Genomic DNA, 104,587 nt, shown 5'->3' with positions numbered 1-104,587 from the left:
GATTAATTGATAAACGCAATCTAGCAGAACGCTGCTCCTTCTCGAAGCTGAACGCGGCTATCACAGTTGTTCCCCCCCTTAAACGGTCCCCACACAATGATCGATGCAGCGTTGCGCAGCGATTTTTTTTTTCCTTTTCCTCTGTCGTTTATATAATATTGCGTGAGAACGAATGATATGTTACAATGCAGGATGCGCTCGATTTTTTTCTTTAACCGGGCCATTTTTCGGCCACGTGCAAAGCTCGACGCACAGAGAGGAAAAAAAGCATGATCAAAACTAATATTGCAATGTATTACCGTCTAGTTAATGATGTAAATGGTAGAAAATATAAATTGTGTTATAAACACCAATAAAAATTTTAAAATATCACCGACAATAAAATCAAGAATATATCAAATTCTATTGCCTGATCGCAAAAAGCCGTATTTCATACATTCTTAATTTTATTGTCAGTAATATTAATTTTTTTAATTTTTATTGGTATATATAATACGACTTATACTTTACGTCATTTACACGTGTATTTTGGCTTATTCTATCGTCAAATATCAATCAGACAGTGATACGTTTCAATATTAGTTTTGACCATGTTCTTTCGTTTTCTTTCCACTCTCTGTGCAACGGCGCGAGGAGTTCCTGACGCGAAAGGTGTCCGGGTAACTCCGCCGTCCATCCTGTGCATCGATGCAACGCTACGGATTCCACGAGATTACGATGCAACAATATACCGAATGATATGCGACAGGGGGCCGTTTTGACATGGGAATCAATATTCCGAATATCTCAATGATCAGAACAGCGGTCGCGGGGGGAGGGATAAGCGAGCTCGATTCCCCTATACCTGTGTATTAATTATCATCTTAACGATACTCTAATGGCAGTCTGTGCAGGGAGGTAAGTGCCTGTCAAAAGTCAGTCTTTTTGACAGTTTACGAATGTGACATAATCCACGGTGTCTCTTCGCGTGTAAACAGGTCATACCGGCCAGGCTTATTCAACGATAGCGTGAACCGAGGAAGGAGCATATATTCTGTACGCACGTATGTATGTGTATGTGTGTGTGTTAACGAGAAGGAGAACAACGTTCGATACTGCAATCAGGCAATCGATGTGATTCGAGCTGCCCAACGATTAATATATGCCGGGCTTTCGCGGAATCGCGCGTCTATCATCAGCTTCCCGTCTGAAATACACCGCTCATAAGTATCCGTTGTGCCTTTTGTTAAAAAAAAAAAAACTATCATAAAAATGTAAAGAAAGACATTTTTTCGACATATGGCGCCACATAGATAAGTGCGACCGAATTGTCCCAAAATCCAAAAGTGCATTCTGATAAAGCGATTAGATTGTATGTTTCATACTTCCATGAACTTTTCCTAATATTTTTTATTTTAATGTATATTCTCATATCATGGTTATTAATGTCATAAAAGAAAATTTTATTTTGTCACCAATCACGAGAGAATGTTAAGGGAATAGAAGGTTGAAATGTAGCGAAAAAGCAGTAAACTCGTTAATATATCATAGACTCACTTTGACTCGTTAATATATCATAGAAATGAATTAAATATAAAATCTTTTGGCGGAGGGCTACTTACATATTAAAACTATTCGCACATTTACAAAATATTAACATATGAAGTTACTACAGCCTGGCTCAACGCAATGAAAAAAAATCCATGGTTTTGCAGAGATAACTCGAGAACAAAGATATTGGGCTATTTTTTTATAGTTTATTGAAGAGTAGTAAATTTTCTATAGAACTATCTGCAGTCAACTTTATACTATTACTTATTTACATTTTACACCAATAAAAAGCACTTTATTTTAGAGATTCTACCATTTTGTCAATTTTTACTGGATTTTTAAAAATTCAAGTTTATAATAAAAACCTCTCGAAACATGATACACCGTTTGATTCAATTAAATATATAGAGAATAATAAAATGAATATTTATTCGCCAGTGATTACAAAAAAAAAAAAAAAAACAATGTAACTATTACGTTTGATCCGACTGGCCTCAAATATATTCAACAAATAGCGCACAACGTTTCGACCGTTGGTCCTTATCACGTGCTTAGATACGTAAAAATTATGTGTACACATTTTGAGTTATAATATGTGCCTAGATATCATCTAAAAGGCAATATAAACGAAATAAATTACAGAAGAGTTGTCCCAAAAATATAAATCAATAATAACGGTACAAATCAAAAGTGTGATCAAGTTTGTGTAATAAAAAATAATAAATGATTGGATACATTGAAGTCTAATGCAAAATCACAATTTATATACTGTGCGATAGGTCAGGCTGCAACTGCTTCATTTATACAACTTTAAAAATACTTTTTTTAAATTGTTAACTTTAGAATATAATTATTCATACATCAGTTCCAATATTTCATAGGATGTGTTACCATCCATTATTGCAGATGAGTAGGCATTTATGTCCCCGTGTGTACGTACAAAATTTACGTACATTACCATATTCTGGGACATGATGCCAGACCTAATACATCTAAATTCAGTTTATCATATTTTGCAAAATCATTTTCGGCTTTTCGGACAACGGAACTGTCTGGAATGTGCGAGGGAGACCGGTGCAAGTTGTGACGGCGGGCAGACGGAATATTCATGAGCGATGTAAAGTCGACCAGCCGCGACAGAAATGTCCGTAAGAAAATAAACCCTGAACTCTTCGTTTTTTTAAATCGTCGTAGAGAAGTGACCCCCACCCTCCCATACGCCTCGTTCTGTTCCCGCATCTGTCGACTTGACGAGACCGCGATTTTCAATGCGACGGAGGCGCTTCCGCGAGAGCCCGGCACGCTTACCTAAGGAATTAAGCTACCAAGTATACAATTTGCGATACAATTTGGATAATCGTTTTCTCATTTCTCTCGCTTGCTCTCTTTCATTCACACATGTATTATGCCTTATTCTTCCTATCAACTCGCTTCTATCTCACTACAAGTCAGATCCCCTCCCCTCTCCGCCGGTAAATTCAAAGCGTTCAGGGACTGGACGGTGTCCGAGTACGCGCAATTCGAGTACTTTCGAAAGACTTCATTCGTGCCTCGATTCGAAAAAAAAAAAAAAAAAAGAAAAAAAGAGTACGCGTGCACCGCGTATACAAAGCTCTCGCGTGACCCGCGTTACTTAGAGTCGCCTGTCAGCGTCTCATTATTCGCATCCGAGTTACACGGTATTTCTTTTTTCTACGGTGCCCCGTCCAGCCCCGGCGCCGATAGGGGTAACGTAGAAACGCGATTTACTGTTTAACGCATTCCACCTCGCCCCCTTCCGCTCGTCGAGAATTCATACGGCCGACGGGCAAGTTTCGCGCGTCGTTCTCGGGCTCAACGAGATACCCGAGGTGATGATCGAATCGTCGACACAACATCATACACACCGCGCTCAGCTTCACTCGAAGAACGGTGAAAAGCTCGCAGACAAAACCGCTAAGTGACTCTTCGCTACGGTAAACGCAGAAGCCTCGTCGCGTTTTTTCTTTTCCATCGAAAACTCAGAAGTGCCGGAAAAGTCGCTCCTTTACACGTGTGACATTCGCAAGTCGCGGGTTAAAATTCAATTACAAATCACGAGAAACGCTGTATCGACTGAGATCTTTTAAATGGGAACAAGCTGCCAACAACAGTGAATTGATAATTAATTGATAACTAATTGGTAACTAATCACCTAAATCCTAATCGGTTCAATTTTGTAGATTTAATAAGCGATTTAATTAGCTATAAAAGCGCTGATTTTTAAGTCTTAAAAGCTGTCCCATTTATGCGTTACATAATTATCCCAGTCGACCTTGAAAAGTAAACGATCAGAGTGACCGTCGTAACAGTAAATATCATTGCGGTAAAACGGCGCAGGAGAAACGTAAGGGAATAAACGTAAAGTTTGCTGTCGAGAAATTGCATTTCCCTTCGAAATGCTCGTTTTGAACGACATTGTCAGCCCGTGACGATTCAAGAATTGTCGTTTTATGCGTTTTACATTTCTTATCGAAGATTACGACGCTAAAGTGCGCATAGGATACTTCTGTGCCAGCTGTAAACGGAAGATTCCTCCATAACGGACAACTAACGTAATAATAGAAATAATTATGTTAAATTTTAAAATTATCAACACACTAAATGTCAAAAATAAATTTTCGTTAATATCACTTTGGAATCGTTAGGCGTAAGAAATTGAGCGTAAGAAAGACATGGAGATCGATTCATCGTCGTCCCTCGCGCTTCCCTTTGTCGGTCATCAGTACGGTCCAGACGAACTCCCTGTGGCAGCAGCAGTTGGCCGGGAATCGAAAGGTGTCCTTCGTCACGATACCGTTATCCACCGCTATCAGCTCCCGATAGACGTATTTCTGCTTGCAGAAGGCCGCTCGGCAGATAATAGTCGAGGTCGCCGCATTTACTATCCTCTTTAACGCAGATCTCGACGCGCACGCCCTGCCGCAGATTGTCCTGATTGACGACGTAGAGCCAGTGTCGGTTCATCGTTTCCGCCGATTTCGGATAGATCAGCCGCACGTACGAGCCACAGAAGTTATTATCTTCAAACTCCAGCCTCGGACATCATATCGACGTTCTGCAGCAGCTTGAGGCCGTCGTCTTGCTGAATCGCCTGGTTCACCAGCTCCTCCGGACAGTCGGTCGATTTTTTCCTCAAGAAAAAAAAAACGTGCTCGCAGAACGTCGAATTGCTACAAACGGGAGCCGAACCCGGATATAGATTCCGGGATTCTCGAATGGCGTCGTCCTGTTCAAACAGTTTCCTCGTTCCTGCCTCGTTTCCTCCGTTTTGCTTCCCGATCCAGTTGTCGGGTCGCGACAGTTCATCGTTCACCGGAGTTTGATCGACGACTCTCGAGACATCGCCGCTTTTGGGAAGGTCATCCACGCAGTTCCCTCGACAGGACGACGTCAGTCCGCGGTCGAGCTCAGGCGACTCAATCGTCGATTCCTTTTCACGCTGCTCGCTTTTCTGCGTTCCATACTTTTTCATGGCGCTCTGTTGCCACTTGATCCATTTCGTCGGAACGTAACAATTTGCCGTTCCTCAAAGCTTCCTCAATCAGGATGGTGATATTATCCTTGTGGGCGTCTTCACAGTTTTCTTGACAGGCAGGAAAAATCGATTCGTGGTCCAGCTCGATAGCCTTCATCGGAGATTTCTTTTGCACATTTTAATTTTGTTGAGTCCACAATGTGTCTTGAAATACCGGCGAATACTCGGTCGTCGAGGAAACACTGCTGTCTGGTAACGATTCTTCACTCTTCTCAGCGGGCGTTATCTCCTCATATCCCTATAGGTAGAGTTTCTAATTGAGTTGCCATTTACTGAAGTATCGTTGGGAACATGAACATCGGCACAGGTTGAAAATTAATCGTTCCCGCAAATCCGTTAGTGACCTCATTTCCTGAATTGAACCACCGGTCACTGCGAATTGGTCTTTTTATCTTTCCGAAGCTGAGGATTAAAAGGATAGGGCTGCCATTGCACATTACTAATTGGCATGCTTAGGAATCGGTACAAATATTGCAGGCGAGAATAATATCCCGGAAATAGCGCCGCGTTGTTCGCCAGTCTCGTTGGATTGTTGTATGAGTTCCAGAACGGCTGCCGGTACGGATATTCTTCAATTTCTCGTGTCAAAATCGCCCATAAACAACACATCCCGACAAAATTTAATTTTGGGGACGAACGGATCTCAACGTCATTTCTTTAGAGATCGATTTTTTTCCTCAAGAAAAAAAACATAGTATTCCTTTTTTCTACGTAACATTTATACCACTCTCGACAATTAAGAAAACACTATTCTTAATTCTCAATCCTATTCCTTACTTGAGCGGTGTTTTATTTTTTTTTTTAACCTTTCTTGTCAAACTATCTACCTTCGAAACATTATAACACGGTCTTACGTTCGACAATACGTTGCTTACGGTTCAATGGCTAACAAAGAACTGAAGTCGCACGAAACTTTTGAGTTTTCCTTTCAAGATGAGAGCGCATTTGTATTAAGAAAGTTACTTGAGAAAGACCGTAAATTGCCAATCAGAATACAGGAAAAAAGTATTAAAATTCAAAATTGAAAAAGTATCAAAAATTTGGTTCAAGATGTTTTGATGGATAGCTTCAATTGATAATTCAATTTTTTTGCAATAATCGTATAGGCAGGAGAGGAGCAAATCTCTAATAAAGTCTAAATCAAATATATAGATGGAACAGACTTTAGAACCATGAGAGCTAACGCGAGGATAAGTCTTTATGACGTTCCAAGTACAGTTGGAAACAATAGAGGATAAGAGAAGACACATTTGTGGGTACACGTGATAATAATTTAGAAACATGTACTGTTATCTTTACCGTTAGACAAGGCAAAATTTATTCATTTGGTCCAAGAGATCTAAAAGAGTAAAAAAAAAAGAAAAATACAATATACGAATTAAATATATTAAATAATATGTATATATATTAAAAGATTTCTTCATGCAAAAATCTTGCATTTTTAAAAACGTCTATGTTTGTTATTAAAGAAAATATACAAATAACAACAGGGTGAATAGTGCTAAAACTCTCGTAAGCAATCGCGATAAATGTACATAGTCCGAGTGAGTCGTATAGCGCGTATTGTTAATTTACTAAAAAATACATATCAATGTATGCTGGATATATAGATCCAATTTTAAATAGACAATATTGTGTTGTGACTGGAAAATCTTATAAGACGCAAACAATCTTGGCCATTCCTGCCGATATACGCTATCGTAATCTCCCATAACAAATATCATAAAATATGACATATATACATGTATGTATATATACGTGTGTGTGTGTGTGTGTGTGTTTTGTGTGTTGTGTAAATATAAAATATTTAAGTGGACTTCTTCCACTACAGCGGGCTAGAAAAGTCAACACACACACATACATAATATATTATGTATAATGTATATTATATCTGGTAAAGATCTGACGTATACTGTATTACGACTGTAATAGTTGTGTCTGCCTGAATAAGCAATAAAAATATGTAAAAGACTGAGCTCTGTTTTAGCGCGCGGTACATATATACATATATCTATATATATATATATATATATATATATATATATATATATATATATATATATATATATATATATCACTCTCTCTCTTTCTCTTATTTTCTTTTTGTTTCTTATTACGAATCGACTAAACTCGGATTATGATCACCCTGGATATATCTTGTACGCCAATTGCGGTGCACATGCGCGCGCGATATAAGTGCGTCGAAGTAAAGCTCTACGTCTCATTTCGCGTCCCTGCGCGGTACCGTGTCTTCTCTCTTCGATCACAATGATCACCGTAGGTGGGACATCAACCTTTAACATATCTACTATTGATATTTCTACTGTCGTGCGAGCAAGTTGTCGGTTTAATTTTGCATTCCTTCGTATTTCACATGTTGCGGTCACTTTGTAATCAATCGCGCAAACGGCAACTTAAGAAAGCCACCGCCACGATTTCGGCGCAAAGAAAACTTGATATCGTTGTGCCTGAGCTATCATTCTTCCAACTGCTGACTGTATCTTCGAGCGCAAAAATAGTCGTCTTCTTCTTGCAATGCGTCACGGTGCTAGCATTCGTTCGAGGGAAATCTAAACAACGGATTCAACTTTCACATGCCGTACGCGAAAACACGAACGGATCGATCAATTAATCGACGATGACAATGATGACAATAGCACACGAAGAGTAATATTCTCACGTGTTCTTCTCTCACGAACGAACGGATGGAGGATACAAAGATTTAGGACATCGAGGAACAGGGTAGGCGAGGCGATCCCATCTGCGTGAGTACCCTGTCAAGCCACTGCAGCGGCCCGTTTAAATGCAGCTCAATCCAGCAGGGAGTCGAGGTAACCGTCTGCCGGCGATATTCCGCACCCCAACCCTTCACGAAGCTCATCCGGATTGTGCACATACGCGTCAGCTGGTACACCGCTTCGAAACCCTGCGACACCGACTGCGACAGCAACGCCGCAAATTCCTGGTTGTTGAAGATCTTCAAATTGCATCCTGCACGTCAACAAAGTAAATTGACATCGATTCTGAGAACAATGAACAACAAATAATGATTTATTTAAGTAGCGATTGTTTTGTACATATAAGAGATATTAATTATTCGTTGCGACAATAATTATTGAATGCATCAAGTAGTAGACAGAAGAGACTCATTGAAGATGGAGTTTGTTGAAGGACGCACATGGAAGATCTTGAAAACTTCCAATAAATTATTAATTTTAATCCAAGCGAGCTTAAAGAAATATGCGTACGTAAAAGACGAAAGAAATGTAGAACTTATCAAATGAGTTGATGATTCATTAAATTTCAACGATTCCTGCGCTAATATGCTTACACAAATTCAAAGAGCTTAAATTCATAATTATTAAACAATTTGAAAAAGAAATTATTTTCAAACTAAGAAAATAAAAAGTACATGAAAATACATGATGCGCAATAACTTCTTCGCTTACCTGGTGGTATTTTGCAAACGGTGGCCGGATGCCAGCCGTAACGCTGATTGCAGTTTGGACTTTGCACAAAGATACTTGAATCCGACAAACACTCGGCGAATACCTCGCCACCAATGTAATACAGCCTGACACCCTTGCCGATGTGTCGCCTGGTTTGTTCGACTACCGTGTTACGATTCACATTGGACAGCAAGCCGAGGCAGAAGCGTTCCGAGTTGCTTGGATCGGTGAAACCGTCCACGGTTATACTCGGCTGCGACGCGTGAAACGTTTCGCCCACTCTCGTGTTTAGCTCGTAATAACTAATTGAACACCTGGCAAACAAAGCAAAAGTATTGTGAGTGTTGCACATGCGGCGAAGAGAATTAAAAGATAAAAAAATATTCTCACGAATATTACGCCAAAAATTCACTGGTTTAATTTCTGTTTCTTAAGGAAATTCTTTAGTCTTTTCTTGTAACATAAGAACTTGACAAAATTTTGAGAATAAATTTATGATATAGGTATTTCTAAATTTGTAAAAATTTTTAACCATATAATGTTCTTCAAACTTAAAATATAATTTTATAAAATAGCATCAAATTTTATAGAATGAAGAGTTTTTGTAATTTAAACGTAAATAAAATATAAGAATTTTTTAAAAGATATAAAAATTCATGTAATATTTCACTTTTTAAGTTGAAGAACCTCCTTAATTCTTTTTACATTAATATCAATGTTTTATTCGATTTATTTCGCGACATTATTAATCCTAACGGAGAGAAACGGCAAGAGATCCTCGTTCTGTAATTTCATCATTATCCCAGTCGCTCGGAGAACTATAAGCTCTAGCTCGAAGTCACATACAACGTACAACGCGTATGTATCTTTCTGCGTACGTGTGTTTAGGAGAATGCGATACACCATGCGCATTGTCCATTAATCAGGCCGACACTCACCAAAACGCGGGCTCGCAATACATAACCGGCTGCGCGTCCACTGGGCTAGGCGACAAGCGTGACAAAGACATGTTATCGTTGTGGTCCATATTGTCACCGTCCTCGCTGATGTAGCCCGGTGGTGGTGTATCCGCCGGCGGATCCATGGATCCTGGGGCGGGATGAGGTGAACCCTGCACGCTTCCCAGGCTCCCGACGCTCGCCGGACTCGTCGCCTGCATACTCTAAACATAAATAACCCGTAGCGTCATATTTTCTGAATCCTGACAACGCGTTTCCTCATTACAGCTTAGGGTGTTACACGCGATTTATATCTATATCTAATGTAAAAATCGATGTTGCGAAATACATATACAATTCGCGCAGAGCATACAATAAATTGAGAATCAACGATAACGTTTGTATACATTTTATATAACAAATAATATACATTATCTATAATATTTATAATTTATAATCTATTATTATTCGTAATATATTTATATAACGATAAACAATCAAAAAGTGATAAAAAACGGGTTTCATGAGAAAATTAATCGACCTCAAGCAAACCAACTTGTTAATCCGTTAATTCGTTCTAGTTACTGACCTGCATTCCTTGGTACGGATTATTTGGTTGCTGCTGTTGCTGTTGCTGCTGCTGTTGCGGGGACTGCGGTATGCCCTGCTGCTGATTGTGCTGGTGATTCAACGTCGCGTGGAAGCTCGTGTTCTCCGGCACGCTGACGCTGAGCTCTTCGAGGGAGGTGTTGTAGAGGACGGTGTTCTCGTCGCTGGCTAGGTTGTGCCGTGGCACGAGAATGGCCGGCAAAACTGCAAAGTTTCGTGCGCCGTGATATAGTCACGCGATCTAGTCTCGCTATGCTTACGGTCGTAACGGCCGATTAACAGCCCTCTCTCGAGAAAGAGGAACGGAAAGAGAGAGAGAGAGAGAGAGAGAGAGAGAAGAAAAATAGAAAATGAAGAAAAAGAGAGAATTCGAAAAAACGGATATCGATAATCGCCCCCTCCCTCTCTCTCTCTCTGAGGGAAAGAAAGTTAACAAATATAAATTTTATTTTCTTTTCGCTACAAACGAGTAGCTTAATTCCTTAGCTTTTGTCGTTAGAGAACTTGTTACTCTATAGAACATGTAACACGACAGATAACTTTATTTTGAATACAATAGAGAAACGTTTGTCTGAATACAATAGAACAAAGGTGTTAATTTTGCGGTTGTATTTTAATGGTAGTCGTGGTTTCTTTTTTCTAAAAAAAAAAAAATTTAAAAACCGATGAACATTTATAATATCTAACTCGTACAACCGCTATATTTTTATCCAATTTTAAGATAAAAAAAACTGTAGGACACTAGTAAGGGAGTTTCTATACCCGTCTGCCGTTCTCGTACCTGGCGTTTGTATTCGTTGATAGTGATAAGGGTTCACGCAGACCTCGTCGCGCTTCTGGGTGAAGGCGTACTCGCAGTGCTCGATCGCCCTCAGCTCGTGATGCGACTGCAGGTCCGGCCAGCGCCAGAGTCGGCAGTAAACCACGTGCGGCAGACCCTTGCCGCGGACACCCTGAACGCCGTTGTCGCCGACACCGCCCGGGCTAGGCCTGCAAAAGCACAAATAAGAGGCACCATTACTTCCAGGACTTTCAGGTGAATTGAACAGGCGAAACGAGCTCCGAGGATCGAGTCCGGGTCGTGACCAAAAGTTACGACATTTGGAAAGCAAATCGTTATCTATCATTTCATCCGATGTCAATACAGATTTTACTTCCCCACTACACGACTATAAAATTAAATTTGGTGCAGTTCTCCAATAAAATTTAATAAATTCAAAATATATATTCCGATCTATTAAATTTATATCATATTGGTACATATTCATTAAATTGACATGTATAATATTTTTTTCTTAACAATAACTTTATTAAATTCAAAATTTATAATCGGATTTATTAAATTCTTATTGTATTTGTGTACGCATTGTATTATTATTAAAAATATCTCTTTTCGTAATATTGCATGCGCACGTGCATATCGATTTATTGGAATTTTACAAATCCGTAATATAAAAAATTAAAATTCTTTCCGCGCGAAATTACGCGTTCGTGAGACTTCGTCTCTCTCTCTCTCTCTCTCTCTGTCTCTCACACCGCCAAATCCGGCCCCGTCGTCGTCGTGGTCGTCGTGTAGCACGCCGGGCCGGAAGTGGCCGGGTGTTCACGAGGAAAAAGAATCCGGCTGGAATTTGCTGCGTATAGTCTTCCCACGAAGAAATTTCGCGAGCGGTGCGAGATTAAACCCGTAAAATAAGAGGCGAGAAGAGATCTTGTGGTGAGGGGATAAAAGTCAGCTGACCATAAAACGCGGTTCATTTTAACTCATTTTCATCGATATTATTATCATTATACGTCTGGCAGACTTGGGTCGATTCCGTTTACGCCTTACGGCTGCGGCTCGACTGCATCGACACCTCCTTAATCTGACAGTCAATTCTGCATATCTTAAACGAGGACGAGGAAGAAAAGCAGCATTCGCGAATTTATGAACGGCAGAGAAACGCGCGTCTCTTTTTTCCGAGCGCAAGAGATTTCGACGGCTCAATTAAAACTCAATAAAACATTCTTACTTATTTACGAAGGAAAATAAGAACTACGTGAATTTGTCCTCCGCGAAGCCTCTTCAATCGGACGCGGATAATCACCGATAAAGCGCCGATGGGGAGCGACGTCGATTAATTAAGTCATTCCGGTTCCGGGTTAACGTCGATGTTATTCGTTCAAACGGGGAGTAAAACGCAGTGCTCGCGCGAGGAGGCGAACTCGAGGATAGCTCGGGATGACTGACGTCGAGAAGATACGGGCACCGGCGAATACGACGATAATGCACGCGTTATGTACGTATAAAAGAATCGCGCGAGTGAGACATTATACCCGGGGAGATCCTTGAGGCGATGTAAATGACAGTAATGACAGGCTGCCCGGGAGCGAGGATAATCGCGTTTGCGGCGCTCCACCACCGACGTGGAATTAAATGGTATTTAATTGCAAAATTCTCTCCATTCGCGCGCGCGCATCGCGATCCGTAATCCCGCGCGCGTTGTGCGTAACTAAGGAGAGCAACAGAACAGAGTAACAAAGCCCGCCTGGATGGAGATTATCGAAGCGAGCGATTTGCAATTAAAGTCTCGCGATAAAAGGATGGGGAGGGGGTGGTCCTGGACGTAAACATTGTTATTCCGGTTCACTTTCTGGATTGCCCGTGGCCTTTTTCCAAGCACAGTTGGAAAAAATTTGTGTTAAATTTGATATACGTCGCAAACGGTCCATTTAAATTTATATTAATTTAACCCCGCCCCCCAAAATGTAAGACAGTTTGCCGAAACAGAGCGTGGAAACATCCCTTCAGTAAAATTAAGATTTATAATGTCGACGCGTACGTTTTGTAAAACTTTATTTGTTCATTTACCCATAAATTGTGTTATTTCAACAATAAGAAATGTATATCAATTTAAACATAAAACATTCGAATAACACAATTGCAATCGTCGAAATTTCAAGAGTCTCAAAAGTTCGACGAGTCGTGTAATTAATATATAACCGAGTAAATGAATAAATCCCGTACCACCCGGCGAAGATCGCGAAGGCGAAGGAGGGGCAGTCCAAGATCGAGTTTATGAAATTTATGATGAGATTAGATGTGTAACGTTTCTATTGGCGCATAAATGCATGACGTACGTCACGGCAGCCTTGAAATTTCCGCTTTTTTTTCTGTGCGTTCGCGTTTGCAGTTTCTCTGTGTGAATATGCGTGACGTGTGCGTGTCACCTTTCGCGATCTCTCTCCTTCCTATTCGTTCCCTATCGAGTTTTTCCTCTCCCCCTTTCCCCTCGTCACACTCTATCTTTCTCTCTCTCTCTCTCTCTCTCATTCTCTTAGCGTTACTGTCTCTCATTAACTTAGCGTTCAATTATCATTTCTGCGTGACACTGCACTCTGTTACATAACAATTTAGAAACGCTCGCACAATTCACGTGATTCGTTTGATCGCTTGCTGGAGTCGATTTAGATCGCAAATCCGATCACCCAAAAAAATTTCTTGCCGATATAGACAGATTTCTTGGTATCACAACCGAAATGTATCGTCCATTTTTGTATCTGCCAGAATTTTGGCTGTCACATATAGAATTTGAAAATTCTGCTTCTATCAACTATGATTGATTAGGTGCAATACATATACATATCACCAGTATTTGCTCATTATTTATCTATCTCAGCTAGATTTTATACACATATAATTTTTGTTGAAGTTGCAAAACTTTTTTGAGTGATCGCGAGATATTTTTTAGCAATGCGGAAACGCGATCCTAGAGACTTCGCTGCGCCGGAAGAGATGGGACCATTGGGACCTGCGGTTGTACGAGAACACGCCTCGCGTCCACACACCCCTCTCTCTCTCTCTCTCTCTCTCTCTCTCTCTCTCTCTCTCTCTCTCTCTCTCTCTCTCTCTCTCGGTAGTTATGTAAGAAATGACGACGACGCGCTCGGGGACTCGTTGCGTTAGGTAATAAACCCCACGGACACATCGAGAACGTAACGCACCGCGTGCCTAAGACGTGTGGCAAGACGTGTGATGCGACAGTCGTTGGAACGAAACGTTATTCCGATCAGAGTCTCGTCGCGATAGACCCTCGTGATGACTTCCACGCGGTCTGAATGGCCACTGAAATCGTTTGTCCTGGTTCCAATCCGATCAGCGTAATGTAACTCTCGGTGTGGATTGAGCAGAAAGATTACATTACCGAGGTACACGAAATTTCTATTAAATGTAACAAACTGTTTTTCACTTTCTGGTAGCTTCAGGTCCATTTTCATCAATGTAGATTAATTTTAATCTCGGTCTAACTCACTCTTCATTTTCTTTTAATTCTTAGTACTAGAAAAAGATAAAGAGTAAAGTTAAATCAAGATCAAAGTTAATAATCTACATTTTGATGGATATGGACATTAGTGAACGAAAAATATAATACCTGTCTGAATAAAGTTTTTATTTGTAACTGTAAAAGCTTTTAGTGGAAAAATTGTTTAATGGAAATCGGGAGGTGGTTCAAAAACGATCGTATTGATCTTCCCCTCGTCTCTCCCCCCCTCCCTCTCCCACCCGAAAACGGTAGGGTGGTATTATCAGCCCCATCACTGTTGTTCATTACGTCTCGCTTCGCTTCGATCGTTACGTCGGTGGATAATCGGTGAGACCGAACTACAGAATGCTACTCAATGCGCGTGAAGCACATCAGGAATCTCCCGCACACGATTCGCGTGAGAATCTCTCCGACTCCTCTTGCCGCGAGTTCCGGCGAAACGGAGGATGTATTCGCGATATTTCAGGAACGGCTGAATATGCGCCTGCAGCCGCGAACTTCGTATTGCCGTATCTCGGTTCCTCTTCTCTCTCTCTCTCTCTCTCTCTCTCTCTCTCTCTCTCTCTCTCTCTCTCTTTCTCTCTGTACATATATATATATATATATATATATATATTGACGAACAAGTTCGTATCGACGCGGGGAATTAGACCGAAGCCTAATTAAACCGCTCACCCTGCGGCCAACAAATAATCACCGTCGCTAATAACGTCGCACTCGTTCAACTCGACCTGCGTCTCGACGGCGGCGCGAGAAATTTCAGAGATCCTATAATCTGAACGTTTAACTTGGCCACGTCTTGTTATTCGTGCACAGATGAGACACCGTTCGCTCGCGTCAGTAGAATACACGTAGAAAAAAAAATATTTTCAAATCTGTAATCAGTGTCTCATATATAAGGCAAGAATGTAAAATATTCTTTAAAGAATTTATTAATCTTGAACAGAGATATATAACTCGCTTATACATAAAAAATTTTATATATGGTTCCACGGAGAAAAATACATTCTCATTATTCAATAATAAGTTTTATTGAACTAAGAGAAAAAAAAATTGAATAAAAAGTAACGACATCTTCCAATAATTGATTAGAATCTCGTACACTGAGAAAAATGTTCGATATTTGCGACTATAATCGCATAGTAAAATAATAGTCAGAAATATTATTTTCACAATAATTACTATAATATCGTTAATAATAACTATGTTTATATTGATACTTACACTAATTGTTTTATAGTACAACTCATTATTTTTAAATCTCCATTTTAGTTATAGCAACCATATCATAACTTGCATAGATCATTATTATAATTATGAGTATTTTAATATAGTTTAAACAAATTATAATTTATATCGTTAAACTGTAAAAAATATATAACTATAAAACTAGTTGGTCCAAAAACGACTATAAATTATAGTAATATTATAGTTAATGCAACTATTTTTTTCTTTCGATATAACATTATTGTTATCAAAACAATCATACGTATTGCGCTTTTATAATAATTGTTATAATATTGATTTATATAAAAATATAATATTTTGCGGAAATTTAAGATTTAAACTCTTTAGAGAGAGAAAATTTTATATTCTTGATTACATGTAAGCTAATGATTGTTAATTGATTCTAATTTTTTTCTGCGCAGCCGCAAACGGATAGCCAAGCTTTGCATGTCAAGTTCTCTCGACATCTTATGTTATTCGTCGTGTGAATATTAACGTGAGAATTACGCCGGGACTTAAATGACTTGCGTCAGTTTACGCGATGATACTCGGAATATTCAAAGAAAGAGCGAGCAACTTTTGTCGTTATAACTTTTAAAGGCCGTAACGAGGCAAATCTCTTTGCTCGCCTCGACAAACAATCTCCCGACAAGCTCGTGGACCTCGTCCTGTATACTCAAGGCTCCCAGCCACGAGTAATTAAGGGAATTATTCTACTTTGAATCTAAAAGAAAGGCCCGTTTCCGAGTCCTTCCTTTTTTACAGAAAAGCATGGTAGCAATTAAGATGCTACTTTTAGAAATGTTTATTGATTTTCTTTTTGTAGAATATGGTTACTTTTTATTCTAGATCCGTCCAGTGAGTGACGTATAGAGATGATGTTAAATTAGGAATTGTAAAAGAGATCTTTTGCCGTACGACAATTCGCACGTAAGAGAGACGATGAACTTGATCGTCGACGAAGATACGACGGGGATTCCGTGCACACTCACGTTTCTCAAAGAGAGGGCAAAAAAAAAGGAAGGGGAAGAACGCGCCGCGGCACATGAATATCGCACTCGGTTACACAAGACCGGCTTATGGCCTACGCTCCACAAGAGTAATAATCATCAACCCTGTTGAGTCTATTGCGTGCACGAATCGGATAGTCGGAATCCCGCCGAGAGAAAAGACGTCTCCGGTTTATACTCTTCCTCTCCGCGGTCTCAGAGAGACAACCCTGTAGTAATAATCCGAATTATCGTTCCCGATACTCGCGTTATCGTTCGTCGTCAATAGCGCGCGCGCGCGCGCGAGCGCGCGGTCCGTTTATCTTGGACGTGTCGGGGATCCCCCATCGGGGAGATCGCCAGCTCGTATTACAAGGCCCGAGACTCGAACCGGAATAATGGGAAAATGACGGTGCGGGCGCATTCCTTTGGCATAATCGCGCGACCGATCCGCCCAAAGCGGGCTCGCGACTGTGTAAACAGCGTTTTACAGCCCGAGTACTCGCTCGAAAAAGAGGGAGTTAAGCGGCCTAGCATAAATCCGCTACTTGACTACTAGCTACCACCACCCGGCTACCGGTTTCCGCGTAAACCGGCCATTATCGCAGCAGCTGCGGATCGAAAGAGAGAGAGAGAGAGAGAGAGAGAGAGAGAGAGAGAGAGAGAGAGAGAGGAAGAGAGCGCGGAACTTTCGAGATGCCAACGTGCGCAAGGCTCTTTCCCTCCTGGGCGGCCTCTGCCTCGTGACTGACCGTGTATAATCCTCACGTAATTTCCCCCGGATTTGATTTTCGCGATATCCACCCTCGACGCTCAGCTGCACAAATCGATACGACACGGAACGATCGCGGCGGGTTCGCGATAACAGGATCTGGAGCGAAGATTTTACTGACTTTCTTCCTTTTTATCGTGGATCCTGACTCAGTCTTGAGATTTTTATTTTTAGCAAAAATACAGGCGGTGTGAACAAAAGATAACGTGAACACCTCTCCTAGGAAATGCATTACATTTTTTATTAACGAAAGATTAATGCACTCGTCTTTATACATTCGTCTTTAATACAGATTTTATCCTCGGTGTAGAATTGTGCGGTGCTTGCATAGTTACCAATGGAATGTTGGTACTATTCTATTCGGTTATTAACTTCAAATGCAAAATGTCAAGCACTTCAAGATGAACAATACTACGCGCAATCAAAGCTGGAAACACAAGAAACACAGCAGATACATACAGAGTGAAAAAGAATTACTTTTATTTCCTCTGTCTCTTACCTAAGAGAGTCCTTAGGACTTTGTACGAACTAACGTAATGCCTACAGTTGAAAGTTCAAATACACGATAATTAACGATGAAAGGCGCTATGGTGTGTAGCGCTCGATAACTCGCGGACGGACGGTAAATTCGACTTACCGAAGTGTGATTTACGAGAGAAAGGCTCGTCGCGCATCGTCGCGAGGATTATGCAAGGACATTTACTACTGCTGCGAACGCACGGCGACGAATTTTTCCACATCGAGGATCCCGGCTCGTACACACGTCACGCATGCTCGCAAATCAATTTGCGCGATCGTGGGAACTGTAAATACCGATATTCTCCGTTAATCGGGACCCCCTGAGGAGGGGAAAAACTACCACTTCCTCGAATCGTTCTCCACTCCTCGAGAACCGACGCGATTGTCCCCTCGTCGCTCGCGTACAATGATATTCCCGCTTAGTGTCCTTGCAACTCCGCACATATAATACGCGAGAACGAAATAGCGTAAACTCTTACTCCGCTTTGCTCGGCGGCGGCGCCTCAAGGAGATATAACTTATCGTGTGCCGCTTACGTTACGCTTGTCGGCTTGTCTTATCGACCCGGCCTTATTTTTCCTCTAAGGCCTCCTTCTTCCTCCGCGTCTTATCGGCCCGTTTGCCACCGGCTGCGCGATAATCCAAATCTCTCGTTTAAAAAAAAAACCGTCCGTTTTATACACACGGCAAACGTCGACCATGGAGAGAGAGAGAGACGTGATTATTTAATCTGAAAACGTCATCGTCATCTGATATACACATAACTCTATTATTATTGCCATCTGAACCTACGAATAAGCTTTCGGTCAAATATCTGTTTGTTTATTCACAGCTTGGTTCACGATTTTGATGTCATAATCTCTCGATCGATTTAAGGCCAGCATGCACATGCGGGAAGAAGTCAGGACTCACGACATGTCCATAAACACACGAAATAAAAGAAAAAGCCCCGTCAAAAGTCACGATCGAAAATTATTATCATAAACGTACACATTTGAAAAGTTTAACATATCTCGTCTGTTCCAAATGATCCACTCAAATTCGGTTGTTAATTTAATAGAAGATAAATCTTACAATTAGAGATAAGTAACAAATATATTATATAAAAAATGTAACGTTTCAATGTATTTTGTTGAAACAGAGTATGGATATTTATTTCTTAAGTAAAATTAACATTTATAATATGCTGACACACGTACACTTTATTCGTTTATCGTAGAATTTATGCTTTAAAATTATACTATTTTTATGTTATTCGTTTATTTAACTATAAATTGTGTTAAACGTAAGAAATGTTAAAATCAATTCAACACAAAATATTCAAATAACATAGTCATCACGTTATGTTACATTAACACTTGTATGTTAAAAATTCAATACAAAAAATTTAAAAAAATATAACAAGGACCAATTTCAACATAAAATATTTCCTATTGTGTATTATCAGATCAGAAGCATGCGTGAGTAAGAATTATGATAGGTTCTGTGTAGCTTCTAAAAATATATAATAGTTCCATATTAATATTCGGCATTGATCGTCATCGTCGTCGTCCTACGGATGATCGATTTTCCGCAAATTTTTCGCGGCTTTCAGCACTTGGGTGGTCGTGAATTATTCATTGGAATCCTCCACGCAAAAAACGAAAATGCTGTCTTAAATTTTTAAGAGGCAGTCTCGGTAAACACGTTCGAGAATAACGCTAATAAAGATTTGTTATTAAGCATCCGAATCGAACGTGCCGTCATCGCGGAACGAATAAAATAGACGAGGATATCGAAATAGAATCGGGATTGCTAATTTGACACTGTTAATTAGCCCTAAATCCCCCTCCCCCTGTCCCTTCCTTTTCTGGATGCTTTAATCCCGTAGACTGCCGAATGAATTTCAGAACACGCTTTTAGGCGCACGTGTGCGTGCCTTGATTAAAATATCTTAGGAGCGTAATCGCATCACAATCGTTTCTGTTCATTTGGAAGAAGGCACCACCCGTCTCTCTCGCGAATGATGAAATATCGGCAACGCGCGTCGATAATATCGATAACCGAGAGGCAACTAATGAAAAAGCTCTCTTCCCCTCTCCCCTCCCCGCTCGCCTCTCTTCGTACGTCTTCCATTTATTCTCCACCGTGGGACGAGACTATTACAGCGGCCTGTCGCGGGCGGAAAAGCGCTTTCCGTCGTTAATAAAACCGCTCGTATATTGCTCTCTTCAATTGCCAGGAGTAAGCTTTTTTTCAAACGTTACGCGAATTTCATACCCGTCCTAAAAATATCGGGGTGAAGGGGGGGGGGGGGGAAACGCGCGAGAAGACACCGGGGGGAAATTGGAAACGCGAAACACGTCAGCCCACCCGCCGATACGTTGTTAACTCCAATTTATCACCGCGACGTGTAATTAAACGAAATTCCGTCGACAATGCGAAATAAAATTCGGCGGATATTTACGGCGCGCTCGCTATCGATTCGAAAGGGACGCATCGCCTCCGCCGCCGTTCGGAGCTTTTTGTTTCGCCTCCTCTTTTTTTCCGCGATTGGCTTCGCCGATGCTTACGCTTAATAAACCGCTGTATACCGATGCAACCTTGAGTCCAAAGTGACTGATACCGTTGCACGGCACGCGAGTAGAAGGAAGGAGATGTCGTGTATTGAAATATATGGAACATTCGTCCTTTTATGCGCATATATTATAAAACGGAATTGATTATTTCGTACTTAAAAAAACGTAGAGAAAAATCACGATTCACGCGAATCAAGTGGCTGAGTCTATAACATTTCACAAAACATTTTTCAACATACTATTTTGAATGTATGAGTATTGTTCTAGAGATACAACAATGTAATTGTATCCTTTATATACGCAAGTTATAAATGCTTATCATACGCACTTCGTGCACACAATTCAATTTGCTCTTTCTCTTCTAATAAGTAACGATTATTTTCAACAAAGAGTATTATCTTGACAATAGTCTCAAAATGTACTTCATAAATCACAAATAGAAAAATTCATTATTATATATACTTTAATGAAAATGTTATACTCTTTCAAAGAATATTATAAAATTGAATCGAAAAAGACCAAAATAATTTATAAATCAAATTTTAACTCGATATTCTTGATTGGAGTATTAAATTACTAGGATTCAGAATATATTTTGAATAAATTTGATGAACTTACAATAGATTTGTGGATATATTTATAACTTTATTATTCATAATAAGTGATACTTAATTAATAAAGTACATTTTTTTTGCAGGTACATAAAAGTTTTTTTTTAACTAAGTATTGCTTCAATGAAAATGATGAATGTACTTTAAGACCGTTTATTAAGAAGATATTCCTTGCAAAGGTAACCGTTTCTTAAAAGAAAAATTATTTTCTTAGCATAAATAATATTTTTGTGTACGTGTTCCCTCTTCTTTTCCTTCCGGCAACTTATTAAAAATTGAATAGCTCTTTTGTAAAATAGTTCAATTTCACGAATAACTGTAATTTGCAATGCAATCGTCTTGCATAGTAAGTACATGCAGAGAGTACAACCCACATTAACGACACATTTCCACATTTTCTTTTTTCTTCGCGGAATATCTCACCTTGAAATTCTTTTTTTTTTTTTATTCCGCCGGCAATTCGATTTGATCCGTCATACGCGGTATTCCTTTCACTGAAATCGAACGAGCCTAAGGTCAGCCGCGATAATCGGTGCGAACGAAGTGCGAAGTAACTTTTATACCGCGGATAATGCATTAACAAATCGCTAATGCTATTACGTACATATGGCGCATTTTGCGGTTGTTGCAACGCGCAACCGCGACGAAACCGCGCGCGAAACAGGATACCGGGACGCGCCGCGCCGCGCCGCGACGATCCTTACGTAATCCTCCGTCTCCTTCGCAAATCACACCCTTTTCTTTTCTCTTACCGGGCCGTACCCGCCGAGAGATCGGTGTCATTAATTCTTCCCGCGAATTATTCGCGTCGATTGTCTTGCGTAAACGCCAATTGACTCCGGGCATTGTGAGCTAAGTACAAACCGAGTGGATACAGATACATTTCCGAGATGAAATCTTTTTGTCTGCAAATTAAGACATGTTAATTTATATCATTTCGTTGAACTGAGACAAAGAAAGAGAGTTAACATACACTATTAAAAAAAATTTTTTTAATGCTTTCTCACATATTTAAAAAAAAACAATATTTTAAAATTCAAGATGCGCATTCAATTAGCATTTAAATATTGTATTAATTAATACTTGATGTTTGATTTTATGTCCGATTTCTATTTATGGAAGTTTCTCGAAATTTCAAAGATAATTAAATTATACTACTATATTTATTTTCTCCATTTTCAAAAAGAGCACAGATATTTATTTTAAAAACCTAAAAGTATGTCAATGAATTTTTAGAAATTTTTTGAATCACTTTAAATAAATCAAAGAGTGATTGGACGCGAGATACTCATGACTAGGTCAATAAGACATTTTTTCATGTATCGTAAGAGTTAAATGCACATTATTAATGTAAAAATAATACAAATATTGTAAGAAATAGTAAAAAAAAATTAATGATTTGCTAAATTGTTTCTGATGAACGCGAATACAAAGAAGCTCGACATCCTCTTTCTCTGCGTAATTGTCTGCGTAAATCGCTTCTGCGTTGCAACCGTGACGTAAAACACGGAATTATATTCGTTGTATAGAGGCGAGCACATAAGAGTCGTAAGCTTAAGAGAATAGAGAAGAACCGCTCGAATGACAAACCGGATAAATCCGCCGCCGATCGAAACTCGGCTCGCTTCGAGACGCGCGAAGTGTCTCCAATCTATTTCTATAAGATTTCACTTTGCGACTTATAAAAGCGAGAACGAAGAACAGTTAAACGATGCCCCCTCACCTCGATCGTCGCCGACAAATAGATCGAATAAAAGAAGTTCGGCGATGGCGCGATGGTTAGACGAATAAATCAAGGTGCTCTTCCTCAATCGTCGAATCGCGCAGCGAGATTCGATATTTTCTCGCGAATTGCAAAACACACTATACGCGCACTCCTTCCTTTTTATTTTCTAAATTGCGAATTATACTGAGATGAATGGATGAAATCTTTAATGTCATAATGGACGGTAATGTTGCATCGACGGAGGGTAAATTGGATTTGACGCTTATAGAAGACGAGAAAAAGAATTACGTAATGTAAAATTCAATGCGACCCACTTTTGCTCTCGCGGAGCATTTAGATGAGGCGACGTTCCGGGGTTACGGCTGATTATGTCGTTAAAAAATAAAAAAACGAAACGAAAAGGGGGAAAAGGGAACACGCACGTAGCGCGCCTCATTTATCTGTGATTTGACGGTACCGATATATAGATCGGCATTATTTCTCGGGCGCGCATGGAGCACCGGATGCGGCCGCCGGATATTCTAGGGTTTTATTTGGATAATGCGAAAATCGTGTTCAATGTCAGCGCGAGTGAATTAGACGGCTGTATTTAAATAGTGCGCTGAAATAATGCGCGGCAAAAATATTCCAGATCTGGAACTTTATATTTAAATCTCGGCTCGCGAGAATAGATGAAAAATGATTTGAAAAACAAGAAAGAGGCGAATAACAGTTAATTGCGTTTTCCCGCGCGATTGTAGCTAATTGCATTTGGTATTTTCAGAATAACTTGCGTACCCAACAAACAATTGATAATTATATGTAGCAAGAGATACATCTCTCTCTCTCTCTCTCTCTCCCTCTCTCTCTCTCTCTGTAAGACTAAAAATAATTATTTTCTATTTTGCACCTATACATAAAAAAGTCTTAATGCCATGAGAGAATTGAGTTCACTCTTCTATTCATCTTTCATAATTTTAATAATTCATTTTGTAAGATTTTAATCACATTTTCTCCTTCCTCCCCCTCCCCTCTCTCGAACGGGCTTTCTTTTCTCTCGAAGGGGCAAGGGAAAATGCGCGTCGGCAACGATGGAAATCCGCCGCGGATCCATTCCTGCGGTTCGCAGCGCATATCCCGGGGATAACGTCGAGCAGATGGGACGGGGTTTAATTTACCTTCTAACGGGGATCGAATTAACGTCGTGTTTCGCGCGCGCATCGTCCACTCGAAATCACGGGGACACAATGCAGTAACGACGAGTAGCTTCTACCGCCGCCGCTGCCGTTGCCGCATCGACGCCCGGCGTCGTGCATCGCCGATTCTCGCCCGTTTCGTACGTGTAACGCGCGTCATTAGACAATAGACATACTATACATCGCATGTACATATGTGTGTGTGTATATATATATATATATATATATATATATATATATATATATATATATATATATACAGGTGTACCAAAACATGTGGGTCAACGCTCGTAAAAAAGTAAAAGGAATCAAAATGAACATAAAAGTCCAATATTGTCTTCGTTAGATCCACCAATAATCGAGATATTAACGTATGTAATCTGCAAACAATTTAATTAATTTCTATCGTAATTGTGAACAGTAAATTAATGAAAGCTTATTATATATTCACGATAGATTTTTTCTTCTATGTTATAGCTCGAGCGGATCAAGCTCTTCCCTCGGCGCGCTCTCATTCGCATAATTTGAAAAATTAATACCTCGATTGGTGGACCTAACCCAAGACAATATTGGACTTTTATGTTCATCTCGATCCCTTCTACCTTTTTATGAGCATTGACCCACATGTTTTGGGACACCTGTGTATATATATATATATATATATATATATACATACATACATATACACACACATATAAATGACCTAACATTAAACAAAGTTTAATTTCCTCGATAGCTAGGAACACTCGCTCCGCTATTTGCTGATTTTGCAAGCGAGGCGCGCGTTATGCATCCATGTGCAACCATGTGCATTGTACGTGAAATTTCGTTTGGCTGACGCTCGGTTACTTCGGGAAATTGGTCGAATGTCTGAGAAACTTTGCAAATTTTCCTTATATTAAATCGAAAGTGAGAAAAGAAGCGCGGAGGGTCTGCGAAAGATGTATTTCTGGCTCGATACTTTACAAAGAAAAATCTGAATAAAAGAGAGAGAGAGAGAGAGAAAGAGAATCTAATAAAAGTATAAAGTACCTAAAATTTCAAAGTAAACGTATATAAGCATTCAAACGTGTAATACTTTAGAGAATACCCTGCATTATAACAGTCGAATCATAATAAGAGCAAAAATCCAGATATAACAATTTAGATTAATTTTTTTTTGTCAAAATAATCGGCAACTATTTCTTTAAATCTATTTTTTTTAATTGTTAAAAAAATATATTGAAAAAATGTCAGAAGATAAGTTAAAAGAACACAAACTTAAAGATTCGCGAGAACCTGTGTGTTTCATCGTGCGTCAATGTTCAATAACCCACGCTTAAATTAAATTCTCTCATAAAAATGATCGGTAATCGACTTTCAATTAAAAAAAAAAATACTAGTTCGAACAATATTATATATCAAAAATTGGAATTTATTTCCAGAACTTCTGTTTGACGGTAAAACTACCTTTTAAGATAACTCGTAAACAAACCGCTCGATCTCGCGCTCCGCGAGATCGGGATCGACGGATTACGAGGCGGGAGGGACTAATCGGCGTAATCGTTTCGATCGTTATCTCTGCTCGATGTGAATCGGCACGCTCGCGTCGGTTGGCGGATAAGCGCGCAAAGCCGCAAAAGCGCCGCGAGGGATGCGGCGTGCAGCGCACGCGTTTTGAAACACTCGGGTGCACGAGAAAAGGGTATATCTAGGTCGCCGGCGCCGCCGTCGTCGTTGTCGTCGTCGTTGTTGTCGCCGTTGTTGCCCCGTACCCCGTGCAGGTAGTCAAATATATCGAAATCCGTGGGATGTGCTGACGCACTTCGCGCATTATCTGCACGCGCGCGCGCATTCCGCTCGCACGTGCCCCGACGGCGCGCGTCGCCGCGCGTGCTCCCGCGTGATGCATGTCGCGCGTGGGCCGTGTCTCTCGTTTCCGAACGATATCTAGGACCTCCCCCCCTCCTCTTCTTCCTTTGTAAAAACGTGTATTTCTGCACGGAAAAAAAATTAGTATCAATTCTACGATCGTTGTCTTATATATATAAAGAATATAAAATTTTTAAAGCTGAGGTTGATAATCTTGAATGGCAACAAAGTTTCATATTTTTATTTCAATATTATAATAGTCATCTAAAGAGCACGATATGTATATTATTTTTAAAAATTATAATTATTGGTTTGAAGGTACGTACTGTTATTATGTCTCGCCCGATATTTTTTGTCTCCTCTCATAAAAATTATTTTTTGATAAAGATAATTTTTTCCCCCATAATAAAATTACACGAAACTTCTTCACGTTATGTCCGTTCAAAATTATCAAGTTTTTTAAAGGAGATTTTATACTCCTGTTTATATATATGAGACAATGATTTGAGACTAATTTTTTTCTACGTGTTTGATTCCGATACGTTAGCCGCGATCGAAAGTATTGCTTAACGCTTTCACTGCCGGAAGCGTCTACTTCTTATGGGGAAAAACGTACGAGACACTTATAAACTTTACTCACGTGAACGTAACGAGGATCTCGGTATACTCGTAAACTCTGATATAAAAATAACTATGCGGAAAGGAACGATTTTGCATGAAGCAACATGCAGAGAGAACGTTTAAGTATAACGAGTAAGTTGCAAAAGATTTTGACAATCTAGCAATTGTAAGTTTGAACATCTTATATAATTATTTTAATGATCCAGCAAAAAATCTTTCCATTTGAGAAGAATTAAAATATTAGGATAAATTAAATTATGATGGCCATATGAAGAAGACGGCCATTGGCTATAATTTCTCATATAATTAATTGCTAAATAATGTGTTGTTGTAATAATTTTCAAAGATAATCGATATTTATTGTAATTTATGTGCGTATACTATTCCAACAATTAATATTATGTATCATGTTTTTACTTTTGACTGCCGGCAAAGTTTTTCATGTAAACGACACAATGTCGAATAAATTACAGTTGAGCTGTCACAATTAACGTTAAAAACATAATAGAGGTATGCAAATTATAATATACTAAACATTACAAACGCGCGTTTCGCGCGCGCTACTTAGCTTACTTTTTACTTTTTAAAAATAAATTACAACGATAATTATACAGATAATATTATATCTATACAAATTTGCCAGCTGTCAAAATTTAATCGCAAGCTACTCTTGTAACACGAAGAAGCGCAGCGAAAGAACCAATCGGCATCGCGGAAAAGCGCAACAATATTATAAATTTGAAGTGATGCGAGCAATCGACTTTAGATAAGAGATGATTATATCTTTTATTTCTTTTTCTATTTCTTTAATAAATATTTATCTTTCATAGTTTAGATAAGATGACCTATGACTTTTTTCAGAATGTTTATGTATATATTTTATAAAAAAGACGAGGATTAAGTTACACGCATCTAATATTTTAAATTTGATATATCATAAATTTTTTTTAGTATTGACAACGAGTTAAATAAATGCCAAACTTATATGAACATTTATTATTAAAAATGTTTAAAAATTAAACTAAATATATGATAATATGTGGCAATAAAACTAAATATGTAAAATTATAAGTTAATTATTTTACAAATGTTAATACATAAAATATATGTGGCTAACTGTCCTATAATACTATGGCCATCTTTTCCCTAAAAGTTGTAAAAGATGGTCAATGTTTATGTTTCAATATTTTAATAATTTTTATTAAGCATTTTCTCTTTAATGTCGATAATGTTACATGCTTTAAGCTTCAATAAAGTTATATACGCAGAAAAAAAAGTAATATAGCCAATAACATATGTAACTGCGGGCTGCCAACTACATAAAGTACTCAATACAATAATATTTACTGTTAATGCAAGTACAATGTTGGTACTGCAATAGCATATATTATTGTATATCTGTAGTTGGCAGCCCACAACACATACCTTATTGGATATATTGCATTTTTTTTTCAGTGTACCAAACGCTACTAAAAAATAATACAAATCAAAGTAAGTAAAGTTTCTTACATTTGAAAAAACTACCATCATACCCGAGTTTACCCTAAAATTGACAGTCAAAGAACACAATTTTAACGAGAAACGTAAGTCTCAAAACGCGATATAGAGATTGGTGATATATGAGGCAAAAGATATCTCGGTTGTTGTTAGAGCTAATGACGGCAAGAATGAAAATTGCTTAGCGGTTACCCGGACTTCGGGTCTCTGCATCGAGAGTCTGGATAAGAGCCTAACTGTGGTTTAGTTGTTTTCCTCCTTAATCCCACGTCGCGGGCGATCTCTCCCTCGGCTCTTCCACTGTGAGACGTGAACGTTAATAAAACAGCCCCTCCACTCTTTTACTGTTGTCGCCCGGTGTATTTATCGTATGAAGCCGAGTCTCGAACGTTGTTGTTGGTCAATGTGATGTCAGAGGCAATGCGAGAGCACCGCGGTAATGTACGCGTACCATTATATATTTTTACACCAGTGCAGCACAAAAGGAACAAAAAAAACGAACAATGAGAGCGCGGATCGATAGACGCGCGTACGCACAAACACCGCGCGATTATAATAACTGCATGATAATCGCGACGTATAATCGCACCACAAACCACCGTTCGCGAGGCGAATACGGGAAATTTGGATACACGCTCTCTCTCTCTCTCTCTCTTTCTCTCTCTCTCTCTCTCTCTCTTAGAAGGAGGATTTCGAAACTCACACGCGGATCTCACTCGGGCACCTCTGCCGGGAACTGCCGGCCGCCTCGTTTGACACCTGGGTGTCCGCTGCCCCGTGATGTCGCCGATCGTCGCGAGCACGGCATTTCTTCCGCGTTATCGAGGTCTCGAAATTCCCGCCGTCGGTGGCCGAAATCTCTTCTCTGCGTCCCTGCCCTACGCGCGCGCACGACGACGTCGTTGTCGTCGTCGTCGAGAATCACCGCGATCTCCGACTGAAACGAGCACGCGATCCGCTCGCGCGTCCCCGCCCGACTCCGATCCGCGGCTTTCCTTCGCGATGATTTCCCTCTCTCTACGCCGTTCGATCTGGTATCCTCGGCCGAGGAGAGGCTCCTCACCGACCGCGCCGGCAGGCCAGGACTACTTTTAATAAAGTTGTCATGCGGTACGCACGCCACCGCCACCGCCGCCGTTGTCGTCGTCGTCGCCGTTGCCGTCGCAGCCGACACAATCGATTCCCTACGGCTTCGACCGTATAGACATACGATATACATAAACGACGCGCAAGCGGAGCACGCCACGTGATGCATCATTCCGATACGTACAGGGTCTTCCAAACAATGCGAATAATTGTCGTGATTAATCCTTACCTCCAAGATAGCGAAGACACTCGCAAGAAAGAATTTTGATAGCGGAGAAAACTCACGTCGATAAATTTTCTCCTGGAGAAAATTGCCTGGGAAGAGAGAGAGAGAGAGAGAGGGAGAGACTCGACTGCGGAGAGATTAATTAGCCAATAAGTTAAGGTATGGATGGATGTGTGTGGTCAAGCAATAAGTGTAAATCAAGTCGCCCTTCTTGGCGGAGAGCTGAAGGAAATAAACGTTCAGTTCAATTCAATTCTATTCTGTGGAAGAGAGTCGATTGGAGTTCGTAGAGGAAGCTTCGACGATCCTTCCTCGCATCCAAGAACAAAAAATCGCCCGGAAAGGACATGAGTTGATTTTATTCACGCTTCAAGTACGAATTTAAAGAAAAAACATTAAGTGCATCCAACGCACGCACGCACGCACCACACACACACACACACGCGCGCACGTACGTACGTTTTATCTCGTGTTTGCTGATATCCCATAGCTGGGACTGGGACGCATGATAAGAACGCATTAACGATAAAGAAATGTCTTTAGTATAATGAGATGTAGGAAGACGATCAAATGGCTTAGTAGTCATTAGGTAATTGGCAAGGTTAATTAGTCGACAAATTAGTTGGCTAAATATGTACTGAATATTGCAGCATATTGCGCATGTGGTACGTAGATAACTAACGTAAATAAACGGCGTCAACCTACGAAAATTTATTTCTTCATGCGTTATTCGTTTAATTAAATATTGACATGCGCCTGATAATAATTGATAAGATCTTATAATTCAAAAAGAAAAACACACACGAAAGCATAAGAGAGAGAGAGAGAGAGAGAGAGAGAGAGAGAGAGAGAGAGAGAGAGAGAGAGAGAAAGTTTTCATTAGATCCAGAAAATGCATTTGTAGTAAGCACACCTTTGATTCGCCAAGCGAGTTGCATCTATCAACGTTTATTTTTAGCAATATCCTTCGATAGATTCGTATTGATATCCGCATGTAAATACGATGGAGATTAAATGTGCTTTACGGCCGCCGGTAACTGACGACAATCACGATATAGGCGTAATTATTCATGCGCTGTAATTACGCGAATTCAACGTTAAATCTCTGAACGCCCATAAATATTTTATGTAATTAATAATAATGGATAATTGTATAATGATTAAACTGCACGCGATACAATGCTAATTATCCGCTCTCCGTGCCCGTTGAAAATGTGTGTGTGTGTGTGTGTGTGTGTGTGTGTGTGTGTGTGTGTGTGTGTGTGTGTGTGTGTGTGTGTGTGTGTGTGTGTGTTGTAATACATTTTCATGTTTCGCGAATAAAACGATAAGTTACATCTAGCTTTGTAAACACATATCATCGCTCGATGTTTACTCGATTATCGGGCCCGAAATAATTTCTCCGCATATAAAATGGAAACACCACCGATACATCGCGATCGACTTATCGATTAAAAATTTGCAGAGAATAATCGGGGCGAAATAATCGGACTGCTGTAATGCGAAAAGGAGAAAATGCAGCGGGGCCGCGAGATAAGAAATCACGGGGCCGAGCGATTTCGCGCCGTTTGCAGTATCAGCGTCGATTATTATCGCTCCTCGTCTTTTTCCGCGTTGTTTCACGCGGATGTGGAAAAATAACGAAGCCGCGCCGACCACCGCTAATCGAGATTGTTATCCCGATTAACTGGGTTCGTGACGATACCATTTTTCCACGCTCCGCGATCAACGCGTTATAGAAGTTACAGGCAATTTTACAGCCGGATTACCATCTTGCCGTGTTTTTACAATTTCCATATTCCGACTTCGTTTTCCGCGCCGGTCTCACGATTCTTTCGCAGTGTCCTATATTTAAAACGCGAAACCGTTTAAACCGGTTTAGCCTCGCCGTAACTCTTCTACTACGAGTCACAAACCGGAGTATCATTTACTATCGATAATAGAAATGTGCGAACTAACTCGAATGCAAAATTCGAATCCAAACTACTCAAATGTAAGAGGTTCGAATACGAATCACATATATTTTATACAAAATTGGATTTAAAATGACTTTTTATATTTTACAATCAATATTATTTTTCTTACGTAAAATTTTTTTTATCTATTTTAATATTCTACTTAACAATTAATTATATTTCAACGATTTGATTCACTTTAACTTTCGATTCGAGTCAAATTTTGTCGATTCAGTTCAATTCAACCTAAAAACCGAAATTCGATTCAATTCAATTCGGGTTTCAAAAATCTTGATTCCCACGCGTTTCTAATCAATAGTTCTCATTGATTTTACGCCCGAAGAATCACGCATAGGACACGTCAAGAATACTCGATCGACAAAACTTCGTTTTATATTATTCACCAAAAAAAAAAGAAAAAAAGCAATCCTTAAATAAAGTTCATTAAAGTTGCCAAAATGAAAAGTAACGTTCTTCGCAAATGATTCTTTCCCGTCTGTTTTGCCTTATTTTTCGTTACTTTTCCGCAGAAAAATCACGAGACACGCACGCACGCAGACACGTGCGTGGAATCGAAGCGACCGACGTGTGAATTAATTATCACTTGTTCCGTGACGTGAAACGAACTGCTGAGGAGGCAGAGCATCTCGATCGTTTCGTACAGCCGTGTCGTTCCTAACAATGCAACGTTCGCTTGCGCTCTCGTCGTCACGTGTACCCGACACGAAACATGTGAGTCGTCACGTACGTGGGTGTACCTCGCGACCCACGTATTCGAGGAAACCTCGACTTCTATCACGTTGGCGTCCCATTTTCAGAATTTTCGACGCGATCGATTCAGCCCCCTACATCGTCCGCCACCGTCATTCACGTTCAGGAATCACATTCAATTTCATGAAAAGCTTCCCGCGCGGGTAGCCAAACTCGTTTTCTTTCATAATTTACTTTTTTGTCATAAAATATTACGGAAATTCGCTGTCACGCTTGTGTATATTTGACAGACGGGACGCGTTCGCGGAAATAAGAAGTGTCATTCGTATGACTTGGCAGTGCCAATGTGGTCCCGATCTCGGATACCAAGTTTTATCAACAATTCCTTGGAGGAGAATCCGATCGTTCCACGCTGAGAATTCGATCGGACGACGGGGGGCGACATCAGCGGACAACATCGTTTCTCGCTGTTTTAATTTTTGCGAACGCGGGAGTTTCGATTTTGCGTCATGAACGATCGTCTGATGTTATACACTTACGCAACGATAGCTTCTTTGTCCTCTTCAATAAACTTTCCAGTTTCATAATATGGTATATGCAAAAGTTCTGGCGTTTTACTTAAGGGGATCCTAATCGTCTGTTTTAAATAAACTAATCTTTTAATTAGTTTTATAAAATCGCAAAACTCTTTTGCAGAATTAAGATACGCATCAAAATCTAGAGGATTACGGTAGAGTTAATATCAAAAACAAAAAAAGTTTCATTTTTGGTACGTAGAGCTATCAGTTGATGACAATATTTGCTTAGTATACAGGGAGAGAATTTTCTCTTAAAATTTACCCTGAAAATAATGGTAATTGTGAGACAACGTAAACCTTGAAAAATTTTACCATACTTTTAATAAAATTTATTAAAATTTTAGTAAATTTTGTCAAAAGTATAGTAAAATTCTTCAAAGTTTACGTTGTCCTACAATTATCACACAGATTTTCAGGGTAATTTTTAAGACAAAATTCTTTCCATGTACAAAATCTACGATGTACATGTACAAAATGAAACCGTATTCCTCTAGGGATAACATATACGAACAATATCGTGCAATTCAAATTAAGATTAAAGGTTTAGAAAAAAGATTAGCTTCTTTAACTTTTTATAATTGCAAATTCAGATATAGGTTAGAAAAAAAGCAATCTAAAAAATTATTTTATTTTCGATGTAAAATCCAGTTCATATGATGATATTAATACGTGTACTTTAATTTTGGAAAAGGATTTCCAAATCTATAAAAGAAATACATTAAAAAATCTGGTTAATGATATTCACGAATGACTCTACATTATCGACCCCGATCAAGTTTAACGAGCACTTTAGCATCCCTTAAGAAACAATCTTCAAGTTCATCCTGATTCCGTTGCATTGGCATCTTTATACTAATTCTTATGATAAATCAAGCAATTGATCCCAATCAATGTCAAAGTATGCAGCTTCATCTTTATGATAACTTCTGTAATAAGCAACAATGGAAAGTTTTCCATATAAAAACATGTATAAATATATAGAATTATATATGAAATATGTCCATATATGTTATATTAAATTTTTTTGTAAAATTTCTGTTTGGTATAAAAAAAATAATAGTTGTACTGAAAAAGCAAAAACTAATTAAAAAGATTATTGTCGCAATTCTTTTTTTTTTACAAAAAGTTAAATATAAAAAATAAGAAAAAATTGGCCTATGTATAATCATATATGTTTAGCATTAACATTGTATATTTAAGGAATTATACTTTTTTTTTTCACTTTTCGTCTTTTTAGTGTGACTATTTAGTGACTATTATTTCTTTTATACCAAACAAAAACCTTAAAAAAATAAGAAGCTAATATAAACATTATATTTCGTATATAATTGTATATATTTATATACATTTTGTATGAAAAATTTTTTACCGAGGAGCTACAAAATAAGGAAAGGTTTGTTATTGATGCAGCAACCGTGAAACAATTTTGTCCAGTAATCGTGGAGATTGTTGATAATAAGTTACATATCAGAACATTATTTGATTTTTGAATTTGATCTAAGACGCTACGGCTGAAGCACACCGCAGAATATGTAGTGTGCACGACAAGATGATGTAATAAGCGAAAGAAGTTGTGAGTTTTGGTCCCGACGCTTCTCCGTATGTAACTTTTATCAACCTCCACTGTATACAATTCTTCAACGAATGTTATGTCAATATTAAACTTCCTTTTATTTTGCAACTCAATCATTATCTATTATAAGAATCATGATAAAGATGAGGCCACATCGACAGCGGGAACAGCATACTCGAATGTTACTTCTCAAACAAACCGCCAGAACGTTTGTGTCCAAAAAAAAAAAAAAAAAAAAAAAGTGACTGGAAATCAACGCGTGCCCTGTTGTCGCGTACGCATCTGCACGGACACATCCGCGATAGTCCAATTAGCAACTGTCTTCTGGCGTCGCGTCTATTTTATGGCCGCAATTGATTCTATCAAGGCGAGATCAAAGCGAAGGCATGGCTCGTCTTTTATCGAGTTACGTCAATACGATTCTCTTTGCACGAAACGGACGTGAAAGATATGTGTCGTTCCCGCGGTCGATCGACTATTGTCTTTTTGGACGCCGCCGACCCTCACAACAGTTGGCTCGAATCCCGAAGTATTATATTAAAACTCCGGACGATCGGACTATCATCACTCGGGCCTCCCCTCTCCCGGCATTATCACTCAACTGGGTATCGCACAATTGGTGGGAGAGAGGGGAAGGGGGAAACCCCGACAAACCCGTTTGCCATAGGTCAAGGATTGTACGCGGGTGTATCTCACGTTTTCAAACTCCGAGCATTAAAGCCAAATCATACTAGCGATTGCCAAATGGATTGCGATTTTGCGATCGGCGATTGGCGATTACTTTCCAATCGTCAGAGAAAAGCAGTTTAGATAAACGCACCGTTTTGTACAACCTCTAATCGCAGTCGGCAACCAATCGCAGCTAATCAAGTGTTGCGATATTTAAATCACACGGCAGGCATAGCCAAATTCTCTTGTCGATACATTTATCTCTACTCTCTAAATCACAATTAGTGAAAACTCGACAAAATCAGTGGAAATACACTGACTTTCAGTGATATACCTATAACCATTCACTGATTATCAATCAATGAAATAAATACGCTGATTTTTCAGTGACTATACACTAATTCTAAAATGAAAATTAGTGAAAGACAGTGAATATTCACTGATTATCACGATTATAAGTATGCTACTAATCAGTGAATATTCACTGATTATGATTTAGAGAGTACTGTATTCTGTGATTTAAGTTATAAACAGAGATCGAGATCGCATCGGAGTTTGATCAATCAAAGTCCGCTAAATTTCAGATTGATTTTTTTTTCTTCCCACTGGTTCAAAATTGCAATCCAATCTCAATCTCTAGTCTGATACCGGGCCTTAACTCCGTATCAAACTGACGATTGGGATTGAGATTGGATTGAAATCTAACCAGAGGAAGTAAATGAAACAAGTTTTAAAAACATTGTTCTGATCCGTCAAATTTCAATCCAATCTCAATCCCAATCGTTAGTCTGATACGGGCTTTACGCACTTCGCGCTTTGTGAGCGCATTGACGAGTACCCTACCGCCCACGCGGCGGGCGGTAACCGCAGCGACAGTCGCATTTGGGAGTTCTTTTGAATACGATCGCTAAGATGATCGCACTTGCGTCACCGTCTCGCGACCCGGCGAGAGAGGTGTCCTCGCCTCGATTACAAAATACAACGAACGTGTATGACGAACGATCGTGTGCGAAAAAACTCAATTCAAGGATGTTTCAATTCTACAATACCAGCTAAAAGCTATTGAAATTTTTAAAAAATTGCAAGCTCTCTTTTTAGGTTTATTCCTTTTCTTTTTCAACCACAAAAATTTTGATTGTCAATATCCGAATTTTGGTCCCGAAGTGCTCAACCGCAAAGAAAAAAAGAAAATAACGAAGAATTTGATTTACAATGACTATGTTGTGACAAAAATGACTGTTTTGCTGTAGCTTTAGTTTAAAAAACTCTTAAACGTAAATAGATCCAAATAAACTTTTACAGATAAACCAAGTCTTCTTCTTGGCATTGTAATGCTGAAGTGAATAAAGATTCTATTCTACTTTTACAAACATTTATTAATTTTATTAATATACATACAAAAATTGATTTAATTTGTAATGCTACTTCCTCAACAAATTTACAAATAAGTATTACACAACGAGATTAAGATTCAAGAGTAAATAAAAAAATAACTTTTAAAGCAATAAAAAAATTTTATACAGATAACCAAACGTGATAATAGAGCAATCTATAAAATTTTTTTAATTTCTAAAACAGTTTGAAATAACACGTACAATTTTAAGTCCGCCAATAATTATCGAGAATACATAAACAAAGGATGCATCAGGTAAGCTGTATCGCATTTTATGACGAATATAGAGGTTGAAATACGTCTCGCTCTTAAGATCTAACGGATTTAATGAGACGAAATGTTTCCGGAAAATTTTCGAAATTTCGGATATTTTCGTTTCATTCCGTCATTATCCATTCGACCGCAGTCCCGACTCTCAAGAGTGAAACTTTGATCGACTCCGTACAAATTTAGTTAATAAGAAATTTATAAGTAAAACTTGGCGGGAGGAACGGTTTTCCTGAAGTATCCAGAAGTTTAGAGATATAGTTGAAAGCTGAAAATAATTTTGTTTGGACTACCGTAATAATTATTTACAACGCATCCTACATAATCTGTAGCCAGTTAAATTTTCAGATTTTTATCTTAGTAAAACCCTTGGTAAAACCGTTCCTTTCATATCAAAATAGATTATTAATTATGAAAAACTGTAGGAGCAATGGACGCGTGTGATTAAAGTAAGATTGTAAAGTCCCTTCTCGCTGTAAAATAAATAAAGTCAATAAATTTCGAAGGAGCAACCAATTTGATTTCGGTGAAACGCATATCTAGTCTTTTGTCAACCTTCGCTTAACAATAATCAGAAGCAAAAGAATAAAAAAAAAAAAAAACACAAACGAATATGAAATTCGCGCAAAGTGAGTTTGACGGTTTTCTCCGGAACTTGACCACGTGCCCAAGATCCAGTGTTTACCTGTGCGTGCGTGCGTGCGTGTGTGCATGCGTATCGCGCCGATCGGCCGTCGTTCAGTAAACGTGACGTCGTCACCTCGCCGAGGTTCTAATGCGTGTAATAAAGAGACAAAAGAAGAAAGAGAGAGAGCTATATATGCGTTTTTCTCTTTGTTGGTCCTTGTCGGCGCGTGAATTCGCGCAAACTCGCACAGGTGCGCGCGCGCACGCACGCACGCGAGAGAAAGATAGACGTCCGTCGGCGACGGCGTTCTCTTCTAACGACGAGAGAACGGAGAAGAAGCAGTAACGTACGAAAGCGGGGGGGGAGGAGGGGGGCGCGTGATTGGTAAAAAGAGGAACGTCATATGTAGGGGCACACGCACAGAGAGCAGTCTCGCGCACACGCGAGCCGTGTGTGCGTGCAGACGCGACGCGCCACCACACGCGCGCGCGCGATTTCTCCTCTCCTGCTCTCCTCCGCCAGCCGCCCCATCTTACTCCTTCTTTCTTTCGATGCCTCGCGCGACGCGCGGAGCATATACTCTTCTCCCTTTCCTCTCTTCTTTTACGTATCATCAGACGATATCGGACGGCGATAGCGCGCAAGGACACAAAAGGGGGGAACCGAGCGCGAGAAGTAACTTATTCGGCGAAGCTTTTATGCGTACATAAACACGCGTACCTTGGTATAGTGATGCACTTGGTGTTGCAGCTCTGCGTCGTGATGGCCTTCTCGAGCTCCTCGAGGCCCGCGGACTTCTTGAGCTTCTTCACCAGGCTCTTAACGGCCTTCTCGCTCCATTTGTCCTCGCTCTCGGCCTTCTTCCAGCCCAGCAGCCGCTTGACGATAGGCGGGTTAAAGCTGGGCAGCATCGAAGTCATCATTTGCCCTGAGAGGAGCGCACGCGACCCGCATCGGGGCCGCTACGACGTCGGCTTGTCGTCGTCGCGGTTGCGTTTATTATTACGTACGTTCGCCACGCGCGCGCGCGCGCGCGCGCGAGACCCGGTTGCCCTCGCCCGGCTGGAAAGAAAATCGGAGGAGAGCTCGGCAGTGGCGGCGGCGGCCTGCCCGGCGGATCGTAGATCGGCAGCGGCCGTGTGTGTGCGCGCGCGCGCGCGCACTCGATACCGATCGCGGATCCCGTACACCCCGTACAAAACACGAGAGATCACTCGCTACTCCGGCACACAGACGACGAATATTTTGCCACGGCCGCCATACTGTACTCTGAGGCACTCTGAGCGCGCGGCTCGGCGCGGCTCGGCCGTGATCGGCGGTTCTCGCCGAACGCTGCGCCGCGCCGCGCGGCGCGCGCTCGCGACAACGCTCGCGCGTTGTCTTTGCTCCTCCGTTCTAATGCCCGATTTCTTCACGTTCAGTTATCTTGCGGTTAAAATTATCCAGGAGATAAACTACCAGATCCATGCACGTGATTGGTTAAACTTGATATTTATCCTCCGGATAACTTTATCGGGAAGTGAAGAAATCGGGCATAAGAGATGTTGTGGACCTCTCTCAAGTGAAATGGAAATCTTCAAAGAAATATATATTTTACTATTTTATTTAATAGATTTATTTATTAGTAGTGATAATATACTTGAAAGATTTCCTACAAGAGCCAACAACTTAAACAAATCTATAAAGTTAAACTTTCAAAAAACAAATTTTTTATTTTCAGACTTATTCGTTGTATAAATATGGTAATTTTTCAGACATGTAATACATTTAAAAAGAAAATTGTAGGCTTTAATTAATTTTTAAGAACTTATTAAGAAATAAGTAAGTGATAAAGAACCTGTATGCCATAGTTTTTATAGGCTTTATATTTACCAACTTATCCTATATATTTTACTTTTATCTTTTTTAATAACATTAATGATGATAAAAATGACAAAGTAAATATTTAAAACATAAAATAGCTTTTTAATTTTTATTTACAAAATTTTATGAATGACTTTTAACAAAGACATTTTTTAATATGTCTCTTTGTATAAATGCCGTATTTGTTTCTTCAGACATAGTATATTTAAAAATAAAATTTTAAACTTTAAATTATATTTTAAAAATCTATTTTAAAACAATATATTTCTTACTTTTTTAGTTTTTTTAAACATTTTTTATTTATCACCTTTGTTTATTATTTCTGCCAAAATTATTCACAATGTAATGCTACTGATAGAAAATAATTTAATGTCATAAACCAGATTTAAAAAGAATGGACTTGTTTGGTTTTTGTATTCTTATTTATGCATACAAACAGTTAAATTAATTTTATTTTTAATTGATAAACCCTGTATTAAAAGATTAAGCTGATTTGAATGTATCTAAAAAGCGCGCCTCAACTTCTTTAATATGATTGGTAATACTTTCTTTAATATGATTGGTAATACCATTTATTGGTAATACCTTCTTTAATATGATTGGTTAATACCTTTAGATCTAACCTATCATATTAAAGAATTACTGATCGCTCACTCAACAGTTGTGTCTGCTGAACGCGGCCAATAGCAAAATGCATCTTCTTGGGAACGCAACCAATAGCGTTTTATATTTTGGACACGATCTTCTACGTGTTCCGAGACTCATCAGGGAAAGAGAAATCTACGCGATATTTTTGTTCGTGGCGTTTGTGACTTGTGAGTATTCCTTTTGCCTGCTTTTGCTCTTTCAAGAGTTCGAGTATCGTTGAGTGTATATAAGTATGTATTCAATCTAGATAAGATTTTATTGATATCGCAAATGTCTTTGCTGAACGAGTGAATTTTATGCAAAAGTTTTAGTACTTATAATGTTCTCTAATTAATAAATTAGAGCTTTAATTGTGGAAAGAAATGTGATACTCAACTTTACTGCTGAAGTATTCCATAGTACATCAATTGTGAATTCAAAACTTGAATAATTTCTATTGAGCAAAAATCCCGGTTAGTTTTGTTACACACTTTCTTTCGTACGAAAAGAAACAGCACGTTGCTTTGAAAATTAGACAATTCTGGAATATTGTTAAAGGCAGAAGAGCCACGGAACGGTTGTATACAGTGATCAATCGTAATAATTTTGACTGCCTTAAGAGATCATATTTTTACTGCGTTTAAATAGATGCCATGGGTTTTGAAGGTAAGAATAATTATGTTTGTTACATTACGGACACATTGAAACTGAAGTTTTGATTAGAATATTTTATCTGTTATCGCAATACATGTAAAATAAAGTTTATGTAAAAAGTTTGTCAAAATAATGCAAAAATTATATAAGAAATATAGCATCTTTGTACATATTATTTTAATTATGTTTTACATATATGATGTATTTAATTATGCATTATACTTATTTTAAGATTAAAAAATATTATAATGTTACACATAAACTGTTTTCTTTTTCTTTTCAAGATGGAAGAAGTGACTCGGAAGAGGAACATGATAAATCCAGAAGCAGTAGTCCAGATTCACAAAAATCAGGCAGCAATGTAGCAGAAAACAGATCAAAATCACATTCGCCTAGTCCGAAATCTTCACCCACCAGGTATTTAATATTCCTTGTATATTTTTTATTGGTCAATAATTGATTATGTAATAGTTAATTTATTGCATGCTTCTTGCTTTTAACATTATATGTACAATATTACAATAATGAAAGAAAGCAAAACCTTAATTTAAGTTAAATAATTTAGGTCGAACCAATCGTCTCCGGCACGAAATGGATCACCAGCATCTGTCCATTCTCATGCAAGTTCTGGAAAGTCTTATTCTAGATCACCATCCAGATCACCTTCGCCGAATAGATCTGTTTCACCATTAAATGGCAAAAGGAGTGTATCTAGATCACGTTCTAAATCCAATAGTCCGAAACATACAGAAACAAGTGCAAGAGATGGCTCCCGATCACCGGCACATTCGCATCATTCTATTAAATCAGGATCAAGATCTCGAAGCTCCTCTCACTCTTCGTCCAGAAGTTCTCGTGCAGCATCAAGAAATAATTCACGTTCAAGATCAAGATCAAATTCCCCAAAACCAGGCGATACTCCATCTAAATGTATCTCGCCAAAGGCAAACTTCCAATCGTCTTCTAGATCTCCTTCACCCCGGGCAATTTCCAAATCCCGTTCTCGTTCGAGATCTCTCTCTCGATCTCATTCTGGTTCTCCAAAAGCATCGGTCCATTCGCGCTCTCGATCGGGCACTCCAAAATCTTTTCGATCAAGATCCAGATCCAGATCAAGATCAAGATCAGTATCAGTTAATCCAAAAGACGTTAGAGCTAGTTCAAGATCAAGATCAAGATCTTTATCTAGATCTTTATCCAAAAAAGGTTCTTGCTCACCTTCGGCATCACCTCCTCCAAATCAATCTCCTATAATAGCCAGACAGTCAAGATCAAGGTCAAAGTCTGTTAATAGCTCTAGAAAAGGTTCTCCAGATTTGGAAAAAAGCCCCCGTTTTAGATCTCGTTCCAATTCAGCAGATAAAAAATCTAAATCAAGATCTAGATCAAGGTCTGGATCCAGGAAACAATCGAGATCTCCTTCGCGAGGACGAGTTTTATCACGTTCAAAATCCAAATCTAGATCGAAATCTAGATCGTTATCGGGTTCGAGAAAAGGTTCACGTTCAAGATCACGATCAAGATCGCAAAGATCTGGATCTAGAGGAAAATCAAGATCTGTATCAGGTTCACGTAAAGGTTCTGTATCTCCTGCACATTCGAGAAAGAATTCTCGTTCAAGATCTAGATCCAGCTCGCGGTCCAGTAAATCTAAATCAAGATCCCGTTCTATTTCAAGAGCTTCGCGATCAAGATCTCGTTCAGGATCCAGAAAGTCGATATCAAGGTCGAGATCGCGATCTCGTTCAAGGTCCAAGTCTAGTTCGAGATCACGTTCAAGCTCACGTTCAAGATCAAGGTCTAGGTCGAAATCAGGTTCAAGATCAAGATCGAGGTCAGGATCAAGATCGAAGTCACGTTCACGATCTCGATCAAAATCGAAATCACATTCTAGATCGAGATCAAAATCTGGATCAAGCGTTAGATCTAGGCATTCATCGCGTTCTAAATCCCGATCTAAATCACGATCTAGATCCGCCTCTGGATCTAGAAAATCCAGAAGCCGTAGCAGAGATTCGGATGGAGTAGTTAGAAGGCGTAAAAGAGTATTATCGGATTCTGAAGAAGAAACTGATGAAGCTAAAGCAAAGAAACAAACGAGAGATAAGTTGACTGATTCCGAACATGAAGATGAGAATGAAAAGAAAAAGGACGATGAGGCACATCAAGAAAAGGAAGGTGAAGGTGAAGAAAATAAATTATTGGATGTAACTGCTAAAGACCAACAGGATGAAGATTCTGACGATGGAATTATTACTAGTGGTGGAATGTAAGTAAATATTTAATCTTGATATAGATCTGAAAAATAATATTATAAAATGTATTAATCTGTTGTAGTCACACCTTCGAATAATTTTGTAATAGTCACATAGAGTTTATTGGATTCTCACGTAGAAGACCAGTCGACATTTTTTTTATTTCACACAAAAATTTCAACGTTATATTCTTAACACAGTATACTTTTAAATAAAAATTAGTTAAATAGTGGAAAAAAATGTATTTATTTTGAAGTTTGAAATGATAAATTATGACAAAAAATGTAAAACTCAAAGAGATAATTTATAGGAAACAAAATAGGGTAAATAAATTTATTTTTTTTTTTTTATGTTTAGAGATATGTAATTGTAAATTTAGCATGGGGTCTACTGAACTCCCAGTGACTACAACAGTTAAGAGAATTTAAAAAGTAAAAATGCAAAATCTAATAACTTATAAAAATGTTTGAATCTAATATTTTCAGGGATGATTTCGATATGTTGTCTGATTTCGATCGCATGTTAGCACGAAAAAAAGAAGAGCAATCGCGTAGACGTAAACGAAAAGATATCAGTCTCATCAATGATAATGATGATATTATAGCACAATTATTATCAGACATGAAAGGTGCAGCTGAGGAGGATAGAAGATTAAATCAACAAAATAAACCTGCCACAAATAAGATTTCCATGTTATCGAAAGTATTGTCGCAGCTTAAGAAGCATGATTTACAATTGGCCTTTTTGGAACACAATGTATTAGCGGTTCTTACCGACTGGTTAGCACCGATGCCTGATCGTTCGTTGCCTTCTCTTAAAATCAGAGACAATCTTCTAAAACTGTTGTGGGAGGTGAGATATTAAATAAATTCTTTTGTTTGACAAAAAACGCGTTGCCTTTACTACAATTATTTGTTACATGTTTCTCTAGTTTCCAAAAATTGATCAATCTTCACTGAAGCAATCCGGTATTGGAAAGGCTGTGATGTATCTTTATAAGCATCCAAAAGAAACTAAAGAAAACAAGGAACGTGCTGGGAAATTGATCAATGAGTGGGCTCGACCGATTTTTAATTTATCAGCGGACTTTAAAGCACTTTCGAAAGAGGAGAGAGTGCAGAGGGATCTGGAGCAGACGCCTCAGAAGAGAAGGAAAATTGAGGACGGTGGATCCTCCCAAAAATCACAGGATATTAATAAAGCCCTGAAAGGAGATTCCAAGTACAATAGTTGATAATAATCATCAATAATAATATTAATAATAATATTATTATCGATTGCATTGTACTCGTATTGCATTGAACTTATTCTTGATTCCAGACCATTGAGACCAGGAGATCCTGGATGGGTAGGAAGAGCCAGAGTTCCCAGGCCATCTAATAAAGATTACGTCATACGGCCTGATTGGAAATCAGATGTTGACATTAGTAGAGTAAGTATTTACATTTAGTAAAAACAGGAACGGATGATATAATATCAGTCCCTTACATTTAGATCTAAAAAATTTCTCGGTGAGAAATCTTCAGCTAAGGTTTACAAAGTGAAAAAAAATATATAGGATATATAGATTTGAACTCGCAATTTGTCACTTACAAGTCCTGCCCATTGCTCCTACAGAGCTATATGACGTCCTAAAATTGTTATATAAATATTATGTTTTATATTTCCAATAATGTTTGTTTTTGAGTTTCTAAACTTACTTTTTTGTAGTATTAATTTATAATTAATAATACCTCAAACTTGTGGCTGTTATTACATTCCAATTCTTAATCGTTTTCGATTCCTTATTTCATTTAGTTATTTACTATTGCTCTTCCCTAATGTTTTCCTAATATATAAAGGTTTTTAGCCAAATAAAATACCATGCTAGCCATGTAGTAATCTTATACGTAATTGTAATAATGTTATTCTACGCAGAGCACCAAGAAACAAATGAGCCGATTCGAGAGACATATGAAGAACTATATGGACAGTAAACGTATGAAGTCAACGAGAAGGGCAGTAGATATATCTATAGAGGGTCGCAAGATGTCTTTGTAATATGTGTTTCTTGTATTTTATACACGGCCGGAATTAAACCTGTGTCAATGCTTGCTATCTCCTGACAATTTCGCGGGAAAAGTTATGACGGCTTAATTGATGTACTTCTCGCGTAAATTTCGAGTTAGGTAAATTAGAGATAGATTATGCAGTTAAAATATGTTCTTTATTTTTTTCTGATAATTGGCATTACATATTTATTTGCAGACGAAAAAGTTAGTGATAGTTTTATTTTATACAACAAATTGATAGTAAAATAGCATGCAATTTTAGTAGACAATTAAAAAAATAATTATAAATCTAAAACTTGAATTGGATTGTTCCAATTAATTTTGATGAAGAGATTTAAGGAACTTGCTTATAAGTTAAGCATTAATAATATTAAGTGATGTATTATTTAAAGTGTCTATAAATAGAATTAAATAAATATACACGTTTAAATTTGTGTATATTTTGTTTTGTAAAGCTGACTGATATTAACGTTTTATGCAATTGAAGGAGATATAATTGAAACATGGTTACATATATTAATAAAGTGTTTCACGGATGTTGGAGTCGAAAAAAAATTATGTTCTCTTTGTATAAGATTAGCAATAAAACCACATGCTTTTAGAAACAATTTATTATTATGAAAAATGCTGATAATATTTATTAAACCCAAATATACATTGTTTTATACTTATATATTTATATTTAAAAAATGGATATTTCTTCGGATATTTATTGTTTTCATATAAACGAAAATCTTTTTGCGTTAATTTTTTTATAATTTAGACCTTGTCTCCTCATTTCTACTTTTGAATGGAAACAATAAATTTTATAAATCATAACTTTTTTTCCTTCTTGTTGAGGTATTGTTTTTCACAATAAATTATTTATAGTTTTTCGGAAAAGGGAGGATGTCTCTAAGCATTGATATCTAGCTAGTAACTATGATTTAAGACTGGCAAAATTGTTGACGCACAGTTTATATAAGTTAAGAATATTAAATTAATAGAAAAATTATATTCAGTATCAAGACTCGCTGCAGACCGAAATAGGCAATTTTAACTTTGTTTTATTTTTTCTTAAAGAAAGCATGGCAAAATACAGATGTTAAAAATAAAGTTCTTTGATATGATTTATGAATCTTTTTCTAGAAGAAAAGAAAAAATCAGAAAGTACATGTCTTGTATGAGAAACATTACTAAATATTAAAAATGTTATATGTATTAAAGTTAAATAAAAAGGAAAGAAAAGAATGATGGATAAAGCAAAAATAATAAAATTTAATTAAGATTAAATTTTGGAAAGTTTAAATTTTTCCTTCCTCTCCGTTTTCCCGAATGTCTATAATATAAAAATATAAAAGATATATAAAATATATTTTTTTAATAAAATAAATTTCTTCATTTTTTTAAATTTGAGATGTGGTCTTTCAGAGACAAATTAAACATGGCCGCATAAAGACTTCCGTCATGCAATATGGCGGCCGTCTCTTTCCGGTTTATCGTTGAACGTGATATAAGATACGATGAAGGCGAAGGGTGAAGTGAGTAATTTTTACGAATTTTACGTGAGAAATAAACAAGTTCGATACCGAGAACTATTCTTTCTTGTCCCGAGCGTCGATTATTCGTGTAGGATTTACGGAAAACCATCAAATGGAGCTTCACTTTGAGATATATCACAATATAACCTATAACTGTCCATACCAGCACATGTTCGCATAATCCAGTCCAGTGCGATTCATAATGAATTCGAGTGGAACTTAGCCTGTCTTTTCTCTTTCAGCTGAAGGAATTCGAGGTGATTGGGCGCAAGCTCCCCACCGAGAAGGAAAAAACTACACCGTTGTACAAAATGAGGATATTTGCACCAGACGCTATAGTAGCCAAGTCCAGGTTTTGGTACTTCTTGCGTCAACTAAAGAAGTTCAAGAAGTCCACTGGAGAGATCGTGTCCCTTAAGCAGGTTTGCAACGACAGTATTCTATATCTCTTGCACTCAAAATCACTTCTTGAGACTCAATCATTGATATTACTGTCTGACTGATTTCTATCCTTGGAAGTTTCTATCTTTTTTTAGTTTCAAAAGTAATTTTTTTTTTCTAAAAAGTACAGACATTTGCTCTAGAAGCTTAAAAGTATGTTCATGAATTTTCAGAAATTTTGAAGATTTTTTTAATTAAGTGAAATAGTGGTCATAAGATACTCATAATTTAGGCAATAAGGTTTACTGTAAATAAATATATAATAAAGCATTGAAAAGAGAGAAAGGACGAAAAGTATACAAAATTTAGTTTCAAAAATAATCGGAAAGAGATATTAACGTGTTGCTGTCTTTATTTGTAGTTCTGTTCTTTTTAGCTCAGCTTTTCTGGTTCATTTCTTCCTTTTTATTTTCTACTTGAAAGGGAGAGAAACTGATGAACTATGCAAGAAGTTGAGTTAAAAAGAGCACCTAGGTTGCATTTAACTCGCTTGCTAGCATCATTTTTCCTGATTAATGTGATTAAATAAACATCAAATGGATTATTATGAAATGATTCCAAGAGCTTCACGAGTGTTAAGTATGGAATGTGTTCCTATTATGTCTGATAACCGAGTGCAATTGATTTTTTTAGATTCCTGAGAAAACTCCGACGAAAATCAAGAACTTTGGGATCTGGCTAAGGTATGATTCCCGATCTGGTACACACAACATGTACAGGGAGTACAGAGATCTCTCGGTCAGCGGAGCGGTGACGCAGTGCTACCGGGACATGGGTGCTCGTCACCGCGCGCGCGCTCACTCCATACAGATAATCAAGGTGGAGGTCGTGAAGGCTGCGAACTGCCGCAGACCCCAGGTGAAGCAGTTCCACGACTCCAAGATAAAGTTCCCGCTGCCCAAGCGAATCCACCACAGGAATCGAATGCCATTGTTCAGCGTCCGGAAGCCGCGCACCTATTTCCTCTAAATACAGTTTTTGTACTGCGACGCTACTTTTAAAATTCTGCAGAAAATAAAGGGACTTTCGACATAGTTTTGCACGCAATCGTCATGCGCGATTTCCTCTCCTCTGTTCTTTGCATTTGTGTCGAGAACGATAGAAGAAAAAGCTCGAGTCTGTTCGAAATTAGAAGAATGTAGAAGTCGCGTTACTTCAATCAGACGCGTGATTGGCGGATTTTTCTCGTACTATGTTCAATGAGTTATAAAGGCTAATCTACATTGCGATCTTTGCTTCTCCCGTTTCTTATTTTCGCCTCTTCACGCACTGTTTTAATCTAACTAAACACTACAGACGCGTACGCTATTTGACTTTTTGTTTTTTATCTTTTAAAAATAAATTGTAACGATAATTGTAACTATCAAAATTTATAGTTTGATAGCTGGAAATGACACGAAGTGAAGCAAGTCGCAACGCACTTGACAACGAGATAGCGAGACAGCCAATTAGCATCTCGGAAAAGCGACAACAATATCAATAACATTGCCTTCTTAGAGAGGGACTAAACATCACAAACGCTTCGCGCGCGCTACTTAACTTATTATTTTTCAAAAATAAATTACAATAATAATTGTATAGATAACCATTTATACAAATTTGACAGCTGTCAAAATTCAATCGCAATGACTACTCTCGCAACACGAAGTAGGCGCAGCGAGAGAACCAATCAGCATCGCGGAATAGAGGCAATAATAATACATTTCGAGACTTTCTAGTATCAATTTAACATCTCCTTTTTAAAATAAAGATAAGAAAAAATAAATTACAACTTTTCAATTTAATATCAATATTTTTCAAAATAACTTAATTCTAACGTAATTTTTAATCGAGTTAGTTTCGTTCGTTCATGTAACTTATAACTAAATTAATTTGATAAACCATCAACTTAATTAAAAACGAATATTAATTTAATCAACCGTGATTTTCTCAAGTTACTGGTTCAACTAAAGAAATCTTTAGTCAATCAGGTGTCTAAGGTGCGTTCCACTTAACGCTCGCAACTGCGAAATTATTTCATCCTTGTATTAAATATTAAACAAGGACAAATGACGCCCGCAAGCGTTAATTGGAACGTATCCCTAGAAGAAAAAAAAACATTTCACAGGGTACGAAAGAAGAGCGAGATTTGCACCCGCCGTGTGCGAACTGTTTCGCGCGTCATCCGAAGTCGTGACTACTCATGACTCAAAACTGGGGCGTATGTTATCGATTTACTCTTACGTCATTTCTATCTTGCGTAGATGTGCGAAGGTCCTGGAAATGAACGCGCGACAGGTTGTAAGTGGCGTAAGTAATTAATACGGTCATTTACTTCGCTTTTGACATTTCGATATACTCTCCGTTTCCTCCCGTCACGGGAGATGTTGCTTTTATATCTCAGTTATATCAGTATCAGTTATATGTATATATCGAACGCCGATGTCAACTCATGTCAGCTGTTCGATATCGCGTAGATATGTACGATACCTATACCGGTACCTGCACGCGCGTAATTTTAATTGCGTAAAGTTTCGGCGATGACGCGATGACAGCGTATCACTGCCGAAAATGACAACCGGTCTTGACGTCGGTCCAATGTCGTAAAACCCACGCGCCAACTGCACAATGCTGTGATAACGCATGTTGACAGATGATGGGACAGTTCAATACAATTCCGTCGACTCCTCGCGTCATGTTCGACGAGGTGAGTGACAACGGCTTGGTGCTCTGCGACAAGTACCTGCCGGTCGAGGTGCTGATCGAGATCTTCTGCCGCGCCGACTGTAACACCCTGGTCAACTGTCAGCTGGTGTGCAAACGCTGGAAGATGATGATGAACTACGTCTGGCATAAGAAGGCCGAGCAGGCGCTGGGCAAGCCGCTCCCGTGGGACGAGAAGATGCCCTGGTCCGTGCTTTACCTCGCGTGCACCAAGAGGCCATACGAGAGGAACCTGCTGAAGAATCACTCTGGTGCTGAGCAGATGAATCACTGGAACATAAAGTACAACGGCGGCCATCGCTGGATGGTCGAGGAACCGCCCGCCGGCACGCCGGAGCTACCACATACCGAGCCGATGTTCAAGGAACAACAGACCTGTTTTGTGACGTCCTTCGAGCATTGCTCCAAACTACAAAAAATAAACCTGACGAATGAGGGGATACATCCATATATCCTGGATACTTACCAACCACCTATAGTGGTATTGTCACACTTCATGAAATTATCAGAATTGGGAAGTAACATGTTACAATGATATCAAAAGTGACCTGAAATCGCAGCTTTTTATATAAAATACTTGCGAAACAGTATTGACAGTATAACGATAGTGTCAACAGTATCATTAGAATAGAATAGATCTACATCAACCTTATCATTATGAAAAATTGGAACATCATTACCAAATCGTTATTTTTAGAAAGTAACTCGTTACTTCTCATTTCTGGAAATTACTCTATACAATTGTGGATTATATGTACAATACTGTATTGTATGTTGTAGATAAGCGAATGGTACAGCTGTCGATGGGACTGTCCAGCAGACTATCGATTAACAGTTGAATTAATTGCTGAAGATGAATTATTAGACGAGTTTAAATTTGTAGATATTCTCGAGGGAGATAAACAGAATCGATGGCTAAAGGTAATTTGATATAATGAAAATTTAAATACAGGATTATGTACTCTATTTTTAATTTTCTTGTGTGCTTTGTTGTATGCAGGTTTCGCATGTGTTTGAAAACTATGGAACTGGGCTCAGAGTTATCAGTTTCGAGCATGGAGGAAAAGATAGATCATTTTGGGCAGGACATTATGGTAGTAAAATGGCTGGGGCATGTGTTATTGTGAAAATTCCTGACAATATGCTTTCCTGAGAATTGCTGAAAATTTATATTTATTTTTGTGCAAATGCAACCAAGTGTTACTAAAACTACCAGAATCGAAAGGACAGAGAAGTTAGATTAAAAAAGTTAGTTATAGTTTTATAAGAAACTCTGTTTTTTTTTTTAATATTTCCATAAAATAAAGTTATTTATAACAATGAAAAAAAAAATAGTATTAAATATAAAAATAGATAAAATGTTGAATATATATTTTTTTTGTAAATAATATACATCAACTATTATTACTTAAAATAAAAATTAATTCTGTAAGATAAATTTTTTATTATCAAAAATGCAAATTGTTAAAATCTATTGATATACAGTATTGCATGATAAAATGATATAATAAAAACTTCTACTAAATAATTTGCTTAAATTAAGATACAAGTGTTTTCTATGTGTATACACTGTACATATTAAGAGTGTAACTGAAAGGCTATTTCAATTAGGTTTTGAGGGGCAGAGTCTTGATGGCACACATACAGTTCCTTTGGATGAGGGTTCGTGTAGAGACGTCCGATTACCCAAAAAGAAACTCTGTTTTTTTTTTTAATATTTCCATAAAATAAAGTTATTTATAACAATGAAAAAAAAAATAGTATTAAATATAAAAATAGATAAAATGTTGAATATATATTTTTTTTGTAAATAATATACATCAACTATTATTACTTAAAATAAAAATTAATTCTGTAAGATAAATTTTTTATTATCAAAAATGCAAATTGTTAAAATCTATTGATATACAGTATTGCATGATAAAATGATATAATAAAAATTTCTACTAAATAATTTGCTTAAATTAAGATACAAGTGTTTTCTATGTGTATACACTGTACATATTAAGAGTGTAACTGAAAGGCTATTTCAATTAGGTTTTGAGGGGCAGAGTCTTGATGGCACACATACAGTTCCTTTGGATGAGGGTTCGTGTAGAGACGTCCGATTACCCAAAAAGCTGTATTTTCCCATTCAAATAGTACACCATGTTCTTTAATAGCGATTAAGCTTCTATTGATTACCGTTTTATCTATATCTTGATTCAACATTTTAAATCTTACTGTATTATGCAATAGTCTATGAATAATATGTACACACTTGTTGAAGTTAACAAGGATCTTATTATCCTTCTGTGTATTTTGAATAGGTATTGACGACAGTAGAATTCCTTCTACCATATCCAAGTGAACGTAGTGATACAAATAATTTTTATCACCTGCGGTCAGCTTCTGTGGTATTAAGTATTCCGCTTGATTCAATAAGTTTTCCCGTATATTCGATATATCCATTGTGAGTACATTACTATCACTCTAGAAGAAAATATTTATAAATGCATATTAGAGAATATTTACAAACATATGCTATAAATTCCTTGTTATAATTACTTTTGCCTAGATTCCCATAAGAGTTACCTTATATATGTCGATATCTGAATCACTGTCATCAGAAAATCTCGAATTAATCTTCTCTCGGGTTGCTCGTCTTCCAAGTATAGGCATTGCCTCATCGCTCACTTCGCTGACACCACCTGTTCCTTGACTAAGTGAATCTTCGGACGTTTGTAAGGAATATACTAAATATGTATAAGACAAATTTAATCATAAAATAATATAAAAAAATAACTATCATTAATACATTTTGTGTTACGTAAAAATGATATAAAAAATTAAGGTATGGTGTAAAACAAATATTTATATAAATTTCATTACATTGACTTTCACATTGTAACTTACCAGAACCCGAGATCACGGGACTTTCTTCAGGACTACGTTTTTTTAAGATGGAAGGTAGTTCTTGCAGCTTTTTATTAGGACTAACATTTTGTTTGGACGGTACAGCCTGCGGGTCGGACGATTTTATCAAACCAAACAGATTTTCCGTTATGCTGGATGACGCTTTCGTCGTTACATGTTCCTCATATGGTATCACTTCTGGCCTGGCATTGGATGTAATCCATTTCTCGGCTAAAACTGTGACGCCTACTTTTTGTATATGTTTCAGCGTTTCTTGAGCTTCCTCCACATAAAATACGTCTGGGCCTATCGCGTCATTGTACCTAATTGGATGAGAAAACTGAAATAGAAAGTAATATTTGGATTGTATACGAAAAATAATATACACTCACTTTGTAGTACATCCGCCGGATTCCAACAGAACCGCTAATAAATCATGTCCATACCCGACAACTAATAAAAACCATTTTCCATTGGGTATTAATAGCTGGCCGTTGTTATCAATGTTTCCGCGATTACAAGATGAAGGATAGATCTGTTTCCATAGAACTAAACACTTTACTTGTTCCTGATTCACCAGATTTAACAGACCGTTATGTCGCAAAAATGAATGTATGTCGATTAGATCTTCGTGAGGCAAATGAGATCCCAGAAGATGACACTTGTGATAAATGCAACTCCCCAATATAGTATATAATCTTTGACAATCCATAGGATCCTCATTCTGTCAAACACGCGTGTCTATTAGATACAGATTTATAGTTTACCACAAGCACGTTCTTAACTACTATAAGTACAATTGTGTGTGATAAATATCGATATACCCAGTCTCTGTAATCCATAGCTTCCATCTCGCTTAACGCAGCGTCTATTTGAATTTGCGCGTCTCTCGGTAGTTGTATGAAACTAGCGACTGAAAAGGCACTTCTAAATTTGTAATTCTCCCCATTTTCGGCACTGTTTTGTGGCTTTACTGAATTCTTTTTGACATCAGCATCTTTGCAGGAATCTTTGATACTAGTTAATCTGTGCATGATTAGTGTGAAAAAGTGATCCAAGAAGGAATGATTTTCCACAGAAGTAAAACACTTCGTTAGCGATTGGTAGGTAAATTCTAGGGTTCTGACGATGTCTTCTGTAATCTTGACAATTTCTTGAGAAGTACAGCTGCAAGAAAACGATCCATTTGTATTAATTAAATCCTGAGTTCTTTAAATTAAAATCTTAAACTGAGCTCTCTCTCTCTCTCTCTCTCTCTCTCTCTCTATATATATATATATATATATATATATATATATATATATATATATATATACCCAGCTAGCCAGGCCTGTTAAAATCACATATCGTGAAAGCTTTACAGCAAGGATTTTTTCAATTTTGACAACAATTTTATGACAAGTAATTGTCTGTTGCTTTGTTTTCTAAAAGTTTTGAGCAAATTTACGGCAAAAGTTTTCATTACACGATGCTGCAAATAACAGAGAAAGACTTGTACATAAATATTACGTATAGAAATTACAAGATTTGTTCCGACACGATAAAATGCAAAATTTAAGCAAATAACAGAGCAAACCTTGCTACACGGCATGACAATAAATTTATGGCAGAAACAGGAAATCTTGTTAAGCACAGAATAACGGCAAATTAGTAGCAAGAACAAAATAAAACTTGCCGAGCATACTTTCGCAACAAAATTGCGACAAGGTGTGTCCGTAAACAGCTTAGTTTTTGTTGGCAAGATTTGTCGCAAATAGTATGACGCACATTTTATGCAAATAACAGGGTTGAATTACCGGGTTTTAAATTTTATTTCTGACTTTACTATCTATCTCGAGATGGCGCATTTCTCGTGAAAAAGATTTATCTACTGGATTAATAAAAGGGGCTCGTCGAGAACAGAGAACCAAGTACGATTGCACCATTCACATTTGATATTGGACTAATCAGTCTAATATTTTATTTTTGTTGATTTAAATTTCGACAATATTTGTTCTATTCTTGCCACAAATTTGCTATCATATTGTGCATAGCAAGGTTTGCCTTGTTTTTGCCACAAATTTACTATCATGCTATGTACAGCAAGGTTTGCTCTATTCTTGCCACAAATTTGTTATCATATTGTGTACAGCAAGGTTTGCCTTGTTCTTGCTGCAAATTTGTTGTTATGCTTTACTAGCAAATTTTACCCTGTTATTTGCATAAAATATGCGTCATACTATTTACAACAAGCCTTCCCAGCAAAAGCTAAGCTTAATGCGGACACACCTTGTCGTAATTTTGTTGCAAAGATTTGCTCGAGTTTGCGGCAAACTTCGCGCAAAGTTTGCATCATTTTGCTAGCTGGGTATATATATATATATATATATATAGATCAAACACACGTGTCTATTTTATATATATATATATATATATATATATATATATATAATAAAATAGACACGTGTGTTTGACAGAATGAGGATCCTATGGATTGTCATATATATATATATATGAATGTTTTGTTTATAATCTTCTACTTTTTCATTAGATATTACATTTTTCTCATTATTTTCTTTTATTGTTGTAATATACTAAAATTCAAAAAATAATAGCAAATATATCTCGATTGTTTCATATAAGTATTTACAAAATTTAGCTTTTTTTTTTTAACATTTTTACTAGAGGACATTTTCACTTTTTATTGAAATATAATTTTTGAAATAATTAAAATAATTTTGTCCAAATGAAATTGCTGCAAAATTTTTTATATTACCTTTAAATGCAATATAGAATAATCTGTAATGTTTTCATTGTTTTGAAAATAGGTATAATACATTCTAAAGAAAAACTCACCATTTGTCAGGTAAAGCTATTAAAAGTAATTCATCGTCGCGGGATATATACGCAATATGCATCTCTTCTTTACCTACACGGATAGTTGTGCTAGAAAATATGCGCTATGTGACACATATATTTTTTAAATGCAATATTAACTATGTATGTACACACACAGTATACCTGAATGGCTGCGACCCTACTATACTAGGTAATAAATGATTAAGAGTTATAAAAGCGCCCCTCGCCATACACAAAGAAGAATGCACGTTTTTAGTTTCAGATCGCGGGAATGTATACAAAACGCCTTGCAACTCTTGTCCCATTTCCAAAAGATCCGCAGTCTTTAAATATATTACGCCCAATGGATAATGCAATAGAGATTCCATAAAGGAACTACTGTTTTCTTTGTTCATCAAATATTGGGCCAATATCGATTGCTAAAAAAATACAATCATCAATAATATTTTCTACATATTATCCCTATCGTCACATACTTATAAAAACTGATTACTTTAGATTTATTTACTTTCGGTAACTTTGCAGTAACATCGACACCAGCTACTCTTTGCAGTTCTAATGTTACCTGTAAATAAAGAATTTTTTAATGTTCCTTTTAAAAATTTAACAGAAATCTAAATATTGTTATATACAATATATAATATCGCAGATTTATAATAAATTTATTAAATCCTATCATTGACTTTTCTTAAATCTTACATTTGACGGCGTGATGATTTCAGAAAGTATTCGATCTAAATTTTGGAAAGTAACATTGTTCGAATTGATGCTTCGCAACCAATCCCCAATTTTTACATTTCTGTTCTTCATGGCTTCACCGTCGGGTATAAATCCTGCCACCATAACTCTGATTTCATCCGAGAATACACCTGGGATGATACCAAAGTATGCTTCGCATAACGTTGCCCTTCTTCCCAGCTTATGTCTTCTCTCAGGGTCAACCCATAACATGACTTCTCGAATTTCTCCTGCCTGATTATTACAGACAGTTATATTATCATATACCAAAAAATACAAAAAATAGATTTTATGCAACATCATTTCAAGAAAGAAATTATTTTTCATATAAACTAATTTCTGTGTTTATAGAACTGAAGGCTAGAAATAGTCTTAAATTAATTTCATTGTCAATTTCAATAATGATGCTACAAGCATTTTAAAAATTATAAAGAACTTATTAAAAGGTCCACTTTGATAAAAAATGACTTTTTATTTCTTGTATTATTCGCTTTCCTTGCATTATTGAATTCATTATTTATTATATTATAGATTTTTTATTATAGATCACAGTTCAAATCTCATTCTTAGTTTATGCGTTTTAAAATTCTTTACATTAAATTCCCCAAAATATTAATTTACCACTGTCACCGCAGACGTTTCAATCAATACCTGAAAATCTTGAAACTTGACTTCCTTGCTACCATCTCCTTTTTCCTGAGCAATCGTATTATTTGCAGCGCTATTGTTGATTCTTTTATTTCTCATACTCATCCGTTTACTTTCTTTGCGTCTAATAAGACGGAACAGTTTGCCAGCTCTCGTGCTACGACGACGCGTCAATTCAGGCTGAGGACTCTCACTCTTATCCTCTGAAGTTGCAGGATTTTCTAGTAGGCTCTCCTCTTCGGATTCTATGTAGAACACTTCTCCGGTAGGTCCAATTTCCGACTCCCATTCAACCACGGAGCTGTGGGTTTATATTAAACTATGCAAAAAAATAAATTTTTTTAAATGCGCCCGATTGAATGATTTATATACCTGCCGGTATCTGAGTAATACGATCCTGTGCTGGAACCACTGTCACTTGCCCACCAATCGTGATCATCTTCGTTGCAAATATCCGTGGAATATGGCTCATCGGACTGTTTGCATTTGGATTTTAATAAATTTTTGCTCTCCTCGCTCATGTTTCGTTGAAACTTATTGTGTGAAATATTCTTACTTCACAACAGCTCTCTCTAACTCTACAACTATCTCATAAATAAAACCTGAATATATACAATATTATAATATTAAATAAGTACCGTATATTTTCGCATTTATATCTTGAATACGACTATCAATTATTAATTGTTTATTTATTGTATGTACATATTGACTAAGCGAGAAATTTACTCAAAGCCTAATACTTGCTGTTACCTATCTGAATACACCTGTGTACTATGTAGTACACCTGAACACAAAGCTTGCTTGTTCGCTCGTGGGGAGAGCGAAAGAGTGGGGGACGCGACGAGCACCTTTTTATTTTAATAGTGTATGTGAGAAAGGTATAGTAAAGTTCTTATACGCAAAATCTGAAAATGAAAAAGAATCGATACGATTTAAATATATACAAATTCTACATACATATAATTTTATTATGTTTTAAATTTTCGAAGCGCAGGCGAAAAAGCTAATATATATATATATATATATATATATATATATATATATATATATATATAATTTACGTATGTGTAATGTAATAAAAATAAGATAAATTTTTCTCCATTGAAAATTAGCAGCAAAAGTACTCATAAAGAGCACTTTGTTATAAAATAACACAGACTTTTAAAGTTACTATAAAAAAATTTATTTATTCCATACATTTACAATTACTCTAGGAATAATCATTCCGTGTATAAAATTTTTGTGTAAAAATTAGAGATGTAATGCATTAATGCAAATCTGTTTGTACTTTAGATTGCTTAACAATAATATATCTACTTATATCTACTTGTTCCATCAGTTATACACGCATCCCAAATGCACCCCTATATTTGCGATCAAATATTTATTTTTGTATTTTTTGTTTTGCATAATATAAATCAATCGATTTGATACGTCAATATTTCTACAATGATCGACAATGTTCGACCATGTGTCATATTAATATTATTTTTATTTATATCATTATATACCGATCACGTACAACCGGTTAGGAAAATAAATACTGAAATGATTGCTAAACAACATGCATTAAATATAGATTTTATCGAATCGATTGTTTAAGTCTGGATGCGACTGACTTTACGTCGTTAGATTCTTTCTTTTTTTGTGGATCCAGTTGAAAGCACTTCCAAAGCCTTAGCGTTTCATCAGCACCAGCGCTAAGAACCGTGGTTCCGTCCGGTGACATAGCTAAATGCAAAACGCGACTGGTGTGCCCAGTAAGTTCTGCAAGTTTTGTCATCATCGGGTATTTCCAGATTGTCAACTGATTTTGTGCATATCCATGTCCAGAAACGATTTCTTTGTAGTTCGTAGACCATAGCAAAGCGCAAACCTGAGATTTTGTATCTATTGTATTCAAACAGGCACCTACAATGAATAAAAAATCAAGTTATACATTTTATAATCTTATAATTTTATTTTTTCTTTTCTTATTACTACGTTCTAAATTTATGCTTCAATTCATTATAAATTGTGTAAATTTCTTCCATAACTTGCCTGTGTTGCAATTCCAAAACCTGATGGTCCGATCGGCGGTACCGCCACCGCTCGCAAGTATGTTGTTTTGCCAAGGGCACCAAGCAAGCGCTTTTACGGCAGCTTGATGCTGATTGAACGAATAAAGAGATTGCGTCTGAGAGTGCCTCTGCCCAGCGATTGACGACCAGATTTGCAGCATGTTGTCGTTGCCGCCGCTCGCCAGATACTGTCCATCGGGGGACCATTTCAAGCCACACACCTCTTGAGTGTGTGCGTTTATAGTCGAGATCAAATGATCTCGTTCCCGGACGTCGTGATGCACTATTTTACCAGACCTTTAAGCAATGATACAGTCATAGTTCTAATCTTAAATTTAGATTAATTTTTTTTTCAATTTCAATGCCAATTATAATTTACTCTAAGTAATTTGCAATTTTTTAAATCTTTAGTAAAAGTCACTTCCTCTGAATGAGTTAATTAAAGATCGAAGTTGATCCTAATATATTTAATAAATTTCAAATTATTATTATATAATCATTAATTTAATCAATAGCTTTATAAAAATATTTTATAAAAATTAAAAATTTATTTTTAGATGTAATTTTTCTTAGAACTTATGAGCAGCAATTATGAGAATAAGTTGAATATTTTGGGAGATACATATTTTTTACTTTGGTATGTTTACTACCTGCAGCCACTTGACAATACATGAGAATTCCAGGCGAGAGAACCAACTCTAGCTGCATGTCCATTCATTATGCGCATTCTCTTCATTTGGCTGCAATCCCACAACTCAGTATTACCTACTGTGGTGCCCACTGCTAAATACGGGCCTTCCTGAATCCACGCGACGGAACACACATAATCGTTCGCTTCCAGTTCGAATAATTGTTCTATAGTACCAGTACCGGCATTCCACAGGTAAACGTTAGGACCAAGCGCGACAGCCAGGATATTATTGTTTGACCAATCCACTAAGTTTAGATCTGTAAAAAAATTATTTTTATTCCCATATTCCTTCCTGTATCTGTTTATGCAGATATAAAAAACGCGAAAGTAGTGACCACTTACAATAATCGTCAATGATCTCAGGCGCGTCCAGTATTCTATCGGGGGCTTGCGGTATGTATCTAGTGGAAGCTCTGACGCTGGCTGGTGTTTTAGCTTGACTGTATAAAACCTTAAGAGGATTCTGATATCCCTCCGGTGGCGCTGGTGCTTTGATCTGATATGACAGAACCCGCGTATTATTTATATCGCCACCGTGAAGATTCTCTCCTATGAGACGCTGCATCTCTCGCTTCATAGGGCTCGTTTTGTCAGATCTGTCTCTATCCTGTTCAGCGTTTTGTTGTTGAATAATCTAAAATAGGAAAAAATAACGTGTACACATATTACAAAATAATAATTATGTTGAAATATTAAACTTGATCACAAATACTTGCTTACCTTGAAGTGACTCAATTCAAAGTTAGTTGTGGCTCTTGATGGAATAAATCTGTCACCACTGGGTGTCTTGGCAGGAGTAGTGGCTCGACCTATTATGCAAGGTAATCAAAATTTTGTTTCTCTCAACATATAAATAATATTACAGTGTCAAAATGTAACGTTTCTTACTTGGAGACTTCTTGGTACATTTAGAGGGGGTTTTCTTGGTCTTGCAATTTTCGTTTCTTTTCGTTGGAGTTTTTCCAGAAAGGCTACTACCATTTGTAAGGGAGGTAATTTTCTTGGATGAGTTTAAACTAAGATTAGAGCTAAAACATGCAAGACAATATTTGTTGAACAAAGCAGATGTGTTTGCACAACAGATATCTAATAGTTCGCTCATGTAGATTAATTTGCCGACAAATCGCCGAAACAATAAATTAATTAAATAAAAAAAAACGGAGATTCTCGACAAGATTCAAGAATTACCTTAAATTCGATGCCTCCATACATTTCTTCTGCCATCGCGGGACCGCGCCTTTGATAGCGTCGTCCATGCGAGTCAGGTTATCGAGCTCCTTCATAAATCTCAGATGCGACATAACGAGCGTGCTCTGGAACGAACGAGCGGCTGCTGAAAAAGTTCTAAAGTAAATAGAGAACGACGCTCGAGGCGAGCGACTAAAGTAGTCGAGTCGTCACAACGAGAGACACGCTGAGCTACAACCGGCACTTCGTCCGGAGCTCAGCTCTCGTCGATGGCCGGGACACAATGTCAATCAACCGTCCAAGCACCGCGCGTGCAAAGAGCGAAGCCAAGCAAAGCCGTCAGCGAGCGAGTCAGCATGGACGTTTAAATGGACGCAAGGATTTAAAAAGAACGTTAAATTTTAAACGGCCACCGTCGTCGTTTCCTGTTATTGTCGGAGCAGATGTCGCGGCGCGCTTCCGGTCGACTTGATTTGACGTGCGAATAACGGCGAGTCCACAACAAATCTGTCCAGATTAAAAACCAATCATATGGTGGAATAAGGTTAAACGTTCGAATTGAATCCGCAATGCACGATGGGGGCCTTAGCCGATCGATTGGTTATTTACGTCATATTTGCAGGTCGATTTACGTAAACATTGGTAAACATGTCGGTAAGGTTAATTCTTGGAGCCTTCGCGAATTGATTTCCTTTCTCGTCGTGATAGATCGCGGTGGAACCGCGGCGGTAACGCGAAAGGAACGGATAAGTGAGCGATTGCGAACGAGATAACGCGATGACAGATCTGTTCGACCTCGCAAACCTAATCACGACCGTCGGCGTCGACGGCGTGAAGATCAAGCAGGAGCCCGGGCTGCCAGAGAAGTCGTCTAACGAGATCCTGACGGAGCTCTTCAGCACCTTCGACACACCGGACGACGGTGTCCCGTCGCCGTTGAACAGCGACCAGCAGGTGCCGAATGGCGATGTCGACAAGACCGCCGCCGAGTCGGACAAGCTTCAAACGAAGAAGAAGAAGCTCAAGAAGAAACATAAACACAAGGAGAAGAAGCACAAGAAGAAATCGAAACATGATTCCTCGGATAACGATAGCGATGCGGAAGGTGATAATGCGCGTTACGTATTACTTGCCGTAAATTTCACTATTACGTCTACATGGATTATTTATGTTTATACGAATCTTTTTTTATGTGAACAATACAAGTGTAAATTATCATTAAGTTGTATAACATAATACAGAAGGAACTAGTGGAATTTTAATGGAATATTATATCTGACTTTAATGTTGAAAAAAATAAGGCATATAATTTCTATTATTTTAGATGAAATGTGAATTTTCTATGATCCTCTGATTATTGTTTACATAGATGACAAAATATAATATACATTATTTCTATATAAACATCCAACTTCAACTATTCGTGTAATATTATCTTTTTTCTGCCCTAATCAGATGTCAAGAAAAAGAAGAAGCACAAGAAGAAATCTAAGCGGAGGCGTGACTCTGTATCCAGCAAGTCATCTGATTTGGGTCATACTAAGGCAAAAGTAGCAAAAATGGATGGCGACAGTGACATTGGAGGCAAATGTGATGAAGCAAAATCCCAGCTTGATACATTGGAGAAAATCAGTACAAATGATGAGAAAAAAATGGATGATCTATACAAAGAAAAAGATTCAGATGCGGCTAAACTCCCAGATAATTCTGGTAGTCCACAATTACCACCTATATCAAAGAAGGTAGATGACGAACTTGATGAGCCTGTAATACCTAAACTTCTTGGTGTGTATTTCTCATTGTTGATAACATTTACAAATTTGTTTTCTAAAGAAATACATGAAATATTATTAGTGTTTTAATAAAAAAGCATGCATTTGACAATTAAGAATGTAAATGAGGAAAGAAAATGAATTATATTTTCTTTTTATAAACAGAAAGACCAAAGCAGCCTGTTCAAGGAAAAATATTGATAAAGGATCTTAAGAATAGTACAGTTTATAATGAAACGGTAAAAGAGATAGAAAATAAGCAGAAAGCGAAAGCTGCAAAAATGGAAGATGGTGAATTATCTGACAGCAGTAATGACAACAGAACACCTACTTTGAGTCCTTCTCCATCACGAAATCGGTCATCGTCGTTCAGTCCAAGTAGAGATAGAAGAAAAGGCAGAATGTTTAGTCCAACAAGAGAATCGAAAACCGATCTTAGATTAGTTTTGAAGGAGAAGGAAAGGAAAAGGTTTGAAATTGTAGAAAAAGGAAAGTTTTTATATAGGTAGTGACATTACATAAAGAATTTTAATTGCAGGAGCACAAGAGACAAAGATAGTCGTTCGCAAGACAGAAGATCAAGATCACGAACGCGATACAGCTCACATAGTAGTAGAAGTAGTAGACGAGAAAAACAGAGGGGCAGGAGCAGAGAAAGACGCGATAGGGATAGGCATAGTGACAGACGAGACTCTGATAGAAGCAGAGACAGACACAGATATAGAAGTCATAGTGAAAATAAAGACAAATATACGCGAGGTCGTAGTGCAAGCAAGGAGAGAAAGTTAATATTGCATGGAATTATATTGTAATACAATAACATATATATCTCAATCTTGCTTATATAATATTGTTTTCTTTTAGAGAGAGAATAGAGATTAACAAGAAAAAGCTTTTAGAAATTGCAAGGAGAAATGTTATAAGCATGATAAAGCAAGGAACTCTGTCGGTAGCCCAGCAAGATAAAGCTATTGCTGCTATACAATCTGGTGGAAAAACAGTGGATGAACTAACAGGTGATTTTTTGTTTGTATTAATTTTATTATGATTTGTTATTTAATTTTTTGTTTACCTTTTATTAATTATATATAACTTTATATATGTTCTTACAGATTTTTGTAAATCTTTATCTAAATCTGAAGCATTAGGTGAATTATCTAGTATCTCTTCTGAAGATGAAGAAAGTGAATCTGAGAAAGGATTTCATCATCCTTTTCTTTTAAAAGAGAGACCTAGTTCCATTATAATGAATATTAAGGTATATTACTACTGTTTTGTACTATTAATCGATTATAAATTTTGCTTTATAAATATGAAAGTTTAAAACTTTTCCCTTTCCCTGTTTAGGATGCAAAACAGCTGCCAACAAAAACCTTTCAAGAGAAAACAGCTGAAACTTCAAATCAACTACGATTGCAGTTTCCTGTCTCTAGTGGACAACATCATAGAAGAAGTGGTAGGAAATTTTTAAATATAGGCTGGTGTTCATAGTTCTTTAAAATTCGTTTTAAGTACAGTCTTGATCTGTCATTAATCACTTACAGAATCATATTAGCATTTTAAGGCTAATATTCATAATCGAATGTTATTTCAAGACTGTCTTAACTAATATCTTAAGATACCAATATGATTCTGTGATTGGTTCATGACATTTAAACTTAAGATAATTTCAAATATAAGACTCAACTATGATTACCATCCTAAGACCACTAAGATGGTCTGGAAATGAGATTAGGGACGAAATTCATAGACCGATCTTAAGTTAAAGAATCGTATTAAGTTTAGCCATGCAGAGTTAAGACTTATTTAATGAAATGAAATAACAGTATTGACGTCTTAAGATCGTGAATAAAATTGGTCTATGAATTCTATCCTAAATTATAACACACACCGCGCGCGCGAGATTTTGTTTTAGTGCACCCATGTGATACATTGTTTTCAGAAAATGAATGGGTACCTGTTACACCTGTTAAGAAACCAGAACCAAAAAAAATATTTGTACCAGCTTCTACAAATCTTTGTACAACTCCACAATCTATAATGCCATCACCTGTGCCACCTCCTGTACCACAACCTGTACCACAACCTGTGCAACCTGTGCAAACCGTTTTTCCAGCAATAACTGAGGTAGGATAAAAAGTAAAACATATATCATAAAATTATATAGTTAATAAAAAGTTAGTTAATAAAAAGATTTATATAAATTGTGATTATACAGTCTATGGATATTGGCTCCATTGTATCTGAAAGATTAGCAGCTATAAGAAAGTTAAGGGAAAATCCAAATGACATAAACGCTTTGAATGCAATGCATCGAGCACAAAATGAGGTAAAAAAACAAAATAGATTTTTATAAAATGTGTTTATATGTATATAAAATTATCCATTTACGGTATTATAGATGAGAACTTGGGCTGAAAGCAAGCAAATACCAGGTCAGTTTACTGGTAGTACAGGCGTTAAAGTACTTACACCTGCAGAATTATCTTCAGGTTATCAAGCCTGGGCACGTAAGGTAAAATTATTACGTATTTTATTCCATTCCAATTCCACAAAATTCATCCTTGGATCAACTAACCCAAAATCTTCCAACATGCATGATGCATTTTTAAGTCAAAATTATTATTGTACTCTACAAAAAATTTCTTTTATACTTATAACACAACGATGATTTCATAACAATCTGTAATTTCTTAATACAGCATAATTAGACTTGAAATTCTCATTTTAAGAAAATTTTATATATGTATAAATGCATCTTAGCACACATCCATTTTAATTCCTTTCTCTTTTCCTCTTTTACTAAACAATGGAACAGGTTTAATATATCTTACAATAATAATATTCTAACGAGTTACTTAAGATATTTGACTTGTAACATTGTTCAGTAGATACATTACTAGTATACTGATATTGCCTGTAACAAGTTTTCAGGCACGGTCTCTACTAGAATCAATAAAAAGTTAACGTTGATGTTAGTAGAGACTGTGTTGTAGGCACAGACTATTTCTAAGTTAGGAGTGGATTCTGTGCCTGCATGGACACAGGAGCATTATTATTTCAAAGTTTTAAAAATTGTAATTTTTAATAAGAAAGATTTAGTTAGCAATTTTATTCTATTCTAGAAACAAATTTAATGATAAAAGCAATACAAAAAATATTACCGCATATATTTGGTAAGCATATTATATATATATATATATATATATATATATATATATATATATATATATACACACACACATATATATCAAACTACAATACAAAATGCAAATTATATAAACAGTGAATGTTTGTTTAATTAAATGAAATAATGCGCTCTTGTGAGATTATTGCTAATTATCATCAGCTCCCTATAGGATTTCATCAGAAGCCAGTATGTTGTCTAATCATAAAGCTGGGATATTTAGCATTAGTCTGCATCCACCTGAGGGTTTGTTACAGGCATATAGCTACGTCAGAGAAAAAAACAACTTCGGCAGCCTGGTGCAGAGATTATTATTTGTTCGGTATGTATCTGTTTGGTAAGTGTTCTTACGCAAGTTGTATAACAGATTACCGTAATTATATTTTCAACATACACAGAAAGAAAGGTTTAGAGAATCAGATTGTAACTTAAAAAATAATAGATTATATCCATCTTATTTTCACGATTAATTAATTTTTTTATTTGAATTGTATCATATAATATATGTGTTTCTTTAGGATTAGATATTAAAAAGTTAAAAGTTAAATAATAAACTTAAAAAGTTAATAACTTTTAACTTGGTTATTTTTTTAAACAAGTTAATTTTTAACTTTAATTATTTTTAAAACAAACTGCTACTTTTTTAAGTTAAAGATTTACTTTAAAAAATTGTAAAAATACATTCTTACATAAACTATTCTTTATTATACATTTTTACATAAAAACCTAATTTGCAAATACAATAATAAATTTATTTGATCCATTTTGTAATTGTTTTGATAAAGTAATCTTATTTCAAAAAATTATAGCATTTTTTAAATTTAATATAAATAATGTTTTTTGAAATTAATTTTTAATTTAATTTAATCTTGACTAAATTAAGAATTGAGTTAATTCTTTGTTTATACAACTTATAATGTAAATAAATTAATTTTATAAGCCACAACTTTAGCATAAACTATAATATAAAAAATAAAAACTTTGACCTTGTTTTTAGCGATTACTATATTGATTTCAAAGAATGGAATATTGTATATTGAAATTAAAAAATTATATTTTAATACTGTATTTGCGCGATGCAACTTTATACAAGTTTATTATCATTTTGTTAACAAATTGTTTAGGATCAATTAGTGTCGGCACAGCCTGTAACAGGTGGAATGGGTATGGCGTTACTGCAGAAGATGGGATGGCGACCCGGTGAGGGTTTAGGTAAGAATAAAGAAGGAGCTTTGGAACCGTTACAACTAGAGGTTAAATTGGATAAGAGAGGACTGATTTCCGAGCAAGATATTTTGCAAAAAGTTGGCAAAGCTGCGAAGCCTACAGCACCAACAATCAAAACATTGGAAGGTATATCTTAAATTATCTGCGTGGATTTATACATAGTATTTTTAGTAACAGAAAAACTGGATTTAAATTAAATTTTCTTATCTGTATTTATTTATTCTAGGCAAACATCCAGTGTCACTTTTAGGGGAATATTGTACAAAGAAGAAACTTGGAGCACCAGTTTACGAGTTATGCTTTGAATCTGGACCAGATCATAAAAAAAATTTTCTCTTTAAAGTAAGCAATGTTATCACATATAATTTAATATTTAGATATTAAATTGGATAGATAAAATAAAAGATGGATGGATAATAAGTCAAGTCTCCCTCTTATTGTAATGCTGAAGAGACTAAAGATAATAATAATAATTATTATTAAATATTAAAATAAATAATATAATATTATGTATATGTATATATTTAATGCATTACAGGTGAAGGTAAACGGCATTGAATATAAGCCAAGTGTTGCAAGTTCCAATAAAAAACAAGCGAAGGCAGAAGCAGCGCAAATATGTTTACAGACTTTAGGCTTACTGCCTTCCTAATTTCGTCCATTGATACAATCGTGACAAGGAACTTATAGATTGCTTCATCACGTCTTCAATTTTTGAATTGTTGAAAAATAAACCATGTCATTCAAATAATTTGAGTATCATGTTAAAAAAGATGCATCGAAAAGTCAATAAGTGACTAATTTAGTCAAGTTCTTACTATTAATTATTAAAGCTAATTTAGTGCAATTGAATATATTCAGTTTATAAGATCTGCAAATTGTAATAAAATTTACAAATGTCACAGTGCAATGACAAAAAAAAATGAATTGTTTGTTAGAATATCGATTATTTATAGAATTAAATATTGAAGTGTATTCTCTTGCAAATCTCCTTAGGAATCTAAAAAATTGTCTTTTCTGTTCATGTTTCACATATTTTTATATTTTTTTAAATTACAAATATAACAGAATAGATAATTTTTTTCTTTGAATTAGCAACCTCTATTTAAATAAAAACTTAATTCTACTTTACGTAATTCTTGTCATGTCCATTCGATCCCAACTTGTTTTTCTCCTCTATTTGTTTTATCATTATCTTCTGTGTAAAGATTATTAGAAAGATCATCAATTATCAGTTGTCTTTTTTGAATACACATCTAAAAAAAAATACCGAAGAGGTTTTTTTTTTTTTTTTTTTTTTTTTTTTTTTTTTTTTTAAGATAATTGATATCAAACGTATAAATACATTTATTTTTAGTATAGTCTGAATAATCGGTAATTACAGTGTCCTTCTCTTATCCACGAGGCTCATCAATTGATAAACGCAAAATATTTCGCTTTGGCAGTCTTTGATACTATCTCGCCGATGACTTCGTCGGTATTTATGTGCGTAGAGGCCGTAGAGCAAGACTCTGCAAGGTATTTTGAAATTGAGTAAACAGCGGCACTTTAAGGTTAAAGGGAAATACCATTGTCAACCATTGTAATATTCATGATATATGTATAAAAATTTGTAAAGAGGTACAATAAGCCCATTCTTAAACTCTTCTTTTTACGTTTAAATGACATGACCGACGTTCTTTAAAAACCCGTATTTGTTCACAATAAAATTTTGTGCATCTCGAGTACATCCTCTTCATACATACTCTTTATGAAATTTTCAAATTTTTACGTTTTTTTTTTATTGGGGAAAAACAGGCCGAACACGGAACACAAGTCTCGCGGCGTGCTATGCTGATTCGTTCTTGCTGTGATGGAAGATGCAGGCGCCACGGTTTTCTACGACGACGAGGACGATTGTCCGGATTACGAGTGTTTACACAACAATGTCGAATACGATTACGATTACGCGGACTCGGAGAAGGAAACCCTTCATGAGTTGTACCAGTATTGTCTTAGTCCTAGTGTGTACGATACAGGATATCATTTACTGCCTTTACTTGGCAGTACGATTTTATTTAGACTGTTTGTTCATACTGGTGAGAATTCTTTTCACTATTTATATTTAAGATGTACAATTAATATAAATCATATAATTATATTATTATATTTCTTTCTACTGGATTATTCCTATTACAAATTTCAAATAATCTTTTTATATTTCAGAATACATATCACACAAAGTATTTCATATATTATCAGTTATCATAGGCTTATATATTATTCAACATTACGTGCAGGAATCCTTAATAATATTAATAGTGTTTGTTCTATTTTCCTATGGTATTTTATATGTGCCAAAGAGATTGCACAGAGGCATAGGAATCTTTCTACTGTCCCTTTTGATAATTGCGTACTGGTATGTTTTATTCTATAGCAACTAATTTGTGCTTATTCTTTGGTAGATAAGAAATATTTCAAATTGTTTTCAGTGAATTCACAATGCAATCAGTGGTATGGCATAGGATACGCAGTGTGATTATGACCATGGTGATGAAAGCAATTAGCATTGGCATTGATGCAAACAATTCAGACAATTTGCCAAATATATACAGCTTCACGGGTTACATGTTCTGCGGGGTGACTTGTCTATTTGGACCATGGGTGTCGTTCAGAGATTATTTGTCTCTACATTGCTCCAACAATCAGGTACATGAATAAGCATATCTCATTTTTATTATTAAATTATCTCTATTAAGAAAACTGTGAGGAGTCTTTTGGTTTTTAAAATATTTCAAATAGACGTGATAATATTTAACAATAAAATTATCTTGCAGACGAAATGGTGGATATTATGTAGTATCGGATATGCATTCCTTTCCTTTGTCTTCCTGAGTATTTCAAATTGCTGGACACAATGGATATTTGTGGATAACTCTTGGAAGTTAGTATGTAGGATTTACAGATTTTTGGCAATTACTTGATCATTTTGATGTAACAAAATGTTCTTTTCATCTTTTAGGTGGTTAATAGCATACAGAGATGCATTATCTTTCAGAACATCTCATTATTTCGTTTCATACATAGCTTCGGCACTGTTAGTTTTGGGAGGATTTCCTCTTTCATCGTCAACGATAGTCAAGCCTTTCTACATCGAATTTCCACGCTCTCTCGTTCAGGTCGTCATTTATTGGAACATTCCAATGCATTACTGGTTAAAAACGTGTATGTATAAAATCTTAAAACAAATTTTTCTATAATTACTTGCCATAGAATATTGATAAAAATGGAATTTATAAATTGATTTCATGTTTCACAGATATCTTCCGTCCTAGTATTAAAAACTTGGGGAAGTTTGGTGCAGTGATTGTCACGTATTTGATAAGTTCTCTTTTACACGGGTTGAATTTTCAATTGGCTGCAGTGTTACTTAGTCTAGGATTTTATACATATGTAGAATTTCAGCTCAGGGCTGTGCTCGCCGACACTTTCGACGCCTGCGTCGCGTCCAAACAGTGCACCAAGCAAAAATGTACGCACAAATACAATTCTTATAACTGTTGGTGGGTGTTTGTGACAAACTTGATGTTCTCGGGATTGGCGATATTTCATTTAGCTTACTTGGGTCTCATGTTCGATATGTCGGATCTGCAGGAAACAGGGTACAGTTATCAACACACAATCGATAAGTGGGCTGAACTCGGATTTGCTAGTCATTGGGTAGCACTAGCTACGTATTGTATTTATCTTTTAATTAAGTAACGAATTATTTTTTGTATTTTTAATTTTTCCGAAGACTGATCTATATTTTTCATAAGAATAAATTAGTTTATATAAATCACGAGCAGATTATTTTGTAAATAATTTTCGCTTACATAGGAGTTTGAAGGAGCATGACTATAACATTAGAATGTAATTTTGTTGTCTCTAATATTCAAGAAAGATAAATAAAATACATATTCTTTATTGAGTATATAACACAATATAAAGTTTACTATGTGATCTATACATACTTAATATTTTTTTTAATAATTAATATATGTAGCACATTTAGTAGTTTTGTAATTATAAAAAAAGTTTACAGAGTATTTAAGTGTACAATGTTAATTAATACTCTTCCTCGCATCCTAATCTAATGTTACATTAAATGTCACTTCTGTAATGAATAGAAACTTTGCGCTCTAAGATATTTTTTTCTTCTATCCATTGTGATTAATAATGTTGCATTTGTAATATTACTATGCAACATAATGGTCATTATAAATTGGGTATTGTATATTTTTATGTACACTTTCAGATTTATTTTGATGATAATAATTGTATTCTCAAAGAAATAATGGTCTCGTTGCATGTGACATTACAATTGAACATTACACATTAAAATGCTATACATAATTCTTGATAGATATTACAAATTTCGCGAACTTGTTATAAATTTTATAATTTACACAGTGCATTTATTCGAAAATCAATAATTGCTCTCTACAAATTTATTGGAAACTATGGAACCTATAATGGTAAACAGACTTTATTTTCCTAAACATCACATTTCGATAAGACGTGTTTTTAACACATAATTAGTCAAACACTATAATCAGCAAAAAACCTATGACTTCCATATTTTCACTGTATAAATGAATGAATTATATAAACTACATACATACATATGTGTAAAAGCATTTGTATGGGTATATTTAGTCAAAACCCTGCACTATAACTACTATTGACATCACTATATTTTTAGTTCTATGTATCAACTTTATATAAAATAATAAATTTTATTATAATTATCTTAGCATGATAGTGTCTATAAACAACAATTATAGTTACTCTTACGATTGCCATCTATATTACCTATTATTGATATTCAAATTGACAATTCTTTTCTGCTGCTTAAAACAGATTCTAGCGATATAATTTAACTTTTTGTTATATTTTAAAACACTTTCTCTTTTTGATTTTTAACTGACATGAAAAGATGAATGATCTTATTTTTATTGATTATTGATTCAAGGTACTTGAAAAAATACAAAAATAGAAAAAATTTTATGTAAAAATTAATTCTATTTAAAATATTAATTTTTATTAGACACAAGAAAACTAGATAGTTTAAAAATTTTTAAGAGATCTATTATAGTTTATTAAGTTTCATTAAATTTTTATAAACTTCTGTATACATTTAATAAGTGGTTGATATAATTAATTAAACAATATATTTGTATGCAGATGAAGCATGAAAAAAACAAAAGTATTTTGTATTGAAATAAAATTAGTGCAAGTTAAATACATTTTATTTTAATGTAAAACATAATACACAAATTACATTAAGGTACAATGTAAGATACATGAAAATAAAATTTAAATTTAGCAATCTATTAATAAATTGTAATATTAATTTACATTAATTTTAATTAGATAGGTAGAGTAATATGTAGCAAGGCAATAATAAAATTCTATGTCATATATTATTCTTCTAGAAACTTCAATTATTTTATTTTCATGTAACTATATTTGTATTTTGTTATGCATACCTTGATGTAATTTATTAAAATAAAATTATTTTTTGCAGCAATTGTAAGTAGTTTTATTATAATATCTCTACTATATGTAAAAACTTTTTCTTTTTTCACTATAAATAAAAGTACTGCACTACAAAAGTGGCATTTCCCCCAAAATTACACGTTTCGTTAAAAAATACAAAGTACGATTTTCGAGATTACTAAAGTAACTTAACACGTACAGAAAAGCTTAGGTACTCGTAAGAGTAACAGCTTAATTTTTATCTTGTACTTAAAGGTATTCCAAATATTCCATAATCAACTTATACTGTTATATATACAATATACAGAGTGCTCTACATCAAGACATCCAATATCACGTTATCTTATCTTCAGGCCAATTTGAATCATATAATGAAACATTATTGAAAATGTTAATTATTTGATTCCTTCGATATAAAATGTTATTAAAATTTTATTTTATTATTTTTTTAGAGCATAAAAATTCTCAGCGTATATAATAATAATAATGATGACAATAATAATTTCATCACATTTCTTGATATGTTTTGCGTTAAAATAATCATTGGAATATCTATAAATTACATAATGAAATTATGTGTTCATGATATGTTTAAAAAGACCTGAAGATAAATATTTCCTTATAGATTAAATTCTGTCTTCAACAAAATGTTGCTAAAATTGTTATTATCAATGTATATATAAATGATACAAAAAAAAAGAAAAATAATACAAAATTTGCGCATTGCATGTTTGTAAAATCTACATTTAATTTGCTTCAATTAAATAAGAAATGTATATTTAAATATAATATTCAGGTTATAACAAATCTATAATTTAATGAATGCATTTAGCAGGAGATATGCTAAATAACATCGCTAGCAAAATAAGTTGCATCATATATAAACTGCACATATAATATATACATCGGTATTGCAAGATTTCATCTAATGCATTTGTTTAAAATTCAAAGCAACACAAGTAAATTTCCAACAAGTGCCATAATTACAGTGTCTCGAGCTCTTTAACATTTGTTTCCAACTGATCGAGTTACAGGACAATTATGCTTCTCTAACATACTACTTTATCTATATCACGATAATGCTAAATAAATTTTTTTCTAACTATTCAATTCCAGTCCGCAATAATTTTTTCATAACAATAAATATATATATATATATATATATATATATATATATATATATACATATATATATATAGACTTTTTTATATTTTATACAACACAAAAAGTGTAATTAATTTTAATCAATTTTGAGGCCATATGTGAGAAATTTATAGATATGTTACACTCCTTCCTTGATCATGTTAATTGATCAAATTGATTCTTTTAGATTTTTAACAGTAACAAGATCTATTTACTAAATATAATGGGAAAAAAAAACATATTTTCTTCTTCTTATAGTGCCATGACCGTAGTGATCGTAGGCGATCCCTCAGCATATTTCTATGATGTGCGCTTCCTACAATTTACACAGATATACGCGACTTATAGTTTAACGCTGATTTCAAACGGTCTAATTGGAGGGATTTTTATGGGCAAGTAACTCTCGATAGTTTGCCATTGCCTTTCGAGAGATAGCAATCGAACAAACATCAGTTGATTCTGATCGGAGTTTGAACTCGAGTCTCCAGCACAGAAAGCAGATGCACAACTCATTGCATCACGATTGCTGATTATTTTATTAATAAAGATAATTATTAACTGCTTCTATAATTTAAAAAGTTTTTTTAACAAAAATAAAATGAAGGAGTGTATTTTGTGTTACTATAAAATATATATTTAATGTCGCATAAATATGTGAGCATTAAATTAACATTTTGGCAAAATTGAAAAAATTATTGTAAACGGAAATTATATGTATAATTAAAATGATTTTGAAAATATATATCTACAAGTGTGCTTCTGACCAGCAGAAAGTTAGAGTGAATAATGATATTAACAGAAAACTCTGATACTTATTTTTTTTTTGCAAACATTCAACGCATCGCAATATTTTGATATATGGAAGAACAATTAAAAGCTGTGTAAGCTATATATATATATTAAATATCACTGCAATAAATTTGTCTCCTATGATGCAAATATGGCAAAACCATATTAATCAATAATGCAGTGTTGATGATTTTGTAGAAATATTTGATCTTCGTTGATTTATGATATAAAAGCCTGGGCAAAACTTGCTCGAGTTGAAGGATTGAAGATCAGAGTGAAGTGCTTTTTACTGAATGATGGGGTTTAAGCGATGAGATCTTCGGCGCTGGTGAGATGCTCCAGTTACCTGACAGTCCTCCCCAACGCCACTGGGAATATCGGTTAGTCATCTGATAAATGCACTTTTATAACTTTTTGTTGTGCGCGCACTGCAAGTCACAGAAATAAATGGAATCGGTTCGTTAGCCACCTCTGGTGCTACTTGTGTTTTATTGCATAAGCATTAAATGTAATATTATTACGAGGCCTGGACTATAATATAATATAAACTTCAACCTATGTGACACATCTCTGTTCAACTGTTATTTGCCCAGGCCTATATAAGGTTTGTAATATATGTAATACATGCTAACGAAACAAGAACGTAACTTAGGAGTCATGCCACATGCGATATAGATGAAATTAATCAAAATTAACAACACAACAAATTGTATACAATTGTAATAATTTGATATTTCAAATTGTTTCCTTCTGTGAAGGTTAATAAAAAAAATAAAACATTTTTAAAACTTATGTACAAAAGATGAATACATAATCTTTGTACACAATCTGTGTAAATTATATATAAAAGTGTTGTAAAATATATTAAAAATAATTATATATTTGGCTGTTAACAGATGTAAATATATAAAGCCTCAAATTTTATCTTTGTATACTTATGACGATAGGTGAGGTGATGAGAAATATAAGAGATGAAAATATAAGTGGATACAGTCGTAGAAGGAAAATATACTTGAACGATGACAACGAAGCAAAGCTAAAGAATCAGAAGCAATGGGAATCGGCGGGGTGAATGAGGGAAATACCGTGAAAGTTTTTTTTTACTTATACATCAAACAAGCAAGGAAAGAATTGCACAATTGTAAATTTAGGTCCAAATTCGAGAAACAGAGGGACAGTTATTAACTTACTGCCTGAGCGAATAGCGAGTAACTCGGTCTGCCGACCTGAGGATCATATTCATGCGTTGCTGTGGTTGCGGTACTGAATGATTGGCAGACGAGTTTGTAGCGTGAGCCTGTGGAGCCATGCAGGAGGTACGTTTTGCCCTTCTCACTGGTTTTGATACGGTTAAAGATGTAACGGGATTGGTGGTAGTTGTATTGTTGTTGATGTTATGGCTCTGTGTTGCCGGTTTAGACCTAATACGGCAGGAAGATGGATCACAGCTACTGTTGACCAACCAACTGTTTCTACAATTTCCAATCAAGATAAAGAGACCCTATTTCTTTCGGATACACATGCAATATTGATAATATCGTTTATTTTATTCTCTTATATAGTCTTATTATTTTATTGTCTTATCAGAAGCATGTGTTAATGAATGTATAAGCGCAACTTAGAAGGGAATGGGCAAATAAGAGTATAACTGGATAGTATTATGGAAGGAAGAAGACAGAATGCAAAAAAAATATTGTCAAGAATTATAAATAAAGTAATGAACAAGAAGTGAAATAGATAAATAAATAAATGTTTAACCTTTTCACGACTGTTGTTGCAGTGGATCGTGACAATAATCTTTTGGTAGGGTCTCTCTCTTTGTTTCCCACTAGAGTAGAAATGACTCCTTTTTGACTTCTCGTTTGTAACAAGGATCCCAAATACGGGCTACAATATGATATGCACGTTAACCCAATTTCAAAAAGGTATAGACAATAAATGTGACCTTTACACTTACTGCACACCAGTTGATGTCCCTGTGCTTGCATTAAGAGAAGTTTGAGTGGACGATATGCCTCTTCTTCTGGCTTTGATTCTGCACAATTTATCACCTTGAGTCAGCGTGCTATATCTCGTTATAGCACTAGCCCCAGCCACTGGTCCAGGATCATCCAACTTTATTTCGTCCACGCGATGCATTATTCCCGATACATTGTCCTCCATCAAACTCTTTACATCACCTTGGAAAGAAGCTCCTTTAGGTTTACCAGTTATCGAGTATATCCCGTATTTGTGTACCGGATTTCCATTTTCAGGTTGCAATGGCTCTTTCAGTAACGATCGAAGATATGCCTCTTTTCTGAAGGACACAGGTTTTTTTTATGCACAATGTATATAATTGTTCACTAGGTCATAATGAGAAAAAAAGATATATATACATTTACACATACACACACCCACCTCTCCAGCCATTGTTGCTGATGCCCAATTACAGAACCTGGCCTACATATCCTTATCCAGGCGATCGTTTCGTGAGCCGTCAAATGGTAATGTTTCATAATGTAGCAACCTATAAGAGAACCCGTTCTCCCGAGGCCTGCCTTACAATGTACGGCAACCGCGCCAGTTGCGTTTTCCGCAATTTTAAGAAACTGATGCATTATCGCGTCCGTCGGTGTTGAACCATCCATAAAAAACAAATCCTTATGAATAAAGCCAGCGTTGGTGAAGCTCGACGCGTCATAGACCTTTTTATTAAGCCGTATAATTGTTGTCACGTTATTACGGCGGAAATACGTGAAATACCATTCTGGACCATGAAGTGGGTAACCTGTAAAAAAATGTAATTTAAAAAACTGAAATTACGTGCACTTTTACTATTTATTTTCCTTAAAAGTGTCATTTTACTCGTTTCATCCATCGTCACACTTTTATCTCCAAATTTTGCTCATTCTCGTATGTATTCCATCGCTTTTGCGTTCGTAAACATTTATTCATGGATTTCATAGATTTGTCTGCTCACCAGATTCCCTCTCAAAATTGCATTCTTTTTCACACACACAAAATTCTATATCGTCGTTCTATTAACGATTAGAATAAAAGATACGTACCATCTTCCATTTTCGATCTCGCATGCGGACCACAGAATGCAATAAACTTTCCAGGAACTATCCAATTCAAATCCCCATTTTCCACTCTTTCGTAATGTTCGTACTCTTTTACACAGAAATCTTCAAAATTAAAGAAACCAAGCCGATGGCACTTGTATATAGCACTTAGACAGTCCCTTAATGATATCTGATAGCACGGTGGCCCAACCGAGGCATCGCGAAACATGATAAACATGGGGCTATTTGGACTTTTGGTCAAACATTCATAAGCTTCTTGTGCTGTACGCTTGCAATACAATATCTGAAAATACAAATAGGATTTAATAAATCAGTAATACTATTATCTTTTTCGACAAAATTTATACAAACTGTTAGTTAGTTTGAAAAAGAATTCCTTAAGAATTCTTAAAGTTGTCAGGAATTTTATTCGAAATTCCAAATAAAATTAAAAAATTTAAAAAGTGATTAAACATACATACATTGTCTCCTATTGTCTTAGATTTTTTAAATAAATACTTGTGAATCATGAGATATTGTATGCGAGTGTGTATACATATTAATTGCTAATTGATTTTGCATTATCAAGAAAAATAAAGTTTTTTCTCCAAAATTATTCTGAGTTCCAATAAAATTTCCTAAAAATTCATGAATTTTTTCAAAGATAAAAAATTAATTTCTTAAAAATTCCATGTATTTTTGAATTTTTATCAGGTAAATACTGTATATTGGCATTTATACTGGCTATTGTTGTATATTAATCTATATTGATTAACAAATATTGTCAGAGAGAAAATCTACATTACCGCGTAACTTCCCATGAGAAATGCAGCGTTGACTCTTTTCTCCGAGTCCATTGTCGTGTAATGCACGAGTTTCTTTTTGCTGAGTGCAATGCCCTTCAGCTTTTTGTTAACCTTTTGGCAGTATCTATACAACACAGCTAGATTTAAAGGGCCAAAGTCGGAGTAAAAATTCTCATATACCAACTCGTTGTCAATACTGAAGTAGTGTGTGTTTGGGGTACTTTTTGGTTTCATTGCTGTTCTTAATGTTACAAAGTACAATCGATCTGAAAGAAAAAATAATTTATTCTTTATTTTCGTGTACATACAGATGACAGAAAAACTTCATCTTTTAGACTCTACAACAGCTTCATTCAATATTCAGAACTAATCTAGGATTTTCAGATGCAGATTGCAATTCTGATATATTACATTCGCAATAATAAATGCTACTTAAAAAAAAAACATCCAAGAAAATATATAAAATGTCAAAATTATTTAGAAATATGTTCTTTGATAAAAAAATTAACAAATTCGTACATCGTAAATTTTAATTAAAAAAGCGTTCTGTCGGAGCCCTCGCAGATGTCCCGATTGCAACGGGAGGAAAATGTTACAAGAAAACGATCCCCGATGTTATAAGCGAAAGACGCAAGTCGCGCAGCGCGTTTCCTCGCAGTCATCAAAAATAGAATCTAATCTCCAGAGAACAAGAGATTACCTTTTATGAATTCAGCCGCACACACCAAAACCTCGTTCGCGTCCTCCATCGTAATCCAGTTGCGGGTGTACGGCGCAGTAGCAGATACCGATCAGGTGGATCTGTCATCAGCGCGACGTTAATGCAAATAGGAGAGCGTTCAATTAGCGCCGATATAGCGCGAGCGCGCAGTAAACACGCGCGGGACGTCGGAGGAGGACGGGTGGGCGGGTAATTAGGCGAAGTCTTCGTCGTCGTCGCCGTCGTCGTCGTCGCCGCCGCGCCGATTAATCGTCTGCCTACGCGTGCAAAAATCCGTTACGTCAGGCGCGCCGACGTCGGCGCGCCAACTCCCCGGCGGCGTCCCACGGACGGTCGTGTCCAGCGCGCGCGGAGTCCCCCCCCCCCCCCGCCACAGAAATAGCGGCTGGCCGATCTCGCGCGTACTCACCGTACGTCGCGTACTCGTACGTACTCTCGTATACTCGCCGCTAGTGCGAGACCGTTACGGAATTCAAATTCTTCGAGTCGGCGAGGGGGAGAGAGCGGAGGAACCGGATTCGACGATGACTGTGTGGCCGGGTACGGCGGGCGCGTCGAGCTCCTTTCTGCTCCGCTCCGCTTTCTCCGCTCCGCCGTCACCACCGTCGCCGCCGATCGTGGAGGGGAAGCTCACGGCCACTGATGTATGTTGCGCGAATTTGAAATGTGTTAGGTTAGACGATACATCATTTAAATTTCAATAATAAATGAATATATCTATGCTAATAAAGGGATCCTAAAGCCATTTGTTTTATCGATATTTTTTTAGTAAACTGATTTTTCAATTGGCATAGAACTGCTAAGGTCTTTTAGTACGGAGTAGAATGCAATTTATCTTTTTTTTTATTTTTAATTGTATTCAAGTGATTTAATTGCATACTTAAATTGCAATAAATAAGAACAATTGTTAATGACGACGCAACTGACACAATTTATTAAAATATACAATGGTTACGACGTTTCGGTACTCACTTTGGGCCCTTTTCAAATAAAAATCAAACCATTATAAATTTGTGATTCGTGTCAGCGGATCATGATTTAAAGTGTTGATACATGAATGAAGAATCAATTCGATAAATTATAGAGTAAAGAAATAATAATTTAATAAAGCATGTAATACAAATAAAAACATTGTGCGTCTTTACTGATGAGCATTGACTCTAATACTTAAATTGTTATAATAACTAATATAGTTGGAACTCGATCGATTTAGCCGTTCTTGAGATTCGATAATCTCGAGTGCTCGCAAGTCGCGTACTCGCGTAAAAAACACGATCGGTCTCGCGCCACGCGTTCACTTGGCGCGCGAGCCACTACCGTGTCTCTTAATTTATAATATTAAATTATTAATTTCTCTTTTCCTTTTGTTACCAGATATATCTTCATGAATCTAATAATTATTCTATAACGTTGAATTATTCCATAAAAGCAAACATTTTTTAATTGTCCATAAATTATACTAATATGTATTATACAATATATATAATATACATTACAATATTTAATTTTGATATATACACACACATATATATATATATATATTTCTTAACATTCGATAGGTTTTTTACCAAAAATCTTTTTTCTTTGACAGAATCAAAATATATCTATTTTTCAACATTTCTCTAGCCATTTCTATTCATATATTCCAACAACTTGACAATTAATAAATTAATCAAAATAATGCTTTTCGTTTTTAATGAGAAATAATTATAATCTCATAGGGGGTCGGTTGTTCCAACTTCTTGGTAAACTTACCTATCAGATAAATATATGTTCGTCTTTATTTATTTCAGAAAAGAAATAAAGATAGACACATGCTTACCTGGTAGGTAAATTTACCAAGAAGCTGGAACAACCGACCCATAATGGAGTTGCGCCGCTTAATTTTAAATTAATATAATATTAAATTTAAAATTGGACCGCGAAGTTCTTATAACATAAAAGTTACTATACAGTAAAAGTAATTTTCCCTAGAAAAGAAAATTTTCTACACATTTCTCGACGTCTGATCGAACGAGTTCCAAAACTCATTGAATAATTCGGAACTTCTATCCACGAAAATTGCGGTTGTGCCGAATCGTTTCGTGTAAAATAGGTTAGTATATTTGTATGTGCTTAAACATAGGTTATATTGCGTCTTTGAGAACTGTTTTGCGCGGCGTTGTCTCGGAGATCCGGAGACAGGTTGGTGTGGAGATTCACGACTATTAATTAACTAATTAATCGATTGACACGCGACTATCGTTATTCCGAAGTGATTCCTCCTCCAAGAGTCGTGACACGCACAAATGTTAAACCGCAACCGGTAAGCGCATTAACCCTGATATCACTGATATTTACGTTTGATTCGCAGGATTGAAAACGCGAAATTCCAAGCGAAATGGACGAAACGGAGATAGACGGACCAGCTTCGAGGTCGGGCGCAGGCTCGAGCCCCTTCGTGTTTTCCATGCCGAGCGCCGTGTTTGATCTTCCAAGAACCATTAATTTCGGCGTGGGATCGGATCATGTCTTCAACAAGAAGAACGCGTTTACTTTCGCCGCACCCACAATTGTGTCGCGGTCCACGAACGCGGTTCCGAGTCACGCGGTCTCAAGTGCCAACGACAAAACCGACAGGTACAAGCCGAGAATCTCCAGGAACACGTACAAGCCTACGGTCAACGTGTTCGCCAACGCCCTCAAGGATACCGGGGCGTTCGAGCAGATGAAAAAGAACTCCAGGTCGCGCGCCGTCAAGGTAAACATTGACAATTCGATAACGTGTTCGGACGTGCCCCAGGCGCTGCTGACTAAAACAGCGGCAAAGGAGTACTTTCGGAGATACGGGAGCATCGTGAAGATAACCATTCGTCCGCGGAAGCGCGTGATCGTGGTGGTTTACACGACGAGGATAGAGGCGAGCGCCGCGTACTACGGCAGTGGCGATTACAAGAGCGAGAAGTTTAAGGTGGAGTGGACAAAGCTGGAATCGGCTGCCGCAAAGGCGACGCAGCAGCAGACCCGGAAGAAGGATCCGCGAAACATGGTGGCGAATTTGCTCAAGGCGTCGGGCAACGACGACGACGACGATGAAATTAAGGCGGAGTTGGAGGCTATGGCGAACGTGGAATACAACTTGCATCCTGCAAAAGGGAGCGCGAACGAGATATCCGACATAGGCGCACCTGTTGCACAATTGTTGCCATTAAAGGCCAAAGTGGGTGGCAAGGCGCCAACGTTGTCACACGAGAAGACTACAGCGAAGTCGGAGAAGGCAGCCGTGAAGGACGTCGATAGTCAGATAGCAAAACACTTGCCCCATACAAGTATGGAGGAGCTGCAGACGATGATACGTCAGGCCGCTCTCACGGCCGAGGACAAGTACAAGGTGTTGGAGGCGAGGGACCGATTGATGCGTCTGAAGCGAGTCAAGCCGGCCTCGTTAGCGACGGCGAAGGTGACCCATGGCACCTGTCCGGATATGTGCCCAGAGAAGGAACGACTGATGCGCGAGTCGCAACGTCAGGTCGCGTCGTACGAGCAGCTTGAGGGGAACGAGTACAGGATCAATCACGCGACCGCCGTGAAGCAGTATTCGAGATCGTCCGCGGATCAGGAGGAGCCAATGCCGCACGAGCTCAGGCCGGTGCGATCCTTAAAAATGACCATGAGTTACCTGCTCCACGAGCTGGTCGATCTCTGTGAGCAGGAAGGCACAAATTTGGCTGAGTGGTACCACTTCCTCTGGGACAGGACGCGGGGCATCAGGAAGGATATCACGCAGCAGGAGCTCTGCTGCATGGAGAGCGTCGAGCTGCTCGAGCAGTGCGCCCGATTTCACATAGTATGCTCGGAAAGGCTCTGCGCAGAGGACACGTCTGTCTTCGACAAGAAGATCAACTCGGAGAATCTGACCAAGTGCCTGCAGACCCTGAAGTACATGTATCACGATCTGCGGGTGAAGGGCGTCACCTGCGAAAACGAGCCCGAGTTCCGGGCATACATCGTCCTGCTGAACCTGAACAACGGTAACTTCCTGTACGACCTGCAGCAGCTGCCCAAGTTCGTGCAAAACTCGCCGGAGGTCAAGTTTGCGATCAAAGTGTACTTCTCGCTGGACTCGAACAACTACTACAAGTTCTTCAAGCTCGTCCAAGAGACGACCTATCTGAACGCCTGCATTTTATTACGGTACTTCAATCAGGTCAGACTGCGGGCGCTTTCGATAATGATAAAGGCATACTGTAGAAGCACCTCGACCGCCTTCCCGTTGTACGAATTGATAGACATTCTCGGCTTCGAGGACGAGAACGAGGCGATATGCTTCTGCGAGCAGGCGGGACTGAATATGTCTAGTGACGAGATGTACATTCTTCTGAACCGCCAGACCTTCAACATGTCCGTGTCGACTATCCCGCAGACCAGGTCTTGCAATTTGGTCGAATCCAAGAGGATTGCCTTGAACTTTAGTATTGGCCAGTGTATCGCTGGTAAACAAATGCCGGAGAAAACCTATAAGAGTCACAAGCCGCACAGCAGTTTCGACGCGTATGGTTACCTGACGCCGGAGTCCATCAATGCCGCGGACCAACAGCAGATTGACAGCGTCTCCTCCTCTGTGGCGGCACAACTACCGCATGATCCGTATGAATTCGTGGAGACAAAAGAGACGAGGAGAATGCCGAAGCTGACATCGATCCGGGACAAGGATCAGAGAACCGCAAGAGATCTTCGTTCAGCGCAGATTCCACGAAAACAGCCAGCAAACGCGAGCCACAACGAAAATGCGGACGCGTTTAAACCGCCCGTCTCAGTTCCCGATCCTTTGGTCACCTCTTCGAGCGTCTTTAAAACGCCGGATCGAGCGTTCGTCGAGCACAAGCCGAAGGAACCGAATGTATTCGAGAGCAAAATTTCAGCTGGCGAGTCGACGAAGGTAGCTTCCTCAGAGAAATCCGATCAGAACAGAAGTGCAATTAGCGCCCATCGCGGAAATTTCACGGCTAACGATAAGCAGCATCCGGTGATGTTTGGTAGTAGCAGTAACAATTCAAAAGCAGCTTCCGTGTTCTCGAAACCAGAAACATCACGTAGCACAGAATCAGTCCCGCCGTTTGCGATGGCCATGAACAAAAGCATCTTCTCCGGGACGGAGCCGGGAAATATATTCACGAGGAGCGCACCCTCTTCCTCCACAGTGTTTGTTAACAAACATTTTCCCCTATTAGTTCCTCCACAGCAATTGGTGACATTCGCGGATGACGCGAATAAAACGACGAAGGAGCAAAGTGTCTTTCTCAAGAGGGAACAGGAGGAAGCGATGAAGGCGGAAGCTGAGAAAGCAAGACGGGAAAAGCTGGAAAGGCTGGAACGGGCGAAGAGAATGCAACGGATCGAGGAGCAGTCGGAGGAGATTTACAGTAGCCTGCACGCGGAGATCACCCACGAGTTCTGCTCCGCCATCGCGAAAAAAGAGATCGACCGGATAGAGATGTACAACGCGTTGAGCGGAAGAATCCTCTCGGACGTGATCGAGGAGGTGACTTGCGAGGTCTGCGACGCGATGTTGACCGAGGAGATCGACCGGCAACGAAGATTACAAGCAATGTTGCTGCGAATCAAGAACCGAGTGATCCTCAAGTGCGTGAACGTCTGGAAACGGCACGTGTCGAGGCAAAAGCGGCAGAGGGCGGCGCTAGAGGACACGCCGGTTTGGCTGCAGAGGCACTCCGTGGAGGAAACCGCGCGGATGCTGTACACCAAAGAGCAGGAGGTGGTGATACGGAATATGCGCAAGCGACGAAGAGAGCCGGAGGACGTCGCGACCAACGCGACGGAGACCTTCACGTCAATCGAAGTTATCGTGTACGCCGGCATCAAGGAGAATGTACGATCATTGGACCTTGATTCTCCGCCCAAATTGTACTGGAAACTCGTCATATCCTGGCCGGACCTGATCAACAGGGTGGCTCTTTGGGCCTGCAAAAAGCTGATGAACGAGTACTTGTACCCCGACAATTTTACGATGGATCCTATCGTGAAGATTTACCGGCCGAATCCCTGCGAGACCGTGCACGTCTGCATAAGGCACTTTGAGGGTCTAATCAGCGAGCACAACTTGACCGGCACCGACGCACTTCTGTTTATTGCCGACGCCTCGGAGAATTACAAATCCATTGCGAGACGTTTAATGAGAACCGTATTATCGCGGCACAAGTTGATGCCTATCCCGCTCGCCTTCATCGTCCTGGGTAATGGAGACTTGGAGAGTCAAAACGATAGTATCGTCTCGGACTTGGAATCCCTCCTGGAATCTGGCTACGTATCAGAATATACGATCATGTACGAGGAGAATTTGTCCGCGAAAGTTATTTTAAATTTGACCCAAAGCGCAGTTTTATGGTTGACGACGAACAAATCACCGCCGAATCCACTAGAAATGGATCATCTCTCTAACGTATACGACACCTGTTTGTCCGAGGAAATGTGGTTGAGGTAAGATTCTTCCTTTATTTATTTCCATCCGATTTATACTTATATTCCGAACACATTCCACATTCTGTTTGTTATTATAATTTCCAGGATACTAGGTGATTCAATGTTCAATAAAAAATTATCAAACGCATTAAAGGACCCCAACTTTGTAATTGATTTGCACAACGAGGCTGTAAATCACCTTATAGACATAATCTTAGATCCAGAATCCCTACTATACACAAATTTCGCGCCTGAATTAAAAAAGTTCCTTAAAAGCAGTGGTACTATGCCATGCAGTTACGAATATTTTGACGAATCATGGAAACGAGAGGAATACAGAGCAAAATTAGAGGCCGCAATGAACAGCTTCATGTTACCACCATGGAAGTAAGTGATCCAAGATGATGTACTTATTAGTTATATCAATATATCCATATATAACACAATAGGGTACTAAAACTAGTTTAAAAAGTTAAAAGTAAAATAATATGGTTAAAAAATTAATAATTTTTAATTTAACTTTATTTTATGTAATTTAATTTTTTTCAGCTAGTTATTTTTTAAACACATTTAAAAGAAGAGCACAAATGTTAGATTAATTTTTTTCTTAAGTTTACTTATATAAAAGAAAAAATACATTCCTATATAAAAATCAACATTTGTTATTTCATATGAATTTTTTGTAAACAAAATATTAAATTTATTTGATCTATAATATTTATTGTAATTATCTAAAAAGTTTAATTTAAAAAATTACAATATATTTTAATGTAATATAAATAATACTTTTTAAAAATTAATTTTTAATTTAACTTAATTTGATCTTAATGCAGCTTTTAACTTTTTTGTTCGTGTAATTTTTAATATATAATTAAATTAATTTTATGAACCATTAACTTTTTTTTAGTTAAATTTAGTTTAAAAAAATATTAATTTACCTAACTCTGCACATATGATAAGTCCGTACTTTCAGTATTTCTAATTCACATTATTTTCACGCTTTGTCACGTTTATTTTATCGTTTCAGTGCACCATGGCCAATAACAGACATACAAGATTTACGACGACACATTATGCATTATTGCAGAGAGGTGCTATCTGATTCGAACTGTAATATCGTATTTTGCGATATATTCAGCAATCTGTTTCTTACCTCAGGCAGTTTACAAATATCCAACTTTGTACACATACTACTGTATGTTATTAAGGAGAAAGTTCATCTTCTCGATGAAGATCTAATGATCATTTACAATAAAAATCACATCAAGCATTTCCGGACGTTACCATGGTGGTTTAAATCCAACGTACTGACAGAATTCATGCTGCATGAATTAAATGACGACGTCGTGTTAAACGAATCGATGAGAAAACGGAAGAAATTAGATAAATCGGAAAACAATATGGATGACAGCGTGTTAGATGAGAAATTTGGTTTATTGGCGGAGTTTTGTGAGAGTACCAAGGCTCGTGTTATGGAAGTGCATTCTGTATCTATAGAGATAGAAAACCGGTTGCAGGCGCAGCAATTGGAGAATGTATTATGGGAAGACAAATTGAAGAACGCTTTACAAGGCGAAATAAGTTTGACAGAAGAAGGCATATAAGTTTTTCCCGTTTGATCATGTGACATATTTTTAGTACCTTTTGTATTACATTTTATATTATTATACACGTTATGTACAACATGCATTACATTTATATATTTATTAAATTTGGAAAATGCGTTCTGATCCGCTGTGCTGTTTAAATATATTTGTATTAATGTAAAATACACTAAATAACTTATACACAGTCAGCGACGTTGGCTCAGATAGATATTTTTCAAATTTAATTATTTTTAGAGTCTTACCTCATGTATATATTATTTGATTTATAGGCCTGTTCTTTTTAGCTGCACTGATGCACTGATGATGCAACAAGTTAAAGACAAATATATTTTTTCTCATTCTAATTTGTTGCATCAGTGCAGCAGTATAACGAAAAAGAACGAGCCATATATTATATATTGACATGCAACGATTTATCTTAAAATAATGTGTTCAGTTAAATTATCTCAACATATGTAACATTGGAAATGTTTGGTAATAACTAAAGGGAATATTAAATCGCTGCTATGATCTTAAATATTATGAAGTTGTATGTTATAAGACCATAAAAGATAGAGCTAGTCCTTAATTTATTTTTCATAACGTAACTGTTTCGCGGGTGTGTGTGTGTGTGTGTGTGTGTGTGTGTGTGTGTGTGTGTGTGTGTGTGTGTGTGTGTGTGTGTGTGTGTGTGTGTGTGCAATATGTAATTCGTAGAATCATATGATTTGGAAAATATATATTTTTAACAAAACATCGCTTTTCCGCGATCTTAAACGGTATTGTCACTTGATATTGTACATTCACAACACAATTAAATTCTCACAGAGAAGACAAGAGACTTCAGAAATAATGAACATTCTGAAAGAATCCAGGGCTATGAAAATATATTCAACCATCATTAAATTAGTCACATAAATTTGCTTTTCCTATATTCGTATATCTTTCTTTGATTAATACTGCACATATTCCATTGACCTTACTTCCCTCCGTTCGTAAGACAATTTTATGTGTGGGAATCCACATATCCCAAAGAGAGATATTTAATATAGGATAATATAGATATTTAGTACAATATATATTTTATACAAAAAACGCGTTATACAATTTGATGAACTGAGATCAAATGATGCTATAATACAAGATTTCATGGTATTATGTACAAAATATAATACATATTGACATGATATTTTTGCTTTCTTATAAAAAAATTTTGTATAACAATTTTTACATGTATAAACATATAAAACTTCAAATGTTTAAATTAATACTCCTGATTATTATTTGTTTCATGTCGCTACTCACAGAACACATTTATAGTTCTTTTATATTTCGTCATTTTAATCGATCGCTTAATTGGAATAGATCCAAGTAAAAGCGAACTATATATTTTTATTTAGTTCCGCTATGTTTTTGATTTAATCCTAATTCGAGTTTCCATGCAGGAAATAAAAATTACAACTGTAACTATAATTGTTCTTCTATGACATATCTTCTGGATGTCATAAGCATAAAGATTATGCGGAAGTATTCTACGTTAATGCGCAAGTATTACGGGAGAAAAAAGGTCTAATTTATTCGATAAAAAAATGGTTAAGTTGGACATAATATGTTATCGAGAGTTAACACACTAGGTCAATATAAGATATACGATATTATGATACTCGTGAGACATTACTTTGTTAAAATGATTATGTACATAAGTTACAACCAGTGTTTGCAGATATCTATATAAAATTATCTAAATAATTAACTAGATGAAGAAACAACTTTACCATTTTATCATTTTTTAGACTAATAGAATATATATTATTTTCATCTTTACCTTGAATAAAAGCAGTGTTATCTTTTTCACACGATCAAATGTGAACAATAATAAGCATGAAATATCATCCTCAGTCTCAACTTTCAAGTATATCCTAACAGATAAACATTTTTTAATGATAACAAATTGCAACAAATCTAAAAATAGTAGTGCAATATAGCAAAAATTGCTCCGAAACTATAAGTTATTTGAAAGCTTTTACAAAAAAGTTTAATTGTATTACAATGTGTTATATATCCCCTCAATTTCTCCTCAATTTTAATTTATGTGTATCGATCGAAATCAAGAATATTATAAGAAAACTTTCTTTTAACAGATGAACATGTCACACTCTAAATTGTTTTGCCCTACAGCGATATTTCAAAATTATCTAGATAAAACGATATCTAATTTTATCTTCTATCTAGGTAAAATTAAAATTAAATTATCTTTATTTCTTATCTAAGAAGTTTATGTATAATGTATCTTTATCTAGATAATTTTAAATCTAAGTGCAACACTGGTTATAACATAAATAATATACGAACGTAGTGGAACAGTTTCGTAACAAAAAACCTTATAGGTATATCTCGTGTAATAGAATACGCGGATTATGCATATTCACAAACGTATTTTTTTAGATACATCTTAAAATAAATACACAAAAGTCTGTTTCAAGAAGTTTAATTTTAAGCGATTCATATAAAAGATTTAATTTATTTTTAGGTGAAAATTAAAAGACAAATTAAGGATTATATTATAACCCTCCGTTTTTCAAGTCTTAACATTCGCGCGAGAATGACATTTTATCTTATTATAGAGGTTGTGTTTCGAAGTTCTCTGCCAGTACTGAAAATCTATAGTTCATGTTACGTGTATTATATATTTTCAATACTGGCAATAAATTTCGAAACGCAAATATGACAATGTAGTGCGCTGTATGAAACAATATTCGAGATCAAAAATCACGAAGATCTAATTTTGTAACAAACATTTCGAAATTGATATGAATTAATTTGTACTTAAGGCGAATGTGACATAAACATCTTTAACAAACAAATCATATTTCCTTTTACTTGTGCTAAATATTATTTGAAAATAATTGCATGATTTGCGACCATTCACAGATTTTTATAAAATCATCAAATTTGTCAGTTAACAAACCAATACGTACGCTGTTTCAAAAATTTCCTTGATGAAATTTCATTTTATCAAGGATGTCAATCTTGGATTACTCTTGTAAATAACAAAAATAACAAAAAACTCGTGTGTAAATTATGTTACGAGAGGGACGCAAGGTTACATTAAATATAATTAATAAATAAAAATGAATAAAACAAATCATTTTCTTTTAACTTTTCTTCTATCGTCTAAAGTTGTACCTTTAATTGCAAATCTGGGGCTCTATTCTGTACCGGCTACCGATAACTATCGGTGTCGTTGCGCAGCTTTTTACTATATAAAATATCTACGCAACGACACCGATAGTTGTCGGTATGTGGTACAGAATTGAGCCTCAGGATGAAATTTCACTGAGAAAAGTATCACCAGGATTACTGGATAAAAAGAGTAATCCAGGACGATGCGAAAACCTCATAAATAATTTACAGATAGGGAAGCGAGCTCTCAAACAAACAAGCGGTAACATACAAAATACCTAGACTCATGTTTAATCTGGCTGTCTGTTTAGGCACCTCTTGAATTTTATCCGGATTGCGAAATTCTCTTTCTAATCGAAAGGGGGTTGCCACAGTAAAAACCACTGGCAGTAAAAACCAGTAAATGGAATATTTTAACGCTATTACTGTAAGTATTATATACGGTGTAAACAGTAAAAAAGCATACAAAATGTGAGACAGGGTATGACCTATTAGAATAGCGAGCGTTACAATTCCGGCCCTCCTGTCATTCTCCATGTCCCTCGTGTTGTTACTGTGCAAAATAGCTTCGGTGTTCAAGGCGAGAGGTATCGCGTAATAAATTGTTCCTAGCTCAACGTAACCAGTTTGCGCCATAAACGCAAATACAACTGAGATTGGACCAAATATGACTAAGATAAGTACATCGCCCAGAGCGATATATTTTAATCCTACGCCTCCTGTGTAGAGAAAGGACGAGGACAAACCTCCGAAGTACACAAGAGCCAGATGCTCCATCTTCGCGGGAGAGGCGAGTGTCAGTAGGACGAATCCGAAACAGCCCGCTGCGTACAGGAACGCCCCCAGGGAGACCAATTCGTCCTTGGATAATAAACGATCTACCAATATTCTGTCATCGCTTTTTCTGCTATCAACGCCCTTCACATAGTCAAAATACGTGTTCACCACGTTACCAGCGCCGTGCACACAAAGCACTATGAAAACGGTAAGGATCAGCGATATCAAACTGAAGTCCGCCGGGCCCGTTAGTCGATAAGCGAGAACGGATCCGAGAAGCGTTGGCATCAGCGACGCGCTCAACGACCATGGTCGGACCGCCAGGAAATATGAGGACAACTTCATGAGGGGAGAACCCAGGGCCGACGAAGACGACGACGCGGAGTGGTATACATCATTCCCCATCAAGTTGTCTTCAATTCGTCTAGCTGAATTCTGAATACCATTGGCCATCATGTTTTCAGTACAATACTGAAAAAAAAGAAAAAACATTGTCACTGCTGAGACCAAAATTGATAAGTCAAAAATCGAGTGTCAAAACGAGTGACTCCACATAAATGCGTTGAATAAGCATCTTAATCCTCTGTATATATAATTGAAATATTTATATCCTGCATATGTTTTCTTTGAAAAACTAAGCAATGCAAGTTATATGCATATAACTAGGATTGAGTATGTTAATGTTTTCTAAATTATATTAAAGATTTATAAAATTAATTCTAAATTAAGTTAATGACTTATAAAATTAATTTAGTTAAACGCTACAAACAAAAAACTAATTCACATAAAAAAGTTAATTTACATTAAGATTAATTAAATTAAAAATTAATTTTTCAAAAATAATATTTATATTAAATTAGATGTCGTAATTTTTTAAAAATTAGATTATTTTAAATAATCAGATAATTACAATATCATTAAATAAATGTAACATTTTATTTATAAATTAAGTTTATATGAAAAAAAAATTGTTTCTTATTTAGGAATGCACTTTTTTACAATTTTATCATTTACACAGATAAATTTTTAATTTAAGAAAAAAGTTAATAAATTAAAGTTTATTGAAAATAAATTAAAAATTAACTCATTTCAAATTAAATATGTTAAAAGTAATCAATTTAGTAATGGTATTCAATTTTTAATTTTTCAATTAGTTACTACTCAATTCTAGTTATAATATTTATATATAATTTTTTAAATAAAAATAAAAGTAAAAAAGAGAGAAGTATAAAGATGTTTAGAAATAAAAGAGAAGGTATTAGAAAGAAGAGAAAATTAAAAGATATTGTAATGATAGTGTTATATAGCAATTATGTTACAATTTAATAGAAAGTAAAAAATATTAATTAGCAAATAAATTAAGATATAAATAGATATATGTGGTTAATTAATAATGTAAAAACAAGTTCTCTTCTTCAATTATCATACAAAAAGCTAAAGAAAATAAACGTTTGTCCTACTTCATTCTATATAATTTTTAAAAAATAAACAATACAAATACTTTCTAGAGACATTAACGCATATGCAAGAGTCACAGAAGAATTTTTATTCTATTTGTAAAAGTAATTAACTCAGAAATGTCGCAACTCGACGTGTGTAGAGAAGACTCCGAAAAACAATGTACGGAGGATTAATTTTAATATATATATCCCTTTGCAAACTTTCAAGACTCCGATTCCCGCACTTATATTCCCGCATTAATACAAAGCAAAGAAAAAAAAGATGATTACCAGCCGCAGATCGTTACAAATGACAAAGACCGATTTGACACCACGGTGCATCGTACTTAACGGTACTCCAATTCCACACCGCGTACGCATCGCGTCGCCCGTTTCCACGTGTAACTTCCTCAAGTCGGGGGAGTGATTAAGTGCCAAGAGGAGAAAAATTGTGTGAAGGTCGAAGGCTTCTTGACGCGGAACCTACGGCGGACAGCGATTTTTCCCTCGACCCCTCGGGGGAACTGCCAGCACCCCGTGCATTCACGCTACGCGCCGATGAGAAGATTGACCCACCTGAGATTCTTCCGAAGACACGATACGAAGTTAGGTTAGGACCAAGCTGTCAGCGGCAAATCGCGTAACGTTTCGCCCTTCGCGCGCGTATACATCATACAATTGTTCGTCGCCACGTTGGTGTTCGTTCGGATGGCATTACGACGAGGGTGCGCTCCAGATGATCGTCCTCCTACCTCTCCCACCGATTCTTTACGACTACCAGCGACGGCAGCGACTACTGCTAGTCAGTGTTGGCAGGCGAGACGGAATTTTCGCACATGCGCGGCGAACACGGCCTCAATGAAGTGTAGCTATTGGGTGTTTACGATAATGGCTATCCGAGTAATTTTCTCTAGAGCCGGTATTCATATAGCGTTTTCTACTGGGAAAACTGGTGCAGCACCAACGCTGCGGTAGATTTCGATGAAAACTCCACTAGCGCAATAATAGTGCAGGTTTAGTATGGTTCAGTGGAACACATCATTAGACAGGTTTAAAAATTAAACAATTTCATTGTTATAAAGTTTACTAAAATAATGTAATAACATATACTTTAATGTAATACCTTAAAGCACGAACATAACATCTATTTAATTTGCACTGGCACTTTCCACCGTCTCGAAAGACGGTGGAGCAAAAGTTGCACTCGGTGCAATTTTTTTGCATCAATTTTGTCAGTAGAACATTAAACACTGAAAATATGTGAACTAATTTTTACAGTGGAACAATAAAATTGCACTCAGTGCGCACCAGTGTTGCACTAGTTTTCCCGGTAGAAAACGCTAATAGTCGGGGTCTTATTTAGGTCCGGTCCAACTCACGGTTAAATTAACTGGCCGATTATTCCATTGGAATTGACCAATCGTATTTGTCGTTAAGCAAAACTAACAAATACGATTGGTCAATTCCAATGGAATAATCGGCCAGTTAATTTAACCGTGAGTTGTCGAACCAGGCCTCAGTGCGCACTAGTGCAAGCAACCGAATTCGCTATAGGCTTGTTCTTAGGCTGCGTTCCGATATTTACTGTCAGTACTGAAAATCTACAGTATATGTGACGTAAACTATAGATTTTCAGTACTAGCAGTGAATATCGGAACGCAGCCTTAGTAGCTGCACTGCTGCACTGGTGCAATAAGTTAGAATGAGAAAAAATATACTTGTCTTACTTTAACTTATTGCACCAGTAGGCCTATTCTGTAACTCGTTAAGACGGTTAACGACGGGTTTCGGTTCGTTAAGTTACCGAAGCGACGCGGTAGCGAGAAATGATATTCTGTAAGTCGTGGTAACGAATTTTGTCGGTATCGCAGTCGGTAAGTTAACGAAATTAGTCGATAGCGGCGATTACCGAAGCGAGGGGTTCGGGACCCCTCGTTAACGTGTAACGAGGCTCGATAGCGTGCGTAACCATCAAACTGTGCGTACTTTTCTCATATTCGTTGGAGATTAGAGGTTAGGTTGAGCACGTTTAGTTTTCGTCTTCGGACTGCTCCGGACGAAACTAACCTTGAAAAACCCCCGTATTTTTCTTATGGTGGTTTGTGTTTTGGAGAAAATTTAAAAAAAAAAAGAAAAGCAAGGGTAAGTAAATTTGAATCAATTTAACCTTATTCATATGTCTCTTGAATTATTAACAGTAAAATATGAAGGTTGTTTGTCCAGCACGTTACAATCTTTGTAACACCATTTCGTTAAGTATTACCATGCTCTAACAATATATATTTCAAGGAACATAATAATGGCTGTCGGATTTCTCGCTTGGGAACTTATGATTCTACGAGAAAGAGTACGACAGATGGAAAGGCGCGTAGAGCGGAGAGTATTGCGAGACGCACAGAATCCATTTGATCTCCCTCGTAACGAGTTTATGAACATTTTTCGCATTAGTCCAGATCTTGCATTGGAAATAACAAATTTGATAAGGCCTGATTTGATTCGCCAACGTTCTACTGGTATATCTCCGGAAATACAGGTAATTCTCTTCTTGTGTGACAATGTTTTTTTATTAACATGTACTAACTGAAAACTGAAACTATTTTTGTGTGTTATACTATATTATTTTGTAGACGTTGATAGCAGTTCAGTTTTATGCGCATGGCAGTTATCAAAGGCCAACGGGAGATCAATTCAACTTTAACGTAAGTCAGCCAACAGTTAGTCGATGTCTCCACGCAGTGACAGCTTCGATTAATCAGCGACTCTTACGTCGATGGGTACAATTTCCGATGACTCGGGAAGAACGCCAGGCGGCGCGTGCCAAATTCGCAAATGCACCACAACCATTTGAGGGAACAATTGGAGCAATTGATTGTACCTTTGTTAACATTTTGGGGCCATCTGAACACGAAGAAGCATTTGTAAATCATCATGGGAATCACTCGTTGAATGTGCAAGCCGTGAGTAACTTGACATGTGTATGTATTACTGTGGGACACTTTTATTCTGTCTGTAACATAATTATGTATGTACTTTCAGATAGTTGATACAGATATGAAAATATTGAATATCAATGCAAGGTGGCCAGGAGCAAGAAACGATGCATACATTTGGAGCACTTCTCCAATCCGTCGAGCTATGCAATTTCATTACGACAGAGGCGAGCGTCGAACTTGGTTAATTGGTAAATAGCTGTGATAAAAAAAATAGGATAAGTTTGTTTAAACATTAGTTAAATGACTTATATTAATTAAAATATCTCTTCTCAATATATTACTATATTTTAGTAGCAATACTGAATAATAAAATTATAATCTAAAGTTAAAATATTTTATAGGTATATTATATATGAAAAACTAATTATTATATAATAATAAATATATTAATTATGTATATAAATGAATAATGTATACAGTAAATGGTATACAGTTAATTTTATTGTGTATCTCTTATAATTTATTTTACAATTTTTATACAAAAATTGTGTACTTTGTTTTGTACTGAAAATTCTTTGAAGAATTGCTCGTTTCACTAATGTTCGTCTTCACTAATGTGAAGAAATAGAAATTAGATTTATAAATATTAATGAATAAATAAAAATATTTTATTTTATAAGGAATTTACGCAGTTTGTTGCAAATATAGACAAACATCTTTTTAGACAAGAGTTTAAGATATATTTTTATATCTTAAATGTACATTTTTTACAGGTGATGCTGGATATCCGTTGGAACCGTGGCTCATGACGCCCTTGCCACATTACCCTGAAGGAACTCGGCAATTCGAATACACGAGGGACTTGTGTAAAGCAAGAAATGTAGTGGAGCGATTTTTCGGTTGTTTCAAGGGTATGTGGAGATGTTTATCGTATCAACGCGTATTGATGTACGATCCGACGTTTGCTGGACATATCGTGAATGCCTGTGCTGTATTGCATAATATGCGACTTTATCATCGCCTTCCTGCAGCCGACTACTACGATGCCGTTGATGATGGTGTCAATAATAATAATGTACAAATACGAGACAATGATCAAGGTGATGAAAATATTAGACAAGGCCCTCGTGCCCTAGCGCAGCGCATTCAGAGTCAATTAATGCGCGAACGATATGAACACCTTCCCGACGGTAATGCGAATGCCAACTAAATGTATGAAATAACAAAATCAAATACAAGTGATGTTAATTTTTGATCATTTTATTTAGCTGATAATATTATCACATAATTGTACATATATTTTATTGTCTAAATCATATAAACTTTTGTAACTTTTAATAAACATTATAGTATTAAACATTATAGTATTAAACTTTTGTAACTTTTAATAAACATTGTATTATATTAATAAAATAGTAATACTGACAATACTATGACTATGTGCTATCTATCATCTACGACTATTAATCTACTATTTATCATGACTTTCTTGAAAGCGAAGTTTCTAGAATTCTAGTGAGACTATCGAGCAAGACATTTCGTACGCGATCATATTCGACCATCCTTTCAAAAATGTCATTCCTCCTCTTATCGTTTTCTGCCATCATTAAAGCAGCATCTGCAAGCTTAGATGCTGCTTCCGCCTGCAATTGCGTACTTTGGGCTAAAACCTGTTTTACATTCAAATGCGATAATTAATTTAATGAAAATGCCTCAAATAAATATACATTTATAAAAAGGTGACAATAGCGAATAATTACAACTCACATTCATCGTATTAGCATTTTGCGCCTCGATCGCCTGAAATACTTCTCTGGCTTCTGAGAATTGAACGCCAATTCTCTCGGTACTAATTCCTTAAATAAATAATAAAGACGTACAGTAATATGTTGATTATAAAACAATTTGTTTATCCAAAGAACTTGTATTTACATGTCGTTAACTAGTCATTTAAAATAATGAATAAAAAAAAATTTATTAAACGTTTATTCAATATTTTATATTAATTAATCATTATAATTAATAATCCTATAAATGTTTATTTAATAATGTGACATAAATAAATGTATATTTATGTCACATTAACCGAACACATTTACTTTATATTAATTAATCATTTGAAATAAAGATAAAAAAAAATATATTTAATATTTACTCAATATTAATTTAATATTTATTTTACATTAATAGTTATTTTATTATTATTATTAATCATTGATCTTACTATAATTAATAATAGAACGGCAATAATAAGACGGCAATCACATGAGTAGAAAAGCTATTTCGCACAAGATACACACCGTATTTTTCGCAACTAATGCACGGATAAAAATTGCGATTTAGCAAGTCCAAATGTCGCAAAAAATCGCGTTTTCATACATGTGTTGTAAAAACAATTTTATTTTTATTTTACGTCAATTGTTTCTTGATTGAGTTATACTCACTTTTTCTTCTTGCAATTTTTTTTATAGGAGTAGGAACAGGTGGTGTATTTTCTATTTCCTCCGGTGCATTATTGTAGACATCGTCATTACCTCCTACAAAAAAGTTAAAGTTTCTCTGTACAACATGGTATATACAAATTTCAAGCTTCTTCGTTACTTTGCTTTTCTGACTTTTTACATTTCCAGATATCGCCGTGTTTCTAGTTGGTTATTTTGTTGCTTCAATAGGAGAAGTTAGTTAGAAACTCAGCGATAACTTGTAATTTGAAAAAGTAAATCTAAATATGAATTATAACACTATTTAACCTCACATGGACGTTATTTTATCATGAAATAATTACCGGCATCATAAACCAATTCTTCAGAAGTCGTGGGATTGTCTTCGTTGAAAATTATTGCATTTTCATTTTCGGCACGACACGAGATGACAATAGGTGCCCTATCAAGAATCTCTGAGTTTCCTGCTGCCAGTACCTCATTAGCAAACTCCTGCAAATTCATACAAAAATTATTATTAGGTACCAAAAATCATTGCAAATTACTGCAGACCGATATAGGCATTCCTTCGACGTTTGGTAATTTTAATTATTGTTTGCTGCATCACCTGTTCTTCAGGAAAGCTATCGATGGAATTATTAACTCCCTCAACAAAATCGTAGCCAATAATCCCCAGAATTTTTTTGTCCATCTCCGTGAGATGATTTTCAACTGGCCTATTGCCTGTTTGTGCACGAGCGGCGCGAAGTTTCGAGATCTTTTCTGAAACTTTCGTTTTGCTGTCCCTCCATGTCTGCAATAAACACATACATATTTGACAACTCTCATTTTTGCAGAATTACATGTTCAATTATTTGTAAATATATACTTACAGTTTTCCAAGAAGCAACATCTTTCTCCTTGCCACTTTTGGACATTGCATTTAGTTGGCTGGCCAGTTCCTCCCAACTTCCTTGAAGATCAGCTTGCCCTTGCAACGATATAAATTTGCCGGTTGCAACATGAGGATTAATAACAAAATAATCCACCATTGCCTCCAATTGTTCTTTTGTTGCTCGCCCTTGTCTCGCTTTTTTTGCTGATGGTTGTGACCTTTCACAAAAATGTAATCTTAAACACGTATTTCGATCTATTCAGCTTCTACTTTACAAGCATCCAATTTTAGAATTTATTTATTTATTGCAAATAAAACTCAATTTACTATTGACTGTTATACTTACATTTTCTCGTAAACCTAAGAACAAGTTTAAGAAAAACTTCGTGTAATTGCACAGTTTCCACTTTACAAGAATATTTTTTTTTTTTTTTTGGAGGTTTAATGTGTTTAATCTTATGCAGATATATGACACGTATAGCTCTTATCTTTGCAAGGTTGATACCCTGCCTCCCTCTTATTTCTTCTATTATTCTTCTTGTTTTCTTAATAACTTCATAGACACTTTATCTTCTCTAATTCTTCGTTTTGGATTCTTCCGTTATTTTCCTTTTCGTTCGTATTCTAGTCCTTTGTCATAGACCCTGCTTTACAAAAATATACACCGAAATAAGGTTATGGTTAAGAGTGCCATGTGTGTATTTTCCCAGACACAGTGGAATACGCGACGTTTCATTGGTCAACAAGCAAAATTTTCATGATGTTTTTAAGAACGCATTGACGTCGCTATCGACATCGTTAACAATGTCATGTAACGACTAGCCTCGCTTCCTTCAGTTACAGAATACCAATTTCACTAGGCCGTCGCTAGCGCAAGCGACGAATTTCGATAACGGTAACTTAACGATAGTTGTCGCTATCTTTTTAACGAGTTACAGAATAGGCCTACAGTGCAACAGTGCAGCTAGAAAGAACAGACCACTGTTTTGCGCCCATATTGCACTAGTGCAGCAGTGCAGCGAAAAAGAACACGCCGAAGATGAATCTTCTGTTTCCTTTGCACAAGAAGATGCCTGATAAGTGGTTTGGAAATGCCAAGTGCAAAGTACACACGTGCATCAAGTCACCATTTGGTAAAAATTTAAAATATGGAAAAATTGCGTTCCTTAAACAGACTAGTCGATATTTCCGAGCCGATATTGGCGGAGGATAGTACGTTCAACACGATAGCATTATCGCTGAGCGCAGTTTTGGAACAATTGAGCGAGAATGCCACACATCACGATTATCTTGTTGTCCTGCTGCTCGTACTGTTGGCGGAATCCGGATTTCACATTATAGTTGCTTCTGACACGTCGAAATGGTAATACTTGAATATCCACTATTGTCAGAAAATTTAGGACCTACCTATAAGTCCTAAAGATCTATATACTACTTCTAGGGAGCAAAATGCAAGATTAGTTCGTATACCTGCGAATTGGAAGTCGCGAGAAACCGGTGTGTACGAGATACATTTCACATTGCGCGACGTAAATAACGTTACGTCAAAATTAATCGGAATAACTCATGGTGATAAACTGGTGATCAATATATTGTCGCACGTTGAAGAAATGAAGGTTTACAGTATGGTTATACAGACATTAAAATATGTGAATCCATATACAAAGAATTTGTGTTTTCGGTACATGAATCTCAAGGAAATATCGCGTAGGTGCGAACAACATTATATTTATTGTGTAATACATTTTATTTCTTATTGTCTACATTATTTATTTCTCTATTATTTCTTTATTTAAATTTCCTTTCTATTCTTAATTTCTTTATTGTACCTATATTTTTATTTAATTCTCTGATATAATCCTTGTAACTTCCTTTCTTATGTAATATCTATTTAATAAGTATGTAATGCATTTCTTCAACAAGCTGCAATGTTCTTCAATATCTACATTCTTTTTTTAGGTTTAAGGATGAATTAATCATGCCTTTGCGTGCAGAAATATTATTATTATCAAATTTAATGGGTCCTAGTTTGCAAAGTTTGCCGATAGAATTACGTATAAAAATCGCAAGTATGCTACCTCAACAGGAACTTAGACATTTATCAATATGTTCTAAGATACTTCATGAAACTTGCAGATCTATTATTTAAAAAAGGTATATTACATGACAGAGATATCTTACAAATTTTTGGATTTTTAATCTTCTGGATATTTATATATTGATAGAATGAAATATATATTTAAGTGATTATATTAACATTTTTTAATTTTTCTCAGGCTTTTGTTGGTGTGACATAACATCATTGACATGATAAGACTAAAAAAAGGCTAATCTGCCTAAATGATACAATTGAGAGGGATGATTTTTAAAGCAACCTGTCTTTGTCACATAACACTCAAAAGTATTTATCTATTCATTCTTAGTTGAAACATCATTTTAATGAATATATAATTTGTTTCTTCAACAATTTTCAACATTATTCTTTTCAGGTTAACGATGAATCAATCATGCCTTTGCAATGAAATATTACTGTCAAATTTGATGGATCCTTTGGAAATTCCACCAATGAATTATGTATAATTGCAGATGGACTGCTTGCAAATGTACTTGCATGTTTGCCAATATGGTCGGACTTCATGAATCTTGTTCAAAACTGTTTAAAAAGAAAAAATTTTATGTTTAAAAAGAAAGATCTTAGAATTTAAAAGACTTTTAAGTGACTATTGCTATATTTGTGTTTAATATTATAATATTTAGACATGTAATTATTTTTAAGTTTTTATGAGACTAGGAGAAATAAAAAAATTTATGTGCCATTTTTGAACTTTTTTACATTTCCACTTTATTATAATTGGATCAATTTATTTACATTTGTTTAGCGTGATGCTGTATTATAACAAAAAAATGCACCGTCATGTTATGAAACTTGTAGAAATATTTTTAGATATTAAAAGTCATGCGTAAGAGTTACATTGAGTATATACCTATGTTATATTACACTGAAAGTTTTTTCATATTTATAACAGTAATTAATGCAAACTGATTCGCAATTGTGTTTTACGGAATATCATTCATTAATCGAATTATTTTGAATGCAGCTCTTAGAATGAAAATAGCCAATTAGATCAACTCTATTCGCTAGACTCTGCTAGACCATTCAAACTTCGTAATTTTTTGAGGTTAGGCGGCCTGATAAACGCGAGCGTGGTGGAATTACGACACGAGTAATCTCTTGAGGTTATCTGCTTCCAGACAATTGTCTTCCGATTCTCAATATTAATTATAACAATATTGAAGTGTTTATTAAATCTTGATATATAAAATGAATATTGTTACGGAGGAAGAGAAAAAAATCCTTTATTTTTTAAAATCCCAAGGCTGCTGTTTGAGATGTTGCTTTCGCTTTATTGGATCTCGTATGTCGGAATGTTACTGCAAACCTCTCGAATTTGCGACACAGGTGAGATTATTAAAAAAAAAAGTCATTAAATTATCAATTTTAATAAATTTGTAAAAATTTATAAAATTAACAATGTGATATTTAAATAAATCTTTATAATAAAATAACTGTATTGCATAAACTTGCACAATATTATTTTATATTTTAAAAATATTAAATGTTAATTTTAATAAAATTATTTGTTGAAAAAAAATTAAAAAATTGTTTTACTAGTGAGATAAACTTGGCATGACAAGTACTCGTATATTTTTTTTTATTATAGCTGAATTCTGCTGATATAACAGATGATACTTCCTCAGAGGAAGCACCTTGCATTGCATGCTTAGGAGTTCTTCAGGATAAAGTACAAGAAAATGTAGTTACAAAGGTAATTAATAATTTATATATTTGTGTGTGTATGTGTATGTACATATTTTATTTAGTTATATGTTTTATTTATTTCAGCTGTTTTTTTTATCTCATAATTTAGTTTGATTGATATCTTCAATTGATTGCAGATAACAGAAAAAGTGAAGGAGAAAGATTATGACTGCACAACTTTTCATTGTGCATTAACTGTCCCTGTATCAGTAAGGCTCAGAGAACGTGTGTTGTATGCTTACATGTCCAATGAGATAGACATTCATGAATCTGCCTTAAGTACTCTTAGGACAAAGTTACAAAGTGTTAAAGATATTTGGAAATTGTTTATGATTCCTCAACTCGAACAAGCTACGAGAAAATGTGTGGATTCATCAACACCGTCACCTTTTCTCATTGAGGTCTTTCTAATATATAACAATGATGAAACAATATTTAAAGAATTGTAAGTGTTTTTAAAAATTTATATAATTTGAAAAGAAACTCTGTGATTGTTAAAAATGTAGAAGACAGTTTTTAGATAAAAGAAAATATATCTTGGTTTTCTTAAAAGTGGGTCTATAAATCTTTGCAGAATAAACAAATACAAGGGAGGCAATAATAAACAGAGAAAGAGAAAATGCAATGATAACACATTTAGTAGAAAGAATGTTGAAACCTTGTTGACTGAGATAACAGATGAGCAACTTAAGCAACATTTCATAATCTCGGAAATTGTACCAAAAACATTTGTTCATGTTGATGACATTTTATGTTCTCATAGCAGCATTTTTATAGGAGGTATTTATTCAACTTAAATAATATCAAAATAATCATTTACCATGTGCCACGAGATGACTCATACAATTTCAGAATTTCAGGACGTTATAATAAATTCTCGAGGAAACTCAGTCAGACGCCATGGTTTATAAACGGTGAAAAGAAAGTAGAAACCTCGGTGCAAGACCTGCTCTGCAATCCTATGGCAGAAATTGTGAAAGCAGAATGTACTGATTTTTCTTTTTTACTTGTGTCTTATAACATATTTTTTTTTTAACAAGGCTATGAAACGTTTATGTTCGCACAGCGATAAAATTTTTATCGTCAGGAAGGGAAGACGTGGACGTTAGAAATATATACGGTGGTCGACCATTCGCTGTTGAGCTATTGAATCCTCGCATGACGAATATCACGAGCGAACTTTTGACGTGTCTGACTGATACTATCAATCAGTCGACTAAGCAGGTTCAAATAACATCAAATTTAAAGATTCTTTCAAGGTACGTTTTCAAATTTAAGTTCTTAAAATAACCGAATTGGAACATGTATTTAGAACATATAGTATGATCATAGTATAATTAAGCACAAGAATAATCATTGGAGAGTAACTTAATAGATGCATGCAATACATGCATATCCTATGAAATAATTAATGTTACAAGAAAGTAATATGAAATTTTCTTAGCTTATAGCAATATGTCACTAACAAAATTGATACCAACATGATCTGTCATAAAATGCAATATTTGTGTCATGCTCTATGACACAATTATTCCAGTTATGAACACTAATAGATAGTGTTTATAATTGGAATCTTGTTTTTGTTAATGTGTGACGTTTGAATTAAATTATTATATTTTGGAAGATTGGTGCACTAATTACCGCACTGACTTCTAATATCTCATATTGCATTTATTCTTTTAATTTTGAACAATGAAAATCTGTATTTATTAGTATAATTTGATTGTATTAAAAAAGTACAGTTTAAAACTTAAATACTAAAATTAAGTCTAAAATTAAGAAAATAATCGAATATATACACGCTTTCAGATTCGATTTGAAAAAGCTTAAGGAAGGTGAGAATGTTAAAACTAAGCTTTATCGAGCGTTATGTATTTGTCGAAACGCAAGTAGCAGTCCACCGCAGTTAGAGCATCTGAATAACCTGGAAAATATCAAAATTATTCAGAGAACACCAGTCAGGGTGTTGCACAGGCGACCATTGAGTCCACGAACACGTATCATTTACAAGATGCGCGCACGTTGGGCGAAACCGCATGAATTGAAGGAATTGGTGAATACTACCGCGGAGAGTACCGACGCGTTCTTCGTTCTTGACGTCAAGACGCAAGCGGGTACATACGTGAAAGAATTTGTGCATGGAGATTTTGGTAGGACTAAGCCAAGTCTGTGTGATTTACTTAATGTTGAAGTGGACATTGTCGCATTGGACGTTACGGGTATTAATTTAAAATGGCCGTAACGCAAATTTAACTCATTATTCGCGACATTAAATCTATTTTTAAAAAAGATAATAAAACATCGAACACGATATGTTGTCGAATTAATAAAAAATTATGTTCCTCTTAAGCTTTTAATTTAGGTGAATTTTTGTGTTCCACGATCCAGGGATGTCTTTTGACTTCAGCCAATGAAATTCGCTCCGAACTTTTTTTCTTGATCAGCTGTAAGAATAAATTTACAAATAAAAAAATCTTTATTACGCGTATTCTGATAAAACATACACAAATGTTACCTTAGATATAAGGTCTTTGGCTCCAGGTTTAATCTGTTCGGGCCATTGTATATTAATAGTTTTAATTTTCGCATATGTTTCTTGTGTGGAACCACTCAAAAAGGGTGGCTGTCCCGTGAGAAACTCATAACAAAGAATTCCCAAGCACCAATGAT

General features: G+C 36.2%; 16 protein-coding genes and 2 long non-coding RNA genes across 33 annotated transcripts in view; 9 read left to right on the top strand and 9 right to left on the bottom strand.

The window, feature by feature from the left end:
* Positions 1–7,181: 7,181 nt before the first annotated feature.
* On the bottom strand, positions 7,182–38,769 carry LOC105829212 (mothers against decapentaplegic homolog 3). 2 transcript variants are annotated; one of them, XM_036284229.1, is made up of 6 exons: positions 37,739–38,326; positions 10,864–11,072; positions 10,063–10,286; positions 9,474–9,697; positions 8,536–8,849; positions 7,182–8,077 (listed from the first exon to the last, which is right to left on the bottom strand). In XM_036284229.1, the coding sequence occupies exons 1-6, from the start codon at positions 37,939–37,941 to the stop codon at positions 7,809–7,811; spliced, it is 1,443 nt and encodes a 480-aa protein (XP_036140122.1). In that variant the 5' UTR covers positions 37,942–38,326; the 3' UTR covers positions 7,182–7,808. The 2 variants fall into 2 exon arrangements, with proteins under 2 accessions (XP_036140122.1, XP_036140123.1); XM_036284230.1 differs by having other exon boundaries at positions 7,928–8,109; positions 37,739–38,769.
* Positions 15,829–18,005, bottom strand: LOC114254887. Its single transcript, XR_003626197.2, has 2 exons — positions 17,874–18,005; positions 15,829–17,801 (listed from the first exon to the last, which is right to left on the bottom strand). It is a non-coding gene; the product is annotated as an uncharacterized LOC114254887 (long non-coding RNA).
* Positions 38,770–39,670: 901 nt separating the features above from the next.
* On the top strand, positions 39,671–45,093 carry LOC105837278 (IWS1-like protein). The gene is made up of 8 exons (XM_036284276.1): positions 39,671–39,981; positions 40,067–40,174; positions 40,447–40,579; positions 40,728–42,431; positions 42,903–43,269; positions 43,349–43,638; positions 43,738–43,849; positions 44,335–45,093. Exons 2-8 carry the CDS (start codon positions 40,162–40,164, stop codon positions 44,455–44,457), a joined length of 2,742 nt encoding a protein of 913 aa, XP_036140169.1. The 5' UTR covers positions 39,671–39,981; positions 40,067–40,161; the 3' UTR covers positions 44,458–45,093.
* A 776-nt stretch (positions 45,094–45,869) lies between these two features.
* On the top strand, positions 45,870–47,463 carry LOC105837277 (60S ribosomal protein L18a). The gene is made up of 3 exons (XM_012681897.2): positions 45,870–45,988; positions 46,231–46,410; positions 47,063–47,463. Exons 1-3 carry the CDS (start codon positions 45,971–45,973, stop codon positions 47,396–47,398), a joined length of 534 nt encoding a protein of 177 aa, XP_012537351.1. The 5' UTR covers positions 45,870–45,970; the 3' UTR covers positions 47,399–47,463.
* An 814-nt stretch (positions 47,464–48,277) lies between these two features.
* On the top strand, positions 48,278–50,874 carry LOC105837276 (F-box only protein 6). 2 transcript variants are annotated; one of them, XR_004962575.1, is made up of 5 exons: positions 48,278–48,718; positions 49,062–49,613; positions 49,913–50,053; positions 50,133–50,380; positions 50,744–50,874. XR_004962575.1 is itself a non-coding variant. In XM_012681896.3 (4 exons), the coding sequence occupies exons 1-4, from the start codon at positions 48,632–48,634 to the stop codon at positions 50,283–50,285; spliced, it is 933 nt and encodes a 310-aa protein (XP_012537350.1). In that variant the 5' UTR covers positions 48,278–48,631; the 3' UTR covers positions 50,286–50,657. The 2 variants fall into 2 exon arrangements, 1 of the variants encoding a protein (XP_012537350.1); XM_012681896.3 differs by lacking the exon at positions 50,744–50,874 and having other exon boundaries at positions 50,133–50,657.
* LOC105837275 (protein inturned) lies at positions 50,559–57,150 on the bottom strand. 5 transcript variants are annotated; one of them, XM_036284380.1, is made up of 12 exons: positions 56,624–57,150; positions 56,255–56,552; positions 55,565–55,837; positions 55,359–55,430; positions 55,028–55,284; positions 54,863–54,952; positions 52,852–53,194; positions 52,420–52,751; positions 52,028–52,350; positions 51,707–51,867; positions 51,245–51,604; positions 50,559–50,818 (listed from the first exon to the last, which is right to left on the bottom strand). In XM_036284380.1, the coding sequence occupies exons 1-12, from the start codon at positions 56,770–56,772 to the stop codon at positions 50,711–50,713; spliced, it is 2,766 nt and encodes a 921-aa protein (XP_036140273.1). In that variant the 5' UTR covers positions 56,773–57,150; the 3' UTR covers positions 50,559–50,710. The 5 variants fall into 5 exon arrangements, with proteins under 5 accessions (XP_036140273.1, XP_012537346.1, XP_012537349.1 ...); XM_012681893.3 differs by lacking the exon at positions 50,559–50,818 and having other exon boundaries at positions 51,137–51,604; positions 56,624–56,835; positions 56,890–57,149; XM_012681894.3 differs by lacking the exon at positions 50,559–50,818 and having other exon boundaries at positions 51,137–51,604; positions 56,624–56,829; positions 56,890–57,149.
* Positions 57,151–57,413: 263 nt separating this feature from the next.
* Positions 57,414–60,663, bottom strand: LOC105838827 (cell division cycle protein 20 homolog). Of its 2 annotated transcripts, none has more exons than XM_012684681.2 (7): positions 60,194–60,663; positions 59,894–60,033; positions 59,726–59,814; positions 59,348–59,639; positions 58,965–59,262; positions 58,295–58,611; positions 57,414–58,165 (listed from the first exon to the last, which is right to left on the bottom strand). In XM_012684681.2, the coding sequence occupies exons 1-7, from the start codon at positions 60,304–60,306 to the stop codon at positions 57,837–57,839; spliced, it is 1,578 nt and encodes a 525-aa protein (XP_012540135.1). In that variant the 5' UTR covers positions 60,307–60,663; the 3' UTR covers positions 57,414–57,836. The 2 variants fall into 2 exon arrangements, with proteins under 2 accessions (XP_012540135.1, XP_036140680.1); XM_036284787.1 differs by having other exon boundaries at positions 57,837–58,165; positions 59,894–59,979.
* Positions 60,664–60,814: 151 nt separating this feature from the next.
* Positions 60,815–67,293, top strand: LOC105838825 (protein SON). The gene is made up of 13 exons (XM_012684677.3): positions 60,815–61,298; positions 61,649–61,978; positions 62,131–62,434; positions 62,504–62,749; positions 62,830–62,981; positions 63,078–63,223; positions 63,313–63,421; positions 63,908–64,092; positions 64,184–64,294; positions 64,367–64,480; positions 66,277–66,505; positions 66,606–66,721; positions 66,918–67,293. The coding sequence occupies exons 1-13, from the start codon at positions 60,971–60,973 to the stop codon at positions 67,029–67,031; spliced, it is 2,484 nt and encodes an 827-aa protein (XP_012540131.1). The 5' UTR covers positions 60,815–60,970; the 3' UTR covers positions 67,032–67,293.
* LOC114255630 lies at positions 67,045–67,866 on the bottom strand. Its single transcript, XR_003626855.1, has 2 exons — positions 67,725–67,866; positions 67,045–67,635 (listed from the first exon to the last, which is right to left on the bottom strand). It is a non-coding gene; the product is annotated as an uncharacterized LOC114255630 (long non-coding RNA).
* Positions 67,752–70,541, top strand: LOC105838828 (protein-serine O-palmitoleoyltransferase porcupine). Its single transcript, XM_036284789.1, has 6 exons — positions 67,752–68,457; positions 68,585–68,777; positions 68,851–69,067; positions 69,196–69,302; positions 69,381–69,583; positions 69,678–70,541. Exons 1-6 carry the CDS (start codon positions 68,232–68,234, stop codon positions 70,118–70,120), a joined length of 1,389 nt encoding a protein of 462 aa, XP_036140682.1. The 5' UTR covers positions 67,752–68,231; the 3' UTR covers positions 70,121–70,541.
* A 3,316-nt stretch (positions 70,542–73,857) lies between these two features.
* On the bottom strand, positions 73,858–78,920 carry LOC105830181 (dual specificity protein phosphatase CDC14A). Of its 3 annotated transcripts, none has more exons than XM_012669356.3 (8): positions 78,385–78,920; positions 77,685–77,950; positions 76,882–77,182; positions 76,232–76,601; positions 75,789–76,130; positions 75,590–75,718; positions 75,022–75,303; positions 73,858–74,259 (listed from the first exon to the last, which is right to left on the bottom strand). In XM_012669356.3, exons 1-8 carry the CDS (start codon positions 78,431–78,433, stop codon positions 74,217–74,219), a joined length of 1,782 nt encoding a protein of 593 aa, XP_012524810.1. In that variant the 5' UTR covers positions 78,434–78,920; the 3' UTR covers positions 73,858–74,216. The 3 variants fall into 3 exon arrangements, with proteins under 3 accessions (XP_012524810.1, XP_028044702.1, XP_012524812.1); XM_028188901.2 differs by having other exon boundaries at positions 75,022–75,252; XM_012669358.3 differs by lacking the exon at positions 75,022–75,303.
* Positions 78,921–78,965: 45 nt separating this feature from the next.
* LOC105837719 lies at positions 78,966–86,988 on the top strand. Of its 2 annotated transcripts, none has more exons than XM_036284786.1 (4): positions 78,966–79,049; positions 80,759–84,882; positions 84,970–85,251; positions 85,892–86,988. In XM_036284786.1, exons 2-4 carry the CDS (start codon positions 80,786–80,788, stop codon positions 86,466–86,468), a joined length of 4,956 nt encoding a protein of 1,651 aa, XP_036140679.1. In that variant the 5' UTR covers positions 78,966–79,049; positions 80,759–80,785; the 3' UTR covers positions 86,469–86,988. The 2 variants fall into 2 exon arrangements, with proteins under 2 accessions (XP_036140679.1, XP_012538188.1); XM_012682734.3 differs by lacking the exon at positions 78,966–79,049 and adding an exon at positions 80,504–80,589.
* A 1,934-nt stretch (positions 86,989–88,922) lies between these two features.
* Positions 88,923–92,749, bottom strand: LOC105837720 (ubiA prenyltransferase domain-containing protein 1 homolog). Its single transcript, XM_012682737.3, has 2 exons — positions 92,426–92,749; positions 88,923–90,881 (listed from the first exon to the last, which is right to left on the bottom strand). The coding sequence occupies exon 2, from the start codon at positions 90,864–90,866 to the stop codon at positions 89,859–89,861; it is 1,008 nt and encodes a 335-aa protein (XP_012538191.1). The 5' UTR covers positions 90,867–90,881; positions 92,426–92,749; the 3' UTR covers positions 88,923–89,858.
* Positions 92,750–93,530: 781 nt separating this feature from the next.
* The window catches only part of LOC118644918 (putative nuclease HARBI1), a 19,099-nt gene continuing 8,042 nt past the window's right edge, over positions 93,531–104,587 (top strand). Inside the window, exons 1-5 of one of the 2 annotated variants that reach the window (XM_036284791.1) lie at positions 93,531–93,991; positions 94,139–94,382; positions 94,477–94,806; positions 94,886–95,030; positions 95,556–95,722. In XM_036284791.1, coding sequence (XP_036140684.1) covers positions 94,149–94,382; positions 94,477–94,806; positions 94,886–95,030; positions 95,556–95,722 — 876 coding nt within the window. In that variant the 5' untranslated portion in view covers positions 93,531–93,991; positions 94,139–94,148. Of the gene's footprint in view, positions 93,992–94,138; positions 94,383–94,476; positions 94,807–94,885; positions 95,031–95,555; positions 96,118–104,587 lie in introns of those variants that run through there. The other variant, XM_036284790.1, reaches the window with a different exon arrangement.
* Positions 96,227–98,578, bottom strand: LOC114255490. The gene is made up of 7 exons (XM_036284792.1): positions 98,444–98,578; positions 98,096–98,315; positions 97,831–98,016; positions 97,568–97,715; positions 97,227–97,319; positions 96,550–96,638; positions 96,227–96,452 (listed from the first exon to the last, which is right to left on the bottom strand). Coding segments are annotated over exons 1-7 (930 nt in total). The 5' UTR covers positions 98,446–98,578; the 3' UTR covers positions 96,227–96,260.
* On the top strand, positions 99,212–100,783 carry LOC105837042 (F-box only protein 7). 2 transcript variants are annotated; one of them, XR_004962696.1, is made up of 5 exons: positions 99,212–99,460; positions 99,539–99,808; positions 100,057–100,251; positions 100,374–100,498; positions 100,587–100,783. XR_004962696.1 is itself a non-coding variant. In XM_028194363.2 (4 exons), the coding sequence occupies exons 1-3, from the start codon at positions 99,246–99,248 to the stop codon at positions 100,244–100,246; spliced, it is 675 nt and encodes a 224-aa protein (XP_028050164.1). In that variant the 5' UTR covers positions 99,212–99,245; the 3' UTR covers positions 100,247–100,251; positions 100,374–100,500. The 2 variants fall into 2 exon arrangements, 1 of the variants encoding a protein (XP_028050164.1); XM_028194363.2 differs by lacking the exon at positions 100,587–100,783 and having other exon boundaries at positions 100,374–100,500.
* Positions 100,978–104,405, top strand: LOC105837038 (tRNA pseudouridine synthase Pus10). Of its 2 annotated transcripts, XM_012681503.3 has the most exons (8): positions 100,978–101,276; positions 101,350–101,557; positions 101,820–101,924; positions 102,055–102,362; positions 102,492–102,697; positions 102,778–102,903; positions 102,984–103,176; positions 103,727–104,405. In XM_012681503.3, the coding sequence occupies exons 2-8, from the start codon at positions 101,420–101,422 to the stop codon at positions 104,157–104,159; spliced, it is 1,509 nt and encodes a 502-aa protein (XP_012536957.1). In that variant the 5' UTR covers positions 100,978–101,276; positions 101,350–101,419; the 3' UTR covers positions 104,160–104,405. The 2 variants fall into 2 exon arrangements, with proteins under 2 accessions (XP_012536957.1, XP_036140681.1); XM_036284788.1 differs by lacking the exon at positions 100,978–101,276 and having other exon boundaries at positions 101,300–101,557.
* The window catches only part of LOC105837040 (aurora kinase B), a 2,092-nt gene continuing 1,568 nt past the window's right edge, over positions 104,064–104,587 (bottom strand). For all 3 annotated transcript variants that reach the window (XM_012681505.3, XM_012681508.3, XM_012681506.3), the window contains 2 exons: positions 104,433–104,587; positions 104,064–104,361 (listed from right to left, as the gene is read on the bottom strand). The exon at positions 104,433–104,587 is cut by the window's right edge and continues 77 nt beyond it. In XM_012681505.3, the coding sequence (XP_012536959.1) occupies positions 104,263–104,361; positions 104,433–104,587 (254 nt within the window). In that variant the 3' untranslated portion in view covers positions 104,064–104,262. The remainder of the gene's footprint in view (positions 104,362–104,432) is intronic.

This window comes from Monomorium pharaonis, chromosome 3, assembly GCF_013373865.1.
Source record: "Monomorium pharaonis isolate MP-MQ-018 chromosome 3, ASM1337386v2, whole genome shotgun sequence".
Lineage (NCBI taxonomy): Eukaryota > Metazoa > Arthropoda > Insecta > Hymenoptera > Formicidae > Monomorium > Monomorium pharaonis.
This window is presented reverse-complemented; position numbering and strand designations above follow the sequence as displayed.

Bases quoted from the DNA above. Each gene is read 5' to 3' on its own strand.
- LOC105829212 (XM_036284229.1), bottom strand. From the start codon at position 37,941: ATGATGACTTCGATGCTGCCCAGCTTTAACCCGCCTATCGTCAAGCGG. The intron at 8,850-9,473 runs GTGAGTGTCGGC...TTTGTTTGCCAG, and splicing joins TATTGCGAGCCCGCGTTTTG to GTGTTCAATTAGTTATTACG. The intron at 8,078-8,535 runs GTAAGCGAAGAA...GTTGACGTGCAG, and splicing joins CGTTTGCAAAATACCACCAG to GATGCAATTTGAAGATCTTC.
- LOC105837278 (XM_036284276.1), top strand. The intron at 42,432-42,902 runs GTAAGTAAATAT...TAATATTTTCAG, and splicing joins ATTATTACTAGTGGTGGAAT to GGATGATTTCGATATGTTGT. The intron at 43,270-43,348 runs GTGAGATATTAA...ATGTTTCTCTAG, and splicing joins TTCTAAAACTGTTGTGGGAG to TTTCCAAAAATTGATCAATC.
- LOC105837277 (XM_012681897.2), top strand. The intron at 46,411-47,062 runs GTTTGCAACGAC...TGATTTTTTTAG, and splicing joins AGATCGTGTCCCTTAAGCAG to ATTCCTGAGAAAACTCCGAC.
- LOC105837276 (XM_012681896.3), top strand. From the start codon at position 48,632: ATGTTATCGATTTACTCTTACGTCATTTCTATCTTGCGTAGATGTGCG. The intron at 49,614-49,912 runs GTATTGTCACAC...TGTATGTTGTAG, and splicing joins CTTACCAACCACCTATAGTG to ATAAGCGAATGGTACAGCTG. The intron at 50,054-50,132 runs GTAATTTGATAT...TGTTGTATGCAG, and splicing joins AACAGAATCGATGGCTAAAG to GTTTCGCATGTGTTTGAAAA.
- LOC105837275 (XM_036284380.1), bottom strand. From the start codon at position 56,772: ATGAGCGAGGAGAGCAAAAATTTATTAAAATCCAAATGCAAACAGTCC. The intron at 55,431-55,564 runs GTAAGATTTAAG...CTTTATTTACAG, and splicing joins AAATCATCACGCCGTCAAAT to GTAACATTAGAACTGCAAAG. The intron at 54,953-55,027 runs GTATACTGTGTG...CATATTTTCTAG, and splicing joins GTAGGGTCGCAGCCATTCAG to CACAACTATCCGTGTAGGTA.
- LOC105838827 (XM_012684681.2), bottom strand. From the start codon at position 60,306: ATGTCGCATCTGAGATTTATGAAGGAGCTCGATAACCTGACTCGCATG. The intron at 60,034-60,193 runs GTAATTCTTGAA...TGCATGTTTTAG, and splicing joins ATGGAGGCATCGAATTTAAG to CTCTAATCTTAGTTTAAACT. The intron at 59,640-59,725 runs GTAAGCAAGTAT...TTCCTATTTTAG, and splicing joins TTGAATTGAGTCACTTCAAG to ATTATTCAACAACAAAACGC.
- LOC105838825 (XM_012684677.3), top strand. From the start codon at position 60,971: ATGACAGATCTGTTCGACCTCGCAAACCTAATCACGACCGTCGGCGTC. The intron at 61,299-61,648 runs GTGATAATGCGC...TGCCCTAATCAG, and splicing joins TAACGATAGCGATGCGGAAG to ATGTCAAGAAAAAGAAGAAG. The intron at 64,481-66,276 runs GTAAAATTATTA...CAAATTGTTTAG, and splicing joins ATCAAGCCTGGGCACGTAAG to GATCAATTAGTGTCGGCACA.
- LOC105838828 (XM_036284789.1), top strand. From the start codon at position 68,232: ATGGAAGATGCAGGCGCCACGGTTTTCTACGACGACGAGGACGATTGT. The intron at 68,458-68,584 runs GTGAGAATTCTT...TTTATATTTCAG, and splicing joins TAGACTGTTTGTTCATACTG to AATACATATCACACAAAGTA. The intron at 69,303-69,380 runs GTTAGTATGTAG...TTCATCTTTTAG, and splicing joins TTTGTGGATAACTCTTGGAA to GTGGTTAATAGCATACAGAG.
- LOC105830181 (XM_012669356.3), bottom strand. From the start codon at position 78,433: ATGGAGGACGCGAACGAGGTTTTGGTGTGTGCGGCTGAATTCATAAAA. The intron at 77,183-77,684 runs GTAATGTAGATT...TTGTATTTTCAG, and splicing joins TTCTCATGGGAAGTTACGCG to ATATTGTATTGCAAGCGTAC. The intron at 76,602-76,881 runs GTACGTATCTTT...ATTTTTTTACAG, and splicing joins GAGATCGAAAATGGAAGATG to GTTACCCACTTCATGGTCCA.
- LOC105837719 (XM_036284786.1), top strand. From the start codon at position 80,786: ATGGACGAAACGGAGATAGACGGACCAGCTTCGAGGTCGGGCGCAGGC. The intron at 84,883-84,969 runs GTAAGATTCTTC...TATAATTTCCAG, and splicing joins TCCGAGGAAATGTGGTTGAG to GATACTAGGTGATTCAATGT. The intron at 85,252-85,891 runs GTAAGTGATCCA...TTATCGTTTCAG, and splicing joins TTCATGTTACCACCATGGAA to TGCACCATGGCCAATAACAG.
- LOC105837720 (XM_012682737.3), bottom strand. From the start codon at position 90,866: ATGATGGCCAATGGTATTCAGAATTCAGCTAGACGAATTGAAGACAAC.
- LOC114255490 (XM_036284792.1), bottom strand. The intron at 96,639-97,226 runs GTGAGTATAACT...TATTTATTTAAG, and splicing joins AAAAATTGCAAGAAGAAAAA to GAATTAGTACCGAGAGAATT. The intron at 96,453-96,549 runs GTGAGTTGTAAT...AATGTAAAACAG, and splicing joins AAAATGCTAATACGATGAAT to GTTTTAGCCCAAAGTACGCA.
- LOC105837042 (XM_028194363.2), top strand. From the start codon at position 99,246: ATGGAAAAATTGCGTTCCTTAAACAGACTAGTCGATATTTCCGAGCCG. The intron at 99,461-99,538 runs GTAATACTTGAA...TACTACTTCTAG, and splicing joins GCTTCTGACACGTCGAAATG to GGAGCAAAATGCAAGATTAG. The intron at 99,809-100,056 runs GTGCGAACAACA...TTCTTTTTTTAG, and splicing joins CTCAAGGAAATATCGCGTAG to GTTTAAGGATGAATTAATCA.
- LOC105837038 (XM_012681503.3), top strand. From the start codon at position 101,420: ATGAATATTGTTACGGAGGAAGAGAAAAAAATCCTTTATTTTTTAAAA. The intron at 102,698-102,777 runs GTATTTATTCAA...TCAGAATTTCAG, and splicing joins TAGCAGCATTTTTATAGGAG to GACGTTATAATAAATTCTCG. The intron at 103,177-103,726 runs GTACGTTTTCAA...ACACGCTTTCAG, and splicing joins AATTTAAAGATTCTTTCAAG to ATTCGATTTGAAAAAGCTTA.